This window comes from Gracilinanus agilis, chromosome 2 (genome assembly GCF_016433145.1).
Source record: "Gracilinanus agilis isolate LMUSP501 chromosome 2, AgileGrace, whole genome shotgun sequence".
Lineage (NCBI taxonomy): Eukaryota > Metazoa > Chordata > Mammalia > Didelphimorphia > Didelphidae > Gracilinanus > Gracilinanus agilis.
Genome location: NC_058131.1, coordinates 219869601 through 220013779, shown reverse-complemented (window position 1 = coordinate 220013779; position 144179 = coordinate 219869601). Strand labels below are relative to the sequence as shown.

At 35.3% G+C, this 144179-nt stretch overlaps 1 pseudogene; it reads left to right on the top strand.

The window, feature by feature from the left end:
- The first annotated feature begins 72259 nt into the window (after nucleotides 1-72259).
- LOC123233497 lies at nucleotides 72260-131645 on the top strand (annotated as a pseudogene).
- Nucleotides 131646-144179: the final 12534 nt, after the last annotated feature.

Here is a 144179-nt window from a genome sequence, read left to right as displayed (position 1 = left end):
ACAACTTTCCAATAGCTGTTCCATAGCATCCTGAGTACAGTGGGTAAAACAAAAGACCTGGAATCAGGAAGGTCTGAGTTTAAATCTAGCCTCAGACTGTTTATACCTGCATGATCCTAGGCAAATAATTTAATGTTTGCTTCAGTTTCTTCATCTATAAAATGAAGATAATAATAGTACCTGCTGAGAGGGTTACTGTGAAGATCAAAGAAATATTATTTGTAAAAGATGTTTAGTACATAGTAGGAAAAAATAAATGCTTATTCCTTCTCTGTTTAGAAATTAGATCAGAGTTTTTCCAAACTGAAGCAATAGCCAAATTATATTTTTAATACAATTCTCACACAAATATCTCCACTTTTTTCATTTAAAAAAAAGACCTTCCTAAGGATGAGTGCTGAGGTCTGCCATGATGTGGTCATATTGAAATACAGATTCTTAAAAGGAAAGAATAAATCTTCCAGCTGGAACACTAGTGATTCGTATTTGTAGACTCCTTTCTTCAAGGTGAAGGAAGAATTTGATGGCCTTCCTGCTCTGCAATTCTAATTAATCTTGGTCTTTTTGTAATTTCCCTTGAAGATTTACCTTTATGAAAGTGAAAATACCAGACAAACACCAAGTGGTGAAAAGTTAAAGAAGTAGAACTTCTCTGAATATCTTGGTGGAAGAAGTAAGGAAGTCTCCCAGAGAAAATGGCGAAATAAATAAGTCTGGGGACAAGCAATGTGAAGGCAGGTAGAAGAGTAAAAATAAGGCAATCTGATCTGCCATCCTTGGAAAGCCAAGCTTATAGTAGGGGTGCTCCCACCAATGCAATGAAATCTTCCATTATAGGAAAGCAGATCCTTGGGTTTTACAGATTATAATGATTTCTGTGGAGAAAATAATGACTCCAGGGAATTTTCACTCAATTAGATAAATTTAAAAACAACCTGGAGAGGCAGCAGTATAATGTGGGAAATTATTCAGATTTTAATGGGTGTATCACAACTTTTTTTTTCTCTTTCTAATTTGATAGGAGTCTACACAGTAGGACTGAGGCTCCTCCTTTCACCCCTTGAGGTGATTTTTAACTCTTGAGGAATTTTAATGCCCTGAAAAGTATGATTAAAGAATATAATCAATGATACTATATTTTGAGAAGCTTGGAATGGAAAAACAAGGTCACCCATCACTAATTATAATTTTGTAGAGTTTATTATTTTTATGTTACATATATTAAAATTACCAAAGAATTTTATCAATATAATATTGTCATATGTTTAATATTTGTGTATTTCATAGAGTTCAAATAAAACCTTAATTTTATTTGAACAAGGTGAGCCAAGAAAATTGCACATGTAGTTGAGCTTATAAAAACATATGGAAGGAACATTTTTTCATAAGAAAAATAGACATTTAATGAAATAAAAGAGACCAAAGGTATCATCTAATCCAATCTAATCAATTAGGTGAGGAAACTGAGGCCCACAGAGGTAAAGAAACTTTTCCAAGGTCACCCAAGAATTAAGTGAAGAACTGGATTTTTGAACCCAGGTTTTCTGACTCTAGATCCAGTGATCTCTTCACTGTAACATACTAACCTACAAAGGTCTGTTGGTAAAAGAACTATAAAGCAGTAACATCTGATGATTATGAAGTAGTTTTTCAAGGAAAAAGGTCTTATGTTAACATTTTATCTATTTTCTTTTCATTTTCCTTTTTTCTTTTCATTCATATACTTTAATGGTAATTAGTAATTGTACTTCTTGCCAATCGACAATTTATTAAGCTCTTACTATGTTCCAGGAATCTTGCTAGGTGCTAAAAGGTAAGACTGTTGCTGCTGTCCATGGTGTTAGATGTAGTTCTACCTAAAAGTAATATAAACCCATTCAAACCAAGGAGCATTTTTTTAATACATATTATATGTAAACCACTATATTAGAACCTGGGCATACAAAAACAAAACTAAAAATAAAATATGATCTGCCCTCAGAGAGCTTATGTTTTATTGTGAGGATTAAACACATCAATAAATGAGAAGATAAACCATTCATCATTTAATATATATCTTTAATTTGCCTTTATTGTAATCTACATAGAATTATAGTATCATAAAAATTGAGAGTGGAAAGAGGATTTCAATGTCACATAACTAAATCCTCCCATTTCAGAGATAAGGAACATGAGGTTCAGGAATGTTTAAATGACCTACCCAAGATTACATACATGGTGAGACCTACATTAATTTGATTCCATTTTCTAAACATTTATGAAATGCCTACTATGTGCCAGATGTTGTGCTAAATAAATACCTAAGATTTTTTAAAGAGTTAAGAGGAAGCTAGGTGACTCAATGAATAGAGAGCCAGGTCTGGAGATTAGAAGTGCTGGGTTCAAATGTGACCTCAGACATTTCCTATCCAAGTGGCTTTGTGCAAATCACTTAACTCCATTTGCTCCTCATTAACTCCTTAACTCTCTTCTGCCTTGGAATTGCTAATTAGTATTAATTCTAAAGCAGAAGGCAATGGCTTTTAACAAGAGTCAAAAGACAGTTCTTGCCCTCAAGAAACTTATAATCTAATGAGGACAACAACATGCAAACAATATACAAAGTAAACTATATAGAGAATAAAAGGGAAATAATTAATAGAGGGAACCACTGGAATTACAAGGTGCTGGAAAAGGCATCCTTTAGGAGGCAGGATTTTAATTGGGACTTAAACATGTGACCACCCTATATTTAGGGGTGGAAGGGATGTTAGAGGTTATCTAGAGTCAGCCACTTCTTTTACAGGTGAGAAAACTGATGTCCTAAGAGGCTTAATGACTTGCCAAAAGTTATACAGGTCATAAGTGGCAAAGCTGCTGAATCCATATCGTCTAAATCCAAATCTAGCATCCTTTCCATTATATCGTATTGTCTCTAGCATCTTATTAGGTGCATATCTTACTCCCACTCCATTATATTATAAACCTTTAGGGATCATGGGAATCATATATCTAAAGCCAAAGTGAACCTCTGAGTCCACCTAATTTAACTACCATTATCTTAATGAGAGGGCAGCTAGCTGGCCCAGTGGATAGAGTGCTGAACCTGAAATTAGGAAACCTCATTTTCCTGAGTTCAAACCTGGCCTCAGACACTAATTGTGTAACTCTGGGCAAGTCATTTGACTCTGATTGCCTTAGATCCTCATTTTTAAAATGAGCTGGAGAAGAAATGACAAACCGCTCCAGTATTTTGCCAATACCCCAAATGAGGTCATGAAGAATTGGATGTGTCTGAAAAACAACTGAAATTTTAAAGTCAAAGAAACTGAGGAACAAGGAATTTAAGTGACTGGCTTGCCCAAGGCCACACAGGCAAGAAGTATCATTTTGTCAATGTTTTTTCCACTGTGCCACAATACTATTTCTCATGGTTATAATCCCAATGCTTTGTCCAGTGACTTACACTAATATGCCTTAAGTGTATGATTATTGAATTGAATTGCATTCCCTACACCCAGAAAGCCCTCAAGAACAGCATCTGGTTGTTTACCATTTTGTTCCTACCCACTCTAGACTCTAAATCTCCCAAGGCTATCCCCAAGCAGAGATGCCTATATCAGTGCTCACACATGCTATCAATGAACCAACATGCACATATTCAGTAAGAACTATGTGTCAAGAACTTCTTTCCCAGCAATCCTTTGAGGCAGGTGATATTGACCCTATTATCCCTGTTTTATAGATAAGGAAACTGAGCTCAAAGTGGTTAAATGACTTGCATAAACTAAGCTAGTAAATGAAAGATCTAATTTTCTGACTCCAAGTCCAGCATCTGCTCTCCATTTCCATAGGTCCTGGAACAAAGTAGGTGGCACAATGGATAAAGAGCTAGAAACTGGAGCTAGAAATACCTGGGTTCCAAACTGGCTTCTGGCACTTACTAGCCACACAATACCAAGCAAGTCACTAAAGCACTTTTGGTCTCAGTTTCCTCTTCTGCAAAATAAAGATAATAATAGCACCTTCTTCCTGGCTTTGTTGTAAGGATCAAATGAAATAGCATTCATAAAACATTTAACATAGTGCCTAGCACATAGTGAGCATAACATATACTGGCTATTGTTATCATTATTGTTGATTGATTAATAACACATGTGACACTAAAAGGTGGTCAACTCCAGATATGGAGATAATCTAGCCAATTAATAAGGAGAGGTCCCCCTGTTTATGCCCATTATATTTAATGTTAAAAAATATTGCTAACTCCAGTTGATTGTAAATTACCTAAGGGTTGGGACAGTTTTTCACTTTTGTCTTTTTATCTCTAGCTGTAAGATCACTTCCCAGGCACATTGTAGGGGTTTAATAAATGCTTGTTGATTGGAGGACTTTGATATTGTCGTTATTGTCTTTTTATCAAAAGACTTATGAAAAGGGGAGAAAAGTGGAGAGAAGATTTCAATCTTTCTTTATCTTTGATGTAATAGGATTTATTTTTTATGTTTGGCTTCCAAGAAGTACAAATTGGAATTCAAAAGAATAAGTTTGAGGAACAGAAAGTAATTGAGAGAGCAGGGGTAGCTGTCTTTCTTATCACCTTCCATTAAAAGTGGGCCTGAATTAAAGCATAATTAAATTTGGCATGAAGAATTTGGATGCAAGCCATTTTTATCTTATACCAGAGAGGATGCTAGAAACAACACAATGATGTAAATTCATGAGAAGTATTAAACATTGCTTTGCCTTCAAGTTGCAAAGAAATGGTGTGAGGCCACAAAAATAGGCCTTAAGGAAAGTTATTAGAAATTCAGCAAATGTCAAGATCTTTAAAAGTCAGATTCATTAGAGGTTTTAGAGAAAGTTGCTTTTAATCAACTGTAGTTAGGGTGAACAAGAGAAATGAAGTGACAGCCATTTTTTCTCCTTTTTTCAGAAAAAGAGCAAATAAAAGAGATGTATTTGGAAGAGACTGAGATCAAGAGAAGACCATCTCAAGAAAGAATAGGCTAAATTAAAAAAACTGGTTAGTGACTCCATGACAGATGGGACTATAATAAGGGCAAATGAGAGTGCATATTAAGTTGTGAATGAATGAATGTATGTATGAATAATTGAATAGATGGATGAATAAATGACTGAATGAATGAAAATGTTTTTATTAAAGCACTTATTTTGTAACAAGTATTGTGACAAATACTGAGAATACATAACAAAGACCTTTTACTGTTCTGATCACAAGAAAATAGAAATCCTAATGAGTCAAATTATTCAAAATTATATTTGTATCATTTTGAGTACACTAGGCATGACTTAGTAAATACAGGGTCTTTTTTTGGAGTCACTTTATCTTACCCAGGACCAGACCACCTTCAAATCCCTTCACCTTTATTCTAACCCTCCTCTTCCTTTTACTGTAACTCAAACTCTCACCCTTGCACCCTGGACTATTTATGACAAGTGAGCTTTTACCTTATCTCATTTTGAACCATGCCACCATACCATTGGCCATCTCCAATCCATGCCACTACCCATGTGCTCTCCAACCTATCCCTCACTATTTTCAAATGATGAAGTCTCTGAGATACATGGTACAGGTGAAAGAGAGCTGTGGCTAGAAACAAGAAGACCTGAATTTAAATCCAGCCTCTGATACATAATAGTTGTGTGCTCCTAAGAAAGTAATTCCATCTCTGTTTGCCTCAGTCTCCTCAACTATAAAATTAAAATAATAATAGCGCCTAACTTCCAGGATTGTCATGAGGGCAAAGCACTTAACACATAATAGGTGCTTAGTAAACACTTATTTCCTTATTTCCTAATTTAGGGGCACTTAACTAGTGCAGATCACAACCCATCCATGCTCTTTCTCTTACTGTTCAATTCTAGTCAGAGCCTACTTTACATGATCCTATCCATTCTCCAAAGAAATTCAAGCCCACATGCTAAAAGTCTAGGGAAAAGGAAGGTGCTCCTAGAGTACGTGCATGTCCAAGCCAGAAGTATCACTGCATCTGATATTAGCTATGTCAATCGATTCTCAGAGGAATCTAACACAATTTCCAAAACTTTCATTAGATTTTTATTTTCAGTGATAAAAGTAGGAAACATGACTGATTATCCTTCCTTTGCTGTCAAAATTAGAAGCACATTGGTTCCACAATCTCTTACTAAACATTTTACCTCCATAGACATTCTTCTATATGTCACAGAGGTAAGAATCTGAGTTCTGATCAGAGAAAAAGGAGTATATAGATGGAATACTGATGGCATGGTTTGGAGATAGCCTGGTTATGGTCAAGATGAGATCGACTCAGGTCTTCCTGACTGTACAATAGGTCCTATATCTATTAAGTTATGCCAACTGTATTAATTTTTTTAGTAAGGTGATGTCAGGCACATCAGAACTGATCAAAAGTCAGATTTCAAATTACTTACATATTTCTAGCCTGCTTACTCACCACCTTTTCCCCAATTTTCAAATATGAATCATGTTAAGCTAAAATTAGTTAGAATCAGTCAAACTTATTAAAACAAATTATTTTTGAATTGCTAGTAATAAACTTGAAACTTTTTAAACCATCCATAAGAGTAGTTTCTTGTTGTGTTTATTTGGTCTACCTACTCTAGGCCAACTTCAGTTCAAACTCTCCCTTACCTCCCCTTTCAAAATCTCTATTCGAACTCGCCTTCTTTTGGAAGAATCTTCCCTTATTATTTCCCCTACCAAGCTCAGTTTGGCTCCTTTCTTATGCTCAAAGAAAAAAAGTAACACATCTGCCCAATGGGTCAGTTTTTGCCTGGTTGGTCATAAGTGGTCACCTTCTTAATTAATGACACTTTGACTTCAAGGTCAATAGAAAGTTGCCCTCCTGAACCAGTATCTTATCTGAGAAATAGCAACTGTACCTTCAATGTCAGTTTCTGTACCTGAAGGGCTTTTATTCATGATAGAATTGCTTAGTTTTCACCAGAATTGAGCTAGAAAGTGTCGTAAATATGATCTGTCTCAAAGGGAAAAAAAACCAAAACAATTCATTGAACATCAGGTTACCCAATTTCATAAAAATGAGGGTCTTTTCCTTCAATTTAAATTCAATGTTGTCCTGAAGATGATCAAGAACTGATCTCTCTAGTTTCCAATAAATAAATAACTTAAGATTCTATGTAATTCAGAGTTCAGCCTACCTTCTCCCTACCCAATCATACTGGAGGAAAATTATCAAATTGACCATTTTTTTATTGTTTGCTCTCATTTTTTCTAACATTGCTCCCACTACTAACTCCTCAGCATCCCTAGAACCCCACAGCATCCCTAGGCCCTCACAGACCTAACATTTTTATAGATCCCCATGCTTTCCCCAAGCCAAGTTTTGTTACTGCCATGCTCTCCTTAATATGAAAATCCAATGAAATGACATGCCTTTCTTTTATTTTTTCTCCACAGCAGCAGGTTCTCTATTCCTGTAAAGGGATCTACTATATAATCTGGTACCCTTTTCCAGAGATATCAAACACTCCTGTAGAGGGTCAAGACTGCATTGTCACATTTTAATGAGACCAAAATCCTATTAAAATGCAATTGATAACTATTTGACAAAATAAATAAGAACATGAGAAAACATAATGTTAATATGTGGTTTTCTAAATTAATAAGCAGCTTGCAAGGATTCTTATAAATGGCTTAATGGCCTCAAGTTCTACTTGTGTTTGACTACATTTTCTTAATCTCTTCCAAACATCTTAGAGGGCTCATGGAAACTCTAAAATTCTGCCTATCTTTCTTCTGTGCCAAATATTATGTGTACTTTAATTGTAAGATTTCAATTATATAGAGATTCATTGATAAAATAAATGACAAATAATTGATTAATTCCATTTTGCTTATTATTTAATTTGTTTACTTCTTTTAAATATTTTTAGTTAAGATCCAAATTGCTACCTACCACACCTCTCCATCCCCTTAGAAGGCAAGTAAAATAATAAATGTTATACAGGTGAAATCATTTAATATATATTTCCATATTAACTGCATTACCAAAAATGCAAGAAAACTAAAAGAGTTAGAAAATTATGCTTCAATTTGCTCTTATGATTCATCATTTCTTTTTTTTTTTTCGGAAGTATACAGTATTTTTTCATCCTTGTCCTCAGAAAATTGTACTAATCAGAGTAGTCAAGTCTATCAGAGTTGATCATTATTACAATATTGCTATTACTGGATACAAGAATCTCCTAGTCCTTCTAACTTCACTTTGCATAATTTCAAATAGGTACTGCCATGTTCTTTCTGAAACCAACCCCACTGTCATTTCTTATAGCACAATTGCATTCTATCACAATCGTTTTCCACAGTTTGTTCAGCCATTCCCTAATTGATATGCATCCCATCAATTTTCAATTTTTATCAACACAAAAAGAGCTTCTAGAAACAATTTGAGGCATATATGCTCTTTTCCTTTTATTTTTATCTCTTTGGGATGCAGACCTAGTAATGGTTTTGCTGAGTCAAAAAGTATGCATAGTTTTATAGTACTTTGAGCATAATTCCAAATTATTCTTCAGACCAGTTCAAAACTCCACCATTAGCTTATTAATGTGCCTATTTTCCTTCATCCCTTCCAGAATATGTCATTTCTGATAGGTGTGAAGTGGTACCTCATAGTGGTCTAAATTTGCATTTCTCTAATTGATAGTGATTTCAACCATTTTTTCATATGATTATAGAGAGCTTTGATTTATTCTTTTGAAAACTGCCTGTTCAAATCCTTTGATCATTTATTAATTGGTAAAGGGCTCATTTTTTATAAGTTTGAAAGTTTCCTACATATTTGAGAAATGATGTCTTTTCAGAAAAAATTTTCTATAAAAATTTTTGATACTACTTTATGCTTATAATAACTTTAGCAAAATGTAATTTATTTTTGCTTTTGCTTTGTCCAAGATTTTGATTGTAACCATTGCCCTTTTAATTCAGCTGTTTATCATAACTCTGTGTGTCTTTCTATTTTAAGTATGTCTCTTTTTGTCAGATTCTGATTTTTAATCCATTCTTTCTGCTTCCATTTTTATGTGTGATCTCATCCCATTCACATTCACAGTTATTACTGTATATTTCCCTCCATCCTATTTCTTTTGGTTTATTCTCTCTTCCTTTTTTTCTAGTCTCTCATCAAAAGTTTGTTTTTCTTCTGACCACCTTCACCCTTAATTCACCCTACCTTTTTATGATTTCTAACCCCATATCTCTTCTCCTTTTTCTCCTCCTATTTCCCTTTTTAGGTAAGAAACATTTCTATATTCATCTGTGTGTGTGTGTGTGTGTGTGTGTGTGTGTGTGTGTGTGTGTTCCCTCTTTGAACCAATTCCAATGAAAGTGAAGTTCAAGCATTGCCTACCACACCTAATTTTCTCCACTACTATAAAAGCTTTTCCTTGGGCACCTCTTTTATGCAAGAAAAATTTCCCCATTCTACCTCTCCCTTCCCCCTCATCCTAATGTATCCCTCTTTCTTGCCCCTTTATTTTATTCTTCTTTTTGGAGATCATTCCAACATAATCAACTCATACCCATACCCTCTGAATATGTAGTCTCCTTTTATTTTTTATTATATTTTTTTGAATTTGGAAAATTCAATTAATTAATTTAGGAATATTTTTGCCATGGTAACGAGATTCATGTTCTTTCCCTCCCCTCCCCCCAATCCCTTCCCATAGCTGATACACAATTCCACTGGGTTTACACATGTCATTAATCAAGACCTATTTCCATATTACTGATATTTGCACTAGGGTGATTGTTTAGAGTCAATATCCTCAATCATATCCCCATCAACCTATGTGATCAAGCAGTTGTTTTTCTTCTGTGTTTCTACTCCCACAGTTCTTCCTCTGAATGTGGATAGTGTTCTTTCTCATAAGTCCCTCAGAATTGTCCTGAATCATTGCATTGCTACTAGTAGAGAAGTCCATTACATTCAATTTTACCACAATGTATCAGTCTCTGTGTAAAAGGTTCTGCTAGTTCTTCTTCTTTCACTCTGCATCAATTCCTGAAGGTCATTCCAGTTCACAGGGAATTCCTCCAATACATTATTCCTTTGAGCACAATAGTATTCCATCACTAATAGATACCACAATCTGTTCAACCATTCCCAAACTGAAAGGCATACTCTCATTTTCCAAATTTTTGCCACCACAAAGAGCACTACTATAAATATTTTTGTGCAAGTCCTTTTCTTTATGATCTCTTTGAGGTATAAACCCAGCAGTGGCATGGCTGGATCAAAGGGCAGATAGTCTTTTAGCGCCCTTTGGGCATAGTTCCAAATTGCCATTCAGAATGGTTGGATCAATTCACAACTCCACCAGCAATGCATTAATGTCCCAATTTTGCCACATCCCCTATGACATTTATTACTTTCCTTTGCTGTCATGTTAGCCAATCTGCTAGGTGTGAGGTATTACCTCAGAGTTGTTTTGATTTGCATTTCTCTAATTATAATAGATTTAGAACACTTTTTAAAGTGCCCTAATACTGATAAAGCTCTCAGGAGTTACATGTAGCATCTCCCTATATAGGATATAAAGAGTTTAACTTTATTGAATCTTTTATGGTTACCCTTTCGTGTTTACCTTTTTATGCTTCTCCTGAGTCTTGTTTTTAATATCATATTTTCTATTCAGCTCTGCTTTTTTAATCAGGAATTTTTGAAAACTTCTATTTCATTAAATATTTATATTTCCTTTCCCTAAAGGATTGTACACAGTTACTGGATGAGTTTTTCTTGGTTGTAATCCTAACTTCTTTGCATTCTGGAATAATACATTCCAAGCCCTTGACTCTTCTCCTTTATTGCAAAAGCTATTAAATCTTATGTTATTCTGGCTGGGGTAAAGATACCAAGGCAGTTTTCCTTTACAATTCCTTTAATTATGATCTCTAAACTCTGTTTCGAACATAGATTTCAAGTAGCCCAATAATGCCTAAATTACATTTCTTTGTTCTATTTTCCATGTCTGTTATCTTTCCAATGAGAAATTTCACATTTTTCTTCTATTTTTTTCTTTTGATTTTGTTGTATTGTTTCTCAATGTCTCATGCAGTCATTGGCGTCTACTTACCAAGTTCTAAATTCAAGGCATTATTTTCTTCATTGAGCTTTTAAAGTAGTTTTTTCCATTTAATTTATTCTGCTTGTTAAAGATTTCTTTTCCTCAGTGATTTTTGTGCTTCTTTTACCATTCAGTCAATCCTGTTTTTATGATGTTATTTTCTTTGGTATTTTTGTGCCTCTTTTACCAACCTATTAATTCCCTTTTCATAATTTTCTTGCATCACTCTCATTTCTTTTGCCAATTTTCCTCTACCATTCTTATTTCTTCCTTTAACTCTGCTAGGAATTCTTGTTGGGCTTGGGTTAAATTAGCATTTTTTTAGATTTTCTTTCAGGTGTTTTCACATTTTTTATCTTCTGAGTTTATAACTTAATCTTCTTTGTCACTGTTGTAGCTTTTTATGGTCAAGTTTCTTTTTGTTATTGTTTATTCATTTTCTAGGCTATTTCTTGACTTTTAATTTCATATTGAAGTTGGGCTCTAGTCACCTCAAGTTGGGGTGGTACTTTCCCAAGCTTCAAGCTTTTTTGTGCCATTGTTTATATAGCTACTTCTAGAAGTCTTTGAGTTTTTGGTTTTTTCTAGTAGTGTGATCTGAGAGGAGTTGTAGTCACCGCTGTCTTGGTCTGTATGATCCAAGAAGTTCCTTTGTTCTCCTATATCTATAAGCCTTAGCACTCTTCTTAAACCTGAAACTGTGAACAGGTCCCCTGCTCTCCTGCAGCCACAAGCCCTACCTCTCCTCTCTTCTTTTGGGCTGTGACTAGGGGCCCTGCTCCCATGTGATTTGCCACAAGTCCTCTTCTCCACCCTGGAACTAATACTCAGAAGTGCTTCTGGACAACAGAGTAACCATTCAGGATCAGCTGTATCCAGCACCAAGAAAAGACCTCCTGTAATCTTTTTCTGACCAGTTTTCTAGACATTTTGCCATCTCTGGGTTGAGAGCTCCTAAAGTAGTGGCTACTGCCTCCACTGCTATTGTGACCTCCGCCAATGCCCACCACTTCTGCTGGTCCTGCTACTTCACTCTTGACCAAGGCCCACCCTAATGTAAGAGACCTTTTCTAGTGCTGGAAAAATGTCTCACTTTGCCTTTTATTGGCTCCAAAATTTGATTTAAGGAGTTATTTTTAAAGTTGTTTGGAGGAGAATGCTGGGAGAGTTCAGCTGGGATGCCCTTTGTACTCCATCATCCTGGTTCTGGTCCCTATTGAGTGATTTTTACAATATGTAACACACTGATAAGTCCTGGGGAAACAAATGCAAAATGGAAGGTATTCTTTACTCTCAGTGAGCTTAGTTTCTAAAAGGAAAATATGAAAGAGAGAGAGAGAGAGAGAGAGAGAGAGAGAGAGAGAGAGAGAGAGAGAGAGAGAGAGATCCTGCTTCTTTTTTTGAAAGACAAAGATAATTATTATTTTATAACATGCCCTTCATTATTCAAACATCATATAAAATCACCTATGCTCAGGGCGGAAGTGTTTCTGAACTATGCTTCTGTCATTGTCCTGTTTTACAATATTCTCTCAAAGGTCACTCTTTGAATTCCACTGTAATCCTTTCACAGAAGCTATTAAGTCCTTTTTTTTCCTCCTGGCAAACTAGGACCAGGAACAGCATTTGTTTCTATAATTATGTGTCCTGTGAATTATAATATCTGTGGTTGTTCCTGTTTGTTTCCCTGAACCTTAATCCTGGAAGAATTCTCAGCCCACAAACAAGTTCATGGGTTGTGGTCACTGACTGGTAGCCTTCCTGTGAAAGGGGTTACACATCGTCTATATAATGAGGATGAAAGGAATAAATGCTCACAAGTCTTCAGCTCTATCACCCATACTGTAGGCCAAAGGGGATCATACCCAATAGTTTTGAATTCTCTTTTCTTTTGTGGATATTTTTTGTTCATCTAGGTTCACAATAAATCAAACTTATTTCAGCAATTTAAAGAAAAGAATATTTTTCCTTGAAAGTTACAGGGATAGTTATTGGAGCCATAAGAGAGATTGACACATAATAGCAGTGACAGTTGATTTAATTAGGGTTTCAGAACTGGAAAGTAGGATAAGAGAGAGGCAGGGATATAAATAGTGGTATAATAACTAATAAACAAATAGCTGAGGATTGAAGTGAAGCATGACAAAAGACTGGGGAAAAGTAAAGCATCAAGCAGGACCCTGAGGTTATACATAGCATAAGGCTAGAAGGTGGGGGGGGGAAGTATTTGGTGACTATGAAGTTTTGAATTTCAAAGGGAAAGAAAGAGATTTTAGGTATGCTGTGTACAGTAAGTCTTGGCCCATAGGAAAGCACTGGATATATTCAGACAAAATGCAAAATCATCTTTGCCTTAATTCTATTTCTTCTAACATCTTTGGAAATATTTTATATTCTAAGACTCAAATACACTTCTCAGGTAGCATCTGTGTTGCTATCTTAATCTTCCTTCCAAACTGAAGAAAGCCTTGAAGTCAGGGACCATATATCTGAGTTATTTAAATTTTGCATTTCCCCCAGCTTTCAACAGAGTGTTCTGCACACAAAAAGCCCTTAAGAAATAAGTGTTATTTCATCATGCTGACTTTAGCAGTAAATAATTGAGTAAAGAGTCATAAATATTGTAGGTCCTGATTACTGGACACACCAGTGGCAAAGGAAATGCTTTTAATTTAGTAGGGATAAGAGAGAAAGGAAACATAATATACATAGAGAGGCAACCTCAGGGTGAGGAAGACCTGGGTTCAAATCCTGTTTCTGACATTTTTCCTAGGTAAACCACTTACCCTCTCAGGTTTTCAGGAAACTCTCTAAGACTCTAAGTTGAAAATTAGGTATTTATAATTATATATATATATATATATAAACATATATATNGCCTTGAAGTCAGGGACCATATATCTGAGTTATTTAAATTTTGCATTTCCCCCAGCTTTCAACAGAGTGTTCTGCACACAAAAAGCCCTTAAGAAATAAGTGTTATTTCATCATGCTGACTTTAGCAGTAAATAATTGAGTAAAGAGTCATAAATATTGTAGGTCCTGATTACTGGACACACCAGTGGCAAAGGAAATGCTTTTAATTTAGTAGGGATAAGAGAGAAAGGAAACATAATATACATAGAGAGGCAACCTCAGGGTGAGGAAGACCTGGGTTCAAATCCTGTTTCTGACATTTTTCCTAGGTAAACCACTTACCCTCTCAGGTTTTCAGGAAACTCTCTAAGACTCTAAGTTGAAAATTAGGTATTTATAATTATATATATATATATATAAACATATATATAAACATATATATAAACATATATATATAATAGAAATGTGGCTGAAGTTATAATAAATAAAGTAAACTTTGCAGAAGATCAGTCATCAGATCAAAGATTCGGATTTGCTAAGGATCATAGAGGTCACCTAGTTCAACTCCCCTCATTTTACAAATTTACAGTTTGCTCAGATGAGTAAACTGAGACACAAAGAGGCTAATAGACTTGCTCTGGGTCAATTCTCCCTTCTTTTCTTTTTTATTCAGGAGTCATGGAGTACCCTTCAGAATCATGGGGATTTCTCTCCTATTATTCTCACAGAAGAAACTTCTTTCTTTCACTTTCTAATATCCCTCATTTGACTTCCTCCTATAAGTTTACAATAGTTCAAAGCAGAATCTTACTGAATGTAGAAAGAGGTCAACTAGAGATAATGAAATGAAGGTGATAGACAATACCAGCACTACATCCTGTTCTGAGATCCAGATTGTCTTGCAATAATTCTAGAATCCAATCAAGTTATTCCAAAGCTACTCTTCCTCATATAGTGATTCTGACATGACCTGATAGAGCTGGATCAGACTTACTTGAACCCCCACTGCAAATCTAGTAGCATGTGGCTATCAGTACTACTGGTCTAAGAATTTAAGTTGAGATAAGCCATGTTCCAGGATGGGGCCAGGAACTCACTAGATTCATCACCTAGAAAAAGTCATTTCCCCTCAATAGATCTCATTTTCTACAGATTATATGAGCTCTGAGATACAAAGAAAACTAAGAGGCAGAAAGAAGATTTGTGGTCTTCCCATTTGTCTGAGTATAGGAAAACATTCTTAAGTCTTGACACATCCCAACAACACAAACATGAAGAATCTATGAAAAGAGTTTTTATATATAGGTCAGGAGTCTATTCTTTACAGAGGGTTTAATGATAACTTGGCCCCCATTGCCCACCTCAAGGGACATCTTCCCCAGGAAAGTGGGGAGGAGATGAAACTGATTTTCTCACCTTGGATAGAGGCAGAGCACTGATTCCAGACAATCACGGTTCAAGTCTCAGCTCTGCCACTCTGTTCTTTCACTGATCACTTGAGAGTCTGTAGATAGCTCATGAGCATTCATATACAGATGTTATAGAAGTTGATACAATTAGATATTTTTCTTTATTTTGCTTCTTCAAGACCTACCTTGAGATCCTACCTTGTGTCTTCAGAGCTCTGCTAAATTGTAAACAGAAACTAATGTGAAGGAATTCAAACTCCAAGTATGCTACAATGTCTGTGGGAGCCTAACGTTAAAAGGTGGCACTTTATAGAATGGTCCTCATAGTCATCTGGGAACAATAAGCAAAACATATAAATTATAAACCCTTGATAGCTAGCTGCCGTATCCATGGAAACAGATGCTGGATTGGCCAAAGTGCTTTATAATGATTATGATTAATCATCCTTGAAATCACTGTTATTTATTGGCATCTAACTGATGGAGTTATGTTTGAAAGGCTCAGTTCTACAGTCCTGCAGATTTTCTGTTCTAGCTCGCACCCAAGTTGTAAAATAGCAATAACACCAAAAAGAAGTTCTTTTAAAAATGTACTTCATTAAATGTCAGTCAGGAAGTAAAAAACAAAAATATAAAATTAATAGTCTGGAATGATAGTCAATAAGAACATTTCACCAATACTCAATCTTGGCTGTTCAAAATAAATTCAATTCCATCCTGAATGTGCTGTAAGTATCTACAGGTAAGCAAAAAAGAAAGGTTACAAAGGAAAAACTTCAGTAATTCAATTCAGCAAATATTTAAATACCTACTATGTGAAAGAATGGAAACCTTCCTTTGTAAGCAGTTCTTAAATCGATTTTTATCTCTTAATTCTCTGGCTTCTCTGCTGAAACCAGAGTCACACATATGGAAAGTCATCTAATTTTTTGTCTTCTGTCAAGCAGACAGCTCCTGAAATAAGAGTTCCCTTTGGAATATGTGGAAACCTCAGGCTTTCATGCCCTGGTACCACAATACCTCGGTGCAATTTATTTTGATTTGATTAATTAGGATCATGGATTTGAAGCTGGAAGGGTCCTGGGAGATCATCTGTTCCAAACCTACAATTTTATAAGAGAGGAAAATGAGGCCTAGTGACTTGCTGATAGTCGCACAGTGGCTGAGTTGGAATTGGACCCCAAGTCTCCTAACAGACCCAGAACTCTTTTGACTGTGAAATGGGATTGGAGAGCAAAACCCAACCAACGTGTTGTGAATGTGGAGAGCCCACTTCAGAGGCAGGAAGTACCCAAGAGCATGTGGTTATTCCATGAGCCCTTCCCTGTGATTCAGGAATGCAGATGGCCTTGGACCCTTCTGTTATTCTCTTAAACAACTGTGTCCAGGGCAGCTAGATGGCTCAGTGGATTGAGAGTCATGCTTAGAGATGGGAGGTCCTGGGTTCAAATATGGATTCAGACACTTCCTAGCTGTTTAACCTTGGGCCAGTCACTTGACCCCCATTGCCTAGACCAGTAATTGGCAAACTTTTTAAAGAAGGGGCCAAAGGAAAGGAAATGCTCATCTGTCAGTCTATTTCTAAGGCAAGTCTTTTGAGGTTTCATTGTATTGTATCCTACTCATTGTATTCGACAGAAGCCAGATAGAACATTTCAGGCCCCCTTCCCCCCCCAATCTGGCCCACAGGCAGTAGTTTCCCCATTACTAGCCTAGACCTTAACCATTCTTCTGCCTTAGAAGCAATAGTATTGTTGCTAAGACAAAGGGTAAGGGTTTCTTTTTTAATTGTGTCAAATTCAAATTGAAGTATATTCCTACAGCTCAGGCACTGACAGAAAATGAGATATTAGCAGCATCTATATTGTGTTGTATTTTTATGCATTTTACTAAATATTTCCCAATTACTTTTTTTTTAATAATACCCTCACCTTCCGTTTTAGAATCAGTGCTGTGTATTGGTTCCAAGGCAGAAGAGCAGTAAGGGCTAAGCAACGGGGTTAAGTGACTTGTCCAGGATCACACAGCTGAGAAATGTCTGAGGTCATATTAAGTGACTTGCCCAGGATCACACAGCTGAGAAGTGTCAGGTCATATTTGAACCCACGACCTCCTGCCTCTGGGGCTGACCCTCAATCCACTGAGCCACCCAGCTGTGGCCCCAATTACTTTTTAATTTGGTTCCTGCCACACAGAGGAGCCATAAGTTTGACACCTCTGCCTCTGAAGCACACAAACAAATGTGCCTTGGCCAGGAGAACATCTGAAGATGCATACGTAGCTACAGAATCTATCTGGCCCTATCTGTTTCGGACCTCTCAGATCCAATCAACCACCCCCGGGGCTTCTCTCAGAAGAGAGGCTCTATCTTGGTACTTGCCACATCTCAAAAGAAAACAGGTAGAGTTACTGGAAGAGGGCAATGGTGGAGAGCCAAAGCCTCCAGGTGGTATTCGGAAAAATCCTTACTAAACATCCCCGTACAGCTCCGCTAGATCATTCTTGACACTGTGCCACATGTAAACAACCACCCCAGGGCCCGGGGCCATCTTCCTGGAACAACTGCTGTATTGTCTTGTGCTAGCTGCCAGTGCGGGGATGGAAGGAGGGGCAAAGGCGAGGGCAGAGAAAGGGAGAGAGGAGCGGAGCTCCAACAGGAAAGTTGTGGTTTGGGACCAACGTTTCCATTGTATTCAGATCGAGATGCCCCACAGCACATCACTGGCTCTGCTGAGAGACGGTCACCAGGCAGAGGAGCGCCACCCAGATCAGACTGGCCCAGAAGGCTTAAGAGACCTCAGCAGAGACGGTGTGGCCATAGAGGACAAACGGAACCCAGTATTTGGAAGAGGGAGACAAAGAAAATTCATCCGTGTGTAAAAGGGAGGATTGGGTCCTCTGAGCGGGGAAACCATCCTCAAGCCTCAATGCAGCAAAATAGAAATAATCATCATGAGAGTTCACATGCATAGAGCACTGACTATACACCCCAAGGATTGGGCTGAATGCTTCCTGATTATGTCATTTGATCTTCACAACAACCCTGGAAGACCCATGTTATTATTATCACTGTGTTAGAGATAAGGAAACTGAAGCTGAGAAAGGGGAAGTGACTGCCCCAGGGTTCCACAGCTAATAGGTATCTGAGGCTACATTTGAACCCAGGACTTCCTGACTCCAGGGCCAAAAGTCTATCCATTTTGCCACCTACCTGCATCAGTACAAACACAAATATTCCCAGGAAAAAGTTTCTACCTAAAAAGACAGCTAGGTGGCAGTGGAAAATAATGGACTGAGTCAGGAAAATCAGAGATCAAAACCAACCTCGGACATGCTGTGACTCTGGACAAGTCACTTTAACTTCTGTTGTACTCAGTTTCCTCAACTGTAAAATGGGAGTACTCGGGATGTACACCTACATCCCAAGTTTGTTTTGATGAACAAATAAAATAAATTAATATTTGTATTTGTTTAAATAAAATAAATTAATATTAAAATAAATTAATATTTGCAAAGTGCTTGCTTAGCACTGTGCCTAGCACAAAGAAAGTGCCTAATAAATGCTTGTTTCCTTTATATATGTAGTCCAAGGGCCTACACTCAATAGAAAACATAGTGATGACTTTGTCTCTACTGCCCAAGTAGGATACCACTTTCCCCAGGAAGGTCAGAAGATGATGGTGATCTTGTCATCTTCAGCAGAATCAAACTGTTGCAATGGAAATAGTACAATGGGCCAAATCTCAGAATCAGGGTCACATTCCAACTCTGCTACTTGCTAGCTAGATAACCTTGGGTAATTCCTTTCATCCCGTTGGGTCCCTTTTGGGGCTGAATGCGCAAGCAGGAATTGCTAGCTATGAAGCTGCCTTTGGCAGGCACAAGGGTTTTATAGCCCCTGAATCAACCCTCCAACACATTTTAATTCTCTACTTCCACCTTTGTTTTGTCTGTACTGTTGTCAGATTCTCTAAAAAACTCAATGAACTCAATAACTCTTTCCTTTCTTAAGAGGCAATGTGAATAAGTAGAGTGCTGAAGTTGGGTTCTAATCCCTCCTCAACCAGTTAATTATTGACTATGGCTTAGAAAAAGTAACTTAATCTTTCTGAGCCTTAGTTTTCCTAAATATAAAAGTGGAGGAGAGGGGAAAATAAGAGAATTGGACTTTCACTTAAGTCTATAGTTCTAGGATCCATGATCCTTCAATCAAAGCTCTCCACAACCCAGTGCACAAGCCAATTTATCTCCACCCCTTGACCAGAAACACATAAACCCATGATGTCCTTCAGCCAAATACCTGGTTCCCCTTTCATCCCCAAATCCATCTTTAGTTCCTGTCAGTGTGGCTCTTAATCCAAAGACATATGGCCCATCTCCAAAACTTTTATTGTTATTTTTGTTCAGTCGTGATTCATGGACCATAGTTATCTATGGGGTTTTCTTGGCAAGGATACTAGAGTGGTTTGTCATTTCCTTCTCCAATGTATCCTTTTGTCAAGTAAGCAGGGGTTAGGTGGCTTGCCTAGGGTCATGTAGTTACCTATCTGGGGTGGGATTTGAACTCACGTCATCCTGACTCCAGGCCTAGCACTCTATTCACTGGAGTCTTTCTAGAAGCTAGACCTGCCAGAGTTTGTACTCCATTTATGTAGTAACTCAAGAGCACTTCAGCTCCACAATGAGGGAAAGAACTGAGATTTTAACAGAGGTTTGATTCCTTACCTGGATTTAGTGGCAGCTGAGGGGTTTGGGCAAGTCCAGTAAATGGCTGAATGAACATTATTGAACAAAGTTGGTAAGGGACATGATGCCATTAATAATACTAAGGATGATGATAAAAAGTAAAAATTTAACCAGCATAATTTTCAAAGTCAACTAATTATGTATTCTCTTCTAATAACTTCAGGTTGGAACTTGGAACAGCTGTGTTTTTAAATATGTGGCATGGCTTTAATTAGGATCTCTTGAGTTAGAGATAAGAAATCAGGACAGGGGGAAGAGCTGATTATACATCACTGAAACTTTGGGGAATTGTGTCCACCTGCCTGAAGCATAGTTAAAGGTTCTGGAATAAAGATTCTTAATTTTTTGTGTCACAGACTCCTGTGGCAGGTTAGTGAAATCTATGGACCCTTTTCTCAGAACAATGTTTTTTAAATGTATAGAATAAAATACAAAGTATTACAAAGGAAATTAATATTTTGAAACATAGTCATCAAAGTATTTTTAAAAGCAAATTCAGGTACCAGCGGTTACAAATACCTGATCCAGAAAACCTGAAGGCTCTAATCATCAATCAGGATAATTCAACCCCAAAAAAGAAATCTGCTTTGGACTAAATTTTATAAACACATTGTAAGAAAGAATTCTGCTTCATAGACTCTTTACCCTGGACTCCTTCACTCCACATTAGTCATGTGAATAAACTATTTATATTTAAATAGAAATCTGAGGATTTAAGAAAACTTTCACATGTTGCTATGGATCCATGGATAGATGCATAGAAACACAAGAAAAGAATATTTTAGAGACAAAAATAATATTTTTGCATGATCTAGCCAGGTAAATAGGGTACAGGTGTTTCTGTTTTGAGTTATCTGAATGATTGTCTCAACACCCTTTTTGACATTTAAATTAGATCGAACCATCACAACATATTCATAGAACCGGCAATTTTTTATGTTTTTAAAGATGTAAATGTATACACTAGAATATGCTGCACTATCATAATCATCGACATTAAATTACTTGCCCAGGACCTTTGTGATCTTGGGGAAGGACTTCCCCAGTCTCAGTTTATTTTTATCATTTTTCAATCATGTTTAATTCTTTGTGTCCACATTTAAGGTCTTCTTAACAAACCATTGGAGTGGTTTGCCATTTCCTTCTCCAGGTCATTTTATGGATGAGGAAACTGAGGCAAACAGGCTCACATGATTTGCCCAGGGTCAAAAAGCCGAGGTTGGATTTGAACTCATGAACATGAGTCTTCCTGACTTCAGGCCAGTACTCTATCTATTACACTACCTAGCTGTAATCTTGGTTTCCTCTGAGTCTTTTTACAGTGAACACAAATGTAAATATAATTCCTATAGCATTTTAAGGTCTGAAAAAAGTTCTATATTCATTATCTCCTTGAAAGTTTGAGGATCAGAAACTCCTGATAAAGAAAGAAGACACAGATTTTTGAATATGGCTAATGTGAGAATTTGTTTCTTTTGTATAAGCCTATTTACAGTAACTTATTACATTTATAACAAATCATGTGTATTATATGATTGTCATGTTAAATATTATGTTGTTATATATAAAAATAAAAATAAATGGTAAATTTTTTTTAAAAAAAAGGAATTTGCCTGGGCCACTCAGAAAAAGTGATTTGCCCATCATCACAAAGGCTATATGTATTGGAGAAAGTTACATGATCTCGGGTTTTGTCATTCAGATTGGCTCCCAATACTATTCTAAGTATTACAACTATACTTTTACAGATAAGAAAACTGAAGATACCTACTCATGGTTACACAGCTAGCAAATGTCTGAAGCAGGATTCTAACCCATAATTTCCATCTTCCAAGCCCAGCATTCCATGCACAACAAAATTCTATTTCTATCTTCTTCTCGGAGAACTTAATAAACATTTCTAAATCTAAAAAAGCCAAAATGTGAGTTTCTTATATTAATGCTTTTTGTGGTGAGGGGTTGTTTTGTTGGGTTTTTGTTTTTATTTAGAACTTTTTCAGGCATTACATTTCAGGCAAATAGTTTTCAAATCTTTTTTGGCAAGGTAAAATAAAATCAATTATGCCAAACATATCTGAGTAGTTATCTTATTTTTGTTTCCATTACCTGATTTTCTACATTCCTTTTAAAGGAATGCCATCTGAGCTACTTATGCATTTCAACAGATTCATGATTAGGTCAAGTTTTGTCATGCTTTTTACAAGATCCTCATACCTTTGGGATTCTGTTCAGGTGGATTCCCCTATCCGAAATGTCTTTCCATTACTACCCCAGCAATCTTCTATCTTATTCCAGCTCTTGCAACATGTATATTAGCATAGTGTAGTGAACTTTGGTTGAAGCTGCATGACCAAAATTCATTTCCCAGTTCTACTATTTACTAGCAGTGTGATTTTAGGCAATTCAGTTCATGTCTGGGCCTCAGGTGACTTGTATGTAAAATGCAAGGGTTGGGCTAGATGATACATGTAGACTATAGATATATAGATAAACTATGGATACTTGTAGATGATATATAAAGTCTCTTCAAATTAGAAATCCTCTAATTCTGTGTCCAACAGTTCTTTCAAAATACTATTCAATTTATATCTTCTAAGAAGCTTTTGACCCACCCAACTCTGAATATTCATTTTCTTAGCATAGGCAAATCACGTCATTCAAAAGAAGCATTTATGAAGAAATTACTTTATGCTAGGCTCTACCAAGAACCTGGAAATGCAAAGACTAAAAATAAGTCATCAAAAGAAATAGACCTGGAAGAGACCTCAGATATCATCTAATCATAGGATCATAGAATCATAAATTTGGAACCACAAGGAACATTGGAGGCCATCTAATCATAAGATCATAAATTTAAAGCTTAAAAGGGTTTTAGAGATCATTTAATCCAAGCCCCCTCCAATTTTGTAGATGAGCAAATTGAGACACAGAAAAATTAGACTACTTGTCAAGGTCACACATTTAGTAAATATTAGAGGAAAGAGCTGAACTTGGGCTTTCCTGACTAATTCCAAGGTCAGTACTCAATTCATTTTACCATGAGTTGAAGGCAATAAATTAATACAAAATAATTTCAGGAAATAGTTGATATTAACAACTCTAAAATGAGAAGGCTATGTGTGATGACTTCTAAAATTCTTTCCAGCTCAAAATCTATGTTCCTATTATCCCATCAACTAGGGAAAATAGAAAAAGCTTAACACAATAGGAAAATTGGTAGCACTTGGGCTGAGTGTTGAAAGAAGCTAAATGATCTAAGGAGCCAATGAGTTGAGAAGGGAGGAAGGTCTAGGAAGGAAGGATAACCAGGAAGGAAGAGATACAGTGATATTTTGAGAGAATAGCAAAATTTGTCTTAGAATATAGAATTCATGCAGAAGAATACTTTGCAATATCTGTAAAGGTAGACTGGTGTTAGACTGTACAAAGTTTTAAATGTCAAGGTTTGAAGTTTGTATTTTTTCATATATTTAATAGGGACCCATTGAAGATTCTTAAACAAGGGTATGACGGGGTCAGATCTGTGACTTTAGAGGATTATTTTGGCATCATATTGTGGATAGATTAATAACTTGTATTTGATTGACCTCTAATGTCTCTTTCAGTTCTACATCTGTTTTTATCAACAATTGAAGATTATCAATGAATGTATCAAAGAATTGGAAAGGAGAAAGGCTGGATTCAAAGAGAACAATTTGGAAGCATTGCAATAGTCCTGCTAAGAGGTGGAAGGGGCCTGAACTCCAGTGGCAATTGTGAGTGAGGAGAAGACAAAGGATTGGTCAGACTTTGTGGAGACAGGCTCAAACCTGGAAATTAATTTGGATATAGACTGGGGTAGGAGAGGGTGGAGAAAAGGAAGAGTCAGGAATCAAGTATGACTCCAAGATTTTAAAACTGGATGATTGAAAGGATGATAATGTCTTCATAGGGAATCTAAAAGTCTGAAGGAAGATCATCAGATTTCCAGGGAAAGATAATGAGTTCTCTTTTGTTCGTGATGAGTTCAAAATGCCTGTTGTTTTATCCAAATAGTGATAACTAACAGATAATTGTTACTGAGGGTCTAGAGCTCTGGAAAGTTACTAGTGATAGGCTAGGGCTAATTTGTTAATGTTTTTGTGTTATCTGCAACGAGCATAGTGCCTATTCATAATAAGTATATAATGAATGTTTACTGAACTAAATGGAATATACAGCTTTGAGAAGAATTTCAGCATGCATTTACTTTTCATACTTTCTTTTTCACAGATATTTTTGGTCTTCTTAAGTAAACTATGGGTTTGAAAGTGCAAGGACAGTTTCTTCCATGCCTTTGGTGGAGTCAAGAACCTAATTTGGGGCAATGTATACAGTAGATACTTCATTAAATGACTAAAGAAAAACAAGGGCAAAATTTGAGCACTGAGGGGAAAAAAACTACCTCAGAACAGGCCAAGTCACATCGGCCGCCACCAAATACTTGAACCATAATTGTTTACAAGTTTTCAGAAACTCCAGCAAGGGAATAAACTATAAAAACAAGGGAAAGCTTCAGGGGCTGTGAAAAATTGGCTTAGGGCCTAGCATTGCTTTGTCTTAGTTCTGGCAGGTAATCAATAGGAAATTCTGTTACATAGACATAAATCAAAATTGAGTTTTCATCAGCACTGTGCCAGATCTGTGGTTGCATGAAATCTAGTCTCTCCAACCCACCTTGTGCCAGGATGCCTTATCAGTCCATATGCAAATACATCTTTTGATGAAATCAAAGAACAGTAGGATTTGGAATAGAAAATACCTCAAAGTCAGGTCAGTGTTTAACCCTTCCAACTGGCTGATGACTAAGTCCTCAAAGGCTAGCATCCCCTAAACAATGCACCTTACCAGATGGTGATTCCCCCTATTAATGTATCCAAAAAATGACTTCAAAGACTTCACTATCAAAACACTGCTCCCTCCAAATGATTTGTAAAGAATTTAGTTTTTTAGAACTGCTTTTCTAAAATATCACATAATTCATCTGAAAGGTAAAGAGTAGATTACTGAATAAGCCAAAGGACTGTGAAAAAGACATGTGTTTTTATGCATGTGGGAAACATCAGCTGTTGCCTTCCTCCACCAATTTTTTCAACCTAATTTGCAACTTATTAGATAAGGAGTTGCCCAAGTTACTAGGAAGTCTAGTGACTTGCTTAGGGTCACATACCCATAGCTGGTAATTTTCAGAGGGGAATTAAGGATCTGTGTCTTCCAATGTAAAGCCCAGCATGATAGGTAGATAACTAGAGTTCTCCCCTACTATCCTGACTACATTAAAAGACATCAAGGAATGACTCCACCACATTGAGGAGCCCCTTATACTAAATTTATGGAAAGGCATAGACAAGAGTCTTACAAGACAGAGAGAGACAAATGGATTGGGACCCATATCACTGGGGAATTCAAAGAGATAAATTACAATGTAATTAAGAATATTTTGGTATGTTTTTTAAAAAGCACTATATTGAACTATAAAATCTCACTTACCTAGCTTTCTCAAGGCAGAAGGAAGGAAACTTCCTTTTTCTTCTATTTAAATAAATTTTACATATATCATTTGTCTTTACATCACCTTCATTTCCTAATGTATCATTCTCATAAAATGAGCATGAGGGCAAAAAAAGAATTTAGCAAAACTAACTAACACCAAAAACATCTACATTAACTATTCTATTCCACACCTATAGTCTGCCATCTCTTCACAGAAGACACTTTTCCCTTCTAATGCCAGCAAAAAAAAAAAAAGCCTTCTCTAAAAGATCCCTAATTTGGACTGACACTGATCAATTTTAATTCTAGGTTGACTTATTTGACAATGTAAATAAGAAAGAAAATAAGAAAAATGAATAATTATTGAATTCATATATGTAAATATGCTTGCAATCTTTAGGGATTTATGTCTTTTCAAATTTGTTTACAGCTCCTTTTGAAACAAGGACTTTAAAAAAAGCAACAAGTAAAAGATCCTTTTTTTAAAATCCACTTGCAGCTGAATTGCCTGTAGGTAAATTATATCTGGATGTTTTCCCAATAACCTAGCTTTATAAAAGATTCTATTCTCTTCCAGACCCAGAAAGACATCAGCTTTTGCATGCATGAAAGTTGGAATAGAAAAATCTTCACCCTCCCTCCCCAAAGAATCACCTGATGAAGATCTGCTTTCCACTAAAATTTTCACCAAAAAAGCCAAGCCTACCTAAATCCCCAAATGCATGTGACAGAGGGGAAAATAACAACCTAGCTTAGACCTTATCAATGTTCTTCCCTGTTAACCCCTTTTTTATTCAGTCCTTGCTAGCACAAAGGTTATCTCAGGAAGGGAAAAGAATTGGCTCAGTCTTTTACTGACTCTATGACTTTAGAAAAGTCACCTAATCCCTTAGACCTTAAATATCTGGGAGTGAAAAACAGAATTCCTCTGTTTAAATCAAAGTTGGACATATTAAGAAGGGATTAGTGCTAAGAAATATGCTCCCCTTAGGATATTCACCAAATACTGTTGCCTAATTGATTATTAACAAGAGATGACTTTGTTTTGTTATCGATCTTGCCCAATTTTCTTACAGAAAAAAAAAACATGATGAGCAGGACTGTATGATAAAGCAGAGAACAGTAAAAAGTACAAAAAGGCAGAGTCTAAAGAAAGCAATCACTACTTATGTGACAGGCTGATTATTCAGAAATTCTACTAAATCAACCTGGGTACGTTTTGACAGCCCTCAAATATAACAATCTCATTGGCACCATGGAAATTGCCTCTATTTTCCCTGTCTCTATGAAGGATTTGGTATAGCTTGCCAACTCATAGAGTAGGCATATGATTTACAAGCCATGGCTGCCAGGATAGGATTACAGCAATAAAAGCCAGGAAGATGACTAGAGGAACTGAGCAAACCCCTTTCCCTTCCCATTTCCTAAATAAGGCAAAAATCACCTGAAGAAGTTTCACAGACTTCTTTCCTTGATTCCTCATTTCCTCACTGGAATGGCATTTAGTTATGGAGCCAACATGAGGATCATAGGTTCATACAGTTGCACTGACTCTTGGCCTTTGTCTTTAAAAAAATGATGAATAGCCACCCAAAAGGGACAAAGAAGGATACAGACCACTGAGAAGAGACTAGATGCTCCGGAGAGGTTATCCTAAGAAAGAATATGCCAGTGAAAATGAGTAAAGTAGAAAGGAAGCTCAGAAAATAGAACCTTCCTAGGACCAGAGAAAGGAAGGGAACTAAACAGCAGCAAGAGAAGAAGAGTCCAATGGGGAGACAGAAACAGTCACAAAGGGTAAAAACATGTGGATCCTGGAGAGAAGCCTGTACATGGATTACCTTCATTAGGAAATTTCATGAACTTAGAGAAGAGCAGAAGATAGAGATTCAGGAGAGAAAGATATTCAGAGCCTCAACTGAGAATCAACATAGTCTCATCCAGATCTAAAGAGAAGTCTATAGATTATACATTTCATAGATAAAGCATTTCAAAAACTAACATTAGAGTGCAATCCCTTCTCTAATTCCAAGTGGAGTGTTGTTCCAGAGAGGATGTATGTATGTATAATTCAATCATTTAATTCAATTAGCATTTTTAAGCTCCTATTGTATGCCTGATATTGTAAGAAGCTGCTGGGGATACAAATAAGAAAAAAGAAAATCCACCCCTACCTTCAGGGAGCTTACTATCAAATAAGAGGGAAAAACACAGAAAAGGAATCTAGAAAAGGCATGGGGAGCATGACATCAAAGGGAATTTGGAATGGGAACATCTTGTTGAAATCAAGCAGAGTTGCAGATAGAAAACGGAATGAACTGAAAAAGTCTGAATCCTACTCTCTATAAGTAAAAGATTTGGGAGGAGTTTAGTGCTCTACCTTCTAGTCCTTCAATCAGAAAGGAGAGGAGATTGAGGGAGGTGGGAAGGTACATGGTGATGAGATTAGAAATTATCAATTTAGGGGGTAGCTGGGTAGCTCAGTGGAGAGTCAGGCCTAGAGACTGGAGGTCCTAGGTTCAAATCCAGCCTCAGACACTTCCCAGCTGTGTGACCCTGGGCAAGTCACTTGATCCTCATTGCCCACCCTTACCACTCTTCCACCTATGAAACAATACACAGAAGTTAAGGGTTTTAAAAAAAAGAAATGATCAACTTATCCTGGGAAAGGCATCTTGATTTTGGAACTAAAGCCAACTAGAGCTTCAGATGGAAATTGGAGTGAGCTGGAGAGTATATAATTGATCTTTGCCTTCTGGAAAAGGGAAAAGAGTTTCTCTGACTGTTAAGGTGCCTGGATTTGAACCCGTCTACATTTTTTCAGGCAAAATAAAGCCTGACTTGTATAAAATATTTTATTAATCTGAATGTTTTCAAATGAATTTAAGGTCCTTTTAAAGAGTGATATAAACCAAACTGTGATAATATCTAAAGGAAATTTTGAGGTTAAAGGATGTCAAAGAAAGTTTGCAAGACACTGTCCCAAAATCATACGTGAATATGTACTGTCAGGATCCAATTGGTACATCTCTTTGGACATGCCCTAGTGCTACATTCTGTGGTAGAGTCAATGCCTGACCTTGCAATGAAAAGTTCATCTAATTCCTTAATGATGAACAGAGAGAGTAGACACTGGGCTTCTTTAGGCTAGCACCTTTGCTATATATCAGTTAGAGATAAATTTTGTGATTAGAAAATGGGGTAAAAGAAGCATCCTAGAGTAGATGGTTTCTCAAATCAAAGAAAAGAAGCTCTTGATAGGGAGGGAGTTATAAAGATTTCAAGAAGAGATTCCCTGGTCATGTAGAGGCATCCTCATGACAAGCAGAAAATAGTTTGCATTCATGCAAAGACTGACTCAAACATCATAGACATTCATTGATGAACTATAAAAAGTAATCTTGCCAACTGAGAGAAGCCAATACTGATAGAAGCATATTTCATGAAATCTTTGACAATAGATTTAATGACCACTTAGGCATCCACTGCCTGGGAATTTGGCAGACTTAATAAATATGACCTGAGCTAAATGATGACCTGGAGAACAGAAAACTGGAAGTGCGGTTAGATGGGGAAGAGAAAGTCTATATAGAGACAATGGGGCAACAGTAGAACCATTAGTGCATGGAACTGGGAGTCTGCCAGGTACATCACTTAGAAAAATAAAGAAGCTCTAAGGCTAGGTAATGTAACTATGGCAGAAATATAAACATCACACAGAGTGAAGGGTCTTGAAATTTTCCCTCTATTTCCTAACCCCTTCCATACATATATGTAAATATACTAAGTTAACTTTAAAAGTAATAGAGAAGATAGGGAGAAAAGAGGAAAGAGAAAGTTGTGAGTACTTGCACCATGTGTGATCTTTGCATTTCTGCCATGACCAAGCCTGAAGAATTTCTCTCTACTTTCTAGGTTATCAGAGATTAAAGAGTGCTAGACAACAGAAGGGCTTCAACATGAAAATAAAGGGGAAAGTTCTGAAGAGGATCTACAGAAAGTGCTAATGTTACTTTAGCTTGTCCCTGAACTTATTTATTTGACCCTTTCTATCCTATCACATACTTGTGGCAATGCTGAGCAATACAATTTAAGCATAGGTCAAGGTGTGACTGGTACTACCACCTCTTCTGGCTAAGTCCCAGCTCCATGGGATGAGGGCTTTCCTGCTGCCCCAGGGTCTCTGTATAAGCATTATTTTTCCCATCTTGCCTGACCCCCAGTTTTCAGCCTTCCAAGGCTGTCATTCAACTCAGGTCAAGATAATTAAGTCTGACAAATCTCTAGGGAGAGGGAAGAGAGAAATTCAAACTTATGTCAGTCACTATGTTAGTGACGGTAGATGTATACAAGCCATGGTTGGACAATATTTTTAGAATGCCATTGTTTGTTCAAAAGTAACAGCATAGAGAAAAGGGGGATGAGACCTTAGATTAAGAAGATGGATTCATAGGTCATTGAATTAATCATTTTGGTTGTGATATGTCCAGGAACAAATATAAAATCCTCTGTTCAATATTCAAAGATCTTCATAATTTCCCAGTGCACACACATACATACACATACACACACACCCCTTCTTAAACTTCATACCTCCCCTTTCTTCTATCCAGCAAGACTACTCTCCCCTTACTGTTGTTCAAACAAAACACTCCATTTCTGGGTTCAGGGCATTTTCACTGGTCATCCTCTTATGCATAACATGTTCTCCTTCCTTATCTCTGCCCGCTAGCTTCCCTAGTTTCCTTCAAGTCTCAACTAAAATCTTGCCTTCTCTAGAAAGTCTTTTCTGAAATCTCTTCATTCTAGTGTCTTGCCCCTTTGATCATTTCCAATTTATCCTATACATAGCTTGTTTGTACATAGTTATTTGAATATCATCTCTCCCATTAGATTGTGAGATCCTCAAGAGTAAGGACTTTTTTTTTGGTCTTTCTTTGCATCATCAGTGCTTAGCACAGTAGCTAACACAAAGTAGGCAATTAGTAAGTATTTGTTGCCTAAGTGACCAATATCACCTTCAAAGGAAATTTCCAAGGGAGCATCTTAAGATTCTATGCATGATTTTGGACTCAATGACTTAAAGTTTTTTTAGATGACACTAGGACAGAAAGGTCAGTTACATCTTAGAGAATGTGTTTCAGCTGATGGTTGAACTTGTTGTTTTACCCTTAACTTTGAATAGGACCAGTGGAATCATGGAATTATGTCTTGATCTCAAATGAATTAGATTTAAATGAGACAGATTTGTACAAAGTTGTCAACCTCACTCTCTTTTCCAGTCATCAATGTCCAATGGCCAGACAAAAGGTAGAATCACTGGAAGTGGCCTATCTTTGCCAAGAAAAGATCATGAGCAATAATTAATGGTGTGTTATGGTCCACAGAGTCATGAAGAATCAGACATGACTGAATGACTGAATCACAAAGAGTCATGGTCACCCCACAAAAGCAGCTGACCAATAGCCTCCTTAGGATCATGGCAATCAAAGAGACCTTATTTAGAAGGATGAAGGGAAAAAACCCTCCAGATAAGATTTTTAAATTCAGATTTCTACCCTCCCTGGGGAAACTGCCATAAAAGAAGACACCGGAACCAAAAATTTATCTTACAGGGGAAAAATATCTCGAAAGTATAAAGGGTAAAGAGAAAATAACTAAAATGACCATTAGCGGTAACCACCTTTCTAAAAGATGAGTAGTGACCAAAAAAAAAAAAAAAAAAGACATACTTGCACAGGAGAATCAAGAGTCAAAAAGTTGCACAGAACAATCAACACCAGGGAAGGTGACTGATGAACAACACATGGTTGTAAATATTTTGACAACTTCACTGTACACCAGTGAGGGGCAGGGGGGAAAATAACCTTGTTAATGTGAGCCAACAGACTTCCTCCTTATGGGAGTGTCCACAATGATATGGCAACTCAGATATGACAGAGACCACTTAACTGAAAAAGCAAATGTTTTGATGCACTGACTTGTCACATAAGGGGCATATTTGAAATCCCCAGACACAATAGCTATATAAATCTAAAGCAAAGAGCTCATTTCTATTAGTTCATTTTTAAGAAGTTACATTTTATCAAATTTTTAGCATAACTAAAAATCACTTTGGTGTCAGTAGAGAGAAAGTGTTAAAATATTTGCTTGAACTGGGAAAAGATCCACACATCAGGACACAATTTAGCCTATTCAGAATCAATGCACCAAAAAGCTCTCACAAAATCACTTCTTTTTTATTCTATAATCTACAAAATGATGTGGAAAAGGAAACAATTTTTGTTCATACATTCCTAGCAGATAGGATATGATTTCTACATTTAATTTCATGTAAATAAACAAAAAGACAGTTCCATTTATGTTATGAAAAGCCACTATATTTGTATAATGAAGATCACTAGACAGATTTTTTTATAATAAATACTTCTGATATTTTGAAGGACCCCTGAGCTCAGTATCCTTTGGCCTTCCTTCATCATAAGTACAGGTTTAAAGATTGTGGCCTCTCCATATCATCTTTTCCTATGACATTTTTGTCCACATCATTTCCTCTGTAAAGGATCCACCCAAAACACACGCTGACCCATGAAAGAGATGCTTTATGATAAGAATACTTTAATATGTGAGATTTTTATTGCTGAGAAAATAACCTCCTATTATTCCTTGAAAGAAAATATCTCATATATAAAATATTCAAATACTGAAACCAAAGTTTGGCAAGGAGTGCAAGGGGAGTTGCAGCATAATGCCTTCATATATGAGATAATTAATAAATATTGATTAATTAATTAATAAAAACAATTTATAACTTTCAGGAATGTTGTGTTTTGGAATATCAAGATATTCCTTTCATTATTCTCAGCATTTAAATACCATGTCTCCATTTAAGTGGACTAAAGACTTGGAGAAATTTCAGAAGCTTGCAATGAAAATGATTATAGGTCTGGGAAATGGGGACTATAAATCATGACTAAAGAAATTGGGGATTTTTTAGCTTTAATGGTAGGGCTACTAAACTATAAACACAATTGTGTGGAACTATAATTCTGAATAGGTCAGATTCATTATGACCCATCGAGAGTCAAAGCAGTAGGAAACCCAGAGAAGATAACAGCAAACAAGAATAATGCCTTATACATATATGTACAAACGGCTATGTGGCATATCAGATGGAGTACTAAACTCAGAGAACTTGGGGTCAAATCACACTCTTGACATTTACTAAGTGACCTCATCAAGTCACTTAACCTCTATGTATCTCAAGCACCTCCTTATGATTCAAGCACAGAAAGGTAGAGGTGATCAGACAGTAGAGTAGCTTTCCTCTCCTTCCTCACCCCTGACATGATTTCTCACCAGATCCTTCAGCATCTCCCCTTCTCAAGTCTCTTGGACCCAGGCCACTCAAAGCCCCAACTGAAGGGTAGATATATTGCCAATCACTATAAGGGGATAGGAAATAACTAGCTACAATATCTTCCAATAAAACCAATAAAATCTGTTTTGCCTCTGAAAGCTGAGGATCCTGGGCTTTTCCAATCAGTCTGCCCCTGAACCCACACAGATGTGTTGTCTCTTCCATTTAGAGCATGAGCCTTTTCAGAACAAGAGAGATCTCCATTATCAATTTGCAGCTCCAGCACTTAGTGTATTCCTTAATACACAGCAAGCACCTAACAATTGTGTTTTCATTCATTTTATCCCTAAAGTCAAGATTTCCCATGTGGGAAATTCCCCCAAGACAAAATTAAAGATCCTTCCTATATTCTTATACGTTTATATAAGTATAAAGTGAATATAAAGTTATTTTAAAACCTCAAATGCTATAAAAATCAGTAACATCATGTCACATCAATGTTTTCAGTGTTTTCCACAATTTTATCCCAATACATATATACAAGCAAATGGTAAAAGAGTCAGAGTTAAATATTATCCCCCATTCATTTATATATTTAGGAAAGTGAGGTTCAAAGTGGTAGAGTAAGGGATGGGATAAGAACTTGGGCCTCTTGATTCCTGATCTCAGACTCCACTGAAATTCCTCCCAGTCCAAACCCCAATAACCCTAATGTATTGTATATGATTAGACAACCAGATCCTTCTGTGTTATCTAAAACTGAATAAGGTACTTGAACTAGTTTTAAAGAGCAGGGAAGAAAGGGCTAGAATTCAAATCAACAAAAATAAGAGCAATTATTATATGGAAATATTTCATTATATGCCATGTGGATGAGGAATAGATATAGATTTAGATATAGATATAAATATTCTACACTTCATCCAAAATAAGCCCCAACTACTTTGCTACATACAGACCATATGTAGATGTAGGCCTGAAGTCATTAATTTCTCTTAGTTGTGTAACCTCAAGCTGTCTTTCGGCAGCCAAAGTTTATTTTCTCTTCTGACATTCTAAATGGAAGAACAGTTGTCACTTATCTCAGTCCTGCTGGAATCCCCTTATATGCTTTGGTGACTGAGAAAATCCAGCAATCATAACAAAATGTAGCTGCACTCATATACCCAAAGTCCTTTGAAAAAGAAGAAAAAAAGTTAATTTACCTGGATATCCTGAAAAATCATTGTTTGAATTTCAGTCCAATATTAAAATAAAATGAGAATTGTAACTCAAACAAGTAATATATTATGCCAAAATAAATAAACATGAGGACTGCAGAGGAATGTGACAAATCTTGAATCAAGTGATGGAGAGGAAAGAGAGTAGAACCAAGACAATAATATACATATCTAATACCAGAATAGGAATAAAAACAACAGTAAGATGCTGCTAAACTCAGATATCTTCTTTACAATGGCAAATCTTGGTCTCACAGAAAATTATGTCCCTCCTCTTAGCAGGAATGCAAAGAAGAAATGGTATAGAATATTCTGTAATTAGATACAATGGTTTTATTAATGGAGTTTCATTCAAACTTTGTTAAAAGTAAGACTCATTCAAGTTAAAGGAAGAAGAAAATTTTAAAATGATTTTGATATGAAAAGTCAAATAGTAAACTAAATTGGGGGAAAGTGATAAAAATGGTTATTTTTTTTACTTTATTTGTTTTTCCTTAATCTAGTTTGGCATCTATAATGTTTCATTTTAGGAATATGTAGTCTTAGAATCCAGGAATACTTTTTACATAACTTTTCAGTAATAAAAGCAATAATACATGTATATAGTACAACTCATTAACATATCACAAAAAATATAAAGCACCATACAAATAGGTCAGAATTGGATGCTGGGACTAAAATTGTGAGAACTTTGGAAGGAAGCAATAGGTTACCTTAGCATTTGTGATAAATAAGGAGAAGAAAGCCAAACAAAGTATGATATGTATCCTAGATTTTGGTAGAGCACATTTTAATGGGTTCAGAGAAAGAACTGGATTCTTTTGAATATATTCTAAAGTCAGCCTCAAAGCAATAGGAAACTCTATAGAGTGAAGTTATTAAAATACAAAGAAACAATCCTGCTGAAAATGAAAAGCAAGGATTATTTAAAAAAGAAGAAAATGACTACTCTAGAACTCTTAAACAAGTTTAGATGTTTTAAAGATATAAACAGAAAATGAAAGCAAAGGTAGATGGCATAGAACTACAAACATATGACCTAATGTTAAATCTCAGAATGAGTTGACAATTGAAATCAAAGTATAACCAAAAGGTTTGCTTGTTTCTTTTTTTGTTTATGTGTTGTAAATAGAAGGATCAAAGAAGGAATAAGATCACAGGTTCAGCCACTGGCAAGATATTAATAGAGAAACTATATCCAAGGATTATGAAATAAGTTTATGGATATGACTGCTGATTCATGATTTCTAAAAGAGGATAGAAAACAGGAAAGGTTCTATGGGACTACAGAAGTTCAGATTTCCCAATTTTCAAAAAGTGGAAGGATCTTCAAACCGAACTTGTTTGCTTTATTCCTAGAAGCAAAATTATAAACGGTATTAAGAGGAAGCTTTGAAATCCAGAAAAGTCAATAGTCATCACAAGAATCAGCATATCTTCTTAAAGAATGGCCCAGATTGGACTAATCTCATTTCTTTCTTCCACTGAGTTGACAAAATGGTAAATCAGATTTATTCTCTAGTTATGCTTAACCTAGATATTAGCAAAACATTTGACAAAGTTTCTCAAGCTATTCTGGTAGAAATAAAAAAAAAAGTAACTGTGGGCTAGACCAGTGATGTCAAATTCAAATAGAAATGGATATATGTAGATCCCAGAGGACCCCAAACTGACTTGGAAAACCACATATTAACATTATCAGTGTTCTATTGTATTTTTTTTATTTTGTTATATTTTCCCAATTACATTTCAATCTTGTTGCAGTGTTGGGGGTAGCTATGTCTGAGATTGACAATAATTAAAGCAATTTTGGGTAGCTTAATAGCGCCTTAAAGTTTGCAACACATTTTACAAATACTATCTCATTTGATCCTCACAAAAACCATGGGAGATGGGTGCTATTATCTCCATTTTACAGATGAGGAACCTGAAGCAGCTAGCAGTTAATTGACTTGACCAGGGTCACATAGCTAGGTGACATCTCAGGTAAGATTTGAACTCAGATTTTTCCAAATGCCAGAAACAGCACTTTATCTATTATAGCCATCTAGAAACCAGGTGGTACAATAACACTAACAAGAGGTAGTAGATTCAGAATAGTAACTTTAGGTGGATTCTGAATTAATTGCATGTTAAGATAAAAAGAATTAATATTTATGATTTCATATCAGCTTGGAAAGAGATATCTAGGGTAGTGCCCTAAGGATCTTCCCTTAGCTCATCTTTAATGGTTTTACCAATTCTTGGAATAAAAGTATATAAAGAAAACTTAATAAATTCTCAGGTGACACTTGGGCTCAAGAAATCAACTACGTGAGTACATAATGAAAGAGGCATGGAAGACAGCGGTTTGTCTAAAAGAAATTCCTAATATTTTAGTAGACTATAAACTCAATAAGGGATTAACAGCCCTCTGTGGAAACCAACACGATTAATAGAATCTTAGACTGCATTAAGAGAGTACTTCCAGGAGGGAAGTTATAAACTTACTGTACTTTGCTCTGGTCAAACCACATGGGAAATATCTGATTCTGTTCTGTTTAGACTCTATACCTTAGGAAAGGCATTAATAAACTGTAGAGTATCCAGAAGAAGACAAACAGGAATTTGAAGGGCCTCAAGACCATGCCACATGAGGATTATTGGAAAGAACTGAAGAAAAAGGAAAGGAAACATAGAAGCTATTTTCAAATATATGATGCGTTGTTTTATGGAAGAGGAATTATATGAATTCTACTTGTCCCCTGGTAGGGGATGGATAAGTATATTTGGGCTTAATATAAGGAAAATTTTCAAAAATAATTATAAGTATAGAAAAATGGAATAGGTTTCTTCAGGCAGTCAGGGATTCATCTTCAGAAGTCCATTGGAACCTTTTTTCTAACCCTTACCTTTTGTCTTAGAATCAATACTGTGTACTGGTTCCAAGGCAGAAGAGCAGTAAGGACTAGGCAATGGGAGTTTAAGTGACTTGTCCAGGGTCACATAACTAGGAAGTGCCAGGCCACATTTGAACACAGAATCTCCTGTCTCTGGGCCTGGCTCTCTATCCATTGAGCTACCCAGATGCCCACCTTGGAAACATCTTACAACTCTAGAATTGCTATTCTTTGATATATATCATCTCATAATGATCCAAAGAAATAAGTAGTACATGTATCACTAGCCCCATTCCATAGATGAGGGAACTGGAAGAAGAGAGGGCATATTTTTGCCATGATTACCCAATGAATAATTGGCAGTGCCAAACTTTAACCCAGATCATTAGGCTGCAGGACTATTACTCTCTCAACCAGGCCACACTCCTTCTATCTCAAAAACAGGATGAAACTGCAATGGTTTCTTACTTTTAATTCCATCCCCTTTTAGCAGGCAAAGTAGAATAAAATGAAGAATTCTGAAAACCTAAGCAAACAACATGTTAAAGTATCATGTTTGTACATGAAAGTATCTTCAAGTAACCTCCTCAGCCATGGGGCTGTTCTAGAACACACACACACACACACACACACACACACACACATACACACACAAACCAATATTCCTTACAAGATCTTATTTTCAGAGTTCTCTACTTCCTTTCTCACCTTGGTATAGAAATTACCTTCAAATTCAATAAAAAATGTATTTCCAACTTCCTATTCCTCAACTACCCAAATTGTAATTATATCCAATTTTTTCACATTGCTGAAGGTATGAGAAGTTGTCCTTGTTTTCCCTTGTACAATTCTACCTCTATCACCTTGCACAGTAGCTGTATAATAAATGAACTGGCGCATCCTTGTGCCCGTAGGCTCCCACATCTGCTTGTGATTACCTCTCTGTTTGCCTGTAGGAAGACATTGGAAAGTCACTGAAAATCAGGGCAATTGCTTAACCATTAGATTGCAGAAACCTCAAAGGCCCAGATCTGATTTAGGATATAAACACTGTAACCCAGCCGCTCTCAGAGTGTGATTAGGATTTTTTTTTCTTTATGAAGACTTTTATTTTCCAGGAAGGAGTAGGTGGAACTGAAAGCTGAAGAGTTGGGGTGTGAACTAAACTTCGAATCTAGACTCTTGGCTTTATGCCAAGGTGACTGAGAAAGTTGAATGTTCTATTCACTTTGTCTGTTGCACCCCTGAGAGTCTGCCTTATATCAGGGAGCATTGTTGTTAAAGCACAGACAAGAGAGATGCTTGACAAAGAGATGGCCATAACAGCTTGAAGTTTCAGGAGTTTGAAGTCTTTTTTCTTCCTGTAATCTTCAGTCAATGAGGAAACAAAGAAGGCCATCTGAGTAGTCGCATGTCCTCTTTAATCAGCTTGGATGAAAATTCCTATTCTCTAGCATCACCAGAAAAGGAAACACTATTCTTATAGGGCTATTGATTATAATTGTGGTAGGCAATGGGATTTCCATTTCTAGAGATTTGTTTCCCCAAACTGATAGCAATTTATTAAGAGCTGAACTAAATTCTGCAGGTGGATGTAGTAAAAGGGCATTCTTTTTTCCAACTTGGAGCTATGGCCTAGTTTATAATGTAGTGGAAGGAAGAAGGGGAGGAGTTGGTCCCCAACACCATCACCAAGCCCAGCTGATGAAGTTCATCAAAGGGGTGGCAGATAACAGAGATGAGGGGTTAATGTAGTAAATGAAATTCAAAGAGATATCTATATTCTTTCCTTACAAAATATGAAAGAGTTCTCCCAAATGGAATTAGAGGTACAGCTTGCTACTTGTGTACGGAAGAAAGGATTCACCCTCTAGTGAGTCCTAAAAAGAAAAACAAGCCTACAAGCTCTGAGAAAGTCAAGGAAGGAGGCAGATTTTAACCTCTTTCTCTACCAATAAGATATATGATAACCAACAGGGGACAGAGTTAGGAAAAAAAAAGTTTGAACATTGGAGGCTGTTCCACTGAGGATGACACCTGGCAACATGGATAACAGCCAGTGACTAACAAGAGAGAATTAGCCCTAGCAACAAGAATTGAGCTGTTGAGAGCATTGGGTCCCTCGGTGAATTTAGCTAAACAAGTCTCCCATCAGAGAAAATGCACTCAGATGACATAGCATGAGTACACTAGAGGAAGAAAAATATTTGGACTATACGACACCAGAGGGTAGAACTAACTTGGCCAAATATGCTCTCTACATGTGTGCCTAATTACCGGAGGATGCTATATATGTGTGGGTTCCTCCCATTGATGCTGTGCGTATTTGTGGGAGCATATGTCTTTGGTTTATGGGGACAAGAGGAAAATTCAGATACTGTTCTGGCCTTCTTAGTGAAAGTATGCTTCAAGATAATTGTGTTTATTAACTGATTATAAAAGGTAAGCATTCCAGGGAAGGCTTATGAGCTATATTTTAAGTACAGACCACCCAGAGTTCCTTTGAATTCCCAGTAGGTATTATCTCTGAGTGTGAGTTGGGGAGGCAGCCCAGGGTGAGTGAACCTGTGTGGTTAAAGCCTGAAGGTAAGAAGCCTCTAATCCTAGACATTCGGGGTCAGTCAACATGTTATAGGTCATCTCATCTAATCTCCTACTCAATAAAAGTAAATACTCTACAACTTCCATGACATGCAACTTCTAGACGATTTCTAGCGACAGAAATCAGGCTACTCCCAAAAGATAGCCTATTCTATTGTTGAACAGCTCTAATTACCATAAGTTCCCTTTTCATAGTAACTCAAAATTTGTTTCACTGTAACTTCCTTCCACTGCTCATGGTTCTTCCCTACAGAGAAACAGAATGTAAGTCTGAATTAGAGAGTGCTTAATCTTGAATTCATGGTCTCAAGATTTCAGGGAACCTGGAAATTGGAATGGGAAGAAACTGAATGTTTATTTCAATATAACTGGTTTCATTTGTAATTCTCCTTATTTTATGTTATACACCTAAAATATTATTTCCAAAGGGGTCCATGATAAAACAAAAATTGGATACACTTAATCTAAATTATTGTATACATTATATATTTTCAAATATTTAAATGAAGCAATAGTATCTCCTAAAATTCCTTACTTCCCCAGGATAAATATTCCCAATTCCTTCTTCACATGATATAATTTTGAGTCCCATTTCACATATCCCCTCATGGGTGGGCTCTTTAACATGTTACAGCTTATTGACTTCCTAAAAAGTGATAGCTAGAATGTCACAAGCTAGAATGTCACAAACAGTGTTCCAGGGGATGTCTTATGAATGTTCCTTAATTTGTACCCTATAATATTTTTAAAATTTTTATATTTAAATATTTTTCCATGTTTACATGATTCATTTTCTTCCCCTCCCCTCTCCCAGAGCCAACAAACAATTCCACTGGGTTGCACAAATGTTATCACTTGATATCTGTTTCCATATTATTCATTTTTGCTATACAGCAATCTTTTAAAGCTTAAACCCCAAATCACATTCCCATATATACATATCATAAGTGATGTCATATGTTTTTCTTTTGCATTTCTACTCTTTTTTCTCAATGTGGTTTCTGCTTTTTCAGGAAGACCAATGATTCTCAAATTGTCTCTTCTAGACCTGTTTTCTTGATCTTTCCATTTCTCATTGAGATATTTCATGTTTCCTTCTGTTTTATCAGTCTTTTGACTTTGTTTTATTTGTTCTTGCTGTCTTCAGAGATCATTGGCTTTTACTTGCCCAATTCTTGTCTTTAGAGACTGGTTTTCTGCTATAATGTTTTGATTTTCCTTTTCTATTTGGTCTATCCTGTTTTCCAGCTGTTTGTTTTTGTTCTCCAATTTGCTTATCAATTCTTTTGATATGGAGACATCTTTTTCAAATTGTCCATTTCTAACTTTTAGAGACTGGTTTTCCTTTTCCAATTGAGGAAATCTGTCTTTTAAACTGTTATTTTCTTGCCAGATCTCTTCCATTTTTTTCATTATCTCAGATTTGAACTCTTCAAGATCTTGTGACCAGTTTTCATTGTTTTGGGAAGGTTTGGATATGATTATCTGTTTGTTCTCCTCTGCTGTTTGCTCTGTTGTCTGGATTTTCTCTGTGTAAAAGTTGTCGATTGTTAAAGATTTCTTCTTGCTGATCTTTCTTTTCTGGGGTTCCTGAGTCTGACTTGCCATTTTTAGCTGAGTACCCTCTCAGCTTTATCCTCATGCCCAGGGTCTGTCTGTGCTCTTTAGGCTCCTGATGTCTCAGGTTTAGTTGTTCTCAGGGTCAAGCCTCCTGGTGGTCCCCTTGCTTGTTCCTCTGCCCAAAGCTCCTTTAACAGTCTCAGGGCACTGCTTCTACAGTTGTGCACGCCTCTGCACTGAGTCCCCACCCAAGATCCACCTGTGCTCAGGTTCCGCGTGCACACCTGTGCTCAGGGTCTATGTTCAAAATCCATGCAATCTTTAGCCTCTTGGGGTCTTAAGTTTTGCTGCTCTCAGGAGCTGGCCCTGGTGACCCCCGCTGGCTGCCAAGGACTTAATGGGTGCCCCAAATTTGATCGGACTCTTTTGAGCTGGCTTTGGCACTGTAGGTGGTGTGGGGGTGCGGGGGGAGGTTTGGGTGGGTTGCTCAGCTCGCATTTTAGTGAGAGCTGTTTCACCTCTTTATAGCAAGGAAATGCCCCGATTCCACGTACCTTCAATGCTGTGCCCTGTTGTGGGGTCCCTTCATTTGTCTGGATTTGTTTTTATGTCTTCTTGAGGAATCCTATATGTGTGAGTTAGGAGAGTTCAAGCAGCTGATTTTTACTCTGCCACCATCTTGACCCAGAAGTCTACATTTTACCTGTACAGCCATTTAGAACTAAACCCAAAGGTGGCACAATGCTTAAAGCTCAGGGATGTTGCCTTAAGTCATACTCCAATTTTAACAAATAATACCCCTGTATCTATTTCTTAGGTTGCTAAAACAGAGATCATGCCAAATCCCCAAATATGTTCCCATGCTTCTTAAATACTGAATTCTCAAGTCTAACATCTTTTCATTTCTGAAGAATATCTGTTCTTCCATGCAGGGAAAAAAATTCAACAACCCTTCTAAACTGCCATTTTTCCCTCATTTAAAAGGAAGTTACCCATCTTCCTTTGGAATGTCTCAGTTATGTATTAATAATATTTAGTACAAAATGTCTAACCAACCAAAGGGTACTAAAGTAATACCTCATGTTTTTGTTCTAATTTTCCAACTTCATAGGAAAAAATAAATTAGGGTATTTTTTCTAGTTTTATTCCTTTTCTTTGTTTATATAATTTAATAATGTTTTGTTCTCAACAGCAGTTTTCCTCTGAAACCTTATCATGGTATAAGAGTGACTCAGGGTTCATGGTGGAAATGACAAAGGAACACAAGCTCTTGAAGATTCTATCAAGCAAGAAAAGGCCTGAAGTTGGCCTAGTGATGGATTGTTATCTATGATCTGATGACCAGGCAAGCTTACTTCAGGGAGGCTCATCAATCACCAAATTGGCCATGGGGCAATGGATTTTTCATCCAGTGCAACTCTCAAAGACCACTGACTAAGTTTTAGGAACATTACAGTCTGTATCTGTGGCAAGAACAGTATTCCCATTGACATAATCAAACAGGACTGAAGTATCATAGTGGAGGGAAGAGTAGTTTTTTGGTTTGTTTTGAAGTATGAAATTTCAGTAACCACCACTTTGGAAGGGTCAAATATAGCATGCATATCAACCTATCTGATAGGGACTAGAAGGCATATTGTGCAAGGAGGCATTTTTTACAGTAGAAAGTTTTCCCAATTTGGAGTCAGAAGACCTGAGTTCAAATCCCAGTTCCATCATTTACTACTCTGTATCTTTTGGCATTGAATTTAGTTCCCCTGGGCCTCAGTTTCTTCATCTATAAAATGAAAGAGTTCTTTTAACTAGTTTCAAAGTTATTTTCTAGTTCTATGTCTATGATCTTGGGAAGATTTTGTCCAGTTCTATTAAAGTAGGACCCCAGCATCCACTAAAGATCCAAGATATACCACAGATGGCTGAAACTGTGGCTTTAAGCAAACACCTGCTTATCCCATATATATGTGCTCTTTTTCCTGACTCCTGCCCCTTGGTTTGGTTCTGTAAAGCTTCCTGACCCTCCCCAAAACAAATAAATGAATGAATGAATGAATGGATGGATGGATGGATGGATAAATAAATAAATGGATGAATAATTAAATGAATAGATAGATAGATAAATGAATGAATAGATAGATAGATGGATAGATAGATAGATAGATAGATAGATAGATAGATAGATAGATAGATAGATAGATAGATAGATAGATAGATAGATAAAACATCCACCTTTTAAAAGTGAAAGCAGAAAAACCTATATGGCAGGGGGGCATACTGCTCCTAGGGCAGGTAGATCTCTGATACTTGGCTAAGATAACCGAAACCATGGAAAGCAAAACTGTGGATAAAGGGATCTTACGGTATTCCCAATCTTGATGACACTTATAGATATAATTTTGGCTGCCCTACCACAGGAGTCTTTGGCTGATAAATAGGTTGTGCTCCCCCTACCCTACCCACTGAAGCTACCACACACTTAGCAATATATCCCAACTCCAAACATATACTCCTCAAAATGACTATTCTCAAGTGTCAGTGAACAATTAGCCACATTCCAATTCCCCTATACATGAGAACAAAAGGAGCCAGTCTTGAGATGCTACCACTAAAAAAAGACCATCAACCTTTGCTATAGAGTACTAAATATTTTCACTGAAGTTTCTTACAACAGGAAAGAAAGCAGACATCCTTTACAAAGAAGAAAATGCAATTTTCTACTCATAGTACATGAATCTTATTCTCATCAATCAGAAAGAATCACCAAATAGTAATTACAAATAAACTCATCTTGGCTGATGTGCTAATTCTTGAATTTTAAGAATCATAGAACATTAAAACTTACCAGCCACCTCATCAAATCTTCTCATTTTTACAGAAAAGGAAACAAATCTTAATGGATTAAGTGATTCACCTAATATTAGGTAACTGGTTTGTAAAAGAGCTAAGGATGCAAACCAGGTTTTCTGGTCCCAGTTCAGTCTTCTCTCCACATTCCATGTTGCCTTCACTTTCAAAATATTTTGCCTCAAAATATGTTGTGTCAAATGTATTTCATGCCCAAATATTTGTATCTTCCTAAATTGTTTGACTTTTGGATTAATATTATCACATTTTCCATAGAAATGTTATTCTGCTTCTAATTAAAGCAGCAAAAAATTTAATATAGTTAATTACTACTTTAGGGGGAAGTTATTAGAATATTTTGGCTTATTCTTGATAAATTTTTATCTTGAGTTCATTAATGATAGACAGCAATTCTACTTAATGAATTGTTTTGCAAATGTTTTTTCCAAAAATATTTTATTCTTCCAATTACAAGTAATAATTTTTGATTGAATGAATTTTCTGAAATTATACAATCCAAATTGTCTCCTTCCTCTTTTTCCTTCCCCCACTCATGGATAATAAGGAATTTGATCTAGGTTATACCCATGTTATCATTTTTCTGACATTTCTAACTCCTTTTATTGGCAATTATTGCTTATTCTGCTTAACTACTTGCTTTAGTAATAACTGATCTATTTATTTTAGCCTAAGCTCAAAGCAAAGCTGAGAAATGAGACAAAGTCCATTTTCAATGAGGTCTCTCCCAGGGTCAAGTGTCCTCTTGTCACCAGTTCCCTAGATGCATAAGATATACTACTTGTCAATGAACTTGCCTATCATATTGAACTCATATGCCATGATGGCCCTTTATATTTGTCACTAATTAATCTAATAAATTTATCTTTGTTAATGTGTTCATAAAGGACAAGGGGATGGTTTGTTCCCAGGGAATAATTACCTTCTACACAAAATATCCCCACTTAATACTTAATCCCAAGTTTAGAAAAATGGCAGGCCAATGAGGAGAAATATTTTAATTTAGGGAGGACCCTTTCAACATTCCTAAAATCATACAAAGTAGGCAGTTACCCATTCATCCATAGCCAGAATCTTAGAGGAAATTGAATTGACTTAACTTTGGATTGCTTTCCAGGAAAAGTTTGGTTTCTGACAGAAATCAAGTAAGAGGTGTGATGAGAAAACTGGACAGATTCCCAGCTCCTCCTGAATCAGTCTTAGCAGTGCAGTTTCATCATTTTCTTTGAAGTGAATTCCCAGAATGGCAGACACACCCATATTCACATGTAAATACAAATTCAAAATCTAAAAGAAATTCTTCTGAGTCTATTCCAACACTCCACAGATCATACTTGTCTTCTCCCCACAATTTGGTTGGATATCTGAGAATTGACTGTCTTTGGCTATCTCAAATGAGCACACACACACACACACACACACACACACACACACCTCATACAAATTATTATTTTCTTTTTAGAGCAATGGGTAGTTTATTGGACTTAGAGTAAAGAAGTTGTTCAGTCATTCATTCATGTCCAACTTTAGTGGACTCGTGTCCATACCATAGTATACCAGGTCCTTCTGTCCTTCACTATCTCTCAAAGTCAGTTTAATTTCATATTCATTGATTCCACAACACTATAAATCTGTCTCATCTTCTGCTTCCTCCTCTTTTTGCTTTCAATTTTTCCTAGCACCAAAGTTTTTTTCCAGTGTATACTGTCTTTTCAATATGTGAGGATACCCCCAGGGCATAAGCCAGAGAACCAGGGCATAGGCAATTCCTGAATCCCTGGTCAAAGGCTACACCAACCAAAGAACATCTCAGAGGAAAGAAATTTTCAAAGGATTACCCCAGAATAATGTAACCTGACTAATCCAGTAAACCAGCAGAGAAGATAGATTCAACAAGCTTACAGTTCACAGGAAAAAAAACTACAAAGAAAAACACAAAGAAAACAAAAGGCTGAAAATATGAATAAGGCAGAGAAAGTAGGTAACTTTCAAAAGTTTCTAAAGAGATAAAGAAAAAGCAATAGAGCTGACATAAGATGGTGGTGTGTTAAAATTAATGGTTTGGCTAAATATAAGAAAATTATAAATATTTATTTTCAAAAGAGATGGAAAGAGTGGAAACAGAGGAATGCAAAAGAGTAGAAAAGACATTAACCTGTCTAACTAAATATTGTTTCAGTGCTTGGTTCAGCCAGGACTTGTTGACCTTCAACCAGAATTAAACTCTCTCCAGAAGAAAGGAAGGGAAAGTCAGCTATCCACTCATCCAAGTTTCCTCCAAGAGGCAGGTCAAGACAATTACTTGAGCTCAAGGTGACTCCTGAGGCCTACTCTCTTCTCTCAGTCAACCTTCTTCTTGAAGCCAACTTCCTTTCTTGGAGTCAACTCTCTTCTTGGAGTTCACTCCCTAGCCTCAGAAATTCAGGTACTTTTATAGTGGCTTCTTGTCTCCTCCCCTCCTCACAGGGGCTAATCACAGCTTCCAAATAGTCTGGCAGCTTTTAAGTTTAAGGACCAAAAGGCAAAGGAACAGGCACTACAACCAAGAATCACCTACCAATAAAAACTGACTATATTCTTTCAGGGAAAGTATGACCATTTAATTAAATAGAAGACTTCTAAGCATTACTGAAGAAAAGAATAGATTTAAAAAGAAAATCTGATGCCCAAATACAAAATTCAAGAAAACCAAAAAAAAGGTAAATAAGAAAAAAGAAAATATTTAAAGGCTTCAAAAAGGTCAAATTGTTTAAATACCTATATGGAAAAATGATATGTATAACTCTTAAAAATTGTTAACATTATCATAGTAGTTTGAAGAATTATACAGAGACCAAGGGTGTGGGACTAAACCATTTTGGATGAAATGTAAAAAAATAAACTAGGGTTAAAAAAGAGAGGATTGTTCTAAGAGAAATGGGAGAGAATAAGGAAAATGGGGTAAACTATATTACATAAAGAGGTATGAGGTGGGGGAGGGGAGAATACTATTACAAAGAGAGGAGGATGAGGGGAGTGAAAAGTAATACTTAAACCTTACTCTCATTGGAATTGACTCAGAGAGGGAAGAACAGCCAGATTAATTGGAGTATAGAATCTTATCATACCCTATAGAGAAGTAAAAGGAGCAAAAGAAAGGTGTGTGTGGGGAAGGGAGTAAGATAAGGGAGGGAAAATACAGGGGAGTTGATTAAAAGGCCCTATAGAGAAGCAGGAGGAGAAAAACAATGGAGGTGGTAGGAAGAAGAGTAGAATAAATGAGGGGAAAAGGAGAGTGATTATAAGCAAAACAATGGTGTGGAAGGAAAGAGTGAAAGGAGAAAGGATTAAAAGAGGAAGTCAAGATGGAGGAGAATATACAGATAGTAATCTTAACTGTGAATGTAAATAGGATGAGCTCACCCATAAAAGAAAAGTAAATAGCAGAGTGGATTAAAAAATAGAATCTTACCATATGTTCTTTATAATAAACACATTTGAGGCAGGTAGACACACAGATTAAAGGTAAGAGGCTGGATCAGAATCTATTGGGCTTCAGTTGAGAAAAAACAGAAGTAGCATTCAGAATCTCAGACAAAGCTAAAGTAAAAATAGATTTGATTAATCGAGATAGGGAAGGCAATTATATCTTGATAAAAGGCGGAATAGACAATGAGGAAGTATCAGTACTCAAAATAGATGCAACAAATGGTATAGCATCCAGATTTCTAAAGGAGACCCTACTGGTACTCAAGGAGAAAATAGATAATAAAACTATACTATTGGGGGACTTCAACCTTTCCCTATCAGAACAAAATAAAACAAACCAAAATATAAATAAGAAAGAAAGGAAATGAATGAATTTTTTTAAAGTACAGTTAACAGATATCTGGAGAAAATTGAATAAGGATAAAAAGGAATATACCTTCTTTTCAGCAGCACATAGTACACATTCAAAAACTGGCCATGTACTAGGGGAAGAAAAAATCACAAACAAATATAGAAAACCAGAAATAATAAATGCAAATTTTTCAGATTATAATGCAATAAAAATTATAATTAATAAGGTTAATCGAGAGGCAAATTAAAAATAATTAGAAATTAAATAATCTAATTCTTCAAAATTGGTGGGTCAAGGAACAAATCATAGAAACAATCACTGATTTCACTGAAGGAAGGAAATGATAAGGGGACAACATATCAAAATTTATGGGAAACAGCCAGGGTAGTAATTGGTGGAAAATTTATATCCATGAGTGCTTATAGCAATAAAATAGAGAAAAAGGAGATCAATGAATTGGACTTGCAACTAAAAAAACTAGGAAAAGAACAAATTAAAAATCCCCAGATAAAGATTAAATTGTAAATAATAAAAACCAAGGGATAAATTAATAAAATTGAAATTAAAAGAACTATTGAACTAATCAATAAGACTTGGAGCTTGTTCTTTGAACAAAACAAATAAAATAGATAAAGTATCAATTAATTTGATTTAGAATCAGTATCAAAAATTAAAAGTGTCAATTCATCTCTAATGAAGAGAAAATTAAGGAAATTATTAGGAGCTACTTTCCCCAATTATATAATAATAAATATAACAATCAAGATGAAAGGATGAATATTTGCAAAAATATAAATTGCCCAGATTAACAAAAGAAGAAATAAAATATTTAAATAATCCTGTTTCAGAAAAAAGAAATTGAATAAACCATAAATGAACTCCCTAGGGAAAAAAATCCCCAGGACAAGATGGATTCACAAGAGAATTCTATCAAACATTTAAAGAATAACTAATGCCAATACTATACAAACTGTTAAAAATAAACAAAGAAGGAGTCTTACCAAATTCTTTTTATGAAACAAATATGGTACTGATACCTAAGCCAGAAAGATCAAAAACGGAGAAAGAAAATTATAGACCAATCTCTTTAAAGAACATAGATACAAAAACCTTTAATAAAATGCTAGCAAAAAGATTACAACAATATAACACAAAAATTATTCACCATGTCCAGGTGGGATTTATAGCAGGAATGCAAGAATGGTTCAATACTAGGAAAACCATCCACATAGTTGACTATGTCAATAATCAAACTAACAGAAATCTCATGATTATCCCAATATATTGCAGAAAAAGACTTTAACAAAATACAACACCCATTCCTTTTGAAAACACTTGAAAACATAGGAATAAAAGGGCCTTTCCTCAAAATAATAAGTAGTGTTTATTTAAAACCAGCAGTAAGTATTATCTGGAATGGGAATGAGTTAGAAGCCTTCCTAATAAGATCAGGAGTGAAGCAAGGATGCTCATTATGACCACTATTATTTAATATTGTACTAGAAATGCTAGCTGTAGCTATTAGAGAAGAAAAAGAAATTGAAAGAATTAAAGTAGGCAATGAAGAAACTGAACTATGGTATACTTATAGAATCCTAGAAAATCACCCAATAAGCTAGTTGAAATAATTAATAATTTTAGCAAAGTTGCTAGATACAAAATAAACCCAAACAAATCATTAGCATTTCTGTATGTTTCCAACAAAATTCATCAGCAGGAGTTAGAAAGAGAAACTCCATTTAAAATTGCTCTGAACAAAGTAAAATATTTGGGAATCTATCTGCCAAGACAAACACAGGAATTATATGAACACAACTACAAAACAGTTTTCCCACAGATAAGACTAGATCTAAACAATTGGAAAAAATATAAATGCTCATGGATCGAATGAGCTAATATAATAACAATGTCAATCCTACCTAAATTAGCTTACTTATTTGGTGCCATGCCTATCAAACTACCAAAAACTATAGAATTGGAAAAATAATAAAATTCATTTGGAAGAACAAAAGATCAAGACTATCAAGGGAACAAATGAAACAAAGTATGAAGGATGGTGGCCTAGAAGTACCAGATCTTAAACTGTACTATAAAGTAGTGATCATCAAAACAATCTGGTAATGGCTAAGAGATAGAAGGGTAGATCTAGAATAGACAAGGGGTAAATGACCTCATTAATCCTGTGTTTGATAAACCCAAAGATCCCAGCTTTGGGGATAAGAAACCACTATTTGACAAAAGCTTCTGGGAAAATTGGAAAACTATATGGCAAAAATCAGGTTTAGATGAGTTTAAAATGGGTATGTGACTTAAACATTAAGAATGATATTATAAGTAACTTAGGTGAACATGGAATAGTATACCTGTCAGATCTATGGGAAAGAAAAGAATTTAAGACCAAGCAAGAAACAGAGAACATTATAAGATATAAAATCAATAATTGTAAAAGGTTTTGTACAAACAAAACCAATGCAACCAACATCAGAAGGAAAGTTTTATCACAAAATGACAAAGGTCTAATTTCTCAAATATGCAAAGAACTAAATCAAATTTATAAGAAATAAAATCATTCCTCAATTGAGAAATGGTCAAGGAATATAAATAGGGAGTTTACAGATGAAGAAATCAGAACTATCAATAATCAATTGAAAAAATATTCTAAATTCCTCTTGATTAAAGAAATGCAGATCAAAACAACTCTGAGGTACCACCTTTTGCATAGCAAAGTGGCCAATATGCCAAAAAAAAAGAAAATGATATATGTTGGAGGGGATGTGGCAAAGTTGAGACACTAATGCATTGCTGGTGGAGTTGTAAATTGAACTGAACATTCTGGAGGGCAATTTGGAATCCTGCCCAAAGGGCTTTAAAAGAATGTATGTCTGATCCAGCAAAACCACTACTGTGTTTATATCCCAAAGACATAAAAAAGACATGGGCAAGGACTTGTTAGTACAAAAATATTTATATCTGTGCTTTTTGTGGTAGTAAAAAATTGGAAAATGAGGGGATGTCCCTCAATTGGGGAATGGCTGAACAAATTGTGGTATATAATGGTGATGGAATGCCATTGTGCTGTAAAGAATGATGAATTGATGGGTTTCTATAAAAACTGAAAAGAACTACATGAACTAATGTGCAATGAAATAAGCGGAATCAGGAAAACATTATACACAGCAACTGTAACATTATGGGCAAATCAAAGGTAATTGACTTTGCTACTAATAGCAATTCAATGATCCAGAACAATTCTGAGGGACTTAGGAGAAAGAATGCTATCCACACCTAGAGAAAAAAACTGGGGGGGGGATAGAAATCTAGAAGAAAAGATGTGATTTATCACTTGTTTATGTGGGTATGAGATTTGTGGTTTGGGTTTTAAAAGATTACTCTTTTACAAAAATGAATAATATAGAAAAGGGTTCAAGTGATAATATATGTATAACCCAGTAGAATTGCTTGTCAGCTCTGGGAGAGGGGACGTATGAGGGGAAGGAGAAAACATGAATCATGTAACCATGGAAATTTTTTAAAAAGAAAAAGGAAAGAAGAAAGAAGACCTGTGTTCATATCCTGATAAAGAAATTATCTTGTATACCACTGAAATTAGCCTCTCTGTGCCTAGGTTACCTCATCTCTAAAATGACAATAATAATAATAGTGCCTACCTCCCACCGTTATGAGAACTAAATGACAACATATTTAAAGTGCTTTTCAAACATTAGAATACTACAAAAATGCTAACTATAAGAACTATTATAGCCGAAGCATTTAAAGCAAACTAAAAAGAAAAAATAATTGGGCATTATTACAATACCAAGTCTGTCTTTTATGCAATGAAGGTAATTAAATTCACATCAAGAGAAACATGGAATCCAAGTTAGGAGATGTGTCCATGACCAAACTCATATCCAAAAAGGAGTATCTACTACAATGGACCTAAAAAGTTGTCATCTAGCCTTTACTTAAAGACATCCAATGAGAGAAAAACCATGACCTCCCAAGGCACTTCTTTCCAGTTATATATAGCACTAACTTCAATTATTTTTCTTTTCATTAAACCTAGGACTGTACAACTTCTGCCCATTACTCCCTGTTCTGTTTTTTGGGATCAACACATCTGCTGCTGAAATCTCAGTCAGTATGTCCATAAGCATTTGTTAAGTGCTAGCTGTGTGCCATTCACTTTACTAAACCCTGAGGAGACAGAGAAATGCAGAAAATAAAATAAAATAAAAGCTGTCCCTACTTTCAAGAATTCACAATCTGATTTACCCAGCTGATATGTGATCAATTATATTTAATCTGGTAAATAAAATGTGATGTTTGGCACAAAAATACAGAAGGGTAGTTGAATGAAAAAGAAAAAGAAAAACCACTGGCCTGGGAATTAGGATGCCTGTCTTCCATTCCTGACTCTGGCACCAACTAGCTTTATGACCTTGAGCAAGACTGTGGCATGCATTTTCTTCTTCTGAAAAGTAAGGCATTGGACTAAATGATCTCCCCGAGATTCTTTCCAGCTCTAAGATTCTATGGGTATTCCATTTTCTGAAAGCTGCAAAAGATGGGACTAATTTTAATATTTGTTGTCTCTCCACACATCTTACCTGTAAGTGATTGCATATGCCTGCAAGCTAAAATAAAGGGTCAGAAACATGCTATCTGCCTCTATTACTGATTATATTGTAGAGCTGCCTGAAGTTTTTTAACATTTAGAGAAAAACAGAAGTTGGCAGGAAATGTGTTGTAAACAATTTCTCCCACACGCACTTATTGAATAATTCATAGGCAGCATGTAGAAGAAACACAATTTTAAAACAGCATTTTTTTCTTAAACACCTGAGTATTCTAACATCAGTAACAAATGATTTAGTTTGCATTATTTTGAAAATTACAGTTTTGAGGACTGATGGCTCTGAATCAAATTTATTTTATTCTTATCAGCTTGCTCTGAATCAATTCAACTGTATTATGATCAAATGAAATATTTGCCATGTTTGGCTATCTTCCCTTCTGCTTTCCTCAATATTTCCCTGCTTTTGTTTTAAATTATGTATTTTCTTTCCATTGTTATCTTTTTCATCTCAGATAAAACTCATCATTTCATTTGATGCTCTTAAGAGACAGGAGTCAATGAAGTTGGGTCAATTTAATGGAAAAGCTTTTTTTTCCTAATTGCCAGGAAATGTTATTAATACACACTATATTTCAAGCTAAAACAGCAATTAAATGCAGGTGTGATGCATTTTTATTAGTCATCTTTCTTCATTCTACTGTCCAATTTCATACTGGCTTTCCCTAGTAGCATTTATGCCAGAATTTATAATCAACTTTAATATTGACTAAAATTCTGTCTCTCTTTGGGATGAGGATTTTTGTAATCTTTTTATATATTTCCACAAATATGAAAAATAAAGGAAAATAGACAATGTCTAAAATTGTACAGAACCCAAAATGATTCATCAAATTCATGCTGAATTCCAATAGAATGTAAGCTCCTAGAGCATAGGGACTGTTTCATGTTTAACTGAATCCCTGTATCTAACTCAATGCTTGACATATAATGATGTGATACATACTTATTGAATAAAATTGAATTGAGAGACAATCTAACACTATTAATGCCTCTAAAGACCACTGCCTTCTTGCTTTTAAAGTATATTTTTCTTCATTTCATTAGATATTTCCAATTACATTTAAAAAAATTTAAATTCTTTTAAAAAACTTTAGCTTCAAATTGTCTCCCTCCCAGCAGCCCCTCCCATAGAAGGCAAGCAATATGAAATCATTTATGCATGCTGTCATGAAAATTATGTTTCCATATTAGCCAAGTTACAAAAGAAAACATTCACACCAAAAAAAACAAGAAGAAAAAGAAAAAGAAAGAAAGAAAAAGAAGTATGCTATAGTCAGCACTCAGAGTTCATCAATTCTTTCTCTGGAAGTAGTTGGCATTTTTCATAATAAATACTTTGTAACTGTCTTAATCAAAGTAGCTAAGTCATTCACAGTTGATCATCCCTACAATATTGCTGTTACTATGAACAATATTATCCATGTTCTGTTCATTTTATTTTACATTATATGTCTCCCCAGTTTTTTTCTGAAACCATCATTCATATAGCATAATCATATTCCATCACAATCATTGACCAGAACTTGATCAGCCATTACCAATACGATGGGCACCCCCTCAATTTCTAATTCTTTCCCAACACAAAAAGGGCTGTTATAAGTATCTTTGTACAAATAGATCCTTTTCCATTTTCTTTGATCTCTTGGGGATACAGACCTAGTAACAGAATTACTGAGTCAGTGAATATCCACAGTTTTATGGATATTTGGTCATAGTTCCAAATTGTTCCAAATTGTTCTCCAGAATAGTTGGATTAGTTCAAAACTCTACAAATGGTGCATTAGTGTCCCAGTTTTGTGTTAAGATATTGTCGCCAGTATCTTTGTCTTAGGATATGTAACTGGGGCCTCTGAGGACATATGAGTTATCTCCCTTCTTTGAGGCTAAGGTCTACATAATTTTTCACTTGAATCCTAATGTCTAGTACCTAATACACAGGACTGGAGAGAGGGACTGGACCTGTGATTTCAGTAACTTCCCTAAATGTGAGTTTTAGAGTTGATCAGAGTCCTGAGAAATAAGGTGATTTACCCAGGGTCATGCAGTCAATATAGGTTAGAGACATGACTTGAATTTAGGTTTTGCTGGCTCTGAGTTCTATTTCCTTTATGTCAGGCTTTCAATTTATTCATGGTATAATAAGATCTTAGTATTTATATGGTGTTTGAATGTTTTCAAAATGGTTTACAATTATCTTATTTTATCCTTAAAACAACCCTGAGATGTAGGTGCTATTTTGCAAATTAGGAAATGGAGCTGAACAAGTTAAGTGACTTGCCTGGAATCTCATAGCTAGTCTCTAAGGGAATATTTGAACTAAGGCCTTTCTGGTCTTAGGTCCAATGCTCCATCCACTGCACACTGGTTGAATTAAATTAAGCATAATTTTTCAAATGTGTACTTATCTATATCAAGATAAAATAATTGAGTTTAATAAAGAAGAGAAAATGGTTGATTTTGTTCCAATAAATAATTTGTGAGGATCAAATTTTTACTTTTTGCATAGTATTTTTGACACATAAATATATCCGTAGTTATGTATAGTTTGTTCCTATATTATGTTCATATATATATATATGTGTGTGTATATACACATATATATTCCTTTAGTAATATTCTTCTCAAATGGAAATGAGACTAAACTATGTTTTCTTTTTCATCAATTTGATTTCCACTTTCTACCACTTTCACCCCATCCCATCTCCCCCTAAAAAAGATTCTCAGTGCTAAAAATGATTAAAGCAAAGACCGTTGTTTTTTGGTTTGTTGGTTAATGTTGAAATTGTTGGCTTTAGCTGTATCTACAGGATGCCAAACATCTGGATGGAAAATTTTTTAAAGTATCAATCATCCAAACAGTTCCAAATATCCAGGTGCTTATGTCATGTAGACAAAACATATGAATGATTAAATATTTCATTAATATGTTTGGATTGAGCCTCATACATTTTGAGAGCAAGGAGCCCTGAAACTCATCTGCTATAATCCCTCCATTTTTCCAGATGAGGATACTGAGGCACAGAAAAGGAATATGCCTAGCCCAAGTTCACAAAGCGAATAAGTTTCAGAAACAAACCTAGGACCCCAAGTCTTCTAACCCCAGTTCAGTGGTTTGTTTGTTTTTGTTTTTGTTTTTTGCTCTTTTGCTATATCATATGCTTCTTCTCATCTTGTTCCCTCCTAATACTTAATCAGGATGTAATTCTTTCTGTGAATGTTCCATTGTGAGGATCCAAAGGATTAAAACCACATCTGCAGGCATCTCAGCATAGTATTATATACATGCAATAATTTTGAAACTCTTTGATTGATTTTCCTGGACTGGTGATCTCAAGAAACTCATCATTCTATATGAAGAAATCAGCTCTTAACTTCCTTCATACTATCTCTCTCCTCAGCTGCAAGATTCATCACGCTCTTGTACCTAGTAAGCTCCTATCTCTTTTTCTTCACTTTTAAAATCCTTTTTATGTGTTGTCTTCTCCTAATTGGATCATGAGTTTCTTGAGGGCAGAGACTATCTTACTCTTTTCTTAATACCTCCAGTTCTTAACATAGAGCCTACAACTGAGGTCAAGAACATATGGCACAGATGCCAAAGAGGGCACACTGAGCCCTCTCTGTGGACACACATGCAGTCTCCTGCCAGAGTTTGTTACTAGAAAGGCTGAGGGACTTGAGCAAGCTGCTCCCTTCTCCCTCTCAACCATTTATTAAACTGAGGACATTTTTTCACTTCACCCACCTTTTGTTCAGCAGTCCAATGGGAGCTTTTTGTCTCTCCCCTGTCTAGGGTAAGGGGCATGACAGAGCATGGCATGCAGTCTCTAGGTGGGGGTATAGGGCCCAGCACAGAATCTGTAAAAGACTCACCATCACTGGCCCAGCATGTAGTTGGAGTTTAATAAATGTTTATTGATTCTGACTCTTTCATGATAATAATAGCAACTGTTTAAGCTTATTGAAACTTAAATGCCAAAGAAGCTATAAGTCAGGAAATGTCTGAGTAACATGATGAGAATGAGGAGATGGCCACTAAGTAGCACTAAAGCATTTTGCATACTGCCCTTACACAGGCATACACACCATTCATAGTCAAACTAACATACAAGTGATACTAATAGACATTTACAGTTGATTAATATGGCACATTTCAAAAAGCTATATATCTGTGGGGAGAAGGGTTAGAACTTGGAATCATTTTTTCTGATTCAAACAATGTAAGTCTCTGAAACAATGTTAATGAGAAACATGAGATTTAAATCCTCTTGAGTTCTACTCCTTACTGAGAACCCATAGACAAAAAACCCTTTGAGCAATGGATGCTCAGCTCCCTAAATCCTGTAAGCTTTGTATGCTGAGCCCTTGGTACCAGAGGCCAGGAAGTTTTACATACCAATCAGCTCCCCTAGCAGCAGAACATGGCACTGCTTTCAGAAGAATGGGGCATTCTAAGGAGCATGAAGAGGAACTGGCCCAGGCATTTCTGGTTCACCTGGTGGAAATAAGAGGAAATGGGTTTTGAGAGAATTTTTGTCAGCTTTCTTCTTTAATACTCCAACAAAAACATCTCCAGATTGCTTGAAACTTCAATAAACATGTCAAATGAATAGTAGTTGCAGTCAAATATAGTAACTACCCAGTCATCAACTATCCACCAATCAGGAAGAATTTAGTAAGCACCACTTAATAAAGAGACTCTACAAACTTAGCTAGTTTGTTGCTACCTCTGGATGACAATCATACAGTCCATTCCGACATATAGTCCATTCCTACAAACAAGTTGAAATCTTTCCAGCTGGGAGGACCTTTCAGAAGTTGGCCCAACAGATATAGTTTTCAAGAATCTAGGGTAAGGCAACTTCGCACTATGATATGGTGATGAAGAGTAGAACTTTATAAGAAAATTATAGAATCACCTAGTTAATATGAAATATGACTTTCATTAATGTGCTATATACAGCTTTCTCTTTTCAAATCAGAATATCTTTCATCACATAGGCTCCTCATTTCTTCAAGTCCAAGACTTGCTACAGGATTTTCAGCCTGGATAATTTTTAACTTGTATTTAATTGTAAATTTTAATAATTTTCCTGTAACTTTTCATGTGGTCTTTCTTAAATACTATATTCTGTTTTCAAAACAAAAAGAAAAGTCATTAATTTAGATGTAAATAAAAGATTCTTTCTTGCCCAGAAAAAAATAAATAAACTTAATTAATAAGAAGGTTACTAAAAAAAGAACAAATTAAAAATACCCAATTAAATGCCAAATAAGTAATTTAAAAATTAAAGGTAAGATTAGTGAAATTGAACATAAGAATTAATAAATAAAACTGAGTTGGGTTGGTTTTATTAAAAAATAGATTAGCCATTGGTTAATATGGTTTTTAAGAAGTGAGGAAAACCAAATCATTAGCATTAAAAATAAAAAGAGTGAATTTATCACAAATGATTAAATGAAAGCAATTATTAGGAATTATTTTATCCATAATATGCCAACAAATTTAGCAAATTAAGCGAAATAAATGAATACTATCTATCTCTAATCTTGTGGTGGAGGTTACCAATGCATTTGCACATTTAATCCATTTCTTTTCAGTTTGTTCCTACCCATTTTCATTCACTCTCTTTAGTTTCTTATCTTACTCCTCTATTTCCTCTATGGACTAAATAAAGCTTTATTTTTACCCCTTTAAAAAACAGAAAGGAGGGGGCAGCTGGGTGGCTCAGTGGATTGAGAGCCAGGCCCAGAGACAGGAGGTCCCAGATTCAAATCTGGCCTATGACACTTCCCAGTTGTGTGACCCTGGGCAAGTTACTTAACCCCCATTGCCTAGCCCTTACCACTCTTCTGCCTTAGAACCAATAACAGTATTGGTTCTAAGATAGAAGGTAAGGGTTTAAGAAAAAAGGAAGAAGAAAAAGAGAAAGAAGAAATAGAATATCTAAATAAACTCCTTTTAGAAAAAGAAATTGAACAGATCATAAATGTTCTTCCTAAGAAAAAAGCATCAGGATCAGATAGATTTTCAAGTGAATTTTACCAAACATGTAAAGGACATCTAATTCCAATATTAAAGAAATTATTTAGAACAATTGGTAAAGAAGTCCTGCCACACTCCTTTTATGAAACAAATACAAGTGCTGATACCTAAACCAGGAAGTGCAAAAATGGGGGAAGAAAATGATCAATCAATTTCATTAATGGCTATAGATGCAAAAATCCTAAATAAAATACTTCCAATAAGACTACATCAGTTTATCACAAAGATTTTACCTTCTGACCAATATAACTGGGTATGCAGGTATGGTTTAGTATAAAAAATTAACATAATTTATACATCAATAAAAAAGTCACAAAAATAATTTACTTTTAATTAATTATTCCTATTTATCTTCTTTAGAGTCTAAATCTAAACATGTAATGTGTTTTTTCTCTTCTCCCTTATTTGAAGGCCATTTTGAAGAGTTGGTAATATACAATTATTCCTCAATTATGCATAATAAGGAAATCTTTTTCACTATCCACTCAGTTCTATCAAAAGCCCACTAATAATAATAAACTAAGTAAGGAAAACATCAGAACCTGCCATGGAAAAGGACATATATTTGAGTAATTGACTCTGTGAGCAAATATTTGCTTAAATATTATTAGGTGTTTTTGTTTGTTTGATTGGTTTTATATTAAATAAAACATGCATTTATGTACCTACATTAGCATAGATAATCAATGGCTGAAAGGATATGGCTATAATTATTCTCCCACACATATAAAATTGAAAAATGTGATCAGTCAGGCAAATATTTCCTGTTAATGAACATGAAATAACAGCAAACATTGTAGACTACTATGAAAAATAAGAATTAGGTTCATTCATAAATCCCATTGTTTCTTGGATATATAATTCATGCAATATATAAAAAGCAAAATCTTCATCATTATTTATAAAACCTAATTCTGTCAGCTTCTCTTTCAGAACTCTGGAATTCTTTGTTGAGAAGCTTTAGAGGAGTTCAACTAAGATGGTGAAATCTTGAAGTCATACCATAGGAGAATAAGTTGAAGAAAAGGTGTATATACTATATAATGAGAAATTTATGGGACCTAAAAAGGGAAAGATAGTTATATTTGGTGGGCAGTTGTATAGAAGAGGAATTTAATTTCTTTCTTTTGGGTCCAAGGGGATGAAAGAAGGCCCTTAAAAGAATAAAAGCTTACACTTAACAGAAGGGAAAACTCCTTTACAACCAGAATCATTCAAACTTGGAAAGAATTGCTTTGAGGATTAGTGAGTTTCCCCTAAACAGACATCTTCAAGGAACGGCTTGATGACCACTTCTCAGGAATGATGTAGAAGGGAACCCTTTTAAGGCACGAATTGAACTCACTGACTTCTGAGAATCTTTCCCAGCGGTGAGAGTCCTTGATTTTCAGCTGCTGGGAAAAACCCTTGACCTTCCTGGATCCAACTATCCACAATTAATGGCCAAAGTCAGTCAAAAGTTCATCAGTCACTATGAATTTATTAAGCACTTACTCTGTTACAGACTGTGCTAAAATATAGGCATGTGAAAAAAGGCAAAAAACTATCCATACCTTTGAGGAGTTCACATTCTAATGGGGGAGACAACATATAAATAACCATGCAAATGAGCATACAATGTACTACTACAAAATTAAAATGAATAGAAATTTGCTAACTACACTTCTCCTTCTGATTCCATTATTAATGTATCTTTTCCTAGATAGTATGCCTCTCATTCACCTATTGCTAACAGACTCCAGGATGGTTAAGAAAGATTAGAAATTACTTTAAATGACAATTTATAACCTAATTATTTATCAATAGCAAAACATTGGAAGTATCAAGAGTTAGAACCCTAATTCCTTGGACATACTACTGCTCTAGAGTACAATTGGGTCAGCCTAAGAGATGCCCTCCCAATTAATCTAGATCTCAAAACAGAGCCATTAGGAGTTGACTGCTATATACCTGGATAGGACACATATGTGGCAGCTGAATGTTCAATTCAGCCAAAGAATGTAGCTCTCATAGCAGATACTGACAATGACTGAGTAAGGAGTGCCAGAAACCTGGTCTGGAAAGAAGCCACTCACTGAGCATAGAAAAAACAGACATCTTACAAACTAGCAAAAAAAGACAAGGAGGAGCTAGAAAAAAAGTTAACAAATATATGTAAAATTGAACAGATTTTCCAGTGTTTCTTCAGCAAACTATTCTCACAATTGGTAACAAGCAAATTAACAAGTATTTAAACTAAAGCATATCATACCTTATATGCTCTGCAAAGAAGGGGAAATAACACCCAAAATGAAAAGAGAGTGAATGAATCTTAACAAATCAAAACAAAACAAATCTAAACCAGAGGTGACACAGTTTTAAAGAGTGTGTCTTTCCACTTTCAAGATTTTATAATATTCTTTTTAAATAGAAAAGATTGGGCATTGCACACCCTCTGTATTCAAGAACATGTAAGTAGCTACCTTGCTTATGTCTACTTGTATATCACTATAAAATCTTTATTTTAAAAATTTATGCATGTACTAAGGATATCCATCATAAAAATAGGCTAAGGGAACAGATGGACTTTTATAGATGGATCTATATTTGCAGAAGACCATGTCTTTAGTCAGAGAATTGATGTAAATATATAAGGAAAATAAGATCCAGTTGTGTTTATTATTTGTTGAATACACAAATAGCATTTAACTCAGAAAAAAATGTACCCTAAAAGCTCCTCTCTAAGATAGTGTATCCCATGCACATCTTAAGTTATATAAGATTTTTTGATAAATGAAATTACAGATAACTTTGTTTAGCAATTCACTGAATATCAATGTTGAGTCATAAAAGGTAGACAAATCTTCTTTAATGGTGCTAGTCACTATAATAAGGAACATCCTTAATTCATTATTGACTGATTGATACTCTTCAAGATTTAAATGAGAGAAAAATCTTAGATGACAAGATTCCACAGATGTTCCTATTTATGGAGAGCATTTTCTCATTGCCTGAATCCCCAAAGGGACCTTTTCAATGAGATCCTCAGCACTTCAAAAGAAATCAGTCTAGTAATCCACATAGGAGAAGCCAAGTATATTAAGAAGCATGTCACTTAGATCATGATATGCTCTTGGAGGGGCAATGAATTAATCAATTGGTACATCTAACAATCAGTCAGTCAACTGCCATTGGCTAAGTGTTTACTATGCTTCAGGCATAACCTAAGAATTGTCATATGCTCTCAGAATACACAAAATGGCAAAAAATAATCTCTGCCTTTAAGAAGCTCAGATCCTAATGGGGTGATGAGATGTAACTAACTACATTCATAAAAATATACACATACATCATACATAAATGCTATATATAGCATATATATGTGTGTAGTGCTATAATAGTAGCAGTAGCAGCAGCAGCAGCAGCAGCAGTTGTAGTCAAAAGGTAATCTCTCAAAGAGGAAGGACCAAAAAAGGTTTCTTGCCAAAGGTATAATACATCTGAGCAAACACTGGAGCTGGACAATAATCTGGGTTTAGAATTAAAGAGAGGTGGCAGCGAGGTAGCTCAGTAGATTAAGAGATAGAACTGGAGATGGGTTGTCCTGGGTTCAGATCTGGTCTCAGATACTTCCTAGATGTGTGACCCTAGGCAAGTCACTGAACCCCCATTGCCTTGCACTTAACTTTTCTTCTGCCATGGAAGCAATACTCAGTGTTGATTCTAAGATGGAAAGTAAAGGGTTAAAAAAAGAATTAATGAGTTGGAGAAGAAGGTGTAAGATTGTCTTGCCGAAATTTTGCACCATTTTCAAGGACCCCAAATTGTTCCTTAGGACAAAAGTCCATCTTTCAACACCAAAATACATCCTGAAATAATATAACTATCACAGGACAACATAATCTCTAAGGTGTCAAAACACAAGTGACTCAGAACTCAGTGATGAAAAGGAGAGTAGGAAGAAGTAGCCTGTTATCAATAATGAATAGCATAGAAAATATCCAGGGCATATATTAGAGGAAAAAGAGGTGGACTGATCATAAAGAGTAAGGTAAAGTAGGACTATCTACAGCTTCTACTGTTATTCATTCATTCATGCAATGTTAGAAGCAGGGTTATACTAAAGATAGCTCTAATCAACTTACAAAAGATGGTTAAATTTTCATTGAGCAGTTATACCTCAGAAGTCAATTGTTATGAACCAGGGTTTGATTTATTGTTTTGTTGATTGTTGAGACCTAAGAAATTACTAATAATGAAGATTAAACTTTAAAATATGTACCATACATTTTTCTGAAGAGCCCAATTGTTGAACATTTACCAGCATGCCCTCATATAAGTTTAAAAACATTGCTTGAGTTGAATAGTAGTGCAGTAAAAAACTTAGGGAATGAAGTCAGCACCAGACTGGTGGCTTGGTGACGTTAGGCTAATTAATAATAATAATAATAATAATAATAATAGCATTTTATTTATAAATAAATAAATATTTAGATAGTGCCTTAAGGTTTGCAAAGTGATTTACATCTACTATCTTCTTTGAGCCTGGCAATACTCCTTTTTTGAATATTTAGAGAAAATTTTTCAGTGCACTGAGACCTCTTATGAAGGAATTATGGAAACATAATAGGAGAAGAAAGCATTAACCAGTACAAAGAATGCTCACATTGATTAGAACAAAAGGTCATGAAAATATAACTATTTTTCTTCATATAGACATGACTTTTTTCATCAGAATTCTTGTGCCATAGTAATTCAAGAAAACCAACTTATCTTTGGATATAAATAGTGACATACACATTGAGAAAGTTTCTATTCATTTGAAGTATCACAGCCATCGAGAAGAATGAAGAAATTTGTTCTGTATTGCTCCAGGGGCATCAGTCAGCCTAAAATAATGATATTTCAGGTAGACAAATTTTAGCTCAACATAAGGGATAACTTTTGAACAATTATATTTGTTTAAGTCTTCTTTAAGGACTTATCTATTTATATTTATCTATTTGCCTCATTCCTCTCCAGGCAGGTCTTCATCTTGATTGAAGCCTTACTCCAGCTCTGGAGTTTATACATTAGACAGACCCTTTGCCCCTGTAGACTTTCCTTCTAATTGGAAGATACCTCTGCAAACCTCCATTTCAGGGGGGCATCCATGCCAGACATGGCTCATTCTTCTCCAGGTTGGATTCTGAACTTTCCTATCATGTTCCTAAACTGATAACCTTAGATATCAGTTTTAACCCCTTCTCTCCACCCCATTTCTAGCTTCCTTTTAAGTGTGGGGTTTTTGCTCCTCAAGAACAAGGACTATATCCCAGTGATGGCAAACCTTTTAGATCCTCTTTACACTTGTATTTGTATTATCGGACTTCACATACTACTTAGCAAATAGAAAGTCCTAAATATACATAGTAAGCACCTAAAAGCATTGGTTGAGGGGTAGCTAGGTAACCCAAGGGATAAAGCATCAACCCTGGAGTCAGGAGGATGTGGGTTTAAATGTGACCCTTACTAGCTGTGTGACTGTATGACCTGAAGTAACTTAATCCAAGTTGTTTTACCTTACCATTTTTCTACTTTGGAATCAATACTTATTAGTGATTTGGGGTTTTAAAAATAACTAAATGTTGGGACTTCCAGTTAAGATGGTGGCAGAGTAAGGAGCAGTACTGCTCGATCTATCCTAACCGAAGCATACAGGACTCCTCAAGGGGACATAAAAACTAATCCAGACAAATGAAAGGACCCCACAACAGGGCACAGCATTAAAGGTAAGTGGAATCAGGGCATTTCCACACTATAGAGGGGTGAAACAACTCTCACTAAAACGCGAGAGGAAGAAGCCCCTCCCCCAACCCCCACACCACGCACAGCGCCAAGACCAGCCCACAAGAGTTAAAGCAGATTTGGGGCACCCATTAAGTTACTGGCAGCTCCAGGGCTTGTTCCTGAGAGCAGCAAGACTTAGGACCACAAGAGGCTAAAGAACACGCACGGACTCTCCAGATAGCCTCCAGGGTGAAGGCAGTGCCCTAGGCACGGACAAGGATCTCAAGCTCAGGCTTGGACCATGAGAGGTGACCCGGTACAGACAGCTGTGGAAGCAGCCCCCGAGACTGCTGAAAAAGCCTCGGGCAGAGGGGCAGACCAGGGATGACCAGAATGCTCAACCCCGAGAACAAGGAGATCTGAGACCTTGGGAGCCTAGACAGCACAGACAGAACCTGAGTGTGAGGACAAAGCTGAGAAGGTGCTGGGCTAACAATGGCAATCCATAGGGAAGCCCAGAAGAGAAAGATTATCAAGAAGAACTCTGGAACACTAGACAACTTTTACACAGAGAAAATCCAGACAACAGAGGAGGACAACAAGTAATCATATCCAAACCTTCCCAAAACAATGAAAACTGGTCACAAGCTATTGAAGAGTTCAAATCAGAGATGATGAGAAAGATGGAAGAGATCTGGCAAGAAAATAACAGTTTAAAAGGCAGAATTTTGCAATTGGAAAGTGAGGCTCAGAAATCAAATGAACTGATAAGCAAATTGAACACCAGAAATGACCAGATTGAAAAGGAAAACCAGACCCTAAAGGCAAGAATTGAGCAATTAGAAGCTAATGATCTCTCAAGACAACATGAACAAATTAAACAAAGTCAAAAGACTGATAAAATAAAAGGAAACATGTAATATCTCAATGAGATATTGACAGATCAAGAAAACAGGGCTAGAAGAGACAATTTGAGAATCATTGGTCTTCCAGAAAAAGCAGAAATTAATAGAATCTTGGACTCCATACTAAAAGAAATTATTCAGCAAAATTGCCCTGAAGATCTACAACAACAGGGCAATATAGACATTGAAAGGATTCATAGATCACCCTCTACACTAGACCCAGAAAGGACAAGATCCAGGAACATAATAGCCAAATTCAAGAGCTTCCAAGTAAAAGAAAAAATCTTACAAGAAGCCAGAAAGAGACAATTCAAAAATCAAGGAGCACCAATTAGGATCACAAAGGACCTGGCAGCCTCCACACTAAAAGACCTGAAGGCTTGGAATATGATATTCAGAAAGGCAAGAGAACTGGGCCTAAAACCATGGATCAACTACCCATCAAAACTGACTATATACTTCCAGGGGAAAGTATGGGAATTCAACAAAATTGAAGATTTCCAAGTATTTGCACAGAAGAGACCAGGAAAACTTGATATCCAACCACAAAAATCAAGAGAAACATGAAAAGGTAAATAAGAAACAGAGGGGAAAGAAAAAAAACTCATAATTTTTTTAAATTAGCTTCTTTAAGGGCTTCAAGAAGATCTAATTATCTGTATTCCTATGTGGAGAAATGATATGTATAATTCTCTGTAGTGAACTCTATTCACTATTATAGTATTCACTATTATAGCAATCAGAAGAATAATTCATAGGGAGAGGGTGGAATACTAAATTGTCTAAGATGATATGGGGGTGGGAAAGAGGGGAGTGAATAGCAGGGGACACCAAGAGAAACGTGAGTGAATAAGAAAAATAGGATATTCTATTACACACAAAGAGGGCATGGGAAGGGGAGGGGACAAATACTAGAATAAGAAGGAGAGGAAGAGAGCATTAAGAGGTAATATTTAAACCTTACTCTCAGTGTAATCAAACCAGAGAGGGAAGAGTAGCTACATTATCCATTAGGATCAAAAACTCTATCTAACCCTACTGAGAAAGTTAGAAGGGATAAACCAAGGGGAGCGGGGGAATGGGAAGGTCAAAAAAGGGAGGGAAGAAGAAGGGGGAGTGAATTCATTAGGCCTTTAAAAATAAAAAAAGGTGAATAATAAGGGAGGGGGTAGAAAGGGAAGTTAATCAAAGGAGGGGACAAGGGAAACCAGCTCAAAGCAAATCATTGGTTTAAAAGAAAATAGTGTAAGAAGAAGGGGTGGGACTAGGGGAAGATACAAAAATGTCAGTGAATGCACAACTGATAATTATATCTCTGAATGTGAATGGAATGAACTCGCTCATAAAATAGAAGCAAATAGCAGAGTGGATTAGAAACCAAAATCCTACCATATGTTGTCTACAAGAAACACATATGAGGCGAGTGGATGTACACAAGTTTAAGGTTAAGGGCTTGAGCAAAATCTTTTGGGCATCAAATGAGAAAAAGAAGGCAGGAGTGGCTATTATGATTTCTGACAAAGCCAAAATAAAAATAGATATGATTAAAAAAGACAGGGAAGGTCAGTACATCCTGATTAAAGGCAGTATAAACAATGAGGAAATAACACTGATCTATATGTATGCACCAAGTGGTATAGCATCCAAATTCATAAAGGAGAAACTGGCAGAGCTCAAGAAGGAAATAGATAGTAAAACCATAATAGTGGGAGATCTAAATACTCCTCTTTGAAATCTAGATAAATCGAAATATAAATATAAACCAAACTATATAAACCAAAAAATAAATAAGAAAGAGGTAAGAGAGGTGAATGAAGTCCTAGAAAAATTAGATTTAATTGATATGTGGAGAAAAATAAATAGGGACAAAAAGGAATACACCTTCTTTTCTGCTGCACATGGTACATTCACAAACATTGACCATGTAATAGGGCATAGAAACATTGCAAACAAATGCAAAAGAGCAGACATAATAAATGTAACTTTCTCAGACCATGATGCAATAAAAATAATAATTAGTAAGGGCACCTGGACAGGCAAATCAAAAACCAATTGGAAATTAAACAATATGATTCTCCAAAACCAATTAGTCAAAGAAGAAATCAAAGAAACAATCAACAATTTCATTGAAGAGAATGACAATGATGAGACATCCTACCAAACTCTGTGGGATGCAGCCAAGGCAGTACTCAGGGGGAAATTTATATCCTTGAGTGCATATATTAACAAATTAAGGAGGGCAGAGATTAATGAATTGGGCGTGCAACTCAAAAATCTAGAAAGCAAGCAAATTAAAAATCCCCAGATGAAAACTAATTTAGAAATACTAAAAATCAAGTGAGAAATTAATAAAATTGAAAGTAAAAGAACTATTGAATTAATAAATAAGACCAGAAGCTGGTATTTTGAAAAAAAAACAGATAAAATAGACAAAGTACTGGTCAGTCTAATAAAAAAGGAAAGAAGAAAACCAAATTGACAGTATCAAAGATGAAAAGGGAGACCTCACCTCTAATGAAGGGGAAATTAAGGCAATCATTAAAAACTATTTTGCCCAATTATATGGCAACAAATATAACAATTTAGGAGATATGGATGAATATTTAAAAAATATAAATTGCCTAGATTAACAGCAGAAGAAATAGAATACCTAAATAATCCCATATCAGAAAAAGAAATTGAACAAACCATCAAAGAACTCCCTAAGAAAAAATCGCCAGGGCCTGATGGATTCACAAGTGAATTCTATCAGACATTCAAAGAGCAACTAATCCCAATACTATACAAATTATTTGATATGATAAGCAAAGAAGGAGTCCTACCAAATTCCTTTTATGACACAAATATGGTACTGATTCCAAAGCCAGGGAGACCAAAAACAGAGAAAGAAAACTACAGACCAATCTCCCTAATGAACATAGATGCAAAAATCTTAAATAGAATACTAGCAAAGAGACTCCAGCAAGTAATTAAGAAAATCATTCACCACGATCAGGTGGGATTTATACCAGGAATGCAAGGTTGGTTCAACATTAGGAAAACCATCCACATAATTGACCATATCAACAGTCTAACAAACAAAAATCACATGATCATCTCAATAGATGCTGAAAAAGCCTTTGACAAAATACAGCATCCATTCCTATTGAAAACACTGAAAAGTATAGGAATAGAAGGACCTTTCCTAAAATTAATAAACAGTATATACCTAAAACCTTCAACAAGCATCATATGCAATGGGGATAAATTAGAAGCCTTCCCAATAAGATCAGGAGTGAAAAAAGAATGCCCATTATCAGCTCTATTCTTCAACATAGTACTAGAAACACTAGCAGTAATTCTGTGGGATTTACGGTAAAGAATGCTACCCACATTCAGAGGAAGAACTGCAGGAGAAGAAACATATAAGAAAAACAACTGCTTGAATGCATGGGATGAGGTGGACGTGATTGGGGATTTTGATTCAAAACTACCACACCAATGCAACTATCAACAATTTGGAAATAGGTTTTGATCAATGACACATGTGGAAATGTGTGTTGGCCATGGGTGGGGGGAAAGGGAGGGGTGAAGGGGAAAGTAGGAGCATGAATCATGTAACCATGTTAAAAATGAATATTAATAAATGTTTTAAAAAATAACTAAATGTTGTCTGACTAACTATTTCCATGTTGCATTTTCCAGTAGAATATATTACTTGAGAGCTAAGATATTTTTTCCAATTTGTTTCCATATCTAACACAGGATCTTATACTTGATAGGTGCTTAATGTGTACTTGTTGAATTGGATTAGATAATAACCTATTTGTCATGTATATCCATCCAAAAGCTAAATTTGCACTTCACAAATACTAGAAAAGAAATTATTGCATGAGTAAGAAATTGGGTTTTAACACCTCTTTTAATTTTAAGAACATATCGTAAATTTTACTTTGTGAATCCTACCTTTATACATTTTTGCCAAGGTAAAATGTTCAGCAATTGCATTTGTATTTTCTGAATTAGTGAGATAACATTCTTAACCAAACTTCAAATAGAAAGCAAGACAGCAATCAAAGACCTGGGACTAGGAGTAGAAGGAAGGAATTTTGGAGCTAAGAGGTAAAATATGGTAAAGTGAAGATAGCACAAGATTTAAGAGATAAAGGAATAAAGAGATGTGACTTTGAGGAAACAGGCAGCTCAAAGGTTTTCAGGAATAAAAGTTCAGTTGTAAAATGGACTTCTTATGAATAAGGTGCTATTTGTGACTCCATAATTCATAGGCTATGGAATATACTAAGATAAACGTTACAAGTATGATGTCTATATTGCAATGGACAATTAAAATAGCTTGCATTTCTTTTTTAACTAAAGATAACACTACCAAGAAAGTCAACTGCTTATGCTAATAAAAGTGGGATACTTCACTATAAGCAACAGCTGTCTAGTATTCTGCTGCAAAGGATTATTGGACTCTGGAATGATTCCCAGAAAAGAAGATTGGAATTTATTTTCTTCTTTCATTAAAATCAGGCTATTGAGGAGTATGGTTTAAACTTAGCTTCCATTTAAATTACATGGTTTCCTTTAACCCAGGGAGAGTTTGTTTCCAGTATAATCTTCACAAATCTTGATTTAAATCTTAAAAAAGGAAAAAAGAAAAAGCATTTCTTTTTTAATGTTCCAGAACAGTAAATTAAAGCACACAGTTTCCTAATAGAATAATTTCTTATTAAATCATCATCATCAGGGAGGGATATTTCATATAACTGAATTTTCCAGGTAACAAAGTCTTGCACTTCTAGGGACCTTCCTTCATTATGGCAATTTTGTGCAAATATTCCTCAGACATATACTTTCTGTTTTAATAAAAATATATACTAAGTATAAATTAGCCTTTTAAAAATGATTCATAGTACAATAAAAATCAATTATTTTTATGGCTATACTTCAACCCAGCAAAGTCTATTGAGTTATTTAGGCTTATTTGATCCTATATTAAATGGTTTGGCACAATCCAGATTTCAACATGTGCTTGAATGGAAACACTATAAGGATCATTCATCAGTACCTATATTTAATATAGACAGTATATATGAATGATGAGATAGGCCTAAAACTGAATACAAAAGGAAGAACGCATTGGGTTTACTTCTGGGTAATTTCAAGGCTTAATTACAAAACCCAATCTTCCCATGAAAGTAAATTCAACCATTTCAAAGATAATATTTCATGTCATTTTTATGTTATATGGCAGTAAAATGCATAATACACTTACCTCAGAAGAATGAAGTATAAGTAGTACACTGGAGAAACACATAGTGAATGTGCAACATATAACCAAGGAAGAATAATCCAAAGAAGATTACAGAAGAACAGAAACAATTCATCTGGAACTTTATGATACAAAGAAAGCATGGTCTTTTCATATGACTAAAATGTGGGATAATAAGTAGACATTCTGAATACTTTAAAAAAGAACTGGAAAGACCTACCTGAAGAATTGTAAAGACCTACATGTACTGATGTGGAGTGAAATAAGCAGAACCAGGAGAACATTATACACAGTAACTGAAACATTGTGGGACTATCAAATGTAATATATGTTGCCACTAATAGCAATACAATGAACAAAGGACAATTCTGAGAGATTTATGAGAAGAAATGCAATACATAACTGGAGAAAGAACTGTTGGTGTAGAAATGCAGAAGAAAACATATGATTTAGCACTTGCTTATAAGGGTATATATTTTGGGGTTTGAGTTTTTAAAGATTCCTCTATTATAAAAATGAATAATACAGAAATTGGATTTGAGTGATAATGCGTGTATGATCCAGTGGGATTGCTTGTCAACTCCGGGATGGGAGAAGGAAAAGGAGAAGGAGACAACATGAATCCCATAACCATGGCAAAAATAATAAATAAATAATTTTTTAAGGAATGCTTCAGAAAAATGTTCACCATGCCAGGAAAAAGTGAGGAAGATCTGTAACACATTGCTGTAATCATGTTATGGAAGAATACGGGCAAGAGTTACACTTGCAATCTGTATCATTGAAGAGAATTCTCAAATTGATAAACCCATAAATTTAATGAATGATATACAATTGTTTTGTTGCTTTGTTCTATTAAGGTGGAGTGGGTAAAATGTTAGACATGGAGCCAGTAAGTTCTGGGTTTAAGTACCACCTGGGAGATTTTAAACACAATCCTGAGCAAATAATTTAATCTTGCTGAGTCTCCATTTCCTCATCACAAAAATAGGAGAAATACTAGTCCCTACCTCACAGAGTTATTGTGAGAATTAAATGAAATAATAATAATAAAGAACTTTGCAGATTTTAAAGAGTCACTAAAATATGAACTGTTATTATCTGACTATTCTATCACTTCTTAGTGGGTCATATTCATTAATTCATTTGTAAGATGTTTATCATTCATCTATTTATATACAAGGTCAAGCAAGGCTTCTATACCCTCTACTCCTACTCCATAGGAGAGGAAAATCTTATAAGTAGGTCTCAGTTGTAAAAAAGGAATACCTAAAGATGTTCGGAAGAAAATATAGATCTCATTTTTTTCCACGTTAAAATGGTGGCAGAATGGAAGCAGCACACTCAACCTCTCCTAACCCACACATAAAGGACTCCTCAAGAGGACATAAAAGCCAAATCCAGATGAACAAAGGGACCCCACAACAGGGCACAGCATTGAAGGTACATGTGAACAGGGCATTTCTATGCTATAAGGGAATAGCTCTCACTAAAACGTGAGCTGAGCAACACACACACACACACACACACACACACACACACACACACACACACACTACCTACAGTGCCAAAGCCAGCACGCAAGAGTGAGAGCAATTTTGGGACATTCATTAAGTTCTTGGAAGCTACCTGGGATTACCAGGGTCTGCTCCTGAGAGCCACAAAACTCAAGACCCCAAGAGGCTAAAGAATGCAGACTTTGAACAAAGACCTTGACCTCAGGAGTGGACTTTGAGCTCAGGCGTGGACATGCACCTTGAGCATAAGTACAGACCTTCGGTGGGGACCCAGTGTGGAGGGGTGACAGACTGTGGAAGCAGAGCCCTGAGACCTTTAAAGGATTTGTGGGCAGAGGAGTCAAGCAAGAGGAACATCAGGAGGCTTGACACTGAGAACAGCTAGATTTGAGACACCAGGAGCCTAAGAGCACAGACTGACCATGGGCACAAGGATAAAGCTGAGAGGGCACACAGCACTGTGACTCAGATGAAAACTGATTCACAGCTCAATAGGCAGAGAACCTGTCTGCCTCACCCAGTCTTCTGAGTGAGAAAGAAATATTAATAATGGCAAGCCATTAACAAGAACCTACAAAGAGAAAGATCAAGAAGAAATCTTTAACACTTGATAACTTTTACACAGAAAAAATCCAGACAACAGAGCAAATAGCAGAGGAGAACAAACAAGAAATCGCATACACACCTTCCCAATTAGTCACAAGCTCTTGAAGAGTTCAAATCTGAGATCATGAGAAAGATGGAAGAGATTTGGCAAGAAAATTGGGAAGTAGCTTAAAAGAAAATTAACAGGTTAAAAGAAACTCCCAATTGGAGAAAGATGCCCTAAAATCAAATGAAATGATCATTAAACAGCAGGAATCCATGAAAAAGAGAATAGACCAAATCAAAAAGGAAAATCAAAAGATTATAGCAGAAAACCAGTCTCTAAAGACCAGAATTAGGCAAGTAAAAGCCAATTATCTCTCAAGACAAGAAGAACAAATAAAGCAAAGTCAAAGGACTGATAAAATAAAAGGAAACATGAAATATCTCACTGAGAAATTGACAGATCAAAAAACAAGTCTAGAAGAGGCAATTTGAGAATCATTGGTCTTCCTGAAATAGCATAAATTAATAGAAATTTAAACTCCATACTACAAGAAATTATCCAAGTAAACTGCCCTGATGTTCTTCAACAAGAGGATGAAATAGACATTGAAAGGATCCACAGATCACCCTCCACACTAAACCCTGAAAAGATAACCCCCAGGAATATAATAGCCAAATTCAAGAGCTTCCAAGTAAAAGAAAAATTTTAAAAGAAGCCAGAAAGAGACAATTCAGATATCAAGGAGCACAAATCAGGACCACACAAGATCTGGCAGCCTCCACGCTAAAAGACCTCAAGTCTTGGAATATGATATTCAGAAAGGCAAGAGAACTAGGTCTAAAACCAAGGATCACCTACCCATCAAAACTGAATATATACTTCCAAGGGAAAGTATGATTATTCAACACAACAGAAGATTTCCAAGTATTTGCACAGAAAACACCAGGACTAAATGGAAAATTTAATATCCAACCACAAAAACCAAGAGAAACATGAAAAGGTAAATAAGAATTAGAGGGGTAAGATAGAAAAATCTTATTTTTAAATTTGCCTCCTTAGGGGCTTCAATAAGATCTAATTATTTGTATTCCTATATGGAAAATGTTATCTGTAATTTTCAAAACCTGTATTCACTATTATAGTAATTAGAAGAAGTATTCACAGGGAGTGGTTGGAGTACTAAATTGTCTAAGATGATACATGGGCGGGGGAGAATGGGGTGAATAGTAGATGGCACCAAGAGAAACTTGAATGAATAACAAAAAAAGAGGGCAAGGGAAGAGGAGGGGATGAATATTATTATAAGAAGGAGAGGAAGAGAGCATTAATAGGTAATATTTAAAACTTACTCTCAGCAGAATTAACCCTGAGAGGGAAGAGTGGCTATATCCATTGGCATTTAGAATTCTATCTAATCCTACTGAGAAAGTCAGACGGGATAAACCAAGGAGAGCATGGGAGTGGGGAGGTCAAAAAAGGGAGGAGAGGAGAGGGGGGAGGGAATTCACTAAACCTTAAAAATAAAAAAAGGGGAACAATAATGGAGGGGGTGGAGAGGGAAGTAAATCAAGGGTGAGGACTAGGGTTACTGGTTTAAACAAACCACTGGTTTAAAAGGAAATAGCATAAGAAGAAGGGGTAATTATAACTCTGAATATTAATGAGATAAACTCACCCATTAAACAGAAGCAAATATCAGAGTGGATTAGAAACCAAAATCCTCCCATATGTTGTCTACAAGAAACACATATGAGGCAGGTCTACACACAGATATTTAAGGTCAGTGGCCAGAGCAAAATCTTTTGAGCTTCAACTGAGAAAAAGAAGGCAGGAGTGGTGATCATGATTTCTAACAAAGCCAAAGTAAAAATAGTTCTGATTAAAAGAGACAGCAAAGGTAATTACATCCTGATAAAAGGCAGTAAAGACAATGAGGAAATAACAGTACTCAACATGTATGCACCAAATGGTATAACATCCAGATTCCTAAATGAGAAACTGGCAGAGCGTGAGAAGGAAATAGATAATAAAACTATACTAGTGTGAGATCTAAATATTCCGCTTTCAGAACTAGATAAATCAAAACAAAAAATAAATAAGAAAGAGATAAGAGAGGTGAATGAAACCCTGAAAAATTAGATTTAATAGATATGTGGAGAAAAATAAATAGGGACAAAAAGGAATACACCTTCTTTTCAGTTGCACATGGTACGTCAACAAAAATTGACCATGTAATAGTGCATAGAAGCATCACAAACAAATGCAAAAGAGCAGAAATAATAAATGTAAACTTTTCAGATCATAATGCAACAAAGATCATAATTAGTAAGGGCACATGGACAGGCAAATCAAAATCTAATTGGAAATTAAATAATATGATTCTCCAAAACAAGTTAATTAAAGAACAAATCATAGAAACAATCAATAATTTCATTGAAGAGAATGACAATGATGAGACATCCTACCAAACTCTGTGGGATGCAGCTAAGGCAGTACTCAGGGGGAAATTTATATCCCTGAGTGCATGTATTAAGAAATTAGAGAGGGCAAAGATCAATGAACTGGGCGTGCAAATCAAAAAACTAGAAAGAGAAAAAATTAAAAATTCCCAGTTAAAGACCAAATCAGAGATTATAGAAATTAAAGGAGAAATCAATAAAATTGAAAGTAAAAGAACTATTGAATTAAAAAATAAGACTAGAAGCTGGTACTTTGAAAAAACAAATAAAATTGACAAAATACTGGTCAATCTAATTTAAAAAATGAAAGAAGAAAACCTCATCAGTATCAAAGATGAAAAGGGAGACTTCACCTCTAATGAAGAGGAAATCAAGGCAATCATTAAAAATTATTTTGCCCAAAAAAAAAACAATACACAGAAAGTTAAAGGGTTTAAAAAATTATTTTGCCCAAATATATGGCAATAAATATAGCAACTTAGGTGAGATGGATAAATATTTACAAAAATATAAACTGCCTAGATTAGCAGTAGAAGAAATAAAATACTTAAATAATCCCATCTCAGAAAAAGAAATTGAACAAACCATCAAAGAACACCCTAAGAAAAAATTCCCAGGACCAGATGGATTCACAAGTGAATTCTATCAAACCTTCAAAGAACAACTAATTCCAATACTATACAAACTGTTTTACATAATAAGCAAAGGAGTTCTACCAAACTCCTTTTATGATACAAATATGGTACTGATCCCAAAGCCAGGTAGATCAAAAACAGAGAAAGAAAACTACAGATCAATCTATTTAATGAACATAGATGCAAAAATCTTAAACAGAATACTAGCAAAAAGACTCCAGCAAGTGATCACAAGGGTTATTCATTATGATCAGGTGGGATGTATACCAGGAATGCAAGGATGGTTCAACATAAGGAAAACCATTCACATAATTGACCATGTCAATAAGCAGACCAACAAAAACCACAAGATTATCTCAATTGATGCTGAAAAAGCCTTTGAAAAACTACAATATCAATTCCTATTGAAAACACTAGAAAGTATAGGAATAGAAAGGCCTTTCCTAAAAATAATAAACAGTATATATCTAAAACCATCAACAAGCATCATATGCAATGGGGATAAATTAAAAGCCTTCCCAAAAAGGTCAGGAGTAAAACAAGGATGCCCATTATCTCCTCTATTATTTAACATTGTACTAGAAACACTAAGAGTAGCAATTAGAGAAGAAAAAGAAATATTGAAGATATTAAAATAGGCAATAAGGAGACTAAGCTATCACTCTTTCCAGATGATATGATGGTCTACTTAAAAAGTCCTAGAGAATCAACTAAAAACCTAGTAGAAATAATCAACAACTTTAGCAAAGTTGCAGGATACAAAATAAATGCACATAAATCATCAGCATTTCTATATATTTCCAGCATATCTCAGCAGCAAGAGTTAGAAAGAGAAACACCATTTAAAATCACCCTAGACAATATAAAATACTTGGGAATCTATCTACCAAAACAAACACATGAATTATATGAACACAACTACAAAACACTTTCCAAACAATTAAAACTAGATCTAAACAATTGGAAAAAACATTGATTGCTCATGGGTAGGACAAGCTAACATAATAAAAATGATCATTCTACCCAAATTAATTTACTTATTTAGTGCCATACCTATCAAACTACCAAAAACCTTCTTTACTGAATTAGAAAAAACTATAACAAAGTTCATTTGGAATAACAAAAAATCAAGAATATCAAGAGAAATAATGAAAAAAAATGTGAAGGAAGGTGGCCTAGCAGTACCAGATATTAAGCTATACTATAAAGAAGCAGTCATCAAAAAGATATGGTCCTGGCTAAAAGACAGAAGGGAGGATCAGTGGAATAGACTTGGGGTAAGTGCCGTCAGCAAGACAGTGTATGAAGAACCCAAAGAGCCCAACTTTGGGGACAAAAATTCACTATTTGACAAAAACTGCTGGGAAAATTGGGAAACAATATGGGAGAGATTAGGTTTAGATCAACATCTCACACCCTACATCAAGATAAATTCAGAATGGGTGAATGACTTGAATATAAAGAAGAAAACTATAAGTAAATTAAGTCAACACAGAATAGCATACTTGTCAGATATATGGGAAAGGGGAAATTTTAAGACCAAACAAGAGTTAGAAAAAATTATAAAATGTAAAATAAATAATTTTGATTATATTAAATTAAAAAGGTTTTGTACAAACAAAAACAATGCAACCAAAATCAGAAGGGAAACAACAAACTGGGAAAAAATATTCATAACAAAAAACTCTGACATGGGTCTAATTATTCAAATATAAAAGGAGCTGAATCAATTGTGTAGAAAAATCAAGCAATTCCCCAATTGATAAAAGGGCAAGGGACATAAATAGGCATTTTTCAGATAAAGAAATCAAAATTATCAATAAGCATATGAGAAAGTGTTCTAAATCTCTAATAATTAGAGAATTGCAAATCAAAACAACTCTGAGGTACCACCTCACACCTAGCAGATGGGCTAAAATGATAGCAGAGGAGAGTAATAAATGTTGAAGGGGATGTAGCAAAATTGGGACATTAATGCACTGCTGGTGGAGTTATGAACTGATCCAACCATTCTGGATGGCAATTTGGAATTATGCCCAAAGAGCTCTAAAAGACTACCTGCCCTTTGATCCAGCCATACCATTGCTGGGTTTGTACCCCCAAAGAGTTCATAGGAAAAAAGACATATACGAAAGTATTTATAGCTGTGCTCTTTGTGGTGGCAAAAAAAACTGGAAAACAAGGGTATGGCCTTGAACTGGGGAATGACTGAACAAATTGTGGTATATGCTGGTGATGGAATAAGATTGTGCTCAAAGGAATAATAAACTGGGGGAATTCCAAGTAAACTCGAAAGACCTATAGGAATTGATGCAGAGCAGAACCAGGAGAACATTGTACACAGAGACTGATACACTGTGGTAAAATCAAATGTAATGGACATCTGTACTAGCAGCAATGCAATGACCCAGGACAATTCTGAGGGATTTATGGAAAAGAACACTACCCACATTCAAAGGAAGAACTACAGGAGAGGAAACATGGAAGAAAAACAACTGCTTGAACACATGGGTTGATACAGACATGATTGGGGTTGTAGACTCGAAACAACCACACCAATGCAACTATCAATAATATGGAAATAGGTCTTCATTGATGACACATGCTAAAACCAGTGAAAATGCATGTTAGCTATGGGAGAGGTGAAGGGGAGGGTTGAAGGGGAAAGTAAAACCCTGAATCATGTAACCGTGGAAAAATTTTCTAAAAAAATAAAATATTTAAATTTAAAAAAAGATAAAAGAAAACATAATCAACCTGGTAAAGTCAAAAAGCTTAATATACATGTTATGCTATTTAAGTCTTGACCAAAAGGTAAATCCACAAATGCAAAGGCCTTGTGACAGTTACATTTAATGCTACTCATGGTATAAGCCTTTTTTCATCAATAGAAGGTTTTTGGCTGTGTTCCAGTTAGCTAATATCTCCACCAGTCTGACAACTAAATAAACAGGTTGCTGATACAAGTTTATAGCAAAAGATTTCATGAAGAAATAATTGACAAATTTAAGGGAGCTCAATTTCATTTATTAAGAAACTCTTTTTGTCTTCCTTATTGGCATTTTCAGTATCCTAGTTATAAACTTTCTGGAGAAGCTTATAACAACCATTTTAATTCACTTTGAGCCAATGGGTGGCATTTGGGCTTCCAGTGTAAAAGTAAATTGATCTTTATAGAATCAAATTTGTTTTAGCATAATTTTAGCCAGACACCAGATTAAAGGGTTTAACATAAAGGGAGTTGATTTATCCCACAGACAATATTCTTTCAGAATAATTTTATAGTATTTCCAAACCATTTTTACATAGCCTTAAATACTAGTGGCCTGGATTAGATTTCTTTAACAGGAATAATCCTGTAGATTCATAGCTGGGGGTCCTTAAGGTTTAGGGCATATTCTCTTATTTATTCACATCTTTACAAAAGAGGACAAATGAGTGTCTATTGTCCCATTTGATAGACGTAAAATTCGAGACCTACACACTGCCTAAATGCTAGTCTAGAGACATATAATGAATAGGAGAATACAGAGTCCAAAAGCCTATGGTTGTCTAAGATATGGGAACTCAGGGCTTAGCAATAGCCTATTACCCAATCCAGTCAATCTTTCATCAGCTGATTCATTTTTCAACTTGTAACTGTGGGCCCCCTTTTTTTTATTTTTATACCATGAAGCCATGATCATTTATCAAAGGAAAAACTCTCCCTAGCCTAAGGGGACACCAGAAAAAAACTTTTCTTTAAGTCAATCTGTTAAAGGATTTTTGCAGTGACCTACAAAGCATGGGCATTGTTTGTATTTCTGCCAGGTCAAGCGACTATTAACTATGCTCAAAGTATAGCATACTGGTCATCCTCTTAGAAGATCAGTAAAAGGGTCTTGAAGAATGATTCTCCACTTCCCAGATTATGAGCAAGAATAAAGTAATCTTCACAGGAAAATTTTTGTTTTAAATGAGAAAGTTTTAATGTGAGATAAAAGAAGGAGATAAATTTGACTATTCAAAGGCGCAGGAAAGCATATTTCTCTCCTCTCTTGCATATCCCTGCATGTGTACATTTGATTAAACCATTGGAATGTAATTTCTTTGGGGGCAAGGATCTTTTTTATTTTTTTCTTTGATCCCAAAAAAGGTAGCTAGTTAGATGGCACAGAAGAAAAATGTTGAGTCTAGCTTCAGGAAAGACCCCACTTTAATTACTTGATATTAGGCAAGTCACTTGATGTTTGTCTGCCTAATTTTCCTCAACTGTAAAATCAAGTTAATATAACCTACCTCATAAATTTGCTTTAATGATCAAATGAGATTTGATGTGTAAAGTGTTTAAAAGTGTCTGACAAATAGTAGATGTTTAGTAAATATTTATTAATTAGATTATTAACACAGAGAAGAGATAGACTACAGGTTCAGAATGAAGCCATTTTAGACAATAGAGTATATAATGTTTTGTAACTGTACTTCTTTGACACGAGAGAAGGTTCCAGTTTGGGGTGGCTTTTTTTGGCTAGAAAAGTGACCACAGTGTAAAAAAAGAAAGCCCTACCACAATACATTTTAAGGTTTTTATGTCAAAGGTTAATCTAGGGCTGTACCTGGACCTAGTAGGTTAGAATAATGAAACACAGAAGGAAGAATAAATAGGGATTGAACACTGGAGGTTCTTACTAAAAAGGAAAGAATGAAACCCACTGAAAAAATAACATAATCCTTTAAGCAAGGAGAATGTGAATCTACAGGTGCTGGCAAATGATAAACCATCTAGCAAGGGTCAGGAAAAGAGAGAGAAATAATGGTGTTTGATGACTCTTGCAAGGGGATACTGAGGCAGTTATTCACCTGGTAATGATAATAGAGCATTCTCTAGTCTTTTCAGAATATTTATCAAAGTCAGAACAAAGAACCTTCTATGACTTGTCAAACAAGATGTCTGCTAGTCATTTATTGATAGAAGCACAAATAATCATTACAGAAGGGACCTAGATTTCAAAGGTTTGAATAAAAAATTGAAGACACTGGGGCAGAGGTGGAGTAATTTTTTTTACTCATTGTTATTGGTAAGAGACAAAGACTAGAAGAAAATGGGAATTTTATAAAGTGAACTGATGGTTAGGAAGTTGGCATGTGAGAATAGGATTCATATTTCCAAATGACAGGTTCCTGGCTTGAGATGGAATGTACATAATGAAGATTGGTATGAATGTTTTGGCCTCAAATCTTATATATATATATATATATATATATATATATATATAATAAAATCATTTTACACTGAAAAGCAAAGGAGAAGGAGAAAGCTGACTACCATATCCACCAAGCTAAATAATATAAAAGGTAGCTGCAATGAAATTTTTAAAAATAACAGTAAATGTGTGGAATGTGGCTCAATAGAAGAACACTAGATTTGGAGTCAAAGGAGTTAGATTCAAATTCTGTCTGTCACTAAATATGTTTGTGATTTCAGGCAAATAGCTTAAATTTCAGTTGCTTTAGTTTCATTTCTTGAAAAATGAAAGAGTTGGATGAAATTCTTTCTAAGGCTCCTTCCAATCATCTAATCAATGATCCTGTTATCTATTTCTCTTCTCCTCCTCTTTCTCTGTTGAAAGCTGAACATGTATAATTTTCTTAACTTGTCTACCAACTAGCAAAATTCTAGTTATACCACTTACTAACAAAAAGGGGAATTTGGCTATTAAAATTATAATCTGTGATGTGGAAGGAGAGGGATTGTTATGTAAAGCGGTATATATGAATGAACTAAAAACCCTTTAGGACAATGTACATTTCATGGACAAATAGAAGATGATGCGATATTGTTGCGTAGAATAATGTAATTTATAATGTAAGCATTATAAAAGCTCAAAATGAGCTGCTTCTTGTGAAGAAAGCTGCGGATAACAATATGGAAGTTTTAATATAGTAATATAGGAAAAAATTAGAAAGATTAGGAAGTTTCTGCTTAAGTAAATTGGATGATGATAATGGAAGAAAGAGATAAGTTACAGATTTAACTCATTTTCTGCTGTATGAGCTAAAGAGAATGACCTTTGGATTGGAAAAGACAGAACAAAAATTGGTAATTAAAAGTGGATACAGAAGGTTAAAAGGGAGAGTTGGTATTCAGTTGCCCTCATTCAAGTGGCCTGGCCTGAGTTATAGTCACAGGTACAGAAATAGCACAAAGATGCAATCACTGAGCAGATTTCAATTGATCTTTGAAAGATTGTTGTTTTTGTTGCCATGGGCAATTGCCTTGGAGAAAGGCAAATGTTCTGATCAAGAAAAGAAAGAAAATAGTCTTTAAACAAAAGTCCAATAAATTTGGTTTTATTTTCTAGGGGGAGGGAGAATCTAGAATTTATTGTTAAAGGAATAAACAATTAACATCCAAATAAGGGAGTAATGAGTGGGGATCAAAAAGATTCATTGTGGCTTCAAGAACAAGAAGTCATGTCAGATTAATTGTATTCTTTGTCAGGATTTCTAAATTAGGAGATCTTGGAGCTTCTCATGCTATTTGTGAAAAAAGATAGGGAGGTTGACTAAAATATTGTATAGTTAAGTATACTTGTAACTGGTTTGAAAAGACTCACAGGTTTGGTTTTTTTTTTTGTTAAAGCTTGGACATTATCTTGGAAGAAGGTCTTCAACCCAAGTTCCCAAATGCTTGAACCTGTAATGTTTAACACTTTTATCAATACCTGGGATACATTTATAGATGTCATGGGGTTCTGAGGCAATTGCACACTTTTCTCAAGTGAAGGTTAGTTTAAGGTAAGATTGAACCAATACTACATGTCAAAAAATAAAACAAGATCTATTTTACTAAGTATAGAAACAATGATCATGAAGCCCCTCATCAGGTATGCATAATACCCAACAAATTGATGAACATACCTTTCTAGGTCACATGATTCCTTATGGGAATATACCCAGGTCAATAAAAATAGCAGCCTGCAAAAGAGTTTATCAGATCCAAAGAACTACACTCCTAGGTTTGGACTTATATGTGGTTCATCATGATGCCACAGTCAGGTAAGGCCTTAAAACTTTTCACCAATAAATGAATTAGGTCTGATTCTATCACCGACCTAGCTCTCTATATCTGAAGAACACTAATATATTAGCGATTCCTATCTCCTCCTTCTAGGCATCCTAGAAGGATATACATAACTATAAATATATATATATGATATGTGTATTATTCACATATGTATGTATATAACAGTAGCCCAGTAGTCATGACACATGTCCTAGGCAAACTTATAAACTTAATCGATGTTCAGGCTAACAAATCTACAGTTCCCAGAGAGGTATACACCATTGGCTACAACTCATTACACCTTTTTAGTATCCTAGTGGTAACTCTGGTGTAGGGTAAATAAACTCCTTTTATTTGCTATTATAGCTTGAGTGCTAACTGGTATGGTTCTAATTTACATGAAATAAGTAACCAAGATGGCACTATTTTTTTCTTAAACATAAAACAATTACTCAAGGATAAGCCAAATAAAGGAATGATCAGAACATTTACTCATCAAAAATAAAAGCACTCAAAATTACTCAAAAGTAATATTTATTTAATCAAAGACACAGCAGGAATAACTATAATGTAGTCATAATCTTTAATCAATGTATAATGTTCCATAGGGTAGGAGTAAGTCTTGAAGAAAATTATAGGAAGACACATGGAAACTCTAAGTTGTATTCTTAAAGTTATGTGGTATCTTCAGAACATTTGACACTACACAGAGATCATTCTTTTTTTGGTCCTTACTACTCTCCTAAAAGGCAACACTATTCCTCTTTTGCTTTTGAGCAAATTCAGTTGTGAAAAGTTCTTTTTACTCACAACCACCTTCAACAGAGCACTGAAAAGTATTATGTTATTATAGTGACCAGCAGTTCCCTTAAATTTGAGAAGTGTCAAAACTCTTCAGAATAACAAATAACTAGGAAATCAACTTTTTCCCAATCAATTGCAAGTATCTTTTCACAGTATAGCACAATTCACAATAAAAGAGATTAAGAGCCTCTCTCTTTCCCTTTCTTTCTTCCTTTCAAACCAAAGAAGGCAATGGAGAGTAACATAAGCAGGTCTAAGAGATTTCTCTTCTCCTAGCCTGAAGAGGGTCCCAGAGAGCAATAAGATCAAACAGCCTAATACTGTACATAAAACTAAGACTCATCTCTCTTGTAATGAGCTTCCAGCAATTGTCCCAGTCTTTCTTCAGTCAATTAGCAAAGCAATATTTCTTTTATAATCATCACATTCCCAATAAAGCAAGTGAAGAGTCATCTTTATCAGCTGGAAGTTTTCTATGTCTTCTGTTCCAGGCTTCTCAGGACATCTCCTCCACTCAACCTACTGTCTTGTTACTTCTATTTCTTCCTATATTTTCTCAAAATTTCTTCTCTGGCTTCTTAACTACCTCTAATCCTGCAAATAAGAAATTCCTGGTGGTCAATGACTTTACTTGATGAAGTAAAACTGAAGAAATCCATTTTTCTGTTAGGTATGAGTGAAATAGTCTATAATCCCCTAACACTTATTTGATTTATAATTTTGTCAATTGTAACCTTTAAAGCTCTAAAAAAATCATCTGCAAATGAATTGAGGGACTATAATGCCTTATAGCCATCATCACCTCCATCACTATTCTTTCAAAGCAGTACTCACAGTATATTAATATGTCCTTAGAATAGCTTGTCTCTTTCTAACATTTTTTTCTAAAAGATGGGCTTCTTTGAAAATTGTTTTTTATCATTTTTTCTTAGACAAGTATTTTTTTCTTCCCCTTTCAGGAACCAAAGTGTTCACATACAAAATGGGCAATATCTTTCATAACTATGACTTGGGGCTATACATGTGCACTGAATTTCCAACTGTGCCATGCAGGCAAGTTAGTTCCTTAGGGTCTAATCCCTGGAAGAAATGTTGGTACTCACCACACATCCTTATCAAATTTTCAGATGACACAAATCTGAAAGAAATAGCTCACACACTGGATGACAGGGCTCAGATTTAAAAGATTTCAGTGGGCTAGAACATTGAGCTAAATCTTATAAAATGAAATTTAATAGGAATAAAGGTAAAGTTTTACATTTTACATTTCAGAAAATCAGCTTCTCAAGTAACAGATAGAAGAGACATGGTTAGATAGCACTTGTCTAAATGAGAAGAGGAAGCTCCAATGGAATGTATGTTTAATAAGAGTCACTAGTACAATGTAGCACTAAAAAAGTTAATTTCTTAAGATCATGGAACCATAGATCTAGAGCTTGGTGGGCACCTAATTCAATTTGCTCCTTGCTGAACTCTGCCCTAAACAAATGGCACCTCCAATAGCTCATTCTAGGAAAGACCTTGATGATTAGAAGCTAATGTGGGAAACTAGAATGGAAAAACATTTCAAATTCATTCTACATAAGGGACAATTAAAGGAAGTGGGATATTGAGCCAGGAAAAGTGAAAACCCACACCTCCCTCTGCCTAGCAGCCCAATGGAAGCACTGACTTCCTCCCCTAAGTGGATCGCTTGAGTCACTCCTTTTCCCCTTGCCTCTCCCTCACTCAGGTCACTCCCCTTCCTTTCTCCCTCTCATGTCTGGGTTAAGGAATGGAAGAGGCACACAGTCTGGGGGGAGTGGGCAGGGATTTAAAAGGTTTGCCATCTAGTCTGAACTAGTGATGGCAAACCTTTTAGGGACTGCATGCCATGCCTCCCCCTTATCGCAAACTGGGGAGAGGGGGACACTCTTATCGGGCTGTTGGGTAGAAGGGTAGGTGAAGTGAGGAATGTCCTCAGCAAGTGTAGAGAGGGAGAGAGGAGTGGCCTGAACACTCTGCTCCCCTCCAACTCTGTCTCCTGTGAGCTGCCCCCCATACCCCTGTGTGCTCCCATTGGGCTGCTGTGGAGAGGGATGGGTGAAGTAAAAAAATGTTGTCAGGCATGGTGAAGAGGGGGAAGGGAGCAGCTCCACCCAAGTTTCTCTGCCTTTCTAGTAATGAACTCTGGTGAAAAGTGGGGCTAGCACATGCCCACAGAAAGTGCTCTCTGTGCCCTCTTTGGCACATGTGCCATATGTTTACCATCACAGACCTAGAGAACATGAATAAAATTTGCCAAGAAACCAATTTAGAGCCTATATTAGTGCAAATTTCCTGATAATTGGGACTCTCTAAAGAATGAAATCAACCACCTCAGAAAGTCATCAAAATACATATATAGATGTACAAGGGATTTTAGAGAGACCATCAAATTCCTCTTCATTTTACAGATGAGGAAACTAAGAAATAAAGAAGTTAAATGGCTTGCCTAAAATGGAAGGGGGAAGAGAGGACAATATGCTTTTATTAAGTTCCTGCTATTTGGCAGGCATATGCTGAGTATTTTATACTATCTCATTTGATGCTCACAGCAACCCAGTGAAGTAGATGCTATTTTTACCACCACTTTATAGTTAAGGAAACTGAAGCTAAATGATTTGTCCAAGGTCAAATAGTTAGAAGATCCTAAGGCTAAGACTTGAACTCAGATCTTTCTGACTCCAGACACTATCTACTATCCACTGAGCCACCTTTCTGCCTCCACAAAGAACACAGATATCATATGTCTGAGGTGAAATTTGAACCTACATCTTGGCTTCAACTCCATTGCTATGTCTACTACATGAGGCTGCCACCAGGGTCTGGCTGCCTCCTTTCCCTTTCCAATCAAAAAAAATATATATATAAATGCAATCCAATATAAAAGGAAAGGATCTTAACACAGAAAATTAATGGCTAATGTAAAGGCAATTATTGAAGTCCTTTCAAATATAAAATTCTATGAATCTGTAATGGTCTTAGACACAAGATACTCAGTATCAGGTTGGAGTTCTGGATCTACCATTGGCTATGTTACTCCAGTTAGATTATAAGTTAACCTCCCTAAATTTCAGTTGTTCCCTCTGAGAGTTCACATTTATAGGATTATAAATTTGAAGTTGGAAGATACCTTAGAAGTCATTTCATCCAATTCATTTATTTTCTAGTTTAAAAAGGCATAAGTAGTTAAGTGGCATATTCTCCTACCAGTACCTGCATATGAATCCTCATTGGCCACATATTGATATTTTAAAACTATTTTGATATTATCTCTGTTTTAACAGATTTTTATTTATTCTGTTAAGAAGTTCCCATTTACATTTTGTCTGAGTATATCCTCTATAGGGTGCTGTGGGCCACATACGACTGACAGATCCTGTGTTTGACACTTCTGACCTCTGTTACCCAACTAGTAAGAGGAAGATTCAGAATTCAAACCTAGATCCTGACTAGATCTGCATTCTTCCCAATGCACAACAATGCAATAACAATATTTTCACTACGTACTTTAAAAGGTTTCTGTAAAGGAAGAACTTTGTAAAGTTCTATATAAATGTGAGTTATTACTATTTTCTCTGCTGGTATTTCAACCTATGTATTACCTCATTAGACTCTATGACTTTTAAGTCTTACAAAAAGGGTTTTACAAATGGTCTCTAACTGTCCAACCTTAAGAAATTTCTTAGGCAAGATATGAAGACTCCTCACTCCTAACAGGGAATTGCAATAGCCATATAATACCCCTAGTGTATTTATTCCAATATTAGCATTCATTCTGAGTCAATTCAGATAACAAATCATTGTTCCATATCTACAATCCCTATCAGACACTTAATTTTCAGGTTGCTGTATTTCAACCAGCCATGGGGGACCTTTATCTGTCTCCAGTCTAACTGTTACAGAGGTAATTGGCATTAACAGAACCCTGGGATGATATCAGATCTAACCTTTTTCTGAGGGAATTAGAATACCCACAAGTACAAACCGATAATAAAACAGACTCAAGACCCTGGAGTGAAGGAGAAATGATAGGGGTGGGATAGTGACCGAGACTGAATAAACTGAGGAAGAGAAATCCAAAAGGAATTAATTGATTTATTTCTCTAACAATAACACGATAGTACCAAAGATTTAAAGCTGAGAGGAACCTTCAAAGACCATCTAGTCCAAAATCTTAATTTTACAAATGACAAAACCTGGATTAATAAAGATTGAGTCTTGTCCAAAGACAAATAATTACTAAATGAAATAGCTGGGACTTTTATCCAGACATTCTCATGACAAATCTAACTTTTTTCACTGGGCTGTCATCATAATATTGTTGATATAAGTCAAGTATAACCCTATCAACTTTAATATATAAATCTTAAATTCCAAATCCCATGGAAATTTTTTGATGAGGCTTAAATCTGACCTATAGATAGTGTAAATTACCTTAAAACAGAATAAAATAGGAGCAATTAAGCAAAAACCTTTCTATCTACTATATACATGTAAATTCATAAAAATTAAAATGTCACAACAGGGAAATGTATTGATAAAGTTATCATAAAGTGTAATAATGATAATTACTATATTAAAGTAATGATTAACTTTAAAGTTTGTAAAGTACTTTACTTATGTTATCTCATATGATGCTCACAACAACCGTATGAGGTAAGTACTAGGTAGATATTATTATATCCATTATACAAATGAAGAAACTGAGACTGAAAAGATTAAGTGAGCTGAGAATGAACTCAAACTTGGGTCATCCTAATTTCAAGCTCAGTATTCTGTGTACTAGAACACCTAACTAGTGGGTGGGTATATACCCATATACATCTGGAGAGAGACAGAGAGAAAGTATAATTATGACTTCATTGGTATATGGAACTATAAGCAAGGAAATATCCTACATCAATGTAGATAGGCACCAGATCCACAATAAACAGGGACATTGAGAAATTAAATGACCAGGATTATTGCATAATCAGTCTATATAAGAAGCAGAACTTGAACCAAGATCTTCTGAACTTTTCTTCTTTTGTGCTAATACACACACACACACACACACACACACATTGATGTATGTATATATCTAGGATAGGTGTTACATATAAAAATGGCCCACCTAGAAATGAAGAAATCAAGTTGAATAACATTCAGGAAATCATGTGCAATTTTTAATGATCACCACCTTTTCTCAACCACAAACGTCTATCTTTTTAACACCAAGATATTCCCAAAGACACTCTACGGCTATGAATCTTAGAAGAACAACGACTCAAAATAATAAAAAAAATGCAGATGACCTAAAAGGCAATGGAAAAAATATGATAAAAGTAGAATGCTGCATATTATCAACATTGCTTTGTTCAGAAGAAACTGGAAAAGGAGATGAGTCTCTCATATAACTATATATGTGCATAATTATATAAGGTAATGTATAAAAGAAGAAATGAATGAATAACATTTGGAAAATCCCAAATATTATATGATTTTCCATAAATATTAATAAAACCAAAGACAGACTTCCAATTAAGTTGATAAGTCCTGGGGAATGGGGAAAATTGACAAGAACACATACAAGGTATAGCTGGGTCATGATCTGCACTGATATATAGAGTACTCAAGGCCATGAAGACCAAGACTGTTGGGTAATAGATCCATAAAAAAGAGTAAATTACTAAGACATCTATAATGTTTTATCGTATTTATTTCCATTGCCTTTTAGTTCATCTGCATTTTTTTATTATTTTGAGTCGTTGTTCTTCTAAGATTCATAGCCGTAGAGTGTCTTTGGGAGAATCTTAGTGTTAAAAAGATAGATATTTGTGGTTGAGAAAAGGTGATGATCATTAAAAATTGCACATGATTTCTTGAATGTTACTCAGCTTGATTTCTTCATTTCTAGGTGGGCCATTTTTTATATGTAACACCTATACTAGATATATACATACATCAATGTGTGTGTGTGAGCACAAAAGAAGAAAAGCCCAGAAGATCTTGGTCCAAGTTCTGCTTCTTATATAAACTGATTATGCAATCCTGGTGATTTAATTTCTTAATAGCCCTGGCAACTTTGAGACTGTATATTGTGGATCTGGTGCCTATTACAGCTGAAATGTTAGTAAATTGGGAAATGAATTGGTTTGAAATATTTTGAACAAATTTTTAAGTAAATTTAAATGTTAATTCTGACATTAATTTCTATTTGGGGCATATTTTAAGGCTATACTTTTAAAATTTTATGTATATAAATATGTTTTATATTTATGTATATATACCTCTAAGTCACTGTTACATGGTGATTAATTCTGTTCTCTGTTTTTAAGGTTCAGCAGATTTTACAAGATGGCCCTAATGTGCACCTTCTCCTTGAAGGCAAGAACCACATCTTTTTCATCTTTTTGTCCCCTAGTATGCATGAAGTTTTGAACACATAGGTGATCATAAAATTCTAGGTTATCTTCAGAGTTAGATAACAAATGGAATACATAGAACTCCCAGGTAAACTCATCCATAATAAGAAAGTGAGTAGTAATATGGATTAGAGAATAGAATCCAACAATATGTTCACAATGAGGAGCATTCTTGAAACAAAATTCACACATTTTAAAATAATGGCCTGGAACAGAATTTATTTTTCTTCAGGCATATCAAAAAAGGAGAGAAAATGATCACAATCTCAGAGAAGGCAGTAGTAAAATTAGACAAAGCTAAAAGAGACAAACAGGAAAAGAAGGTTATATATAGAAGTAACATGAATAATGAAATAATGTCAACATCTAGTATGTGAGTCAATGATAGCATAATATCTAAGTACTAAGAGGAATATATTATTGAATTATAGTTATAAATAGATAGTAAAACTCAAATAGTCATGGACAACAATGTACCACTTTCAGACCTGGACAAATTTTACCAAAAACTAGATCTCTGGCATTTTCCTAATAAAGTAGAAGGAAATATATAATCTCCCTGGTATGTGGAAACATTACAAAAATTGATCTTGTTCAATAAGTAAATGAAGAAAGTAAAAATAATAAAAATACTAAACACATCCTTTATTGACTATAAAGCAATAAAATGTGTAAAATACTGAAAGTTTATTAAAAAGGGATTCAAACTTTAAAAAGAACTAAATAAACTAATTATAAAGGATTAAAGGGTCAAAAATAAATAAAAGAAACAGATAATTTCAGTAAATGAAATTAAAATTATAAGAAACTATACTAAAAATTTTGGGGATACAATCAAAGTTGCCCTTCAGTGAAAATTTATAAATAGGCATTAACAAAACATGAATTAGATGAGTAACTAAAAAACACTATAAAATTAAAATTAACAAGTTAAAAAATGTAAACCAAACATAAAAAATATTAATCTGAAAAAACAAAGATATTTGTAGTCTAAAAAAAAAAACTATCAAAATCAAAAATAAAAATAGATTTTTAGTTTTTAAAAACTAATGGGAAGAAAGTCAATCTGATTTAAAAAGAGAGTGACCTAGTGACAATTCCTAGTATTGAACATAATAAGGAGAATTTATAAATAATGAATAAATTAAGGCAATTATAGACTATTTGGCCCAGTTTTTCTGACAAAAATGAGAACATGAAATTGATAACATATTCATAATAATAATATATCTCATAAAAAAAGAATTTAAGTAACTTAACCACCGAAAAGGAAAACTCATAAATGAACTCTCAAAGGGAAGTAAAACAATGATAAGATGCATTTAAAAGTGATTTAAATCATTCAAAAAATTAACAAATTTTAGGTAGATTGTTTACAAAAGTGAGAAAAAATAGCTTTCTAGCAAATTCTTCCTAGAAAAGAAAATGTTGTCCTGATATCCAAATCAGGAAGAAAAAAGTTAGCCAATGAGTTGAAGAGCATTTATTAAGCATTTAATATGTGCAAGGGACCATGCTAAATGTTGAGGATGAAAAAAAAAGCAAAAACAACCTTGCTCTCAGGATGCTCACATTCTAACTGGGAAGACAACATATAGATACACAGGCACATATAAGAAATCTACAGTTTTGGATAAAGGGGAAATGATATGACTAAGAAAGTATTAGCAGCTGATGAATATTGATGGGAAAGTATTGAATACCTCAGAAAAGAGGTCCAACAACATATTTAAAAGTATACATTGTGACTTGATAGGGTTTATAGAAACAATTTAGAGTTGCTTCAATTTTAGGAAACATACAAACCTAACAGACCATATTAATATCAAAACAGTAAAAATCACATTATTACATCAATAGATACCCAAATAAACGCTTTTTATAAAACACAAAACCCAAACCCTTTTATTTCAAAAACACACTATAAAAGAATAGGAATAGAATTTCTTTAATATGGCAAATAGTATCTTCAAATCATGAGGCAGCAGCATCTTTAATGAGATAATACACTAAGCCTTTTCAAAAACATTGGAGTAGCACCACTATTATGTGATATAATGCAAGAAATACTAGTTATAACAATTACCAAAAAAAAGAAATTGGGGGAATAAACACAAGGGAAAATGATCGTAAGTAACTTTTTTATAATTTTTTTTAGAAAACATTCTTAACTCAACTAAAAATGCAAATTAGGATGACAAGGGTTCAGAGTAAGAGACAGCATTTTTGCATTAGCTCCTTCTCAACTTCAGGAACAAATGGTATTTGTGCTAATTTTCTCTACAACAACCTAGAAAACACACCAGATTAAATTCTGATCAGGAAAGCAAAGAAAAAATCAAAGTGAGTAATTTTCTAGAAGTCTTCAGACACTGGAGTTGGCACTGGTTAGGAGTAGAGAGTAGACACAGTATTGTGGCAGGAGAAAGTAATAGCAGCAGCAGGAAGCATTTCAGCACCAAGGGATTACCACATAGAAGGATTAAATACCAGGGCAGAAAACACTTAGGCAGAAAGATATCTGAAGAGATGCCCATGTTAGCACAAGGAACAGTAATAGATGCTGTATAGCAGCTCTTTCACCTCTAACCCAGTCCTGAGTCACAGGTTCAGGGTGGAGAAGAATTGTTATGAGACAGCAGAGGCCCTAACCTTTTTAAGAGTAAAGGAACCAGTTCTTGAAATATAGCTATATGACTAAGAGCTCAAGAGCAGAAGTGAGTACAAAGTTCTCACCTTTCTTTAGCGTACCCAGAAGCTTTGCAGTGTAATAAACCAGAGAAACATTATGATTAAAATTCTTGAGACTGTATCTTAATTTATAATTAATTATTCAATAATTTTAAAATGGGCCAAAGAAAGAGACGGCACCACCTACATGTAGCCAGATGCTTTCCCTTCCAAAAGCCAGGACCCAATGCATATCTACTTATTCTCATTCCCAAGGAAGAAAAAAAAACCTTCACTTTCTCTCAATATTCCAATATATCCTCTTCATGAAGTCTACTTCCCAAGTCTCTCTGACTGGAGAACTCAGACCTCACTGTGGACAAGAGGAAAGTCTTCCAGATGCTAGGAGCAAGCTACCAAGATTTTTCTGACACCAAAAATCAGAAGACATTTAGAATGGCTGCACAGTGTGAATGTCCATTTTTATCTGCCATGCTATCTTAAGAAGTTTCTTTATAGCTAAATAAAAAGCTTTGTCTGCTTCTTTATCCAATAAGAGGATAAGGAAGAAGCAAGTTGTAGCATTAATCTTAAAATTAAACTTTTTTCCCTTTAAAATCCAAAGATTGTCCTGGGCCACCAAAGAAAGGGATAGAGACTAGTGTTAAATTTCCATAGCAGAGGACCAAAACCAAAGAGGAGCCAACAGTTCAGGAACTCTGAACATATGGAAATTTCCTTGAGCTTAGCAGCAATCTACAGAAATAACCACACAGAAGCCAACAGACACAGAACTGAGCAAGAAACTTGTAGAATGCAGACCAGGTAGAAAGTGGACAGAGTTCTCCCCAAAACAAACCACTTTGGAAGCATAAAAATTTACAAGTCGGGGGTAGCTGGGTGGCTTCGTGGCTTGCAAGCCAGGCTCAGAGACAGGAGGTCCTGGGTTCAAATCTGGCCTCAGACACTTCCTAGTTGTGTGACTCTGGGCAAGTCACTTAACCCCATCGCCTAGCCATTACCACTCGTCTGCCTTCGAACCAAGATATAATATTGATTCTAAGGCAGATGGTAAGGGTTTTACCAAAAACAACAACAACAACAACAACTTACAAGTCCCCAGAATGAGATATGAAATCATTTGAAGAGCATAAAAAGACACACATTCAGGCCAGACATCTCCCCAAGAAGTAAGCAAAAGCCAACAATAACATAAAGTCAGGAAATAGCCTGGAAAATGAGGAAATAATAAAATAAGCAAACCATAAAAAGCCAACATGTGATTGAGATGCTCAGGATAGACAAGATAATGACTTGAAAACATCTAAAGTAAAGCCTCAAATCAAAATATAATTGGACACAAAGCTTGACAAGAATTCCTAGAAGACTTAAGGAAAGGTATTTTTAAGTATGAAGAAAAAATTTAAAAATAAAATATGAGAAGTGGGGAATTAGGAAAAGAAATGAGCTACACAAGAAATTTAAGAAAAGAGAATAAATAGCTTGGTAAAAAGAGGTGTAAAAGCTTGCTGCAGAAAATAACTCTTTAAATATAGAAATGACCAAGTAAAATATATTTACTACATGAAGGATACAAAGAAAAAACAAAAGAATGAAAAAGAATGAAAAAGTAGAAGGAAATATGAAATTCTAATATCAAAAATAATTTTTCCAGGAAAATAGTTTAAGGAGAAAAACAATATAATTTAAGAATTAAAAATTTTAAGAATCATCTTACTATCTGAACACTGTACAAAAATTAGCCTAGACATCATATTTCAAAAAATTACAAAAGACAGCTCCAACCATACCTTATAACCAGAGGATAAAACTGAAATGAAAAGAATCCATTAGTTACCTACTGAAAGAAATCCCAAAATGAAAACTCTCAAAATCCAGAATGTGCAGGTCAAGGAGAAAATATTGTAAAGAACCAAAAAGAAAAAGAAAAATTTAGGTAACATGTAACTATAATCAGAATCACATGAAATTTGCTACATATTACTTTTTTTAAAGGAACAAATGGTTTGAAATATAATATTCTAATTAAAGGATCAAAAATTATAAACAAGATTAACCTATTATAATCTATTTATAACCTATAAAACAGAATATAATCTTACTGATTGTACTATAGATATTATGCTACATTTTCCTCTTATAGGAAAAAAATAATATTTAATAAAACAGGATTTCAAGCATTCCTAATGAAAAGATCAAAGCTGCATTGAAACTTTGACATTCAAACACAAGACTCAAGAAAAGAATGAAAAGGTAAACATAACTAAAAATCATAAAAGACTAAACAAGGCTAAATTTGTTTACATTCTTATTTAGGAAGTCCTTCAAAACTTTATCATGAATGATATTTACTAAGACTGAAGGTCAATGTGTAATTCTATTTGGTTGGAATAATCTCAAAAGAAGAATGAAAGGGCAAGGAAACATGGGCTGAGAAAAGAGGGAGAGAATGAGGAAAATTAACTCACATAAACAGAGTACACAAGGAGGAGCTTATACAATGAAGAGAAGAACTGGGTAGGAGGGAGTGAGTAACATTTGAACCTCACTATCATCTGAACTAATTCCAAAAAAGCAAAACCCCACAATCACACATGCACTTGGGTATAGAAATCCATCAGATCCAATAATGGTAGAAAAGAAAGAGGTTAAGAGAAAGCTGGAGGAAGGGGAAGAAGAACATATTAAGGGATTCTGTAGTCAAATGCAAAATAGACTATTGAAAAGGGAAAATGGCTAAAAAGTAAAGACAACATTTAAAAGGATGGAAGGAAATATTCTGGTAGTAATCATAACTGTAAATGTGAATGGGGTTAACTCATACATAAAACAGAAGAAGGTAGCAGAATGAATTAGAAACCAGAACTCAATATATTGTTTACAAAAAACACACTTGAAACTTGAAACTTAAAAATAAGAGGCTAGACTAGAAGAATCTATTATGCTTCAGTAGAACTTTTTTTAAAAGGCAAGGGTTGCTATCATAACCTCAGACAAAACAAAAGCAAAATTTGACTTAAATAGATACATGAGGAAACAGATATTTTAATAAGGAATGGCACATCTTTATTGACAGAATTGACATTTCTTATTGACAGAACCCAGAAAGAATTAACAATATCAGTACTGAATGCATATATACCAAATGTCAAATTCTTGAAGTAAAAAGTACATGAACTACAGGAGGAAATAATAGAGCAATAATAGTGAAGTACTTCCATTTATTTTATCAGACCAAGATAAGTCTAACCACAAAATAAACAAGAAAGAACTTAAGGAGATAAATAAAATTTAGAAAAGTTAGATATGACTGACCTCCAGAGAATATTGAATGACAGTAAAAAAGGAGTATATCTATTTCTCAGCTGTGCATGGAATCTTCAGAAAAACTGACTACATATTTGGTATAAAATCCTCACAAACAAATTCAGAAAACCAGAAATGTTTAATGCCTCTTTTTCTGATTATAATGACCATATAACATTCCATAAACAATCTTTGAAGCATAGATTAAAATAAAATTGAAATTAAGTGACCTAATCCTTAAGAATGACTAGGTCAAAGAATAAATCATATAAAAATAATTTCATTAACACTAATGACGAGACAAAATACCAAATTTGTGGGATGCCACCAAAGAGGTCCTTAGAGAGGGAAACATCTCTAAATGCTTAAATCAATAAAAGAGAGAAAGATAAATCATAGAATTGACCGTGAAGTTTTAAAACAGTTAGAAAACCAATAAATTTTAAAAGCACAATTAAACAACAAGATAGAAATCCTAAAAAATCAAAGGAGAGATTAATAAAATTGAAAGTAAAATAAAACTATTGAGGTTATAAATAAAAATAGTAACTGGGTTTTTAATAGCCATGAATAGATAAATCATTGACTAATTTAAAATGTTTTTAAAAAAAGAAAGAAAACCAAATTACCAATATCAAAAATTAAAAAGGATGAACACCAGTTGATATGGTGGATGAGGGATGGAAGAATGATCAATCAATTAATATGAAACAAAAATAATTAAGAAATATTTTGTCCAATTGTATGAAAATAAAAATGGAAATTTAAATAAAATAGATTAATATTTGCAAAATAAAAATTGCCCAGATTAACAGGAAATAAAATTATAGAAACATACAAATAAAACACTTTATCTTAAAAAAATTTTAAGGGGGCAGCTGGGTAGCTCAGTGGATTGAGAGCCAGGCCTAGAGACGGGAAGTCCTAGGTTCAAATCCGGCCTCAGACACTTCCCAGCTGTGTGACCCTGGGCAAGTCACTTGACCCCCATTGCCTACCCTTACCACTCTTCCACCTATAAGTCAATACACAGAAGTTAAGGGTTTAAAATAAAAAAAAAATTAAGCCATAAATGAGTTCCCCAAAAGAAAAAAAAGAGGATCAGGTGGATTTACAATGAAGTTTGTCAGACACTTAAAGAATAAGTAATTTGTACACTTCATAAACAGTGTGAAAAAAAGACAAAGAAAGAATCCTATCAAATTTCTTTTATATGACATAAATATGATATTGATATCTAAATCAGGGAGAACTGAAACAGACAAAAATTATAGGCCAATTTCTGTAATGAATACTGATTTTTAAAAAATTTAATAAAATGCTAACAAAGAAATTAGAATATATCACAAATATATTAATAAATGTAGAAAATTGACAGCATAACATTCATTACTATTTTTAAAAAATAATTTTAAAATATAAGAATAAGTGGAGTTTTTCTGAAAATTATTATAAAAAATATCTGTCTACTAAGAGTAAACACTAAATGTAATTAGGTTATACTAGACAATTTTCCAATAACGTCAGGAATGAAACAAATGTACATTATAATCATTTCTATTCAATAAGTCCTAAAAATCCTAGATAGAACAATAAGACAAGAAAAAATAAATTAAAAAATAAGCATAGGCAACCATGAAAAAAACTATGACTTCATACAGCACTCAAAAGCTAACTAAAACAACTGACAATTTTAGCAAATATGTGGGATATAAAATAAACCCACATAAATCATCAAAATTTCTGTATATTACCAATAAAATCCCAGGGGAAAAGATAGAGAAATTTCATTTAAAATAACCACAGACAAATTTGAAATATTTGAGAATCTGCCTGCTGAAACACATAGTAAATATATTAATACAGTTACAAAACACCCTATATACAAATAAAGGTAGATCTAAAAGACTGGAGAAACATTAATTTCAGAGTTCATGTTCAAATCTTTTAATACAAATTTGAATAGACTTGAGTTATTCTAATAAACATGGAAATATTACCTAAAATTATTTATTCATCGTAATACCAATCAAATTACCAAAGAACTAATTTAGAGAACTAAAAAAAATAACAAAATTAATCTAGCAGAACTAAACATTAAGTATATCATGGAAATCAATGGAAAAATATGAAAGAAGGGGGCCCAGCAGTACCAGATCTCAAAATATACACTACAAAGGTATAATTGTCAAAACAATTGGTACTGGATAGAAAATAGAATGGTTTATCAATGAAACAGATTAGTTCACAGAATAGAGATAGAAATGGCCAATGTAGTGTTTGATAAGGAAAAGAATTTAGAAAATAAGGATTCAAGTCTATTTGTCATTTTGAAACATGTTCCTATGGTTTCATTGGATTTTTTCAAAAGGCATTAAACCGCTAGATCTCAGTCCCTTCCTACTGAGCTGCTATGTCAAGGTTAATTGGAGCCATACTGAATAGAACTGTCAAGCAAAGAGAACAATCACTCATGAAGGTCAGAATTCAAGAGTATGTTTAGAAACCTGAGGTTTAATATCTGGGGAAAATGAGATAAAGCAGCCAGGAATAGAAAACATATATGTGGGAGGTTAGAGTAAGGTTGTTAAAGCAAAGTTAAGGTTTGAGAATAGAGTCAAGAAGGTCAGGGGAAGAATGATAATCCAGGCTTATAAATTGATCCAGAGTAGACCATTGGCTGAAAAGAGAAGGCCCAAGTTGGACCTTAAATACTTTACTATACTTGGCTATCTTCTCTTCTATTTGGCACTGACTTATAGATTAATCTCAGAATGCCTACTTCCCTATAAATCCCCAGCCAAATGTGAACAAAAAGAAAAGAACAATAAGAAACAAAACTCATATCTAAGCAAAGAATACATTTTGAGTGGGCCAGAAAGATGTTTTGAGACTGGTATTCATTTTCTTAGTACATAAGCTAAGGATAATTTTCTCTTCTCACTTACAAATTTACTATTTTTTTTTTGGATATCATCGTCATTTCAAAGCTATGGCATTTTGGGGATGATATTGCCAGGAGATAGTAAAATCCAGTCCTTCCATAATAAAACACATAGTACTCATTTAAGATTCATGCCATGATTAATGTGCCTCCTTGGTTGTTGTCATGACCTCCACCAAGCAGGTAGAAAGTCCCAGAAAAACCAATAAAAATCTCTTAAATTAAAATTTTGGTGGAGGGCAGGGGAGGGCAGCTAAATGACTCAGTGAATAAAGAGCCAGGCCTGGAGATGGATGGTACTGGTTTAAAATCTGCCCTTGGACACATCATAGTTGTGTGATCATGGGCAAATCAATGGGACTCAATTGCAAAACCCTTACCACTCTTCTACCTTGGAACTGATATTTAGTATCAATTTTAAGACAGGAAGATAAGTGCTTTAAAAAAATTGGAAGAACATCATCAAATTCAATGTGGATTCATACTCTAGTACCCCTCCTCATTCTCTTTGTTAGAGAGAACCCTGGGCAATCTCCAGTTATGTAGAATACATTTCTTTGCAGAACCCATGTACTGATCTAGCCACTGACTGAGTAGATACTGATGATAAATTCTTAATCTATGCTTCTTCTGACAGCACGAATTAAACCACTTTTCCTGAGACTAAAAGAAAGGTATAAGAAACAAAATCAACTTAAGATATGGCAGCCCTTTCTCATTCTTCCTCATTCTATTTCACACGAATATATACATATATATATATATGTATGTATGTGAATGTTTATGTGTGCATATGTATTTATATACATATACAAAATGTGTGTATATGCATATGTGTATACATGTGTATGTATGCATGTTCATTTGTGTCTGTCTATCTAAACTTCTGACTACTCCTTTCAGGAGCTCATAAAATAAGATATATGAAATATATGTAATTTTTCTCCATTTGAAATTTCATCACTGCCCCTGGTATGGAAACTCCTTACATAAATGCAGAAAATGGTCCCTTAGTGCTGGATAGAAGTTTGGGTAGCTAAGAGGTTAAGGAACTTGCCCAGGGTAAGACAACCTGTGTTGTCAGAATCCAAGTTTGAATCCAGATAATCCTGATCTTTCCTCTATCCACTACTCCATGCTGAATCTTAATCTCTTATCTTTATATACATATTTTAAAATATTTATTATGCACCTGTTATATAAATAGCACTATTGTATGTGGTAAGGAAGATAAAGTTTATGTAAGACTTGGTCTGACCTAGAAGAAATGAATGATCATGAAAAAGACCTTTCTGAATGGGAGTATTTCCCTCTGGTGATATGAAAATACATAGTTCAGGTTTCTGAAACATTTTGTGTGAGAAATCTCATCTCTCTTCTCCCATCTATCATTCTATTTAACCTGTATTGGATTTAAGTGTAGCCAATACTAAGTAGTTAGGTAAAACAGTCAAATATAATTACCATTTAATCAGTAAGGACAGCCTTTCAATCTGATTTTAATGGATGATACAAGAAGTGAATGAACTTAAAATACTAAAGTACATCATTCAAGTATAGAAATACACTGATGGTGTGATATTTAAGCCACAGAATTTAGTAGTCAAAAATATTTACAGACAGAGATTATTCCTTTCCACATGTTGCTTGAATAAACAGCAACTGCAGCCACCCCCAAACCACATGAATGAGATTGTTTTCCTGTATGTCATGAAGAGAAAAGAGCTGGCAATTTCTCATATGTTGGGAAGAATTTTATTATTTAAGATGAGATACATATGCTAACCTATTCAGATATCAATATATTCACTCAGGTAAATTGATTAACAGTTATGGTTACTGAAATACTGGATGGTCTGGCAGGAAGAAAGGAAATACCAAGAAAGGAGGGATTATCAAAAGCTCTGTGAGGGGGCAGCTGGGTAGCTCAGTGGATTGAGAGCCAGGCCTAGAGATGGGAGGTCCTAGGTTCAAATCTGGCCTCAGACACTTCCCATCTGTGTGACCCTGGGCAACTCACCTGACCCCCATTGCCTACCCTTACCACTCTTCTGCCTTAGAGCCAAGACAGAAGGTAAGGGTTTAAAAAAATGCTCTGTGACAAGTTTTCTAAAATAAAACCCTATTGTATTTCTATAGTGCACTTAATCCAACAAAATCCAAACACTTTTTAACGCAATTATATAGCCTTGGCATAGCATTACATTCATTGCATGAAAGGAATCATCATATTATAATGGAAAAGGTAGTGAAACTGGTAAAACTAGCTTTATATTTTAGTTCCACCACTTAATTGCTATTATGACCTTATATAGTTATTTAACATATCTGAGCCTCAGTTTTATCATCTGTAAAATACTAATAATAATATAGCTGTCTCAATTAATTCAAACAATGAATTACTCTGCAGTGGGCATAGGTATTTAAATGGGCAGTATTTGAAATTATAGTTATAAAAAATATGATAATTGGTTCCAACCTAAAGAAAATATGCAGTACAAATTCAGGGGGTTCATTATTTGTACTAGTAAGAGCTTATCTGTACTTGTTCCTCCCATGCTTCTTGTTGTGTGGAAGTGATGCTAAGCCATCAAAAGCTATGTAGTAAAGCATAAGCTTCATCGTGTCCTTCCAAGGTAGAAAGATTTTGAGTATAGTCCTATTGACAGGCAGTGGGTCCATTATCAAAAGCATTCTAGGTAAAGTTATAGAGATTCACAATACAAATTTTGTCCACTAAGCAATGATTTTTTAAGCCACAGATACTTGCAAAGAATGTGTATTAGGGTGACAGTATGCCATAGTGGAGAAACTGCTGAAATTGAAGTCAGAAATACCTAGATACAAATTTTGTCTCCAAAACTCATTGTGTGAGGTTGATAGAGTGAATTATTCCTTGGCCTAAGATTCTTCAGCTGTATTATGAGTGGGTTGTACTATATTAGTTTAAACTCCTTTTCTATTCTAAATCTATAATACTGTAATATTGTGAGCAGCATCAGTGGAGAAAGCACTCTTTTTCATCCAAATATCTCAAACCCATGCAAAAATAGAATCTCAGATTATAACTATCTCAAAGATGCATCCAGGGATTTCTCAGAAAGGCATTATCAGCAGAGACGTTCCTGCTTTAGACAGCTGATCCCCAATCACAAGGTATCACCATACCAAACAATTACAGTGCAAGGACCCAGAAAGAAGAGAAATTAAAGCAATACAAATCTCCTCTTGTCACCTCTCCTTAGCTTATTAGAGGTCATATAGAAGCATATTAATTTCAGCGAAATTAGCTGAGAATGCCAAATACCAAAGCCTTTTACTTCCCACAACTCAGACTTCCCCAAATCTAAATCATTCTCCATTACCAAACAAGACTCCCAGTAGCGATCAGTTTAATAATTACATGCAACTGGCTCCAATACTAGATAAATCTTAGCTATTACTATATTTTCTCCTCTCTAACTCTCCTTACTACATGTTGCTATAAGATACCATACTGGAATCTCAATGCAAACCAGATACTTAGTGTTATGTTTTCTCTAGCCATGGTGCTGACTCAATTCACTTCAACTCAGGATCATTTTTATCCCTGGCCATGGTGCTGATATAACCTTTCTAATGAAAGAGCATTTGCTAAAAGTATTGAAGCAATGCCTGTTTTGTCTTCCTAACAGACAGGGTGGTTGTGTGAATCAAATGAAGTCATAAACGTTCTCCAGGCATCTTCATATCATATCCCTGTGTTTCAGACTACTTACATCCCAGCACTCCACTAAATTGCCCTACAGTCTCATCTTCTGAGTTTGAGCTATATTTCTACCCTAACCCAGATTTCTATGCTACTATTCCCTCTTCATCTTCACAACATATTAGTTCACTCCAGGCTATATTTAATTCCTAATACTCTATAAGTTCAGACTGGTCAATGCCCTTATATGTGTGTGTGTTCTCCTGTTAAATAAGCTGATACAGAGTGAAGTAAGAACCAGAGGAAAATTTTATACTAAAAAATTAACACTAAGGGTTTATTTTTTCCCTGGTATTTGTTACCTATGTTTTTTTCCTTTTAACTTTCTAATGAATAGAGTGGAAGGAAAAGAAAAAAAATTCTGTTAATTTTTAATAGAAAGTATTCTTGCCCAAGTTATATATTAAATCCACTTTCAGATTAGGTGAGTGTATTATTAGTTTTACTTAACTTTTATTGTGTTACAAGAGGTTTCTCACAAAAAAGAGTAATCTGTAAATGTTAATAAAACAACAAAGCACATTAATACAACTTTAGAAATTAGTATATAAGCTCTGTGAAGGCACAGATTGTTTTGCTCTACTATTTGTAACCCAAATACTTATCACAATTTCCTGTAAAACAAGCATTTAATATCTGATTTTTCATTTATTCATCTATATATAACTACATGTAAACATAAACTATTATATTAAGATTCACACAGTCTCCAAGATGGGAGTAAAACAGTAAATCCTAATGAGGACTGATTTTTTATTTTTTCCTCTGTATTAAATTACAAGTTCCTAGATGACAAGGCACAATTCTCCCTTTTCTACACCTAACTATCCCCATATATAATCTGGTGCTTAGATCTTAAAAAGATGAAAAAGTGATGGAGAAAAGTGCAAGGGGCTCAGGAAATATAGAGGAAAAGCAAATCATAAAGGCAATGATCATAGGCTATGGCCAAGGTTACTATATACCGTGTTCCTGACAAGCTCTCTTTAAGTTATTCCCAGGACTCAAAGATGTATTTGTGTCAGGAACATGGAATCCTAGTCAAAAGTGGATTGGACATTGTGATGAGAAGTTACTTTCCAAAGTCATCTCTGAGATGGCTATGGGTTTCTAGAGCCCTTTTTGTCTCTCTGTTTATATAAGGCAGTGGTTCCCAAACTTTTTTGGCATACCACCCCCTTTCCAGAAAAAAATATTACTTAGCGCCCCCTGGAAATTATGAAACTATTTATTGAACAGCAGAATAGAATGTAATACAAAAAATGTGTGGCCATCACTGCCCCTCTGGATCGCTGCAGCACCCACCAAGGGGCAGTAGTGCCCACTTTGGGAGTCACTGATATAAGGCATGAGTATTACTGAAAAGACAGAAAATTCATCAGTGACTTTTGGGCATCTATATTGAATGCACAATCTGCCTTGCTAGTGGTTCTATATTAAAGAAACAAGTAGCCAAATAAATGAAGTGAACATTAAGTCACTGGTAGAAACCAACAAAAACTTCATTTGGCCCAGCAAAGAGAAAGTACATAACATGCAAAGGGGTTATGTTCCTCTCTATTCCAACTCCCCCATCCAACTTGAGTTGCTCCAGAAACCTTTCTGGCCAAAAATCAACCAAAATCAAAAGCAATCACAAACAGCTACCAGTATTGTCTTCCCCACAGTTACCTCATTTAGCAGATGGTGTGGGTGGATTGGGTTTTGAGATGAAGAATGAAGGATGAGATGTCAAGACAAGAAATGCTGTTGCCTGAATTGAAGTTGTTTTGACACATTCTGCAGATGGCATGGCAAGGCTAAGCTCTTATATGCTACAGAAAACAAACCACAGTGCTGTACTGGAGATGTGAGTGATGAGTAACATGGAAATATCAGGAATTTCGCACTGCCAGTTCCCTCTCCCCCTAAAAATTCAGGACCAAAAAGTAAAACAATTTACATGTTGCCAAAATGAAACCAAATATTCCAGTCCAAATTCAGGTCTTTGTGTTAACATACTCCAATGTTTTCTATACAATTGTCCCCTTTAGGACATTGTCTAAAAGTCTATAAATATACAGATACATTTTTACCATCTTTTCATAAAGAAATGCATTGTCCTATATGCTGTTATTATTTCCTGCAAATGAGGAGGAGATAAAATGAGATAGGGATGGGAGGAAGAAGGAAAGGGATAAGGAAAAGGAAAGGGAAAGGAAGTGAATCCATCTCATAGGTAAGGGATTACCTTCAAAGCCAGCTGACATTAATATGTCTTAATAAGAAAGAAATGTCTGAGATGATTTTGAGAATAGAGATGTTGTTGACTTGGTGCCTGAGACTCAGAGGCACCTAATCCCTTGGTGTTGCTCTCTGTGCCTTCAACCTCAAGCAGTGCACTTGAAATTCACAGAATACAATAAAATGAGCACAGATTTACAGAGAAAGATACCAGATGTGACTAAGGTCCCAAAACATACTGGTATACTATAATTTGGGTCTATCTGCTCTTTCCCTTAACCAGCAATTTAATATTGTGAAAAAGTTATATCATAAGTGTAACTAGTCTTAATACTAGCAATGAATCCTACCTCTCCCTGCTTTTGTATCCTGGCTACATATATCCCCAATGTGAGAGAGTGATGTAAGTACTCCTCAAGTTTATTGCCTGCAACTACTTCCTTACTGCCACAATTTTGCCATACTGCCATTATTGCTCTGTTAACATACAGGAGCTGGCCTAAACCTAATTTTCTAGTCCATCCTTCTACTATTCTCTGCCTATAACCTTTACCTCCACTGAAACTGTATGTGTGTGTGTGTATATATATATATATATATACACACACACACATATTTGATCTTTGACCCACTCATTCTTTGAGATTAGATTATTTAGCTTCCTATTAATTTTTAATTTATGCTTCCATGACTATTTATTAATTGTCATTTTATTGCATTATAGTCTGAGAAGGGTGCATTTAATACTTCTGCTTTTCTGCATTTGGTTATAAGGTTTTTATGCCCTAATTCATGGTCACTTTTTGTGTTTTGTGAATGTGCCAAATATAGCTGAAAAAAGGTATATTCCTTTCTATTCAAATTCAGTGTTCTCCACAGGTCTATCATATCTGGTTTCCCTAATATTTTATTCATCTCCTTGACTTATTTTTTACCCATTTCATTTTATTTATTTATCTAGCTCTGAGAAGGGAACATTAATGTCCCTCACTAGTCTAGTTTGCCATCTATTTCCTCCTGTAATTCATTTAAATTTTACATTAACAATTTAGATTCTATAAAATTTGGTGCATATACATTCAGCATTGGTATTAATTCATTCCACATGTCATCCCTTGGTAAAATATAATTTTCTTCTTTGCCTCTTTAAAGTCTACTTTTGCTTTTATTTTTTTCTGAAATCATAAATGTAACCCTTGCTTTTTTCTAAAACTTCAGCTAAAGCATAATAGAGTCTGGTTAAGCTCCTTAGTTTAATTGTTTGTGTCTCTTTTCAAGCATGTTTCTTATAAACAACATATTGTTATATTATGTTTTTTAACACATTCTCCTAATCCACTTCCATTTTCAGGGTGAGTTAATCCCATTGTCAATCATAGTTATTATTACTATCCGCATTTCTACAAGGTTACTACAATCTTTTATTACAAGATTATAATAACCTTGTGTTTAACAAAAATAAAAACCCAAGCTTTTGGGAAAAGAATTCACTATTTGGTAAAATTAGTTGAGAAAACTGGAAATCATTCTGTTAGGAACCAGATTATAACCAATATCTTACAATATTTACTAAGATAAGATAAAAATGAATGCATGACATAGGCAGAAAAGGAGAAATAAGCAATTTAGAAAAACTGGGAATGTATTACCTATGAGGGCTGTGGATAGAAAAATTTTATGAATAAACAAGAGATAGAAAGCATTGTGAGATATCAAGTGGATACCTTTAATACATTAAACTAAAAGATTTTTTTTAATAAATAAAATGAATATAGTCAAGATTAGAAGGAAAGCAGAAAACTAGGGAGGAGAGCACTCACTTATAGACAGTTTCTCAGATAGAAGTATCATATCTAAAATATATAGAGAACTTTGTTGAATTTATAATAATTTGAGCCATTACCCAATTGGTAGTCAAAAGATATGAAAAAACAGTTTTGGGAAGAAGAAATCAAAAGATATGCAAATATATAAAAATGTTCTAAATCATTACTAATTAGAAAAAAGCAAATCAAAACAATTCAGATATCTCACACCTATAAGACTGGCTAAAATGATAAAAGGGGAAAATGATAAATGTTGGAATGAATGTGGGAAAATTGGGACACTAATAGATGTTGGTGGAACTCTGAACTGATACAACCATTTGTAAAAGCAATCAGGAATTATGCTCAAAGAATTATAAAATTGTGTATACCTTTTGACTCAGAAATAACTCTATTAGGTTTATTTCCTTAAGTGATCAGGAAAAAGGAAAGAACCTTTATGTTCTATAATATTTATAGGAGCTTTCTGTGGTGGCAAAGAACTGGAAATAAGGGGATGCCCATCAGTTAGGGGATGACTAAATGAAATATGGCATATTGATGTGGTAGAATATTGCTGTGCTGTAAGAGATGACAAACAGGTTAATTATTTTTAAAAACATAGAAAGACCTACATGGAAATTATGAAGAATGAAATGGACAAAACCAAGAAAACATTATATACCTCTACAGAAATATTGGTTAAAGAATGGCTTATATACACAAGCCTCCACCAGAGAAAGAACTGATAAATAGAAGCAAGCAAAACACTTTTATATATACACATATATGTTGTCAGTTGACACCTTCTCTAATGTTGGGAAGAGAGAGAAGAATGGAAATACTCTAGAATTTTAGTGTAACAAACAAATAAATATTTTAATCTATCTATGTTTCCCACCATCCTATTTTCTCTTGTTAATTCTTTTTTCTCTATCATTTTATGCTCTCTCTTCTAAAGTCTGTTTTGTTTCTGACCCATTTCCTTCTACTTTCCCCTCTCTTTTATTGCTTCTCTTTCTTTTCTCTCCTACTTCCCCTTCCCCTTCCCCTTCTACTTCCCTACTAGGTAAGATGGATTTCTATTACCAATTGAGTGGGCTTATGTGTATATTCCTTTTTTAAACCTATTTAGATATGAGTGAGGTTCAAAAGTTTCCTGCCTAACCCACCTATATTTTCCCTTCACTATAAAAGCTCTTCTATGTGTCTCTTTTTTATGATAAAAAAAAAAGCTCCCTATTTTTCCTCTGCCTTCCCCTGGGGCATCCTTTTCATTGTCCATCCATTTTTTATATCATCCCAACTATATCATCACATCTCTCTCATTCCCTTTCTATATAGAATCCTCTCTAACTGCCCCAATAATGATAAAGTTATTAGAAGATATATGTATCAACTTTTTATATAGAAAGGAAGACAGTTTACCTTATTGAGTCCCTTATGATTTCTTGTTTATGTTTACCTTCTTATGCTTCTCTTGAGTCTTGTCTTTGAAAGTCAAATTTTCTATTCAGCTTTATTCTTTTCATCAAGAATGCTAAAGAGTCCTCTATTTCACTAAATATCCATTTTTTTCCTTGAAAGAGTATGTTCAGTTTGTCTGTATAAATTATTCTCTGTTTTAATCCCAGCTCTTTTGCCTTCCAGATTATCATGTTCCATCCTCCCCTACTTCCCTGCTCCTTTGCTCCTTTAACATAGTAGCCACTAAATCTTGTGTGATTCTGACTGTGAATCCATAACATTTGAATGCTTTTTTTTTTCACTTTCTTGAAGTATTCCTGATAGTTTTCTTTTGGGGATCTTTCAGATGCTTACTAGTGGTTTCTTTCCATTTATATTTTATTCTCTGGTTCTAGTTTATCAAGATAACTTTCCTTGATGAATTCTTTAAATATGATGTGTAGATTTTTATATGAAATATGCTGTGTAAACTCATAGCTTTCAGGTAATCCATTAACTCTTAAATTAGCTCTCCTCAAACTATTTTCCATTTTGATAGTTTTTCTGATGAGATATTTCACATTTCCTTATATTTTTTCATTCTTTTGACTTTGTTTTCTTGTTTCATGATGTCTTCTGGAGTCATTATTTTCCACTTGCCAAATTCTAAGTTTTAAGAAAATTTTCCTTTAATGAGCTTTTAAAGATTCTTTTTCCATTTGGTCAATTTATTTTTCTTTTTAAGATTTACTTTCTTTTAAACATCATTCTTTTTACCATGGTGTTAATTGTCTTTTCATAATTTTCTTCTTTTGTTTTCATTTCTTTGCCTAATTTTTCTTCCTTCACCTTTCTTTGACTTTGAAAATCATTTTTAATCTCTTCCAGGAATTCTTGTGGCTGGGCTTGTGTCCAATTCATATTTTTCTTTTAAGACTTTGCTTGTAGCTGTTTTGATTTTCTCACATTCTTCCAAGTTTGCATATTGATCTTCTCTGTTACAATAGTAGATTTTTATGGCCAAGTTCTTTTTTGTTTTCTTATTTTTTCATCTCTATTTCTTGATTTGGAGCTTTATATTAATGTTGTGTTCTGTTCCTGGCTTGAGGCAATAGGTAGAGTCTTTCTCTAGGCTTTTTGACACTTCTCTTTTTTAAAAAATAAAGTTAATTATGGAGGTTTGAAAGTTGTTGATACTACCAAAGTAGAGTAATGTGGATAAAGGTGTGGTCACTCATCTTTTGGTATGCACTCTGGTCCTTTGATCCCTTGGGATTTCAATTGATACTGCTCCCTGGGAGCCTCCTTCCTTAGGACCAGAAATCATTTCTTCCTCAGGGTACCTGACCATTTTGAGCCAAAATTGATGCTGTCCTTCAGGGTTTTTAGCCCTTTTTTAAACCCTTGCCTTCTGTCTTAGAATCAATACTGGGTATTAGTTCTAGGGCAAAAGAGGGTTAGGCAATGGGAGTTAAGTGACTTGCCCAGGGTCACACAGCTAGGAAGTGTCTGAGTTCAGATTTGAACCCAGGACCTCCCATCTCTGGGCCTGACTCTCAATCCAATGAGCCACACAGCTACTCCCTCCATTCCCTTTTAACCCAAGGTGACTTTTTCTTCCCTTGAACTATGACCCAAAAGTAGGAACAGCAATGGAGTTGCCAAATAACATTAAGTCCTGTATCCAGTGCTAGCACAGGGGTGCCCTGTAGTATTTTCTGACCAGCTGATAGGTTTCTTTACTATCTCTGGCTTTGGAGGTCCTTGTGTGCTGTCACTTCTGTCTCTACTACCTGGTTCCACTACTGGTCTTTCATTCGCATGGACTCTAGTCCATTTTCCTTCCCGTATCAACAGATAGCTTTTCTTGACCTCCTATGTCTTGGGCTGGAAGAATTTCTCACTTTCAACATTTGTTAACTTTGCCACTCTAGAAATCAATTTGAGGTGTTATTTCAAAGTTGTTTAGAGGAGAATATTGGGAGAGCTCAACTGAGTGCTTCTCTACTCCATCATCTTGGATCCACCCTCAGAAATCCCCAAAACAACTATATTCAGATGTAGTCATTATAATGTTCAGTTTTTTTACATTCATAGTCCTCTGGGTAAGAATCCTTATTTTAGCCCATCCTATATTCTAAAACATATGCATTGAACAAAATGCACTACGAGTCATCACGGAACATAATTTTGAAGATGCCCCCAATGAGAGGAAGCTTTCCTATCCCCAAAGGAAACCAATTTCAGATAATTCTAATTGTTTTCTTTTCCTATCATTAAGCATAAAATCATTTATTTGAAACTTTCATCCATTCTTCATAATTTTGCCCTCTGAAGCCGAATAGAATGAATCTAATCTCTCTTCCTCATGACAGCCTTTCAAGGACTTGCTGAAAATAAAGAAGAATTTCAAATTATTGACATTTCTCCAAAAGATACCAGCCCACAGATCATCTGGAGAAGTCTTTTGGACTATCAGTAATTCCCAGACCAGTAAAAAACCCGTTGCTCTAGAGATAGTTCACAACCTCCAAAAGAAATCATACTCATCAAGGAACAGTTTTTTTTAATCAAAGCAAAATCTATTCTACTGCAATTTAACTATACTTCCTCTTATTCTATCCTCAGAAAAGATGGAAAACAATCTGTCTTAAGTTAGCAAAAAAAGCCAAGCTATCTTTCTCTGAAAAACATGAAGAACTATTTATGCATATGTCTGTATTTGGCTCATAACCACAAAATCCTGTGAAGTCAATTCTCTCATATTTTTAAGAGGTCCTAATTTCCACCCCCAAGTTTACATGAGGTAAATGTGGTGCAAACTAAAATAATCATTCCTTTAGCACCTCTTAGATCTGACCTACCTCATAAAAGATGATAAATTTGGAAGTAAAGGTATTAATATTTCCTTCGAAATGAATAGAATCATTCATCTCCGTTTCATTATGATTAATCTTGATAGCAGCTGCTCTGACCAAGTATAAGAATATATTTCCCTCTTCTGCTTTTGTAGAAGGGGTAGACCCAACAACCAAACCACTAGCTCTCTTCTGTTAAAAGATCCCTGTTTATTCATTAATGATGCTTGCCAACCCACAAGTAAAATGAACATGTTTCTGCTGAAAATCAAGGACAATTTCTTTGCAAGAGCAATTATATAAAAACAAGAAAAAAACTTGTCAGCATGCACAGAAAGAAACTCTTCCTTTATGATTCTTAGTGCCCTCCCAGGGAGGCAAAGGGGTAGGACTGCATCAAGATGAGATCCAAAGAGGCAAGTCCTAGTGAAGGAAATAGTCATTAATAACCTTGTGAAAACCGTTAATTCAATATTGATCAATTTGCAAATTAAACAAAGCTAGAGGGCAGACTAACCCCAGAAGGAGATTGATTAAAAATATAAAAGATTCTGTATCACTCTGCATTTATATGAGGGGACATTTAATTGCTAGAGAGACCCGCACCTACTGTAAATTACTAAAATGAATGTAGTTAAAGAAAATTTCCAATGATTTTTTTATCTGAAGATATCAAGCAGTCTATTGTATAACTCAAATGTGTCTTTGTTGATCCAACAGAACAGATGCTATCTAAACTCCATTCAATTTCTGCTACTCTTTAATTCTAAAACTACCCCCATGGCTTCTATAGCATTGACATGCTTTATATTACAGCAGTATGTGTTGCAGGCCATAATCACCCTCAAACTTGTTCTGTATTCAGCTCAGATTATAAATTAGTATGCCTGCTTTCCTTGAGAAATTCTGGGACTTATATCAAGGTTAAACCCAGTTTATAAATGGTTCAACAAACTTAAGATTATGCCAGGGATTTGGGGGTAAGGGAAAGAGGGCTATACCATCTTCATATCTGCCTATGTCGTCTCCCTTCACTCTAACCTCAGTCCCCAATTCATTCTCTTCTATCATTGTCCTCATTGCCCATGCTTCCCTTTATTCACCTCTCCTCCCCACAATGAGCTATTTAAATAATTGAAAATTTAACTCAGGCCAAACATAACTAGATAATTTCTGAAACAGAAAAGTGACCATCTAAATACCTGGGGTACCTCCACTTTTATTTCGGTGGATCAGTTTCATAGACCCGAAAATAAACAAGTACTTTTACCAGGAATTCAGAGGACATGAAAAAAATGTGACATTTTAAAAATCCAACACACATACTTGTGGCACACTGTTGAACTGGGTGGGCTATCACTTCCTCAAAATAATTCTTACATTCCCTAATTGATTCTCTATCCTGCTTTTCACAAACGTCATTTCAAGCTTTCTCTTCTATACTCTAGCCTCCAAAATCACTATTCCCAGTTCCTTCTGAGCTGATGTCCTTGCCTTACACATTACAAGGAGGGGGGAATCAAGACTATTTGAAGAGAATTCTCTCTTCTCTCATCCTATTTACTCATACTCATTCCTCAAAATCTCTCAACTCCCTAACACCATCGCTCCCACTTTTTCTCTTTTACTTTAGTCTCTAACAAAGAGCTAGACCCTCTAACCAAATCTTACCCCTCTCTATTACACACTTGATACCATTCCCTCTATCACTAACACCCTCTATCATCAGTCTTTTCCTCATTTATTCTTTTTATTAACTATAAACCATCCCAAATCTCTTTAATCTTCAATAAAACTTCACAATATATTCTCACACCTATTAAATATTGCCCTATATATCCCCTCTCTTTCTCAGCCAAATTCTTTTTTTTAATCTATAGGGTAGCTACATTTATTTCACTCTCTTTCTAATATTCTTCAAAACTTCAGGTTTTACTTGAAGCTCCTCTCTCCTCTCTCTACTGATAATCTCCTGATCAAATCATATGGCTTATTCTCAGTCCTCAGCTTCCTTAAGAATGTGGCATTCAATAATGTTGACCACCTTTCTCTCCAAATATACTCCTTTCTGGATTTTGGAAAAATGTTCTATCTGGTTTTATTTTACCTGTTCCTCGAGTTTTCTTTACCAATTCACTATCATCAACTTCACAAGTACAAAATACAGAGACATGGTTAGGCAATCATATATCTGAAGATAACCTGGGGTTCTAGTGGATTGCAAGTAAATAATGTGTTGTGTGAGCCAACACATTTTTAAAGGTATAACTTCCAGGAATAAAATAATAATCTTTCTACATTCTTTCCTGACCAGATTACTTCTAGAAAATTATATTGAGTCTTTAACACCAGTCTTCCCATTGCCCTCAGAGCTAATGCCCTTGCACTATAGTTTCCAGGAAAATAAACAAGAGTATCAGTAGAAAAATTCCCCTTCTCTCACCCTGAGTAACTGATTATTTCTCCTTCTTATCTCACTGAGTCCTGATATCATTCCTCCACACTATGAATGAATGAATGAATGAATTGATTAATTAATTAAAAACATTTATTAAAGCATTTACTGGGGATAAAGCATTGTACTAAATGCTGGGGATACAAATGGAGAAGCAAGGTAGTCCTTGTTCTAAAGTTTAAATTCCAATGGGAGAGATAACATATATGAAATTTCAGATAAAAGTCAGATGGAAAGTCCAGTGATTCTTAGGGTACAAGAGAAAGGCATGATAGTGCATCTTCTTTAATACTGATTCTATCAATAAAACTATAAGCTTATTTTTAGAAATGTGACTGTACCATGGACTTTGATGCCTAGAAATTCTTTCTTGTTCCTTAAATATCTATGGTTGCTAAGGTGGAGGACCTTCAGCACCTGGAAAAGCAGTTGTTAAGTCACAAATCCACAAAGGTTGATTCCTATTGTGATTGCTATGGGTGCTGAGAAGCAATCAAGGATTGTAGTATTGGGCTGGAAATCTGCTATGCTATGGAGCTCCAGATTCTGATCTGTGTCTAAAAGGATATAGTGGTTGACATATTGGAGACTGTTTGACTTCATGTTGCCAACTGTCTCTCCTTCAGAGTGCCTTGCTACTTCAGATAACACATAATTCTTACTTTTGTGAAGATGGACTTAACTCTCCCCTCACCTACTTTTAAATTTAATCACCAGATGCCCTACTTAATACCTAAGTGGGAGAGGTCTGCAAACCACATGTTAAAGTAGGTGACAACTCAGAAATGATTAAGCAAAGTTATAAACTGCAATTGGTCCCTATAAAGTGGAGGAAGGCACAGGAAGTTATGAAAAGAAGGGTATTTAAAAGTGAATGCAACTTCCTATGAGGCTATCTTTAAGCTTTGTCAAGGCTGTGGAGGCTGGTGGAGGATCATCTTCTTCAGCATGGACATGGGACTCTAGCATTTGGTAGAACTGCTCTGGGATTTTCTCCCCTTGGACTTTGGATTGGTGACTGGAAAAAGCTGACCTTCTTTTCCTGACTTCCAGAGAGAATAACATCAGATAGGCCTCCCTCTCAGAGAAGGCCACGTGGGTGAAACCCTTGCTTAATTTACCTCTGGGCCCTCCAGCTAGGGCTTCTGGAGCCCTACTGGAGTAAAGCCAAGGGCCAGAGCAAATATTTAGAGTGATAAACCAGACTTCTCACTCTGCCCTCTTTCACATTTCTCTGCCTTTCTCTTTCCCTAAATTTTGTAAATAAAGCTGCTTAAAAGACATTTTGACTTGAGTTATAATTTCGGAGACCATATTCTCTCATATTTTAGTCAAACCATTAATTTTAGCCCTTACACTTTCAAGGATTTTGCATTCTAATATGAAAGTAGAAATGACAGATTTGGCAACTGATTAGATATCATTGTAAGTGACAGAGAGAAATCGAGGCTGACACTAAGGCTGCAAACCTGGGTGACTGGAAGATGATACTGCCAACAACAGTAAGGAAGTCTGGTCTGGAAGTACAGTGTCTCTGAGAGAAAGATATCAAGTGTTTTTTCTGCCTGTTGAGTTTAAGAGATCTATAGGAATCTAGTCTGAAATATTCAAAAAGTAGTTTTTAATGCTAGACTGAATCTCAGGAGAGGGCTATGACTGGATATGTAGATATGGGGATTATTCACAAAGAGATAATCACTAAAGCTGTGAGAGTTGAGGTCACTAAAGAGTATAAAGAGAAAAGAGAAGGCAATCTAGAACAAAGTCTTTTAATGCAACCACAATTAGGGACTTGAAATGAATAATGAATCAGCAAAGGAGACTAAAGAGCAGAGGTGTGCAAGAGTGAAAATTCCCCAGATATTGCTGAATTTTTGAATATATGTATGCCTAAATCTTACTATCTAGTCCACATTTCTCTATTTTCCCACCAGAATATGACTTGAATTCCTCAAGAGCAACTAGATACTGTCTTACTCTCTCCTTACCTAAGTTGGATATAAATTCCCTCGGATATTTTGGTTGACTGATTTCCAAAGCAAATGTCATTTCTCTTGGCAGAGAAAACATGCAAAATAAGAATGAAGCCTTTTCTCTATTGTTAGTTATCATTGCCCCATCCCATCCACCAACTTCATTTCCAATATATCAGCAATTATCTGCCTCTTGAGTTTAAATATAGATATTCAGGGGCAGCTGGGTAGCTCAGTGGATTGAGAGACAGGCCTAGAGATGGGAGATTCTGGGTTCAAATCTGGCCTCAGACACTTCCCAGCTATGTGACCCTGGGCAAGTCACTTGACCCCCCATTGCCTACCCTTACCACTCTTCTATCTAGGAGCCAATGCACAGAAGTTAAGGGTTTAAAAAAATAAAAAAATAAAAATAAATATAGATATTCATTGATTCTGGAATGAGGAATCTACCCTCTCTGGCACACTTCAGCTCCTTAGTCTCCCTTGCTAATTCATCAGCCATGTCAAATCCAACAAATGTAAGTACACCCAAAGGCTCTGTCCTAAATCCTCTTTTTTTCTCTTTATGCTTTCTTAGTGACCCCATCAGTTCCTAACACTTCTGTTACCATGTCTATGTCAAAGGTACTCTATGCCATATCATCTGTGCCTCATAGAAAGTGGAAAAATGAAACAATCAAAAATGGCCCCTTCATTCAACATGGGCACATGAGTCCAAATATGAATAAAGATCATTTAAAATTCATAACTGGATGAGGGGAACTTGAAAGTTTAGATAATCTGAAAAAAAATTGTATTTCATTGTCTATCATTGGTTTCAAAACAAATATTTGCTTTAAGCAAACTCACAGGCTACATAGTATTTAGATCAGTGGTTCCCAAACTTTTTTGGCCTACTGCCCCCTTTCCAGAAAAAATATTACTTAGCCCCCTGGAAATTAATTTTTTAATTTTAATAGCAATTAATAGGAAAGATAAATGCACTTGTGGCCATCACTTCCCTCCTAGATGGCTGAAGTACCCACCAGGGGGCAGTAGTGCCCACTTTGGGAATCACTGAGATTAACAGAAAGAATAAAATGAGGTAGATGATGGGAGCTGGTGTCATCCCTTCTCTGACTTTAGTTTGGTCTCAAAAATGCATTTTGCATTTTCCTAAAGCAAGAAAGAGACCTAGTGATGACTCTCAACAAAATGAACAAATACTCTTTAGCAAGTTGATAACTCCAACAACTGCAAAGAATTTCACTGAAGTGAAAGTATGGAATCTTAATGGGATCATAAAAACAGGGGTTGTTAACCGTTATTGTGTGAAAGAAATACTTAATTTCATCTAGAGGTTAATGAAAATAAAAATATAATTTTTCTCATTCAAGGTCACAGAGCCACCCTGAAATCAATCCATGTACTCCTATTCTTAACGTTTTTTGTGCTAAGTACTCCTGGGATAGGATAATAACTGACAATGGAGATAGTAGAGTGGTACAGTGGATAGTGTTAGGCCTGAAATCAGGAAGACCCAAGTTCGAATCCAGTCTCAGACACTAACCACATGACCATGGACAAGTTCCTTAACCACTCTCTGCCTCAGTTTCCATCTTATGATGGACATAATGATAGCACTACTTCTGAGGACTATTGTGAGGATCAAATGAAATAATATTACAAAGCAAATAGCACAGTGCCTGGAACACAGAAGGTACTTAGTAGATACTTATTTCCTTCTTTCCTACACTGCCATAATGAATTTTTTAAAAAATAAATCCTAACTTTCTATCTTAGAATGAATACCATGTATTGGTTCCACAAGACAGAAGAGTGATAAGGGTTAGGCAATTTGGGTTAAATGACTTACCCAGGGTCATAAAACTAGGAAATATCTGAGGCCAGATATGAACCCAAGAACTTCCAATAGAGAATTTTAATAACACTAAAAATACACTGTGCAATGACTTCCCAGGTTCATCTTTTGCAAGCCTTCTATCTCTGGAGTCTTGATCTTTGTCTGCCTGCCTGGGCAAGTAACCATTCTTGAACTAAATGTGTTATCTTACAAGAGATATTTTTGAAAGACATAGAATCATAGGACTGTAGATTTAGTGCTAAAGGGGACCTCAAAGGTCATATAAATATAAGACTGAAGTTGTTAGTAGTCCTTTAGGTGAAATTCTCTTGCCCTTCAGCTTGTTTGTTTATTTGTTTGTTTGTTTTGGTGGGAAGGGTGCTATATTTTGATTTTTGTTTTCTATTCATTGTTTATTTGAAAAGTATTTTGAGGAAAGACAGTGAAATAGAACTATGAGATCAGGTTCTGAACACTTAAACCTATAAAGAAATAAACAATACTATGATTGTGCCACTTAAGAAAATTTGTCTCAGCACAGAGAACAAAGAATCCTTAGCCAAAGTTAACACGATAGATAGAATTGTGGCACACATGTCAACTTCAGAAACTAACTCACATTATCTTTCATTGGCTTTATACTTTTAAAAAGCTGCTATCTGACCTTACCACTCTAATTTCCTCTTAATTTCCCTCAGCCATGGGAACATTTACCATTATCCTCAAAGGAATGGTATGCAAGAATCATAAAAGGTAGGTGTTAATGTGCTCAGTGCTTAAAAACAGAATAACACATAATTGTTAGTGATAAATAGAAAGAACATGAATAAGGAATCACACTTGAAAAACAGAAACTTTTTCATGGAGGAAAAGAAAAAGGTCAGAAAAGGTACAGAAATCACTTGATCTTCTATTTCCTTCTCTGAGGTAAGATGATATCCTGAGATAAAAGGTCTCCTACAACTTATAACTGCATTGTTGGTATGTTCCTTTTCCTCCGGAAATCTCAGGTTTCTACTTACCACCATTTTCCTGAGTTGAGCAGCATTCCTTGTGTCTTACCTACATTCTCTATAGGGAAAAGACCACAGGAATTATGACAGATGCCTTGTTTGAAGTGACTCTTCCACTGATTACCTCTGTGTGACTTTGGTCAAATCATTTCCCCTCCCTAGGCCTAGGTACTTCGTATGTAAAATGAGAGGATTAGACATGATAGCTTCTAAAGTTCCTTCCAGGCCTAATCTGTTACTCCCTAGAAAAGAGAACACCAACTTGCCAATGATTTAGAAGGAATTCATCTTGATAATAATATAAAGGAATGTACAAAAAGAGTTGAGAGGATAACAAACCAAGAAATCAATTAAATTCTTTTCAAAGGTGTTTAGAGTTAATTCTGGATCTAATCATTAGTCACTATCTCCTCCTTTCTAATTTATTCTCTCTTGGTCTAGGCTTCAATAACCAAGTTTTGTTTCAAAGCCATGGAACTGACTAGTCAATGCTACAGTTCATAGACCATTGGAATATGCATTGCATTTTCAGTCCTCAGTATTGTGAGTGATTTGGAAATCTATACTAACCAGCATCATTATTATCTCCAAATAACTTCTGTCTGAAAGAGTTTCTGCTTCAATCACTAGGTATCATTTTTCATGGGTACCAAGGAAAGGAGATAGAGGGTTTGACTAATGTAAACAGATAGATCTCAAGAGACATCTTGAGTCCCAGTGTGAACTGATAATAGATGATGACACAGTGCACTGCATCTCACTCTACTTATGGGTACAGGCTTACTCTGTGTGTGTGTGTCTCTCTCTTTCTGTTTCTGTTTCTCTTCTTCTGCCTCTGAATCAACAGGACACAGTAAGAGAGAAGTATAAGTTGTAAAATTCAGGCTGAAACAAGTGGCTTTGATTTACTCAAACCATACTACATTTTAATGCTATACTTTTCACTTTCAATTTTGTTCAATAAATGTACTGTGTGTAAGTGAGTGATCCTTCTGAGTCATGAGAAGTTGGAGAGGGGATTAAGATTCTGTGGAATTGGGACTAATACAATGAGCCAATTGAATTATGAATTTCAATAAAATTAAATCATACCCTTAAAGTACATGAAAATTTGGAGAGGGAATAAAAAAGAATAATGCAGGCTCTATTCTTGAATGCATGGAGGAGCTAAAAAGGACTAGGGACCCAAAGCTTTTGGGGCCCCTGCTCCCACTAGCACAGTTAGTTAAGCTGTAACTTAGGGCACTGAGTGCCTTCAGATGACTTAGCCACATAAAATATCTCTCTAAATAACAACATAAATATCGGTTGGGCACAATATAAAAACAGCATTTCTGGATAAATTAACTTCAATCCATTGGCAAAGGCCTGAAAAAACTTAAGCAACTCTACTCCAAAACTCCCAGAAGGAAGCAATTCTTTCTCATCTAAACCCCAAAGCTACCTCTCCAAAGGTTTCATTTCCTTCCTTCTATTTAGTGGTCTCCATGTTGTGACCCCTTTAAAGGCTATTCAGTTTCTTACCCAGTCATATCTCCTTTCCAGTTATCCCCCTGATGTAGAGTCTAAAAGCTCAATCTGTTGACTGGTTCATCTAATCTTGACTTCACAGATGGGCCACCAGACTCTTTGGTTAGTTACTACATATACTTTGATTCTAAAACTTCTCCCCAAGTGGTCTCACTCCTTGACTCCCATTATTAGCCAAGCTAAGCTGATCAGCAAACTCAAACTGAGCATTTCTCCTTTGTCTAAAGTTTCTCACCTTAGAATTACTAGACATTGACCCCATTATAGTTCTTCCCTACTGACAAGATTCTGTTGATCAAATGTTAATCAAAATTATTATTATAAAAATTATAGTAAATTATTGAAAAATAATTTCAGTAACTCCCTACTCCCCCCAGAAAAAAAGTTTCAAGGCAGCATGTTGCAGTGGATAGAGGGCCATCCTTGGAGTCAAGAAGACCAGTGTTTAATTCCTATCATAATATGTAATAACTATGTAACCATTGGCAAATAAGTTAAATTATTTTTTCCTCATGCTAATTCTCCAAGGCAATAACTTACTCCAGTTACTGATCTAAACTGATAGAGGTTTCCACATCAGTATTTCCTTATACCAATGAAGTCATGGACATAAACTCCTCAAATACCCACAAAATGTTTGATCACACAAAATTATTAATATATTCTTAACTCTACCAATAACTAGTCAGCATTTGATGATATCTATCAACTAAATAGAATGTAATCACGGCAATGTTTTATTTAAAGTTTCATTAATCTAATAACAAACTTAATAAGATGGGTTTGAAGAAATGGGAAGACAGCTATCAGAAATGGGAAGAAGGAATAATCTTTCCTATATCCATGAGTCCAGAGTGCCCCCAGTTTTACTAAGTGGATTCCTTTAAACAATAATTCTCCAATGTATCAGTGACAGATGACATCAATAAGGCGAAAGGCACAGGAAGATTCCTAGACCAGTCACTTCCACTTCTGATTATATATAGTGCCCTAGAAGAATCAATGTGCAGACTGGTACTTTTTTTTATGAAACCTCATTAAAGGATATTATAACTAAATTATTCATTTGTGCCAGAAAAAAAAGCATAGCCATTAGTATTATAAGAGACCAGCCCCTAGACAACCTTTGCTGATCACACTTTGAGAATATCTGCCATGTAGGGAATACATTTTTCAATTTCTTAAAAAATTGTTATAATTAATCACTTATCTGAAATTCTTTGAGCTCTATGATAATTAGATGTTCTACTAAAATGGGTTAAAATGCCAAGTAACATTTTAACTTTCTTATACAATGTGTCTATCTCAAATCAAAACTTTACAGAGGAAATATGACTTATGCAATGGTACTCTCTCCTCTTTTATTCTTACCCCTTTCCTATATCCCTATCTACTTCTTTGGCTGGTAAGAATTCACTAAATTCCACTTGTGAAATAAATTTTCCAGAGAGGAGGATAACATTGATTTTTATAACAAAGCTGAGTTGAAGTAGTTAGAACAAACAGAGGGAATTAATCGGCAGATACTTCTGGAGAAACAGCAGACTTTTCTTTGAGAGAAGGAGATGACAGGAAAGATGTAGCCTCTATTTTATCCATCTTTTTCTTCCCAAACATTAAATACAAGTGACCCCTTTGATAATATTTATATGAGAAAGATAGAATATTAGAGTCTTGCCAACTGCTAGAGAGATTCAAAGTCTTGGAGGTAAGAAAAAACACAAATAGCAAGTGTGTGGAGAAAAAAACAGAAACAAGGCAATAATTGAAAACTATAAAATGATTCCTAAAAAGTCTTTGGAAGTACTGCTAGAGTAAACAATGGAAGATATAACCAAGAGAAGGAATAGAACTATAAGTGAAAGAAGAAACTAAAAACAGGAACCACAAGGGATAAAAACTAAGATTGAAATGATTTCATCTTATTATCATTGCAGGTATACTGGTAAAATAAGATCAGGTGAAAAAGAAAGCCTATTAATTCAGAAATGTAGTAAAAGGAGCACTGCACTAGATAAAACTGAAACTAGCAGAGTAGTTGGAATTCTTACCAAGATATCAATGTAAGATGGCACATGATTTCTCCTTTTTGGTGTCCACTTCTCCCTCTTACACCAATACATACTGGACATGACTGTCCTGCTCTATTCAAGGACAAATGTCATAAGGTCTCTCTCTGCTGTCTTCCATAGGTCTGCCCCACACACATCCTTTCCAACTTGGGTATCTACACAATTGAAGCAACTTGAACAAGTGTGGAACAAGACTAGGTGAACTAGTAAATCAACATCCAAGGTTGAAAACACCAGCATCAATTTTCTAGACCCTCACCTCCCTTCTCCCCATCCCATTCCTCTGTCTTCCTTTTCTAATTCATCTTCTGGAAGCCTCCATTACTATGAGGTGGTGGAATAATTGTTGAATTTAGACTTAAAGGACCCAAGCTGAAGTCTTTTAGTAGTTACAAGTTATTTTTCCTCATCTCTAAAATGAGGATATTAAAATTGACTCAATTCGTTTGTCACCTTCTACATCAACCTATTCCCAGCTTCTAAGGCCTTTCCACACAAAATTGCACTTTTTAAATTTTGTATATGTTCTACACATCTTTATATATGTCTCCCTTTTAGAATATATACTCCTCGATGGGAAGGACTTTTATTTTTGTCACTGAATCTCTAGCTCTTAGAACAGAGCAGGAGGGGAAAGAAACAAAGGAGAGAAAGAAAGGAATAAGCACTAATCTAGCACCTTTTATGTACCAGACTCTGTGTTAAGCATTTTTAAAAGATTAGCTCATTTATGCCAGTGCCTGGCACAAAGTAATATTTTAATAAATGATGGAAAACATGATGGCATCCATGGGCCATTCCAGCTTTGCATCCACGTGCTTATAACCTCTCATATTCTAGTGTTCTCCCAAAGACACCACTTCTATTGTCACACTGCTCAAGATTGTCTGCTCTTTCTCTAAAACCCTCTGACAAATCCAAGAGAAAGGAGTTAGTACATTCTTTCTCACCAAAGATATTTACAAACTTCCCTCTGATATCATTCATCTGAATCTATTCTGGGAGCAATTTGGAGTTATATACAAAAAGTAACTAAGTAGAACATGATATTTGACCTAACTATATCAATGCTAGGCCTTTACCAAAAGATATAAAAGGAAAAGGAAAAGATCTCTTATTTAAAAAAATATTCATAACTACTCCATTATGGTGGTAAAAAATGGAAGCTAAGAGAAAAGTACATCAATTGAGTGATGTCTAAACAAGTTGTCATATATTAATGTAATAGATTATTATTGTGCTGTAAAAACTGAAGAAATAGATGATCTCAAAAAGATATGTGTAGTATAAAGTGAGAAGAATCATATGAATAACAACAATATTATAAAAATGAACAAGTTGAGGAACTTTCATAAACTGAAGTAGAATGAAGTGAGAAGAGCAATTTATACAATAACAACATAAAAAACCCTTTAAATACTGTAATGAACTTTGATCAATACAATAACTATTACTGATTCTAGAGAATGATTGATGAAAAGCATGCTGTTAGATAGTTTTGGAGTACAAAAATAAAGTATGTGTGTACATATATATAATTTGTGTATGTAAACTTATATACAGGAATATATTCTCTTCACAATACAATATTATATATGCATACACACACACACACGCATGCATTTGTATGCAGTAGTTGAGGGAATTTTTTTTTGGCTGACCACATATTTTTAATGAGAAATTTGTTTTTTTTTTCCTAATGAGGTCAGTATATAAGGAGGAAAAAATACGTTTCTGTTAATTTTTCTAAATAGAGAAGTTGAGGAGGTTCTAGAAATGTGAAATCATTCATGTACTTTTTTTAAATGCTTAACTTCTGTGTATTGGCTCCTAGGTGGAAGAGTGGTAAGGGTGGGCAATGGGGGTCAAGTGACTTGCCCAGGGTCACACAGCTGGGAAGTGTCTGAGGCTGGGTTTGAACCTAGGACCTCCCATCTCTAGGTCTGACTCTCAATCCACTGAGCTACCAAGCTGTCCCCCATTCATGTACTTTTAAATGAGATCACTGTATTATTAGTTTTACTCAACTATTTTACATTGTAACAAGAGATTTCTCACAAAGTGAGAATAATTTTATGAATATTTGAAATGTAAAACAAAACTGTAAAAAAACTTTTTTAAAATCTGAAATGACCTCAACACCTCCAAAAATTAGTCCACTTTTTATGTTCCTTATTGCTCTTAGATCTCAATAAGTTCAGTATTTGACTCACAGTCTTCACTACTAACCTCTTTCATTTTAAACACTCTGGGATCACAATTCCTCAGACACCTCAAATTCCCATGAATCTGTCTCCAATCTACTTCAGCCATGCATAGATGTCATAATACCTAATACACCTGTCATTTCCCATTAGAGTCCCTAAATTTTAGAATGCCTCTTTAAAGGGCCTAATACTACCATCCCTGTTAGTTCAGGCTCAATTTGAGACAAAATAAGACACTCACAAGTCATTTAACAGTTAACAAAAGGAGATTATTTTGCCCTAATACAGCAAGCTATGTAATAAGAACCTGGTCAGTATAAGGATGGGATTTGTGCAAGGGGGATGGGACAAAAGGAGCCAGAGAAGGGAGTTGCAGACAGTTGCGGAAAGTTGAGACCAGAGAGAATTCTGGGGAGGAGACTCAGAAGAAGGAAGGAGAAGAGAGGTCTTCGGGCAGAGGACTGGGAGGAGAGAGGAGGAGGACATCCCAACTGACCCTGAGGATCTTTCTTTGGAAATTGAAACCCTGATTCCCTGGTCAAAGCCATTCATTGCATCTCAACCATCAAGACTTAAATCACTGAGTGAGATAAGTTTTTAGATTCCATTTTGGGAACAATCTCTTAGACTCCTTCACCCATTACCCAACCTTTCTGAGAGACCTCCTTTCAGTCAAAGCTTACAATTATAGGAAAGGATAGAAATAGAAATAGAAATAGAAACAGGAGAAGAGGTGAGGGGAGAAGCTTAGAAGTAGGAACTACTGGGTTTCCCACCTAAGTGATGGACCCCATAGGAATAGCAAAGAGGGCACCCCAAAAATCCCTTTTCCCTTCACCCCTTTCCTCATCCCCTCAATTGTGAATAATAAAAGCCATTCATCAATCAGATAGTGTTCCAGAGTGCCTGAGAGACTATGAGGGAGAGGGGAACCACAGCTTGGTCTGGTTGCCTCCATCTTGAAGCCAGACCACCTGCTGTGAATTTAACTGATGCGGGAAGGTTTGTGTGAACCCCATCCTTATTCAAAATCGGATTGGGTTACCACATACCTCATCTTATAGGGAAGCCTCATTCCCAACTCCTGTGGGGCAGCACAACCATCTAGGTCACCCAGTTTTGGGGTGACACCCCCTTAAACTTTCCCAGGGTATATTTAGCCCCAGGGGAGAGCTAGAAGAGAGACTCATCACATAGACTCTCTCTCTCTCCCTTCTATCAAACATTGATTACAGGCTCTCTTTATTGTTACATCAGCAGAATAAGATATGGTTATTCTACTGGTCTTCAGAAATCCAATAAGTTGAAAGGATCCTGACCCAATGTGGGTGAGACTATTTATACCCTTATGTAACCATGAAGTTTGATCAAAGAAGGAAGGGATCAATCAACTCTTATTGGATTTATATACGGAAACATCATCCCATCACAACCAACCCTCCCATACAAACACCACCCTCTATAATTTAACTGTACCAGATGCTAGGATTCCTAGTTATTTCCATGCCATTAGGAGTCATAGAACATACTTGCTGGCCTTAGCTCTATCATATTTTGCTGTTACCTGTGGACAAGACTACTGCTCTACACTCCAGCTTTTTTGATCTGTAAAAATGCGGGATTGGGGATAAAGCAATGGACTAGAAAGATCCCTTTGGGCTCCAATATTCTCTGCTTACATGCTTCCAAATCTTGCCAATTTATCAAATTCAGGAAAAAGATATATCAAGACAGAGAATAAAGTTTAAAAAGGAAATGAGCACCAGCCTCTGAGAACTCCCATTTTTCTCACAGATACACATACACAGCCCATTTTTACACTTTTGTTTTCAGCTTCATTTTAAAATAGTTGTGCCTGCCATCTTGAGAAAAAGTATCCAGACAACAACCTCCTAACTTGGATGTTACTGAGTCAGATTCCTACTCTGCTTTTCTTTGCACCTTCTCCACATCACATAAGCAGAAAGATAACAAAATAAAAAATTTAAATGTTTGACTTAAAGCCCTTGAGAGGACTGTCTAATATATATCAAGAGTTTATGTTTTATTATTTTGTTTTGGGTTTTCTGGGAGGGGATTGGTGAGGAGGGAGGAAAGGAAAAGAGAAACTTTGGCTTAAATTTGTGACCATATTATACTAGAAGTAAATACCAAAATAATGTGTTGATTTGGGAGGGATATCCATTTGGGCACTGTGGTTGGTTACTCATATCTTTCCATCCCACTTGTATATACTTCCTACCCTCTTAGTGCCAAAAAGAAAATAAAAGAATCTTGTTTTCTTCACATGATTTTCCCTCCAGAGGTCTGCGACTGTCAGTAGCACTTTGATTGAACAAACCCTGCCAGTGTTTGCTGATTTCTCTTGTATACATTTTTGATGTTTACTGTACCTGCTACATTGGAGGTTAAATGTCTGACTCTACCTCACAAGGCTTTTGCAGTAGGGATGTCTTTTCACATGGAAGAAGACTGTCATGATTGCTTTCCTTGATGTGCTTTAGATTTGCAGCCATGATAAACTAAAAGAGGGTTTTCCATGTTTCTTTGAGAGAACAAGGTAACACAGTGACTACAGTGTTGCTCCTGGAGTCAGAAAAGCTTAAATTCAAAACTAGCCTCAGATTCTTAATAGCTATGTGAGCTGGGACAAGACATTAAACCTCTGGCTACCTCAGTTTCTTCATTTATAAATTAGGGGATAAAAATAGATTTTTGGGAAGATCAAATGAGATTATATGATGAATGAAAATCAGATGAAATTATAATTTAGCATAGTGCCTGGAAAGTAGTAAACACTGCATAAATATTATTTAATTCCATTATTATTATTATTATTATTATTATTATTATCATTATCTCTGTAACAGAGTTTGTGAGGAGAGGAGTTTAAGACCAAATTGAGAAGAAAACTAGATGCATCAGTGGGTTGAGAACCATGTCTAGAGACAGGAGATGCTGGATTCAAATCTGACCTCAGACAATTCCTAGCTGTGTGATCCTGGGCAAGCCACTTAACCCCTTTTGCCAAGACCCTACCACTCTTCTGCCTTAGAACCAATAGACAGTATTGATTCTAAAATAGAAAATAAGGATTTTAAAAAAAGACAAACAAAAGAACAGTTTCTTTGTACTCCTGACAGAACATAGGAGATTTTTGTTATTTTCTTCATCCCTATTCCACTGAAGGTCAAAGAGGGAATAAAAATACTCCAAAAATTCTAGTTTGCTTTTTTTTATACAACTCTGAGGTGGTTACTAGGAGATTAAGCAATGTAAACATTAGCCATACCAATTTCAGGTTTTATCCTTAAGTAATTAGTGACATTTTGGTTAGTCAGAAGACTCAGAAAGGGAATAAAAGGTCTAAGACTGGATTTGGAGTAAGAAAGTTCTGAGTTCAAATCTTGTCACTCACAATTACATAAAAGTCACTTAGTTTCTCACAGTCAGTATCCTATGAAACAAGATGAGAATAATAATAGGACCTGCCTTATAGTTTTTGCAAGGATCAAATAAGAAAATATATTTAAAATGATATATAAATGCAAATTGTTATTACCACTCTATGAATCCCCCTAAAGCTAAAATAGAAATAAATAAAAATATAGAATGTTCCACTTTAAATATGATTTAAGAATTACATTGTAGCATAATTTGTTTTGGGAACTCCAAGACCTGAGAATTTATATTTACCCTCCGAGGGATGACAACTATTAGAAAACCTTTCCCTGATTCTGTGTATACTCAAAGCAGATGTACAGATAAAAGGAAGCAAGCCTGAGGTATCTTCAAAAAAAATAGTTAGGATGATAGAAGCATTCTCCAAAGTAGTAAAAAGACAGTCATTGGGAGGTTATGCTGATGAGAAGACTTCACTGTTGCTACTACATAAGTACAATATCTCTCCCTTTCTATTTCTGCCTGAAGGAGGAAAAGTTGCAGAACTCATAGCAGAGATCTGTCTGTTAAAAGGCAATTTAATGTACCTGCATAACTGTAGAGAGGCATTTAGCAGCCTCTCAGTAAAAAAAAAAAGTAGGGAGGGTAAAGAAGGAAGCTGTCTTTAAGGAATTTTGAAGCAAAGTTCCATTTATGTCCCAAAAATATGAAAAAACTTTCAGAAGTGTCAAACACTTATAAAAGCTCAAAAGGATTTAGTACTATTATTTCTAAGTCCCTTTCCTCTTTTGATTATCTCCAATTTATTCTGAACATATTGTTTGTAGTTGATTTAATATTGTCTGTCTTTTGCCTTTTTTTATATCTCTAGCACTTAGCACAGTGCCAGATGTTTATTGACTATCTGACTATTCATGCCCAGACACATAACCAGCATTAGAGTAAGTCATAATAAGGCAGTATATTGCATTAGAAAGAGCACTAGGCCTGATATCAAAGTACCTAAGTCAACTTCAGCTCTGTTGCTGTTTGTGTGACTTTGGACAAGTCATTTCTACTTTCTGGGTTTCATTTTGTTTAAAATTAAAGAATTGGATTAAGTAGCCTCTAAAATCCTTCCAGCCTCTAAATCTAGGATCCTTTGAAGATACTAAATTAGTCACCAACAAACACTTATAATTTACACGTGTCAAACATCATGATAAACACTGGAGAGCCAAATACAAACAAAAAGAAAAACAGTCCCTGCCCATGAAGAGTTGACATCCTAATGAAGGAAGCCAACAAATAGAGTCATGATAGCAGAGTTCAGCAAATTAAGATGACTAGTCTGTGCCCTTCTTCAAAATGGGGTGATGGAAGAAAGAGGTGAAGCCAAAATGGTGGAGTAGAAGCAGGGAAGCTCAAAATCACCATGAGAGTCCTCTCCATTCAATCTTAAAATAATGCCATAAAATGAATACAAGAATGAAAGAACCTACAAGGAGACAGAGTGGAGCAGCTTTTATGCATAGAACAACTTGAAAGGTAGACAGAGAGCTCTGAGGGGGAGGGGCAATGGGGGCGGTGAGAAGGAAGCAGAGCCAGGAGGAAGATACAGCAAGGAATAAGGGCAAAGTGAACAGCAAGCCCTGCCACCCCACATCTACTGTTCCAGGTTCTGAACCTGGACCCAAGCCTACCACCAGACCCTGAGACACTGTCTGGGCCAACAACAATTCCACTCAACTAAAGTTCCAAGCAAATCTGAGGTGAGGTCTGGAATTCCAGTCCAGGAAATCTATACTACTCAGCCAAATCTGTATATATCCAGATTGAGACCAGGAGACCCAGCCTGGATTTATGTTGAGGATCTAAATCCCATTTAGGGTCAATTGGTAGACCAAAAACTAGGTCCCTGATCCCAAGCAGGGGCATTCCCCAGGGTACTGGCTTCTGGGAGCCTGGCTGGTCCTGGCCAAAGCTCAAGGCAGAACCCCAGGGCAGAACCATCTGCAGTGTGATGTGTACCTGACCTAGTCAAGCCCAGAATGAAACCAAAAGCCCATACCCAAGGCAGCTGAGGCTAGAATTTGAGCCATCAACACTCTTAGGCGGTGGTTAAATCAACAGAGGGAAGTTCTCAGAGTTCTCAGCACACAGGCCATCATACCACCTTGGAAGAATTAAAACTTACAGAAACCCAGAAATAAGGCTAATGGTAGCTTCAAAGAAGTACTGAAGTTTAAGAGAGTGCCCTGTTCTCTCAGAGAACAAAGGTTACTATGAAAGTAAAAATGACAGTCGAGAAAAAAAGGCTGGGAAAATAAGAAAACATCCAAAAAAAACTAACCATAGAAAACTTTTATGGAGTTAAAAAGCAAGGCACAGACACAAAAGGGGACAGTGAAAACAAAGCAAACACATGCAAAATCCAAAAGAAAAATACTTCTGGAAGAGCACAAAAAGGATTTCAGTTCAATTTCATTCAAAATCAATAAAGAGAGGAAGAGGGAAAATGGAGAAGAAAAAATGAAAGAAATTAGCCAAATGAAAAAGGAGGCTCAAAAGCTCATGGAAGAAAATCATTTCTTAAAGATTAGATCTAGATTTACAACCCAGAGTTACTTATCCAGGAAAAATGAGTATATTTTTAGGGTAGTGGGGCCCACATTTGCTCTCTATCTAGTTTGGACCAACTGGGACAGAGGCAGCATAGAAGAGAAGGCAGACTCATGTGATTATCTACCCATTTAATCTGAAAAAATAGAGATTGAGCAGCCAGAAGAAACTTTTTCCCCAGTACTGAAATTTGGTAACTGCCCTGCTGAAGATATGGAGGAGCAACAGGCCTTTAAAAGATCTAGAAACACGGACAAGATGGTTGAACTGCACATTTTGCTTCAAAGCAAGAATGCTAAAGTAGTGATTGGGAAAGGAGGTAAAAATATTAAAGCACTTCATACAGACTACAATGCCAGATTTCAATCCCAGACAGCAGTGGCCCTGAGAGCATATTGAGTATCAGTGGAAATATTGAAACAATTGGGGAAATACTGAAGAAAATAATCTCTGCCTTGGAAGAGTACCAACACTATAAAGGAAGTGATTTTGACTGCAAGTTAAGACTGTTGAATCACCAGAGTCTGGCAGGAGGAATTGTTAGGGTCAAAGGTGCTAAACTCAAAGAACTTTGAGAGAACACTCAGACACCTATCAAGCTTTTCCAGGAATGCAGTCCTCATTCCACTGATAGAGTTGTTCTTATTGGTGGAAAGCCTAATAGAATTGTGGAGTACATAAAGATCATATTGGATCTTATATCTGAATCTCCCATTAAAGGGTATGTACAACCTTATGATCCCAATTTCTATGATGAAACCTATGATTATGGTGGTATCACAATGATTTTTGATTATCAACAAGGACACCCTGTAGAATTTCTCATGTGAGGAAGAGCTTTGATAGAATGCCTACAGGTCTTGGTGGGCATCCTATGTCCCCGTCTAGAAGAGATTATGATGACATAAGCCCTTGTAGAGGATTCCCACCTCCTCCTGGATGCAGTGTCAGGGATGGTAGCAGCTCAAAATCTTCTAATTCCTCCACCACCACCACCTAAAGGAGGAGATCTTATGGTTTATGACAAAAGAGGAAAACCTGGTGACCATTATGATGGCAAGGTTGGTTTTAGTGCTGATGATACTTAGGACTCTGCAATATATACATGGAGTCCTTCTGAATGGCAGATGGCTTATGATCCACAAGTTGAGTACCATGAGTTTATGGGTGCTTCTAGATATGATTATTCCTATTCAGGGGGCTGTGACTCATATGGTGATGTTTGTGGACCCATTATTACAACACAAGTAACTATTCCCAAAGATTTGGCTAGGTCTGTTATTGGCAAAGTTAATCTGTGAATCAAACAAATATGTCATGAATCTGGAGCAACAATCAAAATTGGTGAACCTTTGGAAGGATCTGCGAATCGAATTATTATCATTACAGGAACACAGGACCAGATACAGAATGCACAGTATTTACTGCAAAACAATGTGAAGCAATTGCAGATGAAGGATTCAAATGCAAGATATTTTTTCTTTTTTATAGTGGGAAGAAATATTCTAGAAAGTTTTTCTAAGATTAGTGAATAACTAAAGGAATCCTGCATCTTTTTTATCTGTTTCTGTTTTAAAAGCCAATATTTCTCTGCTTCATAGCTGTTCTGCATTTGAGGTATAGTGAAATCTTTACTGTTCACCAGATATAATGTTTAGTTCCTTACGAACAGGGTCGGGGTCGAGGAAGGCACTCAAAACTAACATTGAAATCTTGAAACAGCAGCAGAAAGAGTGAATTTTATTTGTGTTCATTGTTGGTGGTAAAAAGAAATTTTTTCTGCTCCTATAACTATTGTGAACACCTTGCTTTGTGGTCACTGTAATTTTTTGGAGGGGTGGGACAGGGGAGAAAGAGTATCAATAGTCCATGTGTCCCTGGCATCCATTCAGAGCAGTGTGCAGAATGTAATGTTCTTTTGTAAGAAATGTTTTATGATTTTTTAAAATAAATTTAGTGAATCTACAAAAATAAAAATAAAAAATAAAATAGAAGATTTCCAAGCATTCCTAATGGAAAAAACAGACTTAAACAGACTTTTATGTTTAAACACAAGACCCCAGAGAAGTCTAGAAAGATAAATAAGAAGAAAATTGGAGGGGGGAAACACAATAAGTTCAAGCTCAATGTACTCTTACATGGAAAGAGGATATTTGTAATTCTTAAAAAAATTTCAGTGGTAAAGCAGTTAGAAGGAGTATACATGGAAAGAAGATGTGGAAGTAACCTGATTAAAATGTTATGATAGACCAAAAAATCAAGGGGTAAAAAGAGGATTGTACTGAGAGAAAAGAGAAAGGAGAGTTGGAATGTGGAAATTATCTCACCTAAAGAGGTGTGAAAAACTATTTCTGTGGAGGGAAGCATGAGGGTGATGATGGTCAATACTTAAACTTTACTCTCATCATAACTGGCTCAGAGAGGGAAGGGAGTGGTAATTGTAATGGGAAAGGGATAAAGCTAGGATAAGATTTAAGAGAAGTGGAAAGCTGCCTTTAAGGCACATACTAGGAACTCAAGGGAAAGGATTTTAGCAGGCAGAGGAGGAGGAGGAACAGTTTAGAAGTGACAACTGGTAGAGTCAAGGACTTCCTGGATGAGGTTTTGAGATCTTCCTGTCTGGAAGAGTGGAGGAAAAGCAGTTCATGGGAGCTTACTACCTCAACCTGACTGTGGAGAAGGAGAAACCCCTAAATCATCTTTGGAGGTACTCTGTTTGACTGGGAATATCTAGGAAAGGATTTGATCATACCTGTTGTGCTTTCCAGAAGGGTTTATCTAAAAATCCTGCCATATTGACTTTAAGGTTTTTATCTCAGGGGTCAGACCCACTGGGGTGGACTTAGCCATTTGAAAGCAATCCTAAAGGGGTTTGGAAATAATTTTGAACTAAATCAAACTAACTACTGAGCGTCATAGATAGTTGTTTAGTCAGCTTTTGGGGAACACCTAGATAGAAACAGGGAGCTGGCAAGTTACCTGAAAGACTCAAAGGCTCTCTCTTTCCAGGGACGGAAAGGGTTGTTGGATGAATAGCTAGATCCCTTAGAGCAGTGATTCCCAAAGTGGGCGCCACTGCCCCCTGGTGGGTACTGCACCAATCCAGGGTGAGCAGTCATGGCCACAGGTGCATTTAGGGGCAGTGAATAACTGTAAGGTGGTGGTGATAGTATGCAACAGGGGGCGCTAAGTAATATTTTTCTGGAAAGGGGGCAGTAGGCCAAAAAAGTTTGGGAACCACTGCCTTAAGTTAGGGACCTCTTTTTCTGATCCTCAGTGTGTATCCCCTCATAATAAAATAAATACTGATTATTATACATTAATTGTCTCCAAAGTATTTGCGCTACTGGCCTAGTGAGAGAAAGTGAAGAAATTCTGCTTCACTCTCACTAAGGAGAGGTTACAATACCCAGAGATCTTGGCTGGGTATTCAGAAGGATCCCTAAGTGGATCTACCACTATCTACTAGGGGACTTTCCCCCATATAGCTTTTTTTATAATAGGAGGGGGGTTAATGGGGGGGTGATAAAAAGCAAAACACTTGTGAAGAGGAACAAAGTGGGGATGATGGGAAAATCTCACCAAAGACAGAGGAGTCTACAGGAATGAATAATACCAAAAGTGTTTATCAGTAACTGTCAATTTGGTGGAGACTGAGAAGAAAGTGTCTATAAGACTAAAGAAGTTGGTAGCAATTTTGAAATAAGTAGTAAATTATAAAAATGTCATTCAATTCAATTTTGTAATCACTTGTTATTTACTTTGCACAAAGCATTGACTTATAAAGTAAGAACTAGAAGACTGATTTAAGAGGTCACATACCCTAACTCTGATTTTAGAGATTAGGACATTGAAGCTCAGGAAGCTCAAATGATTTGTCCAAATAACAGGATATGAATCAAGATCCCAAGTGCTTCCCTATGTACAACATAGCACCTGTATTTAAAAAACTTTTAGCCACTAGGGAAAATAAGTCAGGGACATATATAAAATTTAGGATGTGATTATGCTGTAGATGAAATAATAGATATTAGGAGAAATCCAGATTAGGCAAAAAACTAGGGGAATATAAGATCACAGATTTAGAGCTGAAAGTGACTATAAGATGTCACTTGGTCTACTTACCTGTTTATCTCCATTGTAAACATTGGGTGCATATGTTTAGTATTGATATTAGTTAGTTGTCTATGGTACCAAGATATAGTGATATAGTTTCCTTGCTTATATATTTTAATTAAATCTTTGTTTTGTTTTTGCTTTGTCTGAGATCATAATTGTTATCATTTTTTACTTCACCTGAAATGTAATAAATGTTCCATCAGTCCCTTACCTTTACTCTATGTATAGCTCTCTGTTTTAAGTGTGTTTCTTATAAACAGCATACTAAAGAAATCTAGTTTTTAATCCACTCTTCTACCTGATTCCATTTTATGGGTAAGTTCATCCCTTTCACATTCAGAGGTATGATTAATCATTGTGTATTTTCCTCCTTTCTATTTTCTCCTCTTTGTCCTTCTCTCTCACAAACCTTTCACCCTGTCCTTCCTCAGAAGTGTTTTCCTTGACCGGTGCCTCTGCCATCTGCCCTCCTTTCATCACCACAAGCCCCACCATCCTTCAAAATCTGGCTACAATTTACACTTTCCAGCTAGTCTTTGTATAATTTTAAGCTTTCATGGTTTAAAACTTGAGACATTAAGTTTTTCAGTGATGTCATCTATTACTCCCTTTCATACATTCTACAGTTCAGTCAAACTGATCTTATTGTTGCTTCTACACATGACTTTCAATGTTCTGTCTGTATACTGATTCTCCCCCATGCCTAAAAAGCATTTTTCTTCTCCTCCATTTCTTGGAATCCATGACTTTGCCTTCAAAGCTCATGACCCTCTGTTATATAAGGCCTCTCCTGAGTTCCCCAACTCTTAGTGCCCGTCCTCTCCAAATACATAATAATTATAATAATAATAATATCTAGTATTTACATAATACTTTAAGGTTTATAAAATAGTTAACAAAATATTATTTCTTTTGATCCTCATGATAACCCTAGAAAGTAGCTCTTTTTCTTCCATGTTAAAGATAAAGAAACAGAAGCTGATCGAAATCAAGTGAATTGCCCAGCATGATACAGAAAGTATGTATCTGAAACAGAAATTAAACTCAGGTCTTACTGATTCAGGGTCCAACATTCAATTCACTGGATCACCTAGAAACTTAAGTTTACTTTGCATTTATTCTTTATACACATATATGTATACATTGTTTCCCCCATTGGAATGTAAGCTCCTTGAAGGCAGAGACTATTTTATATTGTGTTTTATCCCTGGAAACTGGCACATGGTGGGTACTTAAATTCTTATTGGTTGACTGCTACCATCATTATTGATATATATAACATAGATATAGATATCAATTTAATATGTATACATATAGTTAATCTAAAACCAGGTAAATATAATGATGCTGTTTTATTTAAATGCCTATGTAAATATAGAATTGGCATTTATTTTTGAAAAAGCTGTTTTCAAATGGAAATAGTAGAAGCAAACAAATTATTATAAACTACCACTGGTTTTTTTATTTTGTTGGGTGGCAGCTAAGTCAGAATGCATTCACTAAGAAATTCACTTGTCAAGAGAGACATGTTTTTAAGAAGAGCTTTATGTATGTATGTGTTTATATATATATATATATATATATATATATATATATATATATATATACACAGACAGCATTAAGGTGCTTTCCACTGATGAGGAAGTGCAGGACACCTTACGAATTTATGAAACATCTGCTAAAGCAGCTGGTTCTTTGCTAAATAAAAATAAAAATGTAGCAATTTGCCTCAGAAATATTGATAAATGGGAACAGGTGATAATCCCAGAAGAGATTTTGGTTACAAATGAGTCAATTTAGATTCTTGGAAGCCTTTATCAGGGCAAATAATAATGCAAAAATAAACCAAGAGGAGAAAAAATAGCAGGAATAAAAATAAAAGGTAATGGAGCAGGTCATTGACCTATACATTGAGTTCAGCAAAATAGAGCCCACCACAAATACAGACATGGGCTTCTGAGAAATTTATATTCCAAATAGGAATGACTATTATGGCTTGTAGGAATGGGCAAGATGACAGCACAAATTCTATTTTTCTTTCTCTCCTTTTGGCACTTTCCAAAACTGTTCTAAAGCTACAAAAAAATTCCAGTTTTCATACCAATCCAAGTAAAAATAATGAAATAATGACATGCCCTCCTCCTACCGGTAGGACTCAATTCCAACCAAAAAAAAGAATATCCAAAGGAATGAAAAATTACAAGAAAATTACCAAAAATGAAAAAAAGACAAGAAAAGGTATACACTTTTCAAGGTCACAACTACCAAAAAAAAATCTGAACAATAACTTCATCTTTTTAGTCAATAAGATCTGAGTAACACCCTAGCCTTTTGGATATCACCTCCAAATCTATTATCCTATTTAATCCTTATCATATCACTACACTTTAATGTAGGTGTATCACATTATCATAAACACTGATGGATGAACAAACAAGTATAAAGTGTTAAGAAACTTTTATCAATGAAATTCAACAAGCATTCTTAAGGTTCAGATTTTACCTCTGATCCTTCTCCATGTCAATATAAGTTCTGAGCATGTCATTTAACTTCTATAAACCTTATTTCTCTCACTTTTGTTTTAATAACTTTTCCCTTCTGTTTTAGAATCAATACAAGTATCAGTTCCAAGGCAGAAGAACAGTAAGGACTAGGCAGTTGGGTTTAAGTAACTTGCCCAGGGGAGCACAGCAAGGAAGTGTCTGAAGAATTCTTTCATTTATAAATATTTTTTACTGACTGACTTATAAATGAGAAGGCTGAACTAGAACACCAATGAAGTTTCAGCCCTAATTCATAATTTCATGATGCTCAATGTGTATTCCAACTCTCTAGGAGCAGAAGGTGGATAGAGCACAGGATTGGGGGCTGGACCTGGAGTGAGGAAAATCTGAGTTCCAATTCTTCATAAAGACACTCTACGGACAGAGTTGCAAGAGTGGAGCTTTTCAGAATATTTAGGAACAGAGATGAGTTAATCCTCTCCAAATATATCTATCTTAAAACACTTATTAACTATTACTAACTGTATGACCCTGCTTGAGCAAGTCACTTAACCACTGTCTGCATCAATTTCTTCAACTGAAAAATGTGGATGATAATATCTACTATTTCACATGATTGTTGTTAGAATCATATGAGATAGTATTTGTAAAATGCATAGTCCTGCTTAATAAATGCTTCTTTCCTTCTGCCCTTCTTTCTCCATCTTCTCCTCTCCAGCTATCTTCCCACCCCATAGAAACTTCCTAAATGGGGTCTACTCTCTTGATTGGTGACGGTCTTTCTCTCAGATCATTATTTCAGATAAAACCCCAGCCAGGCTTCACCACTTTTCCTAGCAAGGAGCCTAGCCCTCCTACAGACTTCCTCTCCTGCCCTCCCCATTTTGGAACTATGAACTATTATTGAATCTCTTCTACCATTGGTCTTGAATGGGGTATGTCTTCTCCTGAGAAGCAGTTGCCATTTCAAAAATTATCTAGACCTAATGTCTCCTCTTTCCCTTTTGTGTATTGTCTCCCACATTACATTTTAAGTTTCAAGAAGGTTGTCAAAGCTTTTTGTATTTGTATTCTTAAAATAGCACAGGGCTTGGCACATAATAAATGCTTATTAAATACTTTTCATTCATTCTATATTATATATCCAAACTATATTAGTATTTATGAATACACACATAAAAAAAACAGTTGCTACCTTCAAGGAGCTTACATTCTATTGAAAATAATCCTCTTTGACTTAAATTATCTCAACCATTGCACTGCCTATACCCAAGATTCAACTCTCTGGTACTTCAGCTATATAAACCTATATATATATTTACAATTCCTAAAGAAAAGACCCTATAGATAACAATCAAATAAACCACATAGTAACTGTTGGAACATTTTAAGGTTTAAGTAATATTTTACCCACATTATCAGACATGATTTTTACAATAATCTTGTGTGGTAGTGATATTATTAGCCCCCTTAGTGAATAAAGAAATTGAGAGCAAGAGAAACTAAATGATTTTCCATGGTCTTACATCTTAAAGATATGGGAAGAGTAACCAGAAGAATGCTATGGAAGATGATAATTATTCAAATGAGATTTTCGAATTCAAGCAACTAAAAATAACCTCTAAAATTATTTCCTTTTATTAAAACCCATGTTAAGTATATCAAAAAAGTTATGTATCATTATCAAAAACAGTAAGAAAAATGCCTATTTCAATTATTCTTGGTAATAAATAAATAAATTTTAAGAAGGTATGTGGGAGGCAAGATTCAAATCCAGATCCTTTCTAACTTCAAGTCACATTGTTTTGTTATATCACAGTTTCTCATTTATGTTTCCAAATTTCTGAATCTATGAATGTAAATCTTCTGGTAATAAACTTGCTGAGAATATTTTGTCCATTTTTCTCTTATCCTGGACTTTACACAAGTCTAAATTAACATACCCCAGGTAGATCTCTCTAAATGAGCTCATTTCCACCATAACTCTAAAAGTTGAAATCTAACAGCCTAAAAAATCCTTAGAGCAGACCAAGGTCAGAAGAAATGACAACACAGTTATCTATCACCTGACTTGGCAAACTTGCTTTCAGACTTCAAGAGTGAAACACGTTCTTCTGTTGTGAGTTTCTGTGATGTTGCATAATTAGATGGTGATTTAATATGGAGCTAAAAAGATGACAGTAATCATGGAGGGAAGGTAGAATACAATACCAAGGAAAGCAGTTAAATGAGCTGAAGCGCCTGGCATTTTTGTGATGTGTATCTGTTAGCAATTTGTCAAACTGTAACAATAGAGATAATTTCACAAATAACAAGGGTTCATAAATTCACAATAGCATACTTCAGTATTTAGGATTTAAGAAAAAGAATCATGTTTGGCTTATTAGCTTAAAGAAACAGTAGGGAAATTTGGGCCAAGCCCACACATGTCAAAGCAAAATGGAGACTAGGGCATTTATCGAGAAAATTCAAAGACTGTCTGGAAAATTCAGAGTTTTATAAACCTGATGCCTGAGCCATTTCTTTGTAAAGATGACTTCACAAGAAGATACAAAAGCAACGGTTTTCCAAGGAACTTGCAAGTCAGTGGTGCAATATCTAAGAAAAATGAATAGATTCTGATGTATCCCAGCTTCCAGATATTAGAGCTACCTCTCTTCTCAGATGATATTGTAATTATTAATCTGTGCACATGAACTTTTTCTTCCACCTTCCCAAATAGAATGGCAGTTTGTTGAGGGTAGGTATTATGTAATTTATCATTTTATATCTCTAGAACCTAGCACAGTGCCTTGAAAAGAAGGGTATTTAATCATATCTGCCTGATGGAATAAGCTTCCCTCTCCCATGTCATTCCCATGCCTAAAATTCTTCCTCGCCTTTTTTTTTTAAAGGTAGCAACTTATATTTTAAAGTCTATGAAATTCTCTTCCATCTAAGCCCTGTTTATAATCCAAAAGAGAATATCAAACTATTTGAGGGGAAAGGGGGGATAGGAAGACTCTCTGTAGATTCATTCAAAGAAGGAAGCTGAGAAATATGGCATAATATTGTACAGACTAAAATCAATGAATACCTCGTTCTCTTTTAACACTTCAAGTCATTAAAATGCTTCGGATTATTCTCTGTAATTCACTTCAACTCAACAGTATTAACTAAATGTTTATTAATCAATTAATAAGCATTATTAAATGCCTTCTATATGCCAGGACCTATCCTTGGTGCTGGGGATACAGAGACAAAACTAAAACATTCTTCAACCTTGAAAAGCATGATCATTCTACAGCCTAGTGAAATGAAAACACCAAAGTAATCCCACAATATAGGCTCCTTTCTTTTGTTATCCAAATGGTCCTAAAGTACAATGCAGAAATACAATAAATGACTGGGAATAAATACCAAAAATGACAGTAACTGACAAAAGAATTTAAAGATAACAAAATATTTATAACAGCACTATACTAGCAAAAGACTAGAAATAGATTGAGAATCCATTGCTTAGGGAACAGATGAAAAAAATGTGGTATTAAGTAATATAACTATTACTTCCCCCTTTAATAAAGGAATATGAAGAAAACTTGCCCTAAAACCTTCAGAACCAGAACAATATACATAATAACTACAATAATATAAATAAAAGTACTAAAAAACACTGGAAATATTCTGGACTGTAATAAAAAATGTGGGTCCTGAGGAACTGATTAATCTCAGTATAGAGCTGGTCCCTATGGATATGGAATGTGCATTATATGGCTAAGGAAGGTGATTTGTTGGTTGATTTTGCTTAATTTTTTGTGGTTGTTACAAGGAAGAGTTCAAAGAGTATAGAAATAGTATGAATACTAGTGTAATATTAAAAACAAGACGACAATAAAACCTTTCTGGAAAAAAATTTAAGAATTATTAGAAACTGTTGCCAAAATTTTCAAATCCTCTCAAAGAGAGACACAAATATACATATACATGTATACAAGTAGTTGTAGAAACATGCAAGTCATCACATCATGATACTTTTTTAAATTTTGAGGCATTTTGAATTTGTATTTTCAATCCTTCTATTATGTTCATCGAAGAACCTTCATTTTACTAAAAAAGAAACAAGTTATTACCCTGAAAAGGCCATCTTTTTCCAATATGAGAGAATTCTGTAAATGACTTCAAAAATCTAATTACAAAGTGAAATAAATAAATGCCTTGACCTTCTTTTTAAATGTCCATAAAATACTATGTGTACCTGAAGAAAACATAGTGGCATGATTTCTATCTCCCCTAAAGGTCTAATATAGCAGAATAGTCGCTATGAAGTCAGCAGATTTAGGTACTGCCTATGATTCCAACATGAATTTGAATAAGTCTCAACTATCCTGGGACTATATTTCCTGATCTATAAAACAAGGGAATTGGAATAGATCAGTGATGGAAAACCTTTTAAAGGGGTGGGTGATGTGAGAAATGTCCTCAGATGAGGGGGGAGGTGATCACTGTAGCCCCACATCCCTCTGGATTTCTAGTAATGAACTCTGACAAACTCTGTACTGGGGCAACTGTGGGGATGCCCACAGAGAAGGCTTGAAGTGACCCTTCTGGCACACATGCCATAGGTTCATCACCATGGGAATATTATGTTTTAGATTTCTTCTAATTCTGACTATTATGATTCTATGATCCTCCTCTGCTTCATCCTATTGTGGGTGGCCTTACTTTCTTAAAGGTTCTGATGGGGTCCCATCAAGACAAAAAGACTTTGAATATGGACCTGGTGACAGATCTATCAGATTCAGCAACCAGGTGTTGAACTTTTTTCTCAATAAGAACACTACTTTACTCAAAATTCAACCCTGTATTGGGATATAAAGGAGTAGCAATTTGGTACCAGTAAAGGGAGTATACCCACCAATGAAATCACGACTCCCTACCTGAAATATAAATATACTTTTTGGGTATCCTTTCAGAAAATAAAATGATCTCTACTGACTGAAAGCCATTTGTATATATGGCAGCAAAGAGAAAGAGAAAACTATTGCTCTGTTCATATAGCTGTGAAAAGTAGAGAGGATAGTTTGGAACCAAAGGGTCTGGATTCTAGTCTGGAATTAAATTTCTGTAAGACATTACTGACATTCCCCTTCCCAAAGATACTCTTGTGACAGTAACATTTATTTTTCTTTTATTCCTTTAATATTATAGTCTAATCCATAATGCTAATCTTAGGACAAGATCACACAATGTGCTTTCTTATTCTTTTTTCTTGGATATCGGTATAATCCTTATCTCCAACTACAGTAGAACTATTTTTCAACTGGCTTAGTGAATAGCTCAGTTTGGATGTTTGGATCAAGACAAACCATTAAAAATAGAGTCAACTGCTCCCATCTGGGCAATACTTTCTGGTTTCCCAGAAATGCTGTATAATTTTGATACCTGAAGAATCAATCAAAAATATTTATCCATAAATTATTATGTCAAGCACTGTGCTAGGTGCTAGGGATATCAAGTATAAATGATGAAATAATTCCTTTTTGGCAAAAAATTGGAAAACGAGGGGGTGTCCCTCAACTGGGGAATGGCTGAACAAATTGTGCTATAGGATGGTGATGGAATACTATTGTGCTATAAGGAATGATGAACTGCTTGATTTCTACATGAACTGGAAAGACCTCCATGAAATGATGCAGAATGAAAGAGAACAACCAGGAGAACATTACATACAATAACTGAAACACTGTGTCACAATCAAATGTAATAGACTTTGCTACTAATAGCAATGCAGTGATCCAGGGCAATCCCAAGGATTTATGAGAAAGAACGCAGAAGAAAAACATATGACTTATCACCTGGTTCTATGGGTATGTGATTCGGGGTTGGGTTTTTAAAAGATCACTGTATTACAAATATGAATAATATGGAAATAAGTTTTGAGCAATAATACATGTATAACTCAATGGAATTGCTTTTCAGCTCTGGGGAAAGGGGAGGGAAGAGAGAGGGAGAGAAAAATCCTATAACCATGGAAAAATTATTAATTAATTTTAAAAAAAAAGATAGAATTCCTTTTCACAATATCCTTCTCTTCTACTAGAGGAGACAAAAATACATAGAAAAACACATACAGGATGAAGATAAAGTTAACAAATATAAATACACATTCATACAAGTATGCATACATATGTACATATACACAAATGTTAAGGAGTTAAATGCAAGTTAACTTGGGAGGGCAGGCATTATCCATTGGAGGAATCAGAAAAGTCTTCAAGCATAAAATATTATCTGGGTTACATCCCAAAGAAAGAACAGAACACTATGAAGCAAAGGTAAAGAAGTACATTCCAAGTATAGGGGCATAGAGAAGAGTTGAGAACATGTACTCCCTCCTACCTTTGCAGAGGTCAGAGACTAAGATTGAACACTATTGCATTTACTGTCAGACTTAGCTAATGCATTGATTGGTTTTGATAAATTGTGTTTATCTTTTTTAATTCTTTATTACAAAAGACATTGTGGGAGTTCATTTCAAAATGGAAGCTATAAAAAAACAAAATATACATATAGGATCGAGACATAATAACAATAACAACAACCTTTATATAGTTCCTACTATATTCCAGGCACTGGGCTGTGTTTTTTCAATATTATCTCATTTGACCCCATACCAGTCATGGAAGATAGACGCTGTAATTATCTCTATTTTACAGATGATGAAATTGAAGTTCCAAGGTAACCCACCTAGTAGGTATCTGAGATGGGATTTGAACTTGGGTCTTTTTGACTCTGTGTCTGGAATTCTATCTGGTGTAATGCCCAGCTGTCTCTACCTGAGATTTTATTGGCATAGGAAGCTTCCAGATAAGGAAATTCTTTGTAACAATTAAAGTCAGCATTTTCTTTGCATTTTAGACTCTTACAGAAGTTTAATTACTTGCCCAGGGTCACAAAGTCAATATATATTGGAGTTTAGACTTGAACATAGGACTTCTGTCTACAAGGTCCATTTTCAATCCATTACGCAACAGTGCTTCTATAAATAAAAGATTATTCCTCCCTCCCAATTAAGAAATTTTATAGTTTCCAAAGTACTTCCTGCACAATAGCCCTGTGATATGGAGTGCTACCATTATCTGTTTTATAAATTAGGAAATTGAGTAACTGAAAGGATTAAATGCATTACTCAAATATCACAGGTTAACCTGCAATTGGCACTCAAAGCCAGGTCATCTGATTTCAAGTCAAAGGCTCTTTCCTGAACCCTAAACACTTCCTGAACCAAGTGGAGAAGAAAGCTGATGGTAGCAATTAATAGAGGCAGAGACAGGTTGAGATAGAGAGAGATGAAGAAAGAGAGATTGGGAGAGACACATAGAAAGAGAGAAGAGTAGAGGAAAGAGAGGGAAAGGAGAGAAGAGAGAAAGAAACAGAGTGCGCAACTTGATGCCAATTTGATGTGTC